We start from the raw sequence: 144,179 nt of genomic DNA, 5'->3' as shown, positions 1-144,179 counted from the left end.
CTTGGTAACTTCTGAGTCTTCCCCAAAGTCCAAATGACCAGGGAAGGTAAACGTTTTGAATCCATTCAGGATGTTGAAGCAACCATAATCGCACAACTAAAGACACTCATGAGAGGGCACTTCCAGAACTGCTTCAGAAAGTGGCAAGATGAGGGGATGCTTTGAAACAAGGAGTGTTTTAAGGGAGATTAAGGGCAGCAGGTCTGTTACTGTAATAATTTTCAGATTAAACCCATGCTATATTTTTCAATCATACCTTGTATAATTCCTGGAACCAGTTTTCTAGATGACCTACAAATTCTTCAGAGGATAGCTGATAATAATAAAATTGGAAAGAAAATTAAATGCAGTCATTTTCACCCAACACTGCTGAAATACTGAGGCTCATGTACAGGATGCAGCTACTGTAGAGGCAGCACTTGAGTCGAGGAGTTGGAGTCCAGCCTGGGAGAATGGTGAGAGCCTGTTTGAATAACACAACACAAAACAAAAAGCTGACGAGAGAAAAGACTCTCCATCACCAGAGGCTTTCTTGTACCATTCTCTTTATCTATAAAGCTTAACCCATGAAAAGTTTCCCAGGACAGGGATGTCATATCAAGTGTGTGAGAGCTGCCTCCAAACAGAAATGACATCTTTGACTGCGCTAAGGAGGCTGTTAGAATATTCTGGTCCCAAAAGAGCCACAAGAAAGAAAACAAAGTGGGACACAGACTCAGCTTGAGTCTTGCCCTGAGGTTTGGTATTTGCTGGGGCTCTTTTTAAACGAAGAAGTCTCAAACTCTATCCAGCCCTCTGTGAAGGGAAAGCATGGCAGATTTGGTACTTTAATCACATGACAAGAGGACTTTCCTAAGGAGAAAGATTTCAAAGAGTACTATGTGTGATTTGTCTGAAAGCAACTCTTTGGTTATTTCCAGTTATGTTTCCTGTACCACAGACTTCTGTTTCTTCCTGGTACTGTAGAAACTAAGAGAATTTTAACTAAGGAAACAAGAATCTTTGTTGTGAGCACTGTGTTTTGGTTGTTGAGAATCATGTGAGAACAATAGGTCCGTGTTTTAGGGGACACACAGTGATAGCCATCTGAGACATTCTAGAGATGAATAATTACAGGATTGACTGGACTGAATTCTTATATGCCCCAGCATTCACAGGTGGAATCTCAATCCCTGATGTGATACCATAAAGAGGTTTGGGTTTGGAGAGGTGTTATGGTTTGTGTTCAGATGTGCCCCCAAAGCCTCACACAATCATGGGGGTGCAAGTCTTTCAAAGGCAGCTGAGTCTAGCATTTGTTATTGGTTCATTATCAGTTGCTGGGATTGGTAGTGTGAGTGCCTCATCCGCCCAGGGGTGGGGAACCACCATATAATACAAGGGAGGGAAGGAGCATGCTTTTCTCTTATTATTCCCCACTCTTGGGCCACCATGAATGGCTGCACCTTAGCCACGCCACCCTGCCTTGGAGACAGTTGAGTACGGACTAAGACCTCCACAAACTGTAAGCTAAAAAAACCTTTCCTTCCTTCATTTTGGGCATCAAGTATTTTATCTCAGCAATGAGAGAAAAGTAACCAAGGTGATTAAGTCATGAAGATGGACCCTTCATGAATTCATTAGTATCCTTGCAAGGGGCTGCAACAGCAGAGTTCATCCCCTCCTCCATATGAGGACACAGCAGGAAGAAGCCTTCTCAGAACCAGGAAGTGGCCCTCCCCAAGCCCTGTTATCTTGGACTTCTCCACTTCCAAAACCATAAGAAACAAATTTCTGCTCTCTACAAGCATCCAGTTTATGGCATCTTGTTACAGCAGCCAAAGTGGACTAAAATGGTGATCAAAGGCAAAGCGAAGCTTTGTTTTCTCCATCTGCACAATGGTGATCAGAGTATCCCACAGCATTGTTGCCAGGGTTAAATAAGACTTGAAGACACAATAACCATTGGCTCCTGTCCCGTACATATCTGTATGGAGGAAACTACCATAAACATCAAGGCCTGAAAAGTTTGTTTGGGTTTGGTTGTCTTTTTCACTTGCTTAGTCAAGAAAATGTACACAGCAGTGCTGTCCCAGGGAACTATCACAGCAGAGTATATTTATATCCCTCAGCCCTGGATTCAGTTATTTGTACTTTATTTTTCTAGCTGCCACTAGAAACCCCACAATACAGGAAGTCTCATGCATGGCTCACTTCTGAGCAACTTGACAGATGCTGGTTAAATATTTAGAAGTTTTTCTTTAAAGAAAGAAACTGAAAATGAGAGCTGTCAAGTTGCTCAAGCGTGATCTTATTCCTCAAAGCCACATTTAAGTGTTAAGGTTGTATTTGGTTTTGGGTGTTTTTCAAGAAGCCTTAGGGACTTCATATTTATATTTTCTTCAAAGTCAATGTTGATGGCACTTAACCCTTTTCATAACTTCCGTATGCCATTCCATGGTTCTGAAAAGTAAACATGTAACTGATCATTCACTTTCAGACTTAGGTAAATTGTTTGGTGTGGTTATTTTGAAAGTAGAACCTCAAATTCTCATTATGCAAAGAAAACACAATTAATATCCAGGCAAAATTCTGGTGGAGTTCTGTTTTATTTGTGGAGCAAACTGTCTGGTTGGCAGTCATAAGTACCTAAGAAGAAAAAAAAAGAAATACTCAAGAAAGTGGGAGTGCCAGCTATCACAGATGGGACACTAAATAGCAACTTATAAATAACCATTCGCTTACAATTCTGTATCAATGAAGATGTTCTGGGTGGCGAGCTACATCCCGGGTAGAGTCTTGTGCTGTGTAGTGACATGTATGCCCGTGATGGGCACCGTATGACAGTGATCTTGGAAGATCACAGCATCGGCCGCATCATAGCCACCTTAGTTTGTGTAAGTGCATTCTTCAACATTCCCGCAAAGCTGAGAATGCCTTACAACACATTTCTCAGAACATATTTCTGACATTCAGCATTACATTATTTCCCTTTCTTCTAAGGGAAGGAACATGGAGTCCCTGAGAATTTAGACTCAGAGCCAGCATCTCCAAGTCTTCTCGCCTATTAGACCAGACTGTCTGAATCAGAAATGTGAGAGACTGAACATGAGAGAAGAAACTGGGAGTTCTCAAGCTGGGTTTCTGACATTTTCCTCCACCACGAGGGTGATGAGAGACACATATGTCAACTCTCAACAGCTCAGTGGCATCACAGGTAGTTTCACCCTGGAGCTACAGGTGTGGCTCAGTGGTAGCAGTGTATGTTTAGCACACACAAGGCCCTGGTTTGATCCCCAGCACTTTAAAAAAAAATGTTCTACAAAGGCCATCATTATGAAAATATGAAAATCACTTCATCAAGCTATTTCTATGTCCTACATAAGGCTCAGTAAATTCTGCTGGGCTGATCTCTTTACCGTTAATTCCTCGTCAGAAAGACTTCTCACGGCACCAAGAAACAGCCTAACACTGGCCAAGGCTCCCAACCAGACTCCACTTGGGGGTAAGGGTGATAAGATATCCATGGCCTGGCCCTTTTCAAAGATGCCTGGGTGTGGCAAGGAAGCTAGTTTTGTCCTTAACATTCTTTTATTGTATAAAATAGGCAATCTTAGGTGTAGAAGTATATTTTCCCCATGATACAATGCTTTGATTCAGGGGAAAAAAGTCAAAGCTCAGAAGGATATTTCATTCACCTGAATTATACTATACTAAACAAGAAAACAGGGGGCTGGGGATTTAGCTCAGCGACAGAAGTGCCTGCCTTGCAAGTAGGCAGTCCTGAGTTCGATCCCTGGTACCGATGAAAAAGAAAACAAAAAGAAAAATATCTCACCACTGCAACATAGCCAAATGTCTCTGCTCCTTGTGAAACAGTCATTTTGCAAAGAGCTTTCTCCTACTTGTGACCTCTTGTGTGTCATCTTGAATACAGGCAGTATTTAGCCAGTGAATCACTCGTCATTTTGGCCAACAAATATCAATGAGCATCTGCTATGTGGCAGGTCACACGCTAAGCTTATGTGCAGGAATCTTCCATGCCTGCCCTCTGGACATTCATGGCACTGAAATAGCAAAGACCCAAAGGCAGGGAGGCCAGTCTGGCCTGGAAGTATTTTAAAACACTTTTTTGATTGAAGCATGAGCTACATCCTAACAAATGGGTGAGTTGTTTGTTTATCTATCTCCACAGGACTATGTGGCTTTGACAGAACAAAATAGGGAATCCAGAAGCAGCTCCCCATGAATTGCTAACAAATGTGCAGAAGAAATTCAATAGAAGAAGAGCGGCTTTTCAGCAAGGGTGCCGGAGGAAGTAGAAACACATAAGTAAAGATAATAATGCTAAACTTCAGCATAAATCTCATCCTCTGTACAAAATAAAATAAAATAAAATAAAACATCGTAAACCTAAATGAAAAACATAAAAGACAACATGAATGAAAATCTTTGTGATCAAGGCTTAGTCAAAAAATTTTCAGATATGCAAAGCCAGGACGGTGCACAGGTCTTGTAATCCCAGTACGGGAGACTGAGACAGGAGGATTGTCTCAAGTTTGAGGTCAGTCTAGGGTACATAGTGAGTTCAAGTTCAGACTAACCCACATAGCAAGACTCTGCCTCAAAAAAAAAAACTAATTAAATTGTATACTAACTACATTTTTTTGCTAATCTTACTGTTCGTAAATTATGCCTCAAGAAAACTGATTTCTTAGGCAAAAAAGCATTTGGAAGTAGAACCTTATACATGAAGCCAAGCAGTTTTGGAAAAGGCATACTGATAAAAAATATTTGCTCTAGAGTTATCAAACATATACCATAGAGTTGCCATAATTATAAAAGTGTGCTATCTGTATAGCAATAAATGGATTCATTGATGTAAAATCAGAGTTACAAAACAGAGCAATGCACATATTTAGTAAATAGTTTAGGCCAACTGAAGTGAATGAGGAAAAATATAGGCTATTCAGTAAGTAGAGCTGGAATCTGGATTTAACAGTTTAGCTCCATAATGCACATTATTCTCAAAAATAAAACCTTAACTAATTGATCATTGACTCGGGTGTGAAGGCTCATACTATGAATTTCATGATCCTATCAAATGTTTAAAGATCACTTATCGTCCCATGGTAGCACTTTCACTACAAATGGAAACCATGCTAGTGAAAACCCAGACACCTTCTAAGGGAAGTGACACCATTTGTCACAGTGGGAAGATAAATATCAAATTGTTACCTTTCACCTACACAGAAGAGACAGACTGAAAATGCTGAAAAGTCAGGGTTTTGCTGGCTCTTCTGAGATGCGAGAGGGTGAAGCCCAAAGTAGATGGATGACCGTGTGTTGAGCAGGGCCCTCTAATGTCCCCAGATGACCAATGGAAGCGAGCAGATTTGAAGTCATGCCTGCGTCCTAAGAGGATTTCCTGGGGGCAAGGCCTGCAAGGAGGAGATGCTCCAGCACATCAGGGGAAGCCCAGCCCGGGAAGCTGGAGGCCAGGGAAGAAGCCCTGGCAGTGTACAAGCCACAGAACGGCCAGAGACAAGGGTGGCTAATGGTGAATTAAGTGTGGTGAGCCATTGGTGTCTGCCAGGGTGAACCTCCACCCTTCCTCTCTCCTCTGTCATACCAAGCCTTTAGGAAGGATTTCTCACACCTAAATATTTTGAGCAGGCGGTTTTGAGGAAAACAGCAGCATGGAGGGGGCACCTCTTTCCTACCCCTCACCTTGCCTTTCATGGGGCAAGAGACACGTCAGCCTAACCCTTGGGTTTCTGTTGCCCCTCAGCCACTGTACTGGTCTGTTTCCATTGCTGTTACGAGAAGCATGGATATTCCATCCTCAGTAGGGGAAAATCACCCCAATTTTCTGTCAGTAACTCTGCCATATGCCTTTGCATGCAGTTTGCAAAGCACCCTTTGTGGGAGTTTTCATGGAAGCCTTTCAACAGCTCCGAGGGAAGGATTCTGGAGGTCAGGGCTCAGGAGTCTGCTTCTCCTGACAAAGCTGCAGGGTAGGAGCGGCAACCCCTTCTGACCGTGGACTTGACATTCTTCTCGCCAGCTTCCAGCATGCGAACCTGCTGGAACCTTGAGTCTTGCCCCAGGTTTTTGGTTTTTGCCAACATGGAAACACCTGCACTGCACTTTTCCATTAATAAAGCACATACTTGTAAAATCAGTCTTTCGGTCATTTAGAAATTCTATACCAATCAATGTCTTCGGTCCTGTAACAAACCCTAACTGTAACCACCCATGTTCATAAATATGTAGAGGTAACCAGCCTGTTCTGCCTGCCCTTTTAACCAGCTCAGTCCAGTCCAGGTCACCTTGCACTGACCCAGATGGCCAGAATCCCGCATCCCCACCCTGGTGACCTCATATCTCTGTCCTGTCTCCCACTTGCTTCTTGGAGTTTGCACCCCAGCTTCCACCTGTGACCCCAGGGGAGCTGCCTGCTCTCTCTTCTGCAGCTCTGGCTTGACAGTGCCTCCAGAAGGAGCTTGCTTCCTGTGGGTTGTTGAGACAGATGTGTGTCAGATCTTCACTTTTCAACCGGGTGTGATGGCACATGCCTATCATTCCAGCTCTCTGGGAGGCTGAGGCAGTAGGATCACAAATTTGAGCCCAGCCAGGGAAATTTAGTGACTTAGAGAGAACTTGCCTCAAAAAAATACAATTTTTTAAAGGGCTGGATGAGCTGGACATGGCAGTGCACAACTGTAATCCCAATCCTTGAGAGGCTGAGGCAGGAGGATCACCAGGGGTTTGATGCCAACCTGGGCTACATAGTGAGTTCAAAGCCAGCCTGAACTACATAGTGAGACCCTGTCTCAAAAAACCATAAATAAATAAATGAGTGAGGAATGTAACTCAGTGAAAATGCTGTGTATTCAATCCCTAGTATCACACACACAAAAAGCCCCGATGATTTCTCTCCTTGGTTCAGCAATGCTCTTGAACAGTCTCCCTCTGTGCACCTCTTTCTTGGTATGAGAAAGCCCACCAGAACTAGGAGCCCTTGAGGCAGCAAATGAGGGAAAGAAGGCCGCTTTGCAAAGCAAGATTCCAGAAGATTTCTTTGTCTCTGTTCTGGAGGTGCTGGGCGTGGAACGCAGGTCCCCCTGTGTGCTGGGCAGGTGCTGTACCCTCAGGCTCCATGCCCAGCCTTCAGGGGAATTCTTAAACCTCTAACCTACGCCAGCCCAGCTCACAGTATCTCTCCCCTTTCCTTCTCTCTCTCTGGCCTTCTTTCCTACTCTCTGTCTCTCCCTCTCCGGTTTTCTTTCTCTTTCTCACTCTTGCTTTCTCTCACACTCCCTTTCTAGCCCCAAATCCTTAGATTACTCTCTACTACTTCGCCTTAGGGAACGAGTGTGGGTAATGATAAACTGGGTAATTTCCTACGTAAATGGATGCACTTTGAGAATATACATATTAGTGAAATAAATAAGACACACATGTGTAAACATATTGTTTCATTAGTGTGACAAACTGAAGGAAAAACATGTTTATATGTGTATATAAAAAATAGTTAAGGTAGTTATACTGCTGACTTCTCTGTGTTCACTGAAGAGAAAGATTTGTGCTGGTGTTGTTCAGACAATTGAAGGCTGATGTCTTGTGCTCTGAGCGAGTGATTTGTGGATGATAATGTGCAGTGTATATACCATTGTTATCACTGATTGACGTACTTTGGAATTTTCTTTTAGTTCTCCTCTTCCTCCTCCTTCTCCTTCTTATTCTTCTTCGTCTTCCTCTTCTTCTTCTTTTTCTTCTCCTTCTTCTCCTCCTCCTCCTTCTTCCTCTTCTTCTTTTTCTTCTTCTCTTCCTTCTTTTTATTCTTCTCCTTCTGCTTCTGCTTCTGCTTCTCCTCCTCCTCCTCCTCCTCCTCCTACTCCTCCTCCTCCTCCTCCTCCTCCTCCTCCTCCTCCTCCTCCTTCTTCTTCTTCTTCTTCTTCTTCTTCTTCTTCTTCTTCTTCTTCTTCTCCTTTCATGTTTGAATCAAATGGATTTGGAAAAAACTCACAGAAAAAAAGAAACTGGTGTGGAGCCAAGCATGTGGTACATGCCTTAATGCCAACACTTGGGAAACAGAGGCAGGAGGATCAAGAGTTCAAGGCCAGCACCTGGGCTACATAGTGTGTTCAAAACCAGCCTAAACCACATAGCATGACCCTGTCTCAGAACAAAAAGGAGAAAGAGAGACTGAGAGAGAGAGAGACAGAGAGAGAGAGAGAGAGAAGGAAGGAGAAAGGAAACTGGTGTAGAACTCTTAGCTACGCACTACTCAAAGCCCTAATGCCAGAGTTTAGGAAACCCAAAGCAGAAGCACGGCTTTTAATCCTCTCAGCCTCCAAATAGAGCTTTTGCGTTTGCTTATCTCCTCTTAACTTGTCATATATGAGAATAAATGCAAATAAAATCTGCACCTCCTTTTACAATTTGTCAGCAACTGAAAACATGAAATCATCAAACAAAAATAGAAATGTGATATTTAAAGGCAACCCCAGAAGTTTGCTAATTACTCCAAACTGATCTCTCTTTCCAGGCTCTGTTTACTGAGGAAGAGAGATGGTTTTTAAGGGCACCAGAGATTAATTACTCTCTTAAACATCTATGTTTTTATGATTACGTTCTATAATGTATACTGCCTCATATTGATCAGACAATATAAACTTTTTATGAACTTTAAAAGAAACTAAAATAGAAATCTAGTTTTGTCTTTTACTAGGAGGCCTCCTTTCCTCCCACACTTTTATCAGTATGGTGGAAATGCATTGGTACATTTCCTTGGTCAGCATTACATATCATACTTAAAATAGCACAGAACTTTAAATAACCGCAAGAGAGATATCTTCGGTGAAAAAAGAAAAGATCTTTTTAAAAACCTAGCATTTGTCCATCTCAGCTCTAGCAGAATGAGTGTGCTCCTTGGCCCTTTAACTGCCATGTGCCCCTGCCAAAAATACCCTTTCCTTTCTCCCTTTATCAATTAAAGGACTGAGCTCAATTTGGGGGCCTATTCAAATAAAAATATGTTAGCATCACAGTTTTTCTGTCCTGAGGTATCTTTGTAAATGCACAGAAATAAAAATTATTGTATCTGACCATCAGCCCAGATGGGTCAACTTCACTGGAGAAGAAATACCCAGCAGGTTACAGAGCAAATCCTCGGTGTGTCTGGGTGGATCGTGGAGACACAGCCTTGGTTACTAGATATTGGCCCTCACCTGTTCCTTACTGGTGCTGTTCCCCAGCTTGGCTTCCTGACCACCATGAACCAAGAAGCTTTGCTAAGCCACATCCACCCATCATGATGTTCCCACCTGGGGCCAGCTGGCTGCAAAATGAATTCCCCCAAACCATGGGCCAAATTAAACTTTCCTTCCATTAAGCTGAAAATTTCAGGTGTTGTGTCCAGCAATAGGAAACTGACTAATACAGAAAGTTGGTACTAGAGAAGCACAGTCACTGTTGTGACTGCACCTGACCATGAGGTGTAGAAGAATTTGGGACTGGTTTGAGGGATGATTTTGGAAAGGTCTATAACTGTGGGCTACAGAAGCCCTGGAATGCTGTAAACCAAGGTGGTTAATGTTATAAAATCAGGATGTCAACAGCAACGTAGATAGTAAATTTGATTGGCAAAAAGGACTCCGCTGGCAGTTGGACCAGTGTTATACCCTGGCAGAATATGTGTCCACATTTTGTTTATATCCTGAGACTTTGCAGGAGACTGAGGTTAGAGGAAGTGAATTAATTATTCTGGGAGAGGAAATTCAAGACAACCCAACATTCAAACTATGGCATCGGCATTGCTGGCTTGATTTAGCCAGATTTACAGTAAGAATCAAGAAGAAAGGCGGAGGAGAAAAACTTGAAAAACATAAACTTTGGCACAGAAGAAATCATGTGTCAAGTTGGGGACAAAGGAGATGTGACTGCTAAAGAGATTAGCACCATTAAAAGAAATAAGGAATTTTGTACAGGGACAAGAAGAAATAGGCCTTGAGGGATCTCGGGAATCAATAAGACCCCAACTATAGCAGTCTCAATGTGCAATACTGTGAAACTTTCATTTGTGAAGAGAATCCCTGAAACCCCTTCCCAGAAGGGCCTCCTAGGGAACTGATTCCCTGGGATCCATTTCAGTCTGCTTAGTAATCCAGGCACTCAGAGGCCACTGCGTGCATGGTCCTAGAGAGCCTGACTGCTGCCTCCACTGACAGCAGATCTTGGCGTTACCCATGTAATTCTGGTTTTACTGGTAGACAGAATGAAAGCTGTGGGGCCAAGGAGACCCCCACACAGATTTCAAAGGAAAGCCTGGGAGGCCAGACAAGAAGCCCCCCACAAGAGCTGTGCCTAAAGCTGTGTACATGAAACAAAAGGTACTGTGGAACCCTAGGAAGTTGGAGATACCAGGCATCTAGAATGTCTGCCAAGAGAGCTGCGGATTATGCGTGGAGCCAGTCCAAGACAGAGGGTGAGTGAACTTCAACTGCCCGCCCAGGGAGGTGGGGCTATGCCGTCCCTTTGGATCTCACATTTTACAACCATGTGCCTTGGATGCCAGGTATGGAGCTTCAGAACTTAATGTTTACTCTTGTGGTTTTATCTTGCTTTAGGCAATTCTTTTCCACCCCACCCAGACCCTCCCTTTTGGAAAGAAAAAGTTGACCCTGTACCATTGTGCCTTGGAATTATATAGCTTGTTTTGGTTTTTACAGAGATTCACAGCTAAGAGTTTGCCCTGAGTCTCAGAACACACCTGAATTTTTGAAAATGCTAGAACTCTTGAGACTTTGGGAAGCGGATTCGTGCATTTTTAGTTGTGTGTGGGGTACTGGTAGGGGGGATTATGAGCTTGCTGTTGTCTTTATCTGGAGGATGAGTATGGTCCAAGGAGAAGTGTTTGGGTTGTAAGTTACAATGGATGTATTGTGACCATTCATCCTGACGTGTCAACCCCTCTGGATGAAGAAACACATGCCAGATTAGTAGCGTATGCTCCCAAGTGTGTCTGGATGGTCAGGGAAGTGTGGCCTTGGGTACTATATGTGGTCTCTTGCCCATTCCTCTCTGGTACTGTTTCCCTGCTCTGCTCTGCCTCTGCCGCGAACTAAGAAGCTAAATTCTGCCATGCCCTTCTTCCACAGTGATGTTGCTGCCTTGAAACCAGATGACTATGGACTGAATTCCCACAAACCGTGAACTGAATTAAACCTTTCATCCTTTAAATTGTGAGTTTCCAGCAACAGGAAAACTGACTAACACTGTAGGTAATGCCCTGAAGAATTATTGTGATGGTTGACAGGCAGGTGGTATAGAGTCATCCCACAAAAGGGCAAAAATCCCTGGCCTTCCTCTCTGGACTCTGCTGTTCACTCATGCATTTCCCCCACACTTTTCCAGCAAACCAATGAGAGACAGGTGTGGTAGATGTGCACAATCACCAGCTGCAGGCGTAGCTCTCTCTGGTTAATTCAGGCTCACATCCTCTGTTGACCACCTTGGGCTCTCTCTCTCTCTCTCTCTCTCTCTCTCTCTCTCTCTCTCCCCCCGCCCCTTCCTGACTGGAATTCCCAGGATTCTTTATTAAGATATTTTCCCAGACTCTGCTTCCAGCAGCTGGTTTTATCTCTGACAGCAGGATGGCCTCTGTGAGCTGGACAGCATCAGACCCAAGGAGCACAGTCCAGTTTTGAAGCAGTGCTTCACACAGAGTGCTGGCCAAGAGGAGCCCCAGGGAAGGGGGTAGGGTGGGGGGCGTTAGGCGCAGCCAGGGAGCCACCCACCCCACCAGCACATACACCAAGGACTACTGCCACCTCCACAGGTGGCACCCTTTGCGAGCCCTTTGTTCCCCCGTCTTTAGTTCATGACAATTCAGAAGGCAGGCAGCAGTCTGGCCCCAGACACTCCTTGTAGTTTCTCCCCGCACCTGCTCATTCCAGCACCCGAGCTTCCAAATCACCCAACACTTGCTTGATTCCTACAAATAAGTTTTTCTCATTTAGGGATATACTTTGGCAGCATAGCACCAAAGTGCAAGGTCATGAGTCAATTCCCAGTATCCCCCCCCAAAAAAATTCCTGAAAAATGAAAAAAAAATGGAAATATTTTTAGTTGGCTTAATAGGATTTTTTGTTGTTGTTTTGTTTTGTTTTTGAGACAGGGTCTAGGTATATATTCTAGGTTGGCCTCAAAAGTAATCCTCCTAGTGGCAGAGAGGCCACAATGAATGGAGCAGAAAGCGAAATGAAGAAGACAAACTGATAACAAAGGACAGAAAAAGAGCTCAACAGAAATGAGGCAGAGAAGATCGGATGGTAGGAACAGCTATTTTACAGAAAACAAGACATCATAATAGCTAGTGCTGATGTAGTATCATCTTGTTTTGAAGTCCCATCAAGCTTATATTCTTCTGTCTCCATCGTTCTTAAAAGGTTGTATCTTATTGGATTTTATTATATGTGATAATATAAGCAAAAACTTTTATAGACAAGGAGATTATACAGAAGCCATTGTTCATTTTCTGATAGTTGGTTCTAAATACCCTGTAATACTGTCATTCTCTTAAATGGTTTTACATTGTCTTGATATGTTTGGTGCTACAGTATACAAAGTTATACTCAAAAATTTCAAGGAAAGAGACATTGTGGTAACTATGTCACGATATCTTGTGGTGAAACACTATTTTGCTTAAATGGCTTTGCTTTGACCTGTGCTGTTTTGTTGTTATGCCCTCTTTTATCTCAATCTCCTTTCTTTAAAAAATTATTTACTTTTTTATCTTTTTAATTAAGGGAAAAATAAAAAATAGCAGGATATATTATAGTAACCCACTTTGATTTCCTATTAACTTGATTTGAGACCCTGTATTGCCCTCACCATCTTGTTTTGACTGATTTTCCCCTATTCTGCTTTGCTTGATAGTACCAAGTTTGAAAGTATAGGCAACAACTGTGAAGACAATAAAATTCATTATGACGCCCATTCTGGTTGACTATTATCTTCTTTTAAATTCCTGTAATGTCTCCAATATTTTGGTTTTATTCTTTACTGTTTTGTTCAATTTTATTATAACTCATGATATAGGCAATTCTTTTTAAGATAGCAAGAGGCAATATAGTAACCACTGTTGATCACCTAGTATTTTGTTTTTACATTATCTATTATGTCCATCCTTTTGATTTGACTGACTATGTTTTGTTATCTCATATTTGGTTTCACTCTCTTCAAAAAAAATTAATAAGAACTGTAGGAGTAATAAAACCCAAAATGTGTAATTGTCATTGTACAAAAGAAAGGAAAAGAAAGTGCTCTAAAGGATATAACTGCATATATTTTTAAGTGTATAAGATAGATAACCATATTACTGAGTTTTGTTGGATCACTGAACAAAACTGTTTGCAGTCTCACTGTTTGAAAGTCCACTTTATATGCTTTAATTTTGTAACTTGAACAACTATTTCTAAAATAACAATATGTAATCTATTAACTAGTGATTTCCTACTGTTTATTCTTTCTGAAATTCTGTATAACTTGTACCCTTTTTCTGGTTTTTTTTCTTTTTCTCCTTAAATAAAATTAAAAAAAAAAAAGTAATACTCCTGCTTCAGCCTCCCCAGTGGTATGATTACAGGCATGCACCACCACATTTGGAAGAAATTTTTAAAAATAGCATATTAAAAAGAAAAAAATAAATCCCTATAGAAGTAAACTGCTTGATAATTCTAAATGGGTTTTTGCACCCTTACATCCTCTAATCCTTTTAATTATCTGGTTGAACAGGCAGGTTTTGTACATTTTCTCTAATTCTGTAGTGTTGTTGCATATAAGAAAACTAAAAGAGGTTGAGTGACGTGTTCAGGCTGTATGTCAAGGTGGGAACTGGGGCCTCTGTCTCTAGGTACATTCTTGTCACATGCTCATTTTATAAACAGATCATGAATAGGACCCAGGTTGAACAGATCCGATACCCTGCCAAATGTGAACCAGATTCGTTCATCATATGTATACAAAGACCTCATGAAGAGATGTTTAATACTTCATAGTTTATAGTATGAAAATAACTGCATATCTAATGCCAGGAGTTTGTTTAAATGAGCTACTCAATGCTGAGAACTATCATATAGTCATTACAGTTATGAAAGCCTCCTGTGCTCACAGGTGGAGCTTTCAGGAGGTTTTGGGGTCATGGGGATGTGATACTCATCAGCAGGCTAGTCCACTGGTGAGTTCATAGCTAAATGTGATGCTGGGAGGTAAAGCCTGGTTGGAGGAAATGGTTAAAACCTGGGGCATGGCCGGGCAGGGTTTACCTCCTTCCTCTTCTCTCGATCCCTCTCTGCCTCCCACTGTCTGTCACGAAGGCACTTGTCCTCTGCGATGCCCCTCTGCCATGCCACCCTGCCTTGGAGCCAGCTGGCTATGGACTGAACCTCTGCAAACCGTGAGCCAAAATAAACCTTTCCTTCTTTAAGTTGTGGGTGTCAGATATTGTGTCTCAGCAACAAGAAAGTAACCAAGACATGCCCAGTAAGATGTTGTTATTATAATTATATATATAAATTTTAAAAAGCATAGGAAATAATTGAGAAAGATATATACCAAAATGTGCGTATTGGTTATTTATAGGTGCTTGGCTGACAAATGATTTTACTGTCATTATATGTGTCTTCCAACTTTGCTATAGTAGAAGTATGTGTCAGGTACTTTTTAAAATTTTATGATTATTTCATCAGGAAGCTTTGTTTGGCTAAAGAAAAATCATTTGCATTTATACTTAAGTAGTAGTGTGAAAGAAAGCTTTGTCAGGTATTTTATCTTTGCAAAGTCAGTTTACTGCTTAGAGGACAACACTAAACATGTCTCACAAGGTTACTGTTGCCTACTTTCCTCTCTAGGAAGCAGAGGGTTCATCAACACAGCAGACTTCTTCCACTTGTATTGTATTGGGATTGTTTTCCCAGAAACCTTACATAGTACCACTCAATTATAACTCATATTTATTATTTTCTTTACTGAACAAAGTTGCAGAGCCACTGCCCAGTGGCCTCAGATGGCTGTCCCTGAGACAAACATCAAATACATAATCTTTTTCATTCATTTCTGGTAGACTCCAAGCTGATGCTTGGCCGACCTAGGTGTCTTTGTTCTTCTATGTCAGACCGACTGGCTGGATCTCATCAGATGAGACTTATTCTTTCCTTGTCATTTAAGCTGGTGATGTTCAGTCTCTGATTGCAGAGGAAGTTTTTGTTCGAAAGACATCTTGCTGCGAGGCACAGGAAGAGAGACAAACATGCTGGATCAACCTGGCTTAATTATTGAAAGTTCCCTCTTGGCAGGATATGGGTAGTTCATGTCTCAAAATAAAAATGGGCCGGGACATAGCCCAGTGGGGAGGTCCTGGGTTCAATCCCTCCCCTCAAAAGAATTCCTACTATATTTGCTAATATGGCTTGGTTTAGACAATAAATTTGTTCTTCTCTCAACACTGAGAAGAACATTAGGAAAGACACTGGCTTGTACAAATCTTTCTCGTATTTGGTGACAAATACTAGTATTTCTCCGGTGAGAATTCTGACTCCATTACTTCCTAATTGGCATGATCATTCAGGGCTTTTCAGACTGGTGGCCTACATATATTTTGATTATGCTCTTAACTACCCATCACAAATAGTACAATTCAAAAGCTCATTTCAGAGCAGGAGAAAAATAAATATGAATGAGACTCATCCTCAGAGATGTGTGTGTGGGGGGAGCAGTCTCTTCATTCATAGATCGGTTACCCCCTTACTGTCTTTCTTCGGAGCCACATCAGGACTCTGAGAGATTTCCCTTCAGAGAGAAAGACAGCAGCCGTTGCCTTGGAAACCTGCCCAGCAGGCTGGCGTCAGGGGACTTCTCTGGTCCTGTTCCATGGCTGACATCCAACGCTGACTAATTCAAGTTCAGGTTGGTTATGGCTTTGCTTAGGGGTACAGTGACGAAAGGGAAAGAACAGAATTCCAGCAAGTGAAGTGGCTGCAGCTGGACAGCTGCCTGTCTCACTGCCAGTGACACAATAGAAAGCACAGATGCCGTTCAGTAACTAAGTTGCTACATGTAACACTGCTGTCCAGAGATGCTGTTAAATAAAGAGCTCACATACACACGTTTTAATTCTGTTCAGACTTGCAGGAGCTGATTCAAGAATATCTTCAAGACCTGCCAGCCACCTACAACCTACAACTGCTAATCATGCAGCGGCAGCGGCAGCGGCAGCAGGGGACATAGATGGCATTTCTATTCTAAGCCTCTTTGTGAACTTCCACTCCAAAGGCAGAACTGGCAACGTCCATCACATTACAGATGCTTTGTAGGGTGCTCTACCAGCCACTGATCCAGGTTTCATTTCAGCCAGGCATGCGTGGTAGCACATGCCTGCAATCCCAGCATTCAAGAGGCTGAGGCTGAAGGATCAACACTAGTTTAAGGCCAGCCAGGACTACATACTGAGACCCTGGCAAAAAAAAAAAAAAAAAAAAAAAAAAAATATATATATATATATATATATATATATTTGCATCTGTATCTGCAGATATATATATATATAGGCTCTCTCTCTCTCTCTCTCTATATATATATATATATATATGTATATAGGCTTTCATTTCAAATCAACACACTGAGTATTATTCATCAAGTCTATATGTAGAATCATTGATGCTCCATATACACCTTATACACACAGCCTGAAGGCAATTTACACAATATTTTTAGTGTGCCTTGTGACAGGTTACATGAGGTTGGGTATGGAATTTCCACACCAGCCTGAACTACATAGCAAGATCCTGTCTCCAAAAAAATAAAATAAATTTTAAAACTTTCATAAAATGGAAGTATAGAGTCTCCCCTCTGAATTGATGGATAATTGGTTTCAGGACACCAAGATCCACTCAAATCCTTTATATAAAATGACATTATATTTGTGTATAATCTGTATTACATTCTCCTCTTACTTTAAATTGCCTCTCAGTTATTTCTAGTACCTAATACAATGTAGCTGCCATGTAACTAGTTATTATGCTATATTATTTAAGGAATAATGAGCAGATATTCAGTATAGATGCAAAACTTAAAAAATATTTTCACAGAGTGCATGATTGACTTTGTGGACGGGGAACCGCAGGTTGGGGGAGGGGGCTAGAATTGTCTTTAAAGTTTTGGAAAAATCTGAATATACTTTGGGTATTGTGTTACAACATCTGGGGTGGGGGCCCAGAAGGGCTCCCAGATCAGACGCCCGGGGTTCGACGTGCGACGCCTCCCCTTCCACAGAGGAGGGGCGCAGGAGGGGTTCCTCAATGCACAGTCACGGAAAGATAGAGTGACTGAAAGAGAAATCATAATTAACTTCCCATGAAAAAGCTCGGTCTCTCAGGGGAAATGCTTGCAGGAGCGTGGGTGTGCACGATATTAAGAATGAGCACCCAACAGCTTAAACTGCTGGTAATCTGGTGGGGGCGGCGGGCTGGAGGGTGAATGTTATTTTGATGAAGAAGGGAATCGGGGATAAAGTCCAGGTCGTCAGGGGACAACCTGCCTCCAAAAAAGGCACCCTGCAAGCCATTCGGCTTGCCAGCGTGGCTGTGTCCTGCCAGCATGATGAATGTTTATGTGGTGAAATGAGACCTCTTGTGGTCTGACTCAAGAAAGGAAAGAGAGAGAGAAAAAAAAAAACAAAGTCACAGCCTCACAGTGAGATAACCCGCGTGGGTACCTGCTGACCAGCTGACCGCCGGTTCTCAGGGGAATTCCAATGGGGCCAGCATGCTTGCGCCTACGAGAAAGGGGCATCCTACTCGAGCGAGCTGGGCAGCAAGGTCCTGGCAGCCTATTTGTTTCAGCTTGAATGTGGTGGGACTACCTGCGGTCTCCTGGGCTTGAAAGTTCCAGTTGTGCAGTCTGGCTGGGGCCTGGGGAGTCCCAGGCGATGCCCACCCTAAGAGCTGCCAGGAGTTTCTCCACCTCGGACACCTACCTGGCTCCTGCTTCTCCCTGAGAGTTGTGTTACCATTCCCTCCTTTCTGCAATACTGAGTAGCCTGGTAAGCCTCTTGGTCTTCGGGAAGCTCATCTATCTTTTGCTTTTGTTTTGTTTTGAGACAGGGTCTCATTATGTAGTTCAGGCTGGTCTTGAACTCACTATGGATTCCAGGCTAGACTTCAGCTTATGGAGATCCTCCTGCCACAGCCTCCTTAGGGCTGGGATCAGGTGTACGTCACCATGCCTGGATGCGATGGTCCACCTTGATTGAAGCTGACTCCTTAAGAGCCACCTAGTGAAGGTATCAGACTGTGCAGGCACTAACCTTATCAATGAATTCACCCATGAATGGGAGTGTAGCTGAATGACCTTAGGAGCTGAGTCTAGTTGGAGGAAATAGTAGGTCCCTGGGGCTGTAACTTTGAAGGGTATATCTTTTCTTGGGCCCTTTCCTTCTCCCTCTGCTTCGTGACCACCATGAGGTGAGCATCCCTCCACTAGGCCCTTCTGCCACAGTGTTTCTGCCTTCCAGCCAGCTAACTACGGACTGAAACCTCTACCGCGAGCCACATAAACCTTTCCTCCTTTGAGTTATTTCAGGTGTTTTATCCCAGCAATGGAAAGACTAATGCACCCACAAACTCCAACTCTGTGATCACCTGTCCCCCAAGAAAGAGCACCCCTCTGGACGACAGAGTCTTCCCCCGATACCTTTCTGGCCACCCAGACATCCCTGTCAGAGGAGCAGCTATTAGATGTTTCCTCCGTGGTGCTCTCGCTCGCACCAGGCACCCAGCACACACAGACCCCAGCATTCTGCTTCCAGTGGAGAAGTTCCATTTACACCCTCAGTCCCAAGAGCTCCTTGTATTGGTTAGAAGATAAATGTTAATAAAAGTATTTTTAACATGGTGTGGGAGGAGAAAGGTGGAATAGACACCGCAATACAATGCTCACAGGTGGGTAATTACACATGCAAATGAGTTCAGTTTGGTATTTTCTCTTGAATTCCTATTTACATACTTAAAATTTTATGGTAACCCCACACCATCACTGCATTTGTGGGTAGTTTCTTTTTACTCTTACATATCAATGCTGAAATATTGAAAGCAACTTAGAACATTTTGATATGACCTATTTTCTCAACTGTAAGAATTTTTCAGATTGTTTTATTTACCTCATAATTTATCTACAAAATAGACAAGGGATAAAAATTGTTCATTTAAAAACCACTGGGCATGGGATTACATACCTGTTTGAGGCCATGAGTTTGAGACCAGTCTGGGCCACACAGTGAATTCAAGAACAATCTGAACTACATAGGTGAGGCCCTTGCCCCTCCCAAAAATATTTTTTTGTAAAGTTTAAAACTATTATTAATTGCTTCTATTCAGCACATAAGTCCCACATCATGGTGGGTCCCGGGGATAAAAAAACAAAACAAAACAAAAAAACTTCCTAGACTTAAAAGAAAAAGTTCTCACAAGCTGGAAAATGAAGTCAAAGGAATGGGGCAAAAAGAACACCCAGAACTAATTTAGGAATTTATTTTCAATTTAGGAATGATGAGGGGGAGAGAGAGTGATTCCAGCTGGGAAATCCACCAAGGACATCCTGGGGGAAGCAGCATTCAATAGGGGCCCTGAAAGGACAGGAAAGAACCACACAGCAGAGGGGCAGGAGTGAGATCACAGCTTCCCGACTGGCCAGCCCCAGTGCAGGCGGATGAGAGTCAGAGCCACAAAGCCTCGTGGGCCAGGTCACTGGTGCGGAGCTCCACACTGGGAACTGTCCTGTGGGCAGGGGATGATGCCGGGTGTGGAAAGAGTAATTCAGCAACAGAGGTTCCACTGGATTGGGGCCCCGGGGATCTTAATCCAGAAGAAGGGAGAATATTTATCCCACGCAATTTACTGGCGTGGGGGCAGGGCTCTGCGAAGAGCTGATGTGAAGCCAGGTAGAAGGGTAAAGGCCTTGAGAACTGGGGAAACACAGGAAATGAGGGGGCTACTGGCGCTAGAGAGGAATGATGGTTTGCTGATGAGAGCAAGCGCCTCGCGTGTGCATGGTGTACATGGGCAACGGGGTGCCATGGATCACTGGAAACTCAGCTCCAGAGATCATGCAAATTCTAGACACGCGGATGACCCCTGACATCCTAGCCTCCTAGGATGTAAGAGAGACTGCAGAGACCCCTGGGGAGGGCAGAATACCAGGGCGGCAGGAGAGGCAGGTGCAGGCTGCAGGCCCTGCAGTTACTGCCCAAGGTGACACTGCCCCAGAGTAGCCACAGGGTGACGCATTCAGCCACTGCAGATTTCTTCACACCCTGCTAAGAAACAGGACGATCCTGAAGTTTTCTGAGAGGTCCATTTTAAATTTATAGACAGCAACACACAGAAGGAACTCACAAGTATCCTCGAGAGATTAGAAAATGCCTGGAGTACGTGACCAACAGCCAGCGCTGAAGTCGTGCTCCAGAAGAGCTGGTGTGGTTATAAGAACAGGGACAGCACAGTGAGGCAGCTGGGCTGGGGGAGGATTTCTGTCACCAAGAGACCTGAGCATGCTTGTAGGTCAAGATAGAGAACCTGGAGCAAAGGCTCCAGATGTGAGAAGAGATATGTAGACAGCAATAGTCGTTCATCCCAGCCAAGAGTAAATCAGCCCTCTTTTTTATTTTGAGGCAGGGGTTTGCTAAGTTGCCCGGTTGGCCTCAAACATGCGATCCTCTTAGCCTCGCTGAGTGCTGGAGCTAAGTGATTGAGCTCTTACAAGCTGGCACCCTTCCTTTGGCATGGGCAGGAACATAAAACTCTCAAACTGACCTCCAGTGGGGAGAAGACAAACTAGCAAATAGATGTAAAACATAATGATACTGCACCAAAGTGTAATGGATACTAAAGCAAACGGAACACAGGGGAGCCAGGACATGGCAGGATGGGGCAGCTGGAGAGAGGCTGGCACCTCTGGGCAGAGGTGGGAGAGACTGGAGAGAGGTAGTGAGCTCAAGGTAGGGGGCCGGTGGAACCCACTGACAGCCCCGTGAATGTCATCCCATGGAGGCAAAGATGGGTTCAGGCCTCCCAAACGCACCTACGGTGAAGATGCTAACACAACGGAATGGATTACTTCCCGGATGCACCTGACTGCTAAAAAACAAGGACACATCATTTTTAAAACAGATCGTGTGGCAATGTGCCTTTTCTGTCTTTTCATAGGCAAGCACCTGCCCAGTAATTTATCGTATTTAGGGGAACAAAGATGTGTATCTAACACTATCTAAAATTGTCAGTCTTTCACTTTCAGGTATTTTTTTGTTCCTCTGGAGCAGTGAAGAATGATACTGCAATCCCTAGTCTTACAATGCAGTGTTTCATGTTAGATTTACAGGGCTCAGTAAGCTGTTAGGGGTTGATCTCAGGAGTGTGGGGGAAAAGTCTTTTTTTTTTAAGTTTCAAATCAGACAAGATGGAGACTGAAAATATATGGTAAGGTGCAGGTGTAAAGGAAGAGGGGAAGCCCTAATTTTTGTCCTTGATGATTTCTCAGGTGTAAGTACTTCCACTATAGCCAATTCTAAGCTGCCAGTGGTTTAACCAACTCACAATGTTCCCGAGCAGTTAACAATGGCGGTCAAGAAAACAATATATACACCTCCAAAGTCGGTTCTGCTGTCAAAGGCTCCCTGGAGAGGAAGGGTGATGGTGCGGCCCCTCGGACACCCGGTAAAACTGATGCGCAGGCCTCAGATGCGCAGACTGACTGCCGCACTGTGCAGCAGCTCTTGCCCTGGGACTGCCCTGTGTATGAGGAAGCCAAGAGTCAGCCTGCCCAGGTCTTCAGCCGGTCCCCAAAAGTGATAGCTGAAGGACTCCGTACCCAGGGTGGCCAACCAGAATGTCAGCTGAATCCTGCAGCTGAAAAACAGACTGTCACACAAGGTGCCACCAAAGCCCCTCGGACACACAATGGACTTCATCAAGCCTTCGAGGTGGGACACCTGTCGTGTGCCAGTGGGTGGTGATGCTGGCTTTCACGGTAGCATAATCTACTGGTTAGCAGGTTGGTGATGGAACATCGTTTGTTTTTTTCAATTAGTAAAGGCTATTGACAATCTATCAGGAAGTATTTACGGTTAATGAATGATAAATCACCTGACTTGGGACACATACTAGGAAATAATTTAGGGAACATCTGAGCACAAGCTGAGTGAGTTACCACCCATAGTGAGTGCTGCTATTGACCCCATTTATATCCAGAAGCAAGAAGGAGCCTGGAGAAACCTGAGGTCACCTTTATTTCCATTCCTGACCGGGCCTACCATAGTGCCACCCTCCCAGAATATGTGGGCTTCACAGTCCAAGGATTTATGAATGCAATGAAACACAATTCACTTTTAAAAAACAAAACAAACAAACAAACAAAAAAATCTTAAAGCCCTTGATTTTAATCTTTATTCTCTTCCTGATTATAAAAGTAACACATGCTAACTATAGCTGGATATGGTGATGCACATCTATAATCCTAGCACTTGACAGGCTGTGGCAGGAGGATCACAAGAGTTTCCAGCCTGCCTGGGCTACATCATCAGTACAAGGGCGGCCTGAAATACACAGCAAGATCCTGTCTCAAAAAGCAAAAAACAAACATGCCAGCTATAAAAGTTTTACATATGGAAAACAAAAAAAATCAAAAATTGGCCCAGAATCCTAACTTCAGAAAGTATTTTTTTTTTAACTTTTTTTTTTTTTTAAATCGGAACCAGGCATCAAACTCACGACCACGCAGGCACTTAAGCCGCTAAGCTAAATCCCCAGCCCCTCTGAAAGTGTTCTTTGTCTAAATACTCTTCCAGATTTTTTTTGGTACTGGGAATTGAACTCAGGATCTCATTCTTGCCAGGCAGGCGCTGAGTAACTGAGCTAAATCCCCAGCTCCCCTTCCAGATTCTTTAGCCAGACAGTAGCATTCAGAGCATAAAAATGCAATCATATATTCTGTTCTCAGACAAGTTTTCAAATAATGTTAACAAATAATTCAAATGACCAGTTTCTCCAAAAAGCCTTAAGTATTAGTTTTCAAAGATCCAACTATACAACAGGTAGAAAAAACTAAATTCTTACCATGCATTATTAAATATTATTCCAAGTATTAAAGGTAAAATCAAATTCTAAAATTACAGGAAGTCCAGAATAGTGATTGTGACACAAAAAATACTTCAGAAAATCCCAACTCCTTATCAAAATGAAAACTCCTAAATTCCAATTCTAAGTATCAGAAAATAGCTTTAAATTTCTAACACAGGAGGCAACTGCCTCTGCGCCACACAGCACAGCTGCGGAAGTAATTCTACAGGTCTCCTCCTCTAAGAATCCGAGCGGTGGACACGGAACTGAGTTCGGTTGTTGCAATTGGTAAAGGACAATTTTGATTCAACTTCCCACAGCTTGGTCTGTAACGCTTTCAAGACATCTTCCATCTAGTGAGTTTAAAAAGAGTATAAAGAAACACAAAGTTAAAATGATTAAAAATGATCTATGGTTACAGATGATTAAAATTACACTATCCATACAATTTTGAATATGCTACTCATTATGGGTAACAGCACTGAACAGCTCACAAAACCATTCAGACCCATAAATCTCATTTAAATAAGACATCATTCTATCAAACTGTAGTTCTCAGCTTCTGTCTAAAGCTGTGCATTATCACCATCTTGCCCATCAAGCAGTGCAAAGATGTTAACATTCAGCACTAACGTGAAACAAACCAAATCCCAGTATTTATCTGGTTTAAAGCTCTTTCTAGTTTAATAACACATTGTGTTTTAATATGGGCAAGCAGTGTCCTCATTAGTCTGCTGATGAAGCTTTAGCTTCTAGTTTAGTTCCCTCCAAAATCAACTCATAACAACTGAAGGAAAATCATCACTCTTTTACCAGGAAAGTACTCAGACAAAACCAGATGACCTTCTGAGAATTACCATGTGGAGGAGCGCCTGTTCACTGATAGCAAGTTCTTCATAAAAGAAAACGTTCAGAATAAAATTACCTGCTTTAGAGACTTTTCCATTTCAACTCTGCTTTCAAGATGTAAAAGCTCTTTGTCTTCTGGCACAATTTGATTTTCAGAGGACCCTAAAGTATAACTAAAACATAGTGTTTAACACACAAAGGTTAAATTTATGTCAGTTAAAAACTATAACTCTTAAGTATATCACACTGTATATCAGTATCGAGCAAATGAAGAAAACAACTTTTTGTTAAAGTAACCTACGTAGGAAGCTGTACTACATAAAATCATTTCCCCAGAATCGTTTTGTCCATATGTTTCTACACATTCATTTTCCATTTTACGTATTTCATTCCTGGAATAAATTTTCTCTGTAGGAAGCTGCATGGCAAACACAGTATCATGGTTCAGAATTCCACGGGCAAGTTTAGAGATCCTAAAGCAACAGCTGGTTTCAAGAAACCACTGCTTTCTTGCTTTACCCAACTTTTTAGAAACATGTGCTTTCATATTTGACCCTTTTTTGTTTTTAAGTGAGTCTTTCTGTGTAGTTGAGGTTGGCTTTGAACTCCCAGGGATCTTCCTGTCTCAGCTAATCGAGTGCTGGGATTACAAGTGGAGGCCATCACACTTGGCCTCAGATTTGACTTTAGTTACGAAACACTAATTTGGAATAAACTCTTGATTCCCAAGTTTGGGCAACTTCTAACAGTTGTCTTCCAAGTCACACTTTGCTCTGCACTGCGGGTTACCACACTCTGTGGTTTGGAAAAGTATTAAGACAGCTGAAATAATGACCTAGTAAGTAACAGAAGGAAAGAGGCCTAGCACGGGCAATCAGGCAGACCAAACAAAAGGAAGAAAACTCAATTCCTCTATTTCTATTAATCAAAGTCTCTTATCACATGTAACAACTTTGTATGTCACTTCTTTTCTTCTTCTTTTAGAAACTTACAGGTTGTATTCCTGAAAAAACAGCACATTAAGGCAATTAACTTCCTATTTAGCAAAACAAAAACACCTCTATGCTCTTAGGCAAAAGAAAAAAAAGATGAAATCAAAAATTCTAATAGACTCAGGAGGCTGAGGCAGGAGGATTGCCTTGAGTTCAAGGTTGGCCGGGGCTACGTTGTGAGTTTAAGGTCAGCCTGAATTACATAGCAAAGCACTGTTTCAAAAAAAAAAAAATCAAAAAGTTACAGAAGGTATACATTTCTAAAATAAAACCAGATCTTCTGGTGTGAAAATCCTGCCCCAAAAGATAGTATGTATCATAAATTAACTATTCAAGAAAAATCGCTTCAATATTACATTTTTCTAGAGCAAAACTTTCTAAATATTCTCCTTTAAATAGATAATATCACTTTTTAAAGTTCTGTGCCAACTCTACTGGATTAAGATTTTATGTCTTTTATACTTGTACTTCCCCTTAGTCTTCACAAACCATGGCAAGTATTTCGAGGAGACTAAGGAAGCATTTGGTCAGAGTCAGGGCCTTGTATTCACATTTTAAAACCAAAACCGCTATCTCTCCTGATAGACCCGGCTTCATAGCAAGAAACAGTGTTCATTACATTCTTCTTTGGTGTAAGGATTACAAAAAATTTGCAGATTATAAAATTTTCATCTAAACCTGTCTAATTTCAAACAAACTGACAAAACTGCAGGAATAACTGGGCAAGAAATTATTTACTAAAAAGAAGTTTTAAATTTTTTAGAAGGAGAAATGTAAGAAATTCTATAGGAGTGATAAAATGTCTCAAATAAAAAGTGCGGGCATTTTCTTTTGAAACTATTCTTTTTTCTCAATATGTAAGATTTAATAGGCATCCTTTTTCTTATTGCTGTCAGATTTTGTGTGTCCTTTAAAAAACATAAAGGCCAGTGAGCTGGAGGGCCACTGAGACCCTGGAAGCTCTACCTGACGTCTGTGTTCAGCCCTGACTTCGCATTGCTCCCTAGCAATTACTTCTGAGAAACCTCGGAGAGTGGAAGCATTTCTTTGCATATCTCAAAAAAACAACTGCTTACTACTGGCAATAGCTGGATTTTGTTATTTCTACAAACATCAAACATCCAGAACATCAAAGGGACTTCTTTCCTAGCAGATTCCAACATTCTCATTATATTCTAAGAAGCTAAAAAATAACAAGGTAAGGGAAAATGAGCAATATATACTGAGTGATACAACTAGTACTTAAATAACCCTATTTGGCTATAGTCAATTTTTAAAAACGAATGAACACATTTTTACTTCAAAACATTTTCCTTATAATGCACTTTTCCAATACCAAAGAAATCAAAACACAAAATACATATTTCACTGGCCTAATTGTAAGAAGGCATTACTTGAAAAAGTACGTTAGTGCTTAGTTCTGATATTTCCAGACCAATTTTTCTGCAAACTGAGTTTTCTGAGAAAACAAGGAGGCAACCGTGCATGTGTAAAACTTGCCTTTCAATGGCATCCACGCTGAGGCAGAACAAGTTCCTCTTGTAATCTAGGTCCTTGGGAGTGCAGGTGTACAGGTAGCCGAGGTAGCGCGAGCAGCCGGTGCAGTACAAAGTCTGGACGATGCTGCCACCGAGAAATGGTACTGGATTAAGAACACAGCAGCCACTTGTTACAGTAAAATCCCACCCACAAACCCCTTCGAGGCTGCAGTTCCAAGGTCATTCTGACCTCGTACATACATAAGGAGAGGGAGGAAATGACAGCAAGGTGTTTACAAGAGAAATGGAAAGACAGTCATTTCTAGCCCACACTACGGTGTGCCTCTAATGACAAGGGTAGGCAAAAAGTGACAAGGGAGGATAAAGACTCCTGCTTTTCTCAGGCTGACATTAAGAAAATTATCTAAAATTTAGAAATAAGACCAAAAGATTCTAGCCAGACATGGTGGCATATGTCTGTAATCCCAGCAGTCAGGAGGCTGAGGCAGGAAGATCACTGCATGTTTGAGGCCAGCGGAAGCTACAAAGTGAGTTCAAGCTCAGCCTGAACTGCATAGGGAAACTTGTCTCAGATGAAGGAAAAAAAAAACACCACTCTAAAAGATTCCGTATGCCTTTTTAATGCCCTTATCCATGCCCTAAGCCCACTGTGAACACTCAGGAGTCAGACAAGGTTTTCCTCTAAGGAGGCAGAGAATGAACACTGCAGTGAACACTCTCGGCCACCTGGGGTCTGTCCTAAGCGGGGCCCTGGCCACTGAAGTGTGGTGTATAGTCCTGACACGTAACTGACCAGTCCAGGTTCCACCAAGAAAGGGGCCAGCCCAGGAGCCCAGGATTAGTTCACAACCCAGCTCTAGTGGAACGGAACACTACTTATCTTAAAAAGACTACACAGTGGGGAGTGGGGTAAAAAGAAAAAGATACAGAAACTGCAAATAGTTGCAGTCTGGTAGAGGTGTGTGTGATTCCACTAGTAGAAAAAATAACGCCAGAGACTGAGGCCTTGGTGACACACAGGACTTTAACCAGCATCCTATAAAGCAATATCCTCCTCTGAGCCAGTGTGCCATGCTCTAGTTTCCCCATTAACTGGTTAAATATATCTTTGACATGTTCATTCCATATGTTAGAATTGACTTTAAAAATATACTTTGACACAAGTACTTTTCCACTAACTACAGATAACTCTTACACAGGTGGTTTACAAAAATTCTGCCTAATGAGCCAGGCAGGGCAGTTCATACCTATGATCCCAGTGACCTGGGAGGCTGATGAGGCAGGAGGATCCCAAGCTCAAGCCCAGGCTGGGCAATTTAACAAGATGTTGTCTCAAAATTTTTAAAAAGATAAAGAAAGAGAGGAGAAAGAGAGAGAGGGAAAGAGAGAGGGGAGGAGAGAAAGGGGAAAAAGAAAGAGGGGTGAAGGAGGAGATAGGGGAGAAAGAACATGTAGCCCAGAGCAAAGGCCCTGACTTCAATCCCAAGTACTATTAAAAAAAAAAAGTCACTTAACGATCCATCATTATTTCTCACATTAACAGTTCTTTCACTCTAGATGCTTCTCAACTGAGGTCCCCCATATTTGAATGTACTCTCCTCGAGTGCTACCTCATGTTTTGTTTTGTTTCATTTTGTTTTGAGACAGGGTCTTACCATGTAGTTCAGTCTGATTCTGAATTCACTATGCAGCCCAGGCTGGCCTTGAGCTTGCGTCAAAGCACCTGCCTCAGCCTCCAAGTGCCAGGATTACAGGGGTGCATAATCATCTCCAACTTATATCTTCTTTAAACCTGACCTAAAATCTACTGTCTCCCCAAATGCCTTGTCAAATGGTCCATTCAATTTTTCATTCTATAACCACTTATACCAAAATGAGAGTCCAAGAGGCAACAACTTAATGACAACTAGAGATTCAGGTCTAGTCCTGAGCACTGAAGTGCAATAGGTACTATTGTGTGGAGAATATCTGAGCTCTTTGTCAATGTGTACCTAACACCTGTCCCTGCCATGAAGAAAAAGGAAGCCACCCAAGACCAACAGCACGCTATGGTTTCTGTACGTCATGGCTCACTGATGGATACTGCGAGACGTTTCTGATCAGGCAGCGACAGACAGAACCAGGATCAAGATGGAACACCACCTGATACAGTATACGTTCTTATTGGTGATACGGTGAAGCAGATACTGTGCCACTGAGTGTAAATGTAAGCACCTACGGAATGCTTTAAGGCTTTTATATAAGAAATAATATAGCATCTTAATAAACCCCAAGTTTACCTCCTTACAAACCTTAAATTGTAAAATTGGGAACCCCGCCTATAACATCAACAAACTTTCATGCTACACATGGAACCTTATAACTAGGAAGCTGCCATGCGTGATTATCAGCATTGTGAACCAATATTTAATGCAATTATCATTAGCCACAAAAGGACAAAGCAGAGAAGCCTATCTCAAAGTACTGACCAGCGGATAAGAATGTTTTAACCTGAAATATCAAACAGATCTAAATGCCACTAAAGGGTGCGCATAATCCATTCATATTTTGGTAGGAATATGATTTGCCCTCCCAGGCTCATGCTGAAACAGTCCTCTCCGTGGGGTAGTTTTAGTGAGAGGAGGGAAATAGTCTTGCTATATGGTGTTAATAGGCAGGCCTTTGGGAAGTGATTAGGATTAGATAAGGTTCTTAGGGTGAATCTGAGAGGCTTTGTAACAGGATGGGGAGACTAAAAGACACCTGCATACAAATCCCCTGTCTCCTGCCATGTGACACTGTAGCACCTGGGCCTTCTGCCAACAAGAAGTCAATCATCGCAACCAGCATCCTGCATAAACCTCTTTTCTGCTGTAGAAAGCAGAAGCAGTCTGCCTTGGTACTGTCATTACAGTAATGACAAATGAACTAATCTGCACTTCTGGAATAATCTTGGGGAATGACAAAGGGCTGGTAACAACCACACTGCAGCATCTTTCTGCGTGCACAACTGAGTTGGCTAGAATTCATCCTCACTGTTAAACAATATTAACAGTGCCAGAATTCATAAGGCAATTTTATACAAGGCATGAGTGACACAGTAACATCCTTAACAAAGGGCACAATCAACATGAACAGAGGAGATAGCACTGTCACCTTCAAAATATAGTTCTAAAAGCCACAGCACTTCTGCTGCCCATCAACAGATGGCTCAGACAGGCAACAGCACAGGCCTACCTACTCAGCATCTCACAAGCACCCTAAAGCAACGTCCTCAACTGTGGAGCACATGGACCTAGTAAAACTCATCACAGCTTAAGCCAGACTAAAAGATGGATTCAGCCAGGTGTGGTGGCACACACCACTAGTCCCAGCACTCGCAAGGCTAAAGCAGGAAGGTCACCATGAGTTTGCAGCTGGCCTGGACTGAATAGTTCCAGTCCAGCCTAAATTCCATAGCAAGACCCTGTCTCAAAAACAAAGACCGGGGGCTGGAGGTTTAGCTCAGCGACATAAGCGCCTGCCCTGCAAGCAGGCAGTCGTGAGTTTGATCCTCGGTACTGATAAAAAGGAAAAAAAAAAAAAAAAAAAACCAAAAAATAAGTAAATATATAAATTAAAAATGCATTTAGACCATACAGCATTAAATAACTTTGGGTCACAGAATAAGAAAGCTAATTCCCTTTTAATTCTCTATCAATCTGGATAATTAAAGAAAACCTCGAGTTGGTATTAAATTATCTTTAATTTCTACAGTTGTAAATCTTTTAACAATGAGAGAACAGACCAGAACCAGCCAGGCAATATCTCAGCTAATAAGTATTTGTTTCATTGTAATTATCTTTAGTCACTTCCAGGTTATGTCAATGATATATTTATGTTAATAATGTAAAGATCCCTTTTTCAATATATTTAAATAACAATTTTAAACCAATTTAATGAACATATACACTAAGTGTATAATCATGCAGCTGGCAAAATGGAGAAAATGTGATAGTAATGAAAAATGGACTAATGGTGAAAAAAGGAGATGATAATGTCAAAATAAGTGGAGTTGGGAAGCAGAGAAAAAGAACACAGCCTGGGACCCTATGGAAGTGCTAAGCTCACGGACCTTGTTTTCTTACCCACAAAATGAGAAAACATCTGAGGCCAGGTTTGCCAACTTTAATCACCTGCATGCCAACAGCACAACTGCTATCATACCTACATATTACCATTAGCAATTTAATTTTCCTCAAATGGAGTCAACTTTTAATAACTAAAATATACTTTACTTGAATAGGATACCCGAACATGATTAAAAAGCAAAACTCAGCATTTGTAATGCACATCAAAATATTATCATTGAACTTTTGCTTATTTGTGTGCCACCCAAAGTTACTTCAGTAACAACACTTTTCAGATTTTGGGTGAGATTAAATAAGGGAGAACTTCCCGTTCAGTTCGCCGAACATGCCACTATCAGGTGACAGCAGGTATGGCAAGGTGTCTGTCCCTTCCACCCTTGCAACAGCCACAAAAGACTTAGGCCTCCTGTAGCCCCTTGGGCTGGTTGCTCTCAGCCACAGGAAGCCTTGTTTGATAACAATTACAGCCCATGTCTTGTATTAGCACTGTTCTACGGCTGTGAAACTTCCTGATACAGGTATTTTCTTTGATGCTTCTTTTCAATATTCTTTCTTCTTCTCTAATGTAATAATCACAGGAATACAGCCTTACTCACCAACCATATTCATTTTTCCATTTGGATAGCTTCTCTTCTTTATCCACAGAAACATTACAGGATACACCTGGAAAGAGATGCAATGCTTTATTAGCAACACAGTTTGTTACAATACATATGCAGACACTTAGAGGATTTCTAATCCAATTTTATTTTGGAACTTGGAAGGGTAAAAAAAATAAGAACTCAAAGTGTCTATCAGTGTCTCTGTGCGTCTGTCTCTGTCTCTCTCACACAACACACACAATTCATACACACAGGTGGTTCAAAAGTAAATGTAAGTTGGGCATGATGGTGTACACTCGTAATCCCAGCATTCAAGAAGTGTGAGGTAGAAGGATCCCTTTGAGTTCCAAGCCAGCCTGAGTTACATAAGAAGTTCAAGGTCAGTCTGAACTACATAGCGAGACCTGCCTCAAAAAGAAAAAAAGGGAGCTGGGCACAGTGGCTCATGCCTGTAATCCTAGCACTCAGGAGGCTGAGGCAGGAGGATCAGTAAGAGTTAGAGAGCAGCCTGAGCTACAACGAAGTTCAAGGCCAGCCTGAACTGTACAGTGAGACTCCGTCTCTCTCTCTCTCTCTCTCTCTCTCTCTCTCTCTCTCTCTCTCTCTGTCTCTCTGTGTCTCTCTGTGTCTCTCTCTCTCTCTCTCTCTCTCACACACACACACACACACACACACACACACACACACGGAAAGACACAAACCCTAAACGTACAGATGTCTTTTAAGAAAAATGGTATAAGACATTTCATTCCTTTCCCTGAAAACTAATGACATTAACAGAATAAGCAAAATTAAAGAAAATTCAATTAATAGTAGAACTTGGATAAATTAGGCCTTTAAGTCATACAGTACAAAGAACATCTGCCATACAGTGAAGATGGAATCAAAACTAAGAAAGAAAACAAGAAAGATGCTAAAACTCAAAACTCCAGGTTGCAGATACACAGCTTGTTTCTCTAAAAGTGACTGAGAAGCCCCTAGAATTCCAAACATCTTTTTTCTTGGACATGACATGGACAGATCACAGCGGGACCCCAGGGGTGGAAAACATTCCCAGAGGACATCAGACACAGAATAGCCAAACAACTCCTTCTACATACAGACGGACACTTTATCTCAGTAAATTCACCCCATCTATCCAGTTCCCCAGATGAGAAGCTAGAGCACCCATCACACTTAGGTATTTCGTTTTTTGCTTTTGGCAATCCTGGGGATTGAGCCCAGGGCCTCATGCATGCTAGCCAAGAATTCTACCACTGAGCTACATTCCCAGCCTTCATCCTTGGCTCTTTTTCTCATCCTGCTTCCTTACATCCACCCCACTGACATAACAACTTTACCCTACAAATCTCACACTGGCTTTGAAACTACCACCATTGATGTCTCTTGTCCAGACCACTGCACTAAGTAGAACAGACCCACCCTAGTGCAGCCCACCCTCTGCTTTCTTCTACATTTGTTCCAAAACAAGGCACTCAGGCCACTCCCTGCTTAAACTCTTCACTCACTAGGATAGATCCCATGCTCAGAACAGACAGGGTGTGAGACTTCTGGTTCACTCCTTCCTCCCTTCCCTCCCTTCTCCCTTCCTTTCTAAATCTTGTCTTTACTCTACACTTCAGCCCCTCTAGCTGGTGTCTCAATAGCTGCTGTATCCATGGAAAAAGCAAAGAGTAGGATCAAATAATTGTAGGTGGAGCCAAATTGGCATTCATGTATAAAGACCACAGAGACATCTCCCCGCATGCAGCCTTGTTTTCTCAGATAGGTGGATTAATCAAACAACACTGGAACAGAAGAACTATGAATATTGTAACAAGTACTACTAGAACCAAGATGTGAACTCATACAAACATTATGTTAAGCCTAAATGACGTGACTACAAAACGGAACGTACATGCTGAGCCAGGTGTGGCAGTACAAAGCCCATAATCCCCAGATACTCAGATTCTGGGGCAGGAGAGATATGAGTTCAAGCTGGGGTACTTAGCCAGACGCTGTTTTAAAACTTTAAAAATTAAAAAAAAAAAAAAAAGGAAATGCTATAAACTTGGACAAAGTAAAAGTAATTTAAAACCTAAAATTGGGGCAGGAGGTAAAGGAAATCAACCTTAGTTCATTTTTTTTCCTTTACCAAGATGGAAGTAAAAGTACCTAAAGCTGTTATTTATATAGTTGTTAAAATTTTTAAAAGCTGTGAGATTCAAAAAGTAACAAATAATAGTATCTTATGACTAAAATGAAAAGTTTATTGTGACAAAAGAAAGAAAAGCTATAAAGACAAAAGACCAAGCATTTAATTTTGTGAGTGTGTCCTGTAGTGGAGACTGAACACTTAGCTACATCCAGCTCTTTTATTTGGAGACAGGGTCTCACTAAGCCACGAGGTAGTCCAGGTTGAGCTCAAACCTGTGACCCTCCTGCCTCAACCTCCCAGAGGGCTAAGATTACAGGCACGTGCCACTATGCCCAGCTAAATTGTATTTCTTAAAAAGTCATACGCAAGGGGCTGGTTTTAGCCCAGCGGTTCCTTCGAGTCTGGCTTCCCAACCGCCCGGGCCGATTAGTCTGGTGGTTCGAGATCTGCGGGCGCTCTCCAGTCCTTTAAAAAAAAAAAAGTCATACGCAAAACAAACCTACCTACTAGAAGCAAGGACTTCACCCATGATATCCAAAAATCTCCACTCAATTAAATGCTGTGCTAATGGTGGCAATGCTGAAAACGTAAGCCACTGTCAACAGAGACAGGTTGGTTGGATCCTTGGAAAAAAAATCACTGAAGTGGCACTTGGTACTTACTCTGAGCACACATTCATTTAATCCTCACCCCTACATTGAGTAACTATTATCCCTGTTGCAGACAAAACAGGCACAGAGAGGTTAAGCAGCTTGCCCAAGAATATATAACCAGTTGAAATCAGGCCAGATTCAAACACAAGCATTCCAAAGTTTTCACTGTGCTACACTACTCTCTGCGAGGACATATCAAGCCACCACTAAGTGAGTTACATCCTTATTCACTAACATGGAAAAATACTCACCATAAATTGTGGAATTACAAAAATGACAGGAGTGTTGCCATTTAGCCCTAACAATATTAATATAATTTTGTGTGTTTTTAAGAATTTGCTATTTTTTTTTAAAAAGGCATTTTACACGTTTACACTCAGATGTGCAATGGAGTATACCTGGAAGTATAGAAGTGTGAGTCTAAAACTATAAAAGTGTGGGGGCCAGGACTAAGTCTTTTTTTCTTCTTTTATCGGTACCAGGGATCGAATCATGACTGCCTGTATGCAAGGCAGGCGCTTATGCCCCTGAGCTAAATCCTCAGCCCTTAGGGCTAAGTCCTTTTCACATTCCATACTTCAGTACTGTTTAACAGATGTAAAGCAGTAATCACAATGAATCACAGGAGATGTGTCCCCCACCCCACCACCAAAAAGGAACTCGATACTTGTTCTGGAAAACAATGCATCCCAGAAAGTTCTAATAAGTGGCGGCCACTAGTATTCTTCTTTGTTTCCAATATAATACTTGCAAGCAGGAAAGTATGCTAAGAGGTTAATAAGTTGATAGTAAGTTTCTGCTACCAAAATGTTTACAGAATTCAGAGCCAGGTGCAGAGACACACACCTGTACTTGTAGCACTCTAGACACTGAGGCAGGAAATAGCTAAATTCAAGCTAAGTCTGAGCAAATCAGTGTCTCAGTGAGATCCTGCCCCCAAAAAAGGGCTGGTGTAAAAAATGGTATATGTAGGGGCTGGGGATTTAGCTCAGCGGCATAAGCGCCTGCATTGCAAGCAGGCAGTCATGAGTTTGATCCCCGGTACCGATAAAAAAAGGAAAAAAAAGTGGTATATGTACATATCTCTACAAGTTCCAAGGGAACAGCTATTTTTATGCCAATTCAGAAAAACACATGTAAATCACTTTACCCCCAAATTCTGGCAAATACTGTAAATAATACAGGTAACTGGAAACATCGGGATTAAACGCTAGAATTCTTCCTGCTTAACTCTTACTACATTCTCCTTCCCCTCTAATTTCACGGGGAGGTTGTGGTTTTCAAGCCTCTCCTCCCATAGCACTGTGTCAACCGTTTTTAAACACTTAGAAAAACCAATCTTGACGCTCCTCTGCAGGAGGCAGTAGCTAAAAAAGCATGATTTCTTGAATAAAGTACTAAGAATACTATTGACTAGTTAACAGCTCGCTGATGCCCGTAGGGAGTCACACGAATTGCGCAGGCTAAGTCTCAAAAGCTTGAATAATGCTCGCGATGATACAGATTCAAGGGATGCGCTTCCCAGATGAGAGATCCCAGAAAATGACCATCACTCCTGAGGCCATCTGCAAGCGTGATCTTCCTCCTCAACTTTTTCCAAGGCGACCACAAGGAGCTCTTCCTCTCCCTCCCGGCCGCCCAGATGTCACATAGCATGGAAGAAGGCTAGGCTAGGCTGGCCTGACCTGGCCCGGCCCAGCCCAGCCCAGCCCAGCCCAGCCCAGCCCAGCCCCACCAGACCTCCCCAGCCCAGCCCGAACTGACAGCGCAACATGATGTAGTTGGTATCCTCCGGGCCGACCACCCAGCCCAGCGAGTCGCCCAGCGGCCGCCGGCAGCCGGAACACAGGAACACCAGCGGGCCCTCGGCCTCTGCTACCTCCTCCGCCACGCTCTGCGCCTTTGCAGTCTCGGCCATCAACGCATCCCCGCTCGCCGAGCTCCACATGCTCATCCACTTCTGCTGCAGCTGGTGGCGGTCCGAGTCTTCCAAGGGCCGCCGGCCCAACAGCGAAAAGTCTTTCCTCTTGTCCTTGTGGTTACAGGCACAGGAAGTAGAGAAGCATTCTCTACCACAGAACGGAGACCCAGCTCCCGCCACAGTTTACAAACCTCCCGCGCCCCAGAGCGCCAAGGGAAAAACATGCCTGCGCATGCGCAGGGCGGAGCGAGCTGCGACGCCGGGTACGTCCAAAATCTGAGGGGCGGGGCCTGAGGAAGAGAGCAGGAAGCCTTTAGTGTGCATGCTCTGGGTCGGGCTGGCTGCTGATGACTGAACGGGCTTCCGACACACATTCTAGAGAAACAGGCCATTAGAGACCGAAGAGATTGGCTCCTTGGGAAGGCGGCAGCGTCATGTAGAAAGTCAGGCGCAAGCTCCAAACTGTATTACCAACTTTCAGTATCACGAAGTTGTTCGCCTTGCAAGGAGTGAGGATGGTTAGGGCAGATCGCTGCCCCAGAAAGCCAGCCTCTGCTGCTCAACAAACGCCAGTGTGGAGAATCAGGGCTATTTACCATTGTTTCTTTAAAGGCCACACTACAGCTGAGTGGTGAGTCTAGTACTGTAGAACATGAACTTTCCACAGTGTGGGCTACGGACAAAAGTTACACACACCTCAAGGACGACCTGCTCCTCGTACCTTGAGGAATACCATTTCTTTTCCTGCCCCGAGATAAGTCAAAAGGCCCTTGCAAGTACAAACTCTCTGGGCTACTAACAATCTTAACACTTTTGTCAGTTATTTTTACCGGGAAGGACTGTTTCTAGCAACACCAAGGGCCCTAGGCCCTGTCAAACAAAACTGTGATGTTAGCCTTCAAAGAACACCTGGCTGTCCTTACAACAGAGATGGGCAGGCGATCCATCAGGACCTGATGAAAGTGTTTCTGGGATGATGTCTCCAAGCCCCCTTGTTAAAATCAAGCACCAGAATCGCCGCCTTTCATTTGGTGGCACGACTGTGTTGCTAGTCTATCCATATACTCTGACTCTCCTGTATTCCTGACTATTGGTAAGTTCTTTTTACCACAGGCAGCACTGGTCTCACACACCATACCTTGCAGAGCAGTCCGGAGGGAAAGCTGGCAGGGTCACACCACAGAAAACAAGGCAGCATTCCAGGAAGGAAGGCTGCCCCCAGGGACCTACATCTTCCTACAATGCTTTGGGTGTTGTCTCAGTCCCTGCCCACTTTACTTGCTTGAACGACAATGCTTACATACATTGACTTTCAATTGTAATGTCTCTAACCAATAGCAAATACCAAAATACATTGACTTTCAATTGTAATGTCTCTAACCAATAGCAAATACCAAAATACATTGACTTTCAATTGTAATGTCTCTAACCAATAGCAAATACCAAAAGTTTTAGAGTCAGGAGTCCTGGATTGGTCCATCCTTCCCTCCCCTTGGGGATACCTAGGAAAGCAATTGTGGAAAGGCTACTTGTCTTCTCTATCCAATTCTGCCGGGTGAGTACTGCATTGGGTTGTTAATGAAGATCAAGTGACACTAACACACCACTTCACACCCAGTCGGTTAGCCTCCAACTGAGAGAAAATTATTTAAGTAATTTAGGCCTTTTGTTTTTCATCCATAGAATTCTCTTACCTCCTTCTTGTCCCTGGACAGGATCTAAAAAGGTCCGCAAAGCATAGATGGAAAACCTGTGCTCACCTCACCCACAGGACTGGTTGCAGGTCACGGAGTTTCATTGTAGAAAATAGTTTATTTAGTTAGCTTAGAAACCAGGTGGTTAGCACTGGCAGGGGAAGGACCTGAGATAGAGCTGAGTGATCAGTAACATTGATAAAAATAAGGAGCGAACTAGGATTTTAGACCCCAGATGAACTGGCCCAGGCAACATGAAATGCAGCCCCTTTCCTGCTAAAGGGAAGTACATCAATCCCTACTAAACTCTTGAGTTTGGATGCAGAACTTCCAGGGTTTTTTTTTTTTTTTTTTTTTTTTTTTTCCCCCTCTAAAATTCCAATTCCCTTTAAACCCTGCAGGCTGAGGCACTGAGTTAGAGATCCTGAGTTTAATCGGTCACTTTAAATCCACAGAGCCACCTGTGGCCACTACACTGTTAATTCCTCTGCTCTGCTTATCTATAATTAGCCCTGGAGAGAGGGGCCATGTGGCCACCCAGTCAGGACCCCTGGAAATCCAAAACTCTCCTAACCTCTTCCTCTGGTTTGCAACTTCATTCTTCAACATCTGTGAAGCTATAAGCTTGGTCCATGGGATAACCCCACCACAGAAGAGGAATTTTCAGGATGCATCAGTAAGAGGCATAAAGGAAGGAAATCAGTAAGTAGAATGTTAGAGTGCAGGTCCTCAAAAGACAGGTGCACAACAGTCTGAGTAGTACAATTAGAAGCAAAGAAGTTGAGTCACTCCCCTCCCTTGTTCAACTGTAAATGCCACAGCACCCTAATAATTATCCATGCTTCCATAACCCTAAGAAGTTGTGGGAGCCACTTGTCTCCACAAACTGTAAATGCCACACCACCTGTTATGGATAAAAAAACTGGTGGTCAACTTAACACCAGCTGGATTATATCAGCATGGTGCTGAGTATAGATGGCCCACCTGAGGAAAGTTGCCAGCATAAGTACAGATGTGGAGAAGAGTGAGACATTGTGTGTTCTCCTAAGTGTTGCTGTTTCAAGCCATTGGTTCTCCTGGAGGTGCTTGACATGACTAGCTTCCCCAATGTGAGTTCCATCATTACCATGAGATAGCTCAGACCCCAGAATGAAATCCAAGGAAGCAAGAAATTAAGAAATTTGGAGCAAAGGCTTTATTCCAGGCCTGGCAACGCAGCCACCTTTGGATCGACCCAGAGACTGCGTGCCTAACAGACTAAGGAAGGGATATTTAAAGCTAAAAAAAATCACAAAGCTGTAAAGCTGTCAACTTAGTTGACTTAGTTCTGATAACATCTGGAGCTCGTGGTGCATTCCACTACTCCCACCCTGCAGTTAAACATTATCTTGGAATAGCACACCTGTAATAACATGCAAAAAGAGAGTAGGGGAGTTAATTATCTCAGAACAACTCGCTAGCAATAACATGTGGAAAGGGGGTAGGGAGTTACAAGAAGCTGAAACTTACGCTTTTACAAGGATTAGAAACTTAACCCTATCGAGACAGCGCATACAGAACAAGACGGAGGCACATTGGTTAGAGTTAAGCTGTAACATAATCATCAGAGGAGCTTGGGACCTTGTTGGTGAGAATGGCTATGGTTCACTTGGGGGGAGCTCTGGTCCTCAGATAGAGCACTGCTTCCTGGCTTCGGAGGGGAAGATGTGTGCTATTTAATCTCCAGGAGAAGCCTGTCATGGTAGCTTTCTGGCATGTCCTCAACTATTCTTGTTGTTGGAGGAGCTTGGGACCTCCATGTTGCTGAGGATAGCTGTGGTACTTTTCAGGACAGCCCTGGTCATAAAGCATGACTTCTTGGCTCCAGCATAGAACCCCCAACCTACTAGCACAGCTCCTTCATCCTGTTGGTATAGATTTCTGGCTTCTACCACTAACCTTTGGGCCTTCCTAGCAGATTCGTAAAACAGACTGGCATGAGTCCTTGTTGTGGGCTCTGGACCTCCAGTTAGACTCGTGGCAGGCATTGTCATGGGCTCTTGGTCTTTATCTGGACTCATGTAGGGCATCACTCTGGAATCCAGGCCCTTAGCTGAATCCACTGAGTCTTTAATGTTGTAGTCAGATTTCCTGCACTTTTTGTGTTTAACTCTGGGTGACCATCACAAAATAATATTGTAAATTCTGTGCCCTGATTCTAAAATTATTCTTCTCACCACCCATGACTACAGCATCACCCTAATGACTATCCAGGTTTAAACTTAGGAGATCCTTCAGTGAGACAGACAGCAGAAGGTATCCTGGCTCAGAAGTGTCTGACCCTATAAATACTAGAAGCCTGAGTTACTGAGTCACACAAACACACACACACACACACACACACACACACACACACTGCCCTTGGCTGTTCTAGCTGCTACCATTCCTGTAGCTGCTTACTACATACAACAAGGTGTACACTTAGCAATTCTTTCCTTGTCATACACGAGAACCTGGCTTGTTTTTGGCCCATTCAACTGTAATTTGGGGATGTTTATCTCTTTTTGTGGGTGCAAATCTTGGGATATGTGAATCTACAGAAAGTTCTGTCTTGGTCTTGGCTCGCCAGGGAAAACTTAAGACAGAAAAATAATGGCCCATTTTATAAGTGAAAGGCATGACTCCAGTGTAGACAACACAAATGGTCCCGTGGGGCCACTCCCCCTCCGTTCATCTGAACTTGGACAACCCCAGTATTATAAACAGCTAAATCAGGTAAAAATATAGTAGACATTCAGGGCTAGGCTCTCAAGGGAGTCAATGGAGAAGATGAAAATGCATCAATACCGTGGCTGAAGGTGCATCTCAAGAAGATTAAAGTCACAATAGCTAGATTTACATGCTTCCCTCAGAGAGAAACAGAAGCTTCAAATTATTGGTATCACTCGTTTGAGATTTCCTATTATTTCATTATGAGTGAGTCATCCTATCCCACCCACTAAGACTAAGACCACTAAGACTAAGATTAAGACTACAGATTATAATAAGGCCTTCCTAAACCTCACAGCAGCCCAGGAAGTTTATATGCTTAATCCCAGGGGAAAGTTATTGAAATTCCAGTAAGTAATTCTAATCCACCACTTCCAGTGCAATCCACACAAGAATAAAGACATTAAGACATATTTGTAGTTGTGGGGAGCTAGTCCTATTCCCTTTTCTCCAATAAATTTTCCCTCCTGGTAACCTCCGTTATTCCTTAGAATCCATTCTTCAACTTCTGGGGACACGAACTTGGTATATATGATATCTAGCATTTCTTCTGTATCACTAGGGTCAATCCTCCCTCCTTGTTTCTAAGAGAAAAAAAAATAACAAAAACAGAAAATTTCTAAAGTTCTAGATGAGATTCTTGTTTTTTAAATCCAGAAATATAATTTTTCTTCATTTCTTTTTCCCACAGCTCTGGCACCCCTTCTCTCCATGCTTTTGACACCTTTTTGTTTCTGCTGCCCACCTGTCCTCAGTGTAGCTTCCCCTGTTAAACTTCACTAAGGGGCTGGAGGTTTAGCTCAGCGGCATAAGCACCTGCCTTGCAAGCAGGCGGTCGTGAGTTCGATCCCCGGTACCGATAAAAATGAAAAAAGACAAAAAAAAAAAAAAAAAAAAAAAAAAAACTTCACTAAACTTGGCTGCTTTTTCCATAGCATTGTGTCCAAGGCTTTCTTTGCTCCTTATGTAAAAGAATCTGGAACCTCTCTCAGGAGCATATCATACCCTATATCGTTCTTGGCAAGTTTAGCCAGGAGCCAGCCAGAGCACTGGGAAACTGTGTATGTCCTTTCTTTCCCCTTTTCTGTGTCCTTGGTTGCTTCTTGTGGGCATGGGACAGAAGGTTGACTGCTACTTGGGGCTTCTGCCACAGTTGGGTCTCTCCTGAGGGATGACCTGGTCATGGAGTTTTGGTCTTTACTGGGAATGGAAAGTTTCCTGTCTTTTGTTGTTGGCCCAGCAGGATGGCATTAGGACAACAGGTTATGTCATAGTCAGCCCAAAACAAGTCATTCAAGCAAGAGGACTCCCTCCCGGGACTTCAGCCCAGGGCAAAGACAGACAATATGTGTAATGACTCCACATATGCCTTTCTGGTCTTACATGTGCATCTAGCCATCTAGAAAAAAGGGAGGGGGCAGAATTTTGAGTAGCTGCCAATCTCCAATAAAATATGAAGCAGAGATTCTCAACCTCCTCGAAGCAGTATAACTCCTCAGGGAGGTAGCAGTTACCCACTGCTGGGACATCAAGCCCTCTTGGACCCTGACTCCCAGTGTAACTTCAGGGCGGACTCAGCTGCCAAACGGACTGCCCTCCAAATTAATCCCAGCCCATCAAAGGCTCGCCCCATGATCCCATCCCAAGATTTTGACTTAGAGCCAGAGTTCTCTGCAGAAGGTTTCCAAATGGTTCGTGATGAGGGAGGCATCCAAAGGGCCAATGGTATATATGAGGACCCACTCTTCTTGCCATAACACATGCCATAGAAAATCATTAGGTCCTATGTAATTCCTTCCATCTATGACAAGACACCACCATCACTATGGCATGCACTGTTTATAGGGCCTGGAGTCCATAACATTATAACCCACATCTGTAAAATTCCCAGTCTATGTTTTCCATAAACCATAGACTCATCCACCACAATGCGTGAACCAATATAGCAAGGACCCTCCAACCAGAAAGTCCTAACTAAAGAAGTAATCTCTTAATTTGGGCCGCCTCGGTCTACTCAGAATGGTAATGGGCTCTTCTTTACAGCCTAAATCATACAGGGAGTCACTCATGCTCTTGGGAATTAAATATCATCTCCATGCTGCCTGGAGGTCCCAGTCTTCAGGAAAGGCTGAGAGTCAAATCAATCCCTCAGACAGATCTTAGCCAAACTGGGTTAATAGAGCCATAGTAAGTGATTGGACTTCCTCCCAACTGCCTTAGTAAGACTTCTGGCTGCCCTCAAATTCAAACCTAATCTCAGTCACTTGAGATGCTTTATAGGATGCCCTTTCTGATATCTGATCTACTTATAGCTTCCTCTGATAAATTGTGTCAACTTGAGAAGTTTTAAAAGTTTAAGCAACTCAGCAAGGGGCCAGGGTCCTCACTTTGTAAACATCCTGAGCCCATGTAATAGAGAGGCCCTGAGATTTTGTGATTGCTACACTTGTCCTGGAGGGCTGGTAGCCAGCTTGCAATATAAAGGAGAAGAGCTTGTTCTCTCCCCTTTTGCTTTTTCTGTTTTTGCTGTCTTCTGCTGCCTTGAAGCATTGCCCTATGCCACATCACCCTGCCTTGGAGCAACTGATTATGGACTGAAACCTCCACAAACTGTGAGCTAAATAAATCTTTCCTTCCTTCATTTTGGGTGTCAGATATTTTGTCCCAGCAATGACAGTAAAGTAAACCAAGACATTATCCATCTGGCAACTTCCCAACAGGCCCTCCAAAAATATGGAAATAAGATTCTTTTGTTCCCAGGAACTAACAGCAATTGTCAGATCAAGGTCCACCCTGGTTACCAAGTCCTAATCAAGATCTGGAAGGAGGGTAAGCCCCAGAACCAACTTGCCCCCAAATGGAAATATTCTTACATAACCTTCCTAACCATGCCCTCTGCCACTGAAGTACAGGGAATCAGTGGTTGGATTCATCTCTCCAGCATGAAATGCAAGTCACCTGAAACACCAGAAAACAAAGTTGAGAGATCACAAACCTTGTACACCTGGGAGCTATTAGACACCCTCAAGTTTCTTTTCAGAAAAAAACATACCAACCAATTTACTGAGCCAGGTAAGTAAACCATTTTGTTCCCACTAAGTAAAAGAAAAATTAGCCACCTTCTGGAAATAGGATCCCTCCCTGCAAGTACTGTGTTACTTACTGGTTTTTCTGGTCTCTTACTTGCTACAATTAATTCTTTAGGCTTTACCCCAAATTATGAAATGACCTCTGTTGGCTTGTTTTTGTTTCTTTTGGGATCCACTTGGCTGTTCAAAAAACTGCCTCTAAGAGAGAGTAAGCAGTGACTACTTACAGAAACCCTTAAATCTAATCACAGCTCTCTCATATCATGGCCACCTACGAACCTGACAGCCAGCCTAGATGAGCTTGCCCTGAGTACAACCATTCTCCAAGATCAAATAGATTCACTCGCAGCAGTGGCTACACAAAACTGTGAGGGGCTAGATCTCCTAACTGCTGAAAAGGGGGTATTATGTTTCTTTCCAAAAGAAGAATGCAGCGGAAATAGTGAGAGATATAGCACAAAAGTTAGCTTAGCCACCCTTCTGAGTCACCAGAAACTGGCCAAATATCTGGAATTGTGTCTCTTGGATGCTGCCCTTTACTAATACTTCTTGTAACCTTACTATTTCTACATCACATTCTTATTTCAGTCAAATTTATTTCTTCTTATGTAATAGCCATTAAACTATTGATGATGGTCCAAGCTTAGGATCAAAACCCACCAGCACATTAAGAAATCCTCAGAAGAGAAGCATGGCTCCCTTAGCCTCGTAGATCAGGCACAGCAAGAGTTCCTTGGCCTCTGCATCCGGAGGGCTAACACTGCTACGCAGCAGGAAGTAGTCATGGAGGATGGACATTCCTTCCTCGGCACCCCTGAAAGATTTGGGCGGACCAGTTCTCTCAAGAGGAAATCATATAGATAGTACAGTGGGCTATGGGACCATGTCCCCTCCATTCACCTGAACTCAGGCAACATTCCAGGGCCAATCCTTGTCCCATTATCTAAGAAACAGAAATAAAAATAACAGTCCCAAGAACTCCCTAAAATTTTAGGCCGGAGCACATGTGTGTTAGATTCAGTGGCTTGACCTACAGTAACCTTTTTCCCCCACTTGAAATTCATTAACAGTTCATACATAGAGACATATGTCATGCAATGTAATGGTAATGGCTAATTATGGGAAAGTCCTGTACACCAGATACCCTTGAGATGACTCAGCACCCTGTCAATCATTTTGCCAGTCACATCCTAAGAGATCCAATGAGAGATATCCTAGGCAGACATGACACCCACCTTTTTAAATACAAAAATCTGATATATATATATATATGGTTTGGTTTGGTTTTCTCCCATTCCCTTGCCACCTCAGCACAACTTCTTTTCCCTGTGCATTTTTTTTGCTGCTGATACAAACTGTTCAATCTGAACATACTTCCCCCATTTACCTCAATAAATGTAGCTGCTTTATTTTTTAAACCATCCAGTGTTTATTTGCAATACTTTTATTTTGGTTTGGCTTTTTTTTTTTTTTCTTTTCTTTTTCTTTTTTTTTTTTTTTTTGTCTTTTTCGTTTTTATCGGTACTAGGGATCGAACTTACGACTGCCTGCTTACAAGGCAGGCGCTTATGCCGCTGAGCTAAATCCCCAGCCCCGGTTTGGCTTTTTTATACAGGGTCTCATCATGTAGTTCAGGCTGCCCTTGAACTCATGGCACTCCTCCTGCCTCAGTCTCCTGAATGCTAGGATCACAGCGACCTGCCACCACGTCCAGCCATATTTGCAGTTCTTTGCAAATGTCAGCCACATTGTTTGGATAATAATCATGTGTTAGTGCTGGTTCATGGCTTGAAACAAATGTGCCACTCTTCGAATGATAAGCGGAAGTTATGCATGTTTGTGGGGTTGGGCTCTCTGGGAACTCTTTCCTTCCTCTCTACTGAGAAACCTATAAATAAAATAAGATTTAAGAGTCATAGCAACAAACTGCAACACGTGAACATTATTAGATCTTGATTTTATCAACTTAACTATATAACAAATTATAAAGTAAATAGGTGCTAGATGGGTGGTGGCACACACCTATAATCCCAGCACTTGGGAGGCTGAGGCAAGATGATCACTGTAAATTTGAAGGCAAAAACGACAAATGGGGAATCTGAACACTGACTAAATATTTGATACAATTAAATAATTACTATGAGTTGAGGAATGGTTTTATGGCATTTTGTTGTGCTCTTCTTGCTGCTTTTGCAAATGCTTGACATTATATCTGATAAAGATTCACATTAATCATGAAGAAACAGCCACAGTTTTTCATTTGTTCTGCTATATATCATTTCAATATTAAAATACAACTTTTGGGCCTGGAATGCAGCTCAGCAGCACAGTGCTTACCTGACAAGCACCGAGCCTTGAGCTCAATTCCCGGTACCATAAAAAAAAAAAAAAGGAACTTTCATTTCTTTCTTTCTTTCTTTGCAGTACTGGGAATCAAACCCAGAACACCACACATGCTAGATTAAGTGCTCCATTGCTGGGCTACACTGGCAGCCCCTAAACAAAACTTGGGTACCAAAAATATTTAATAAAAATGGACACCCCCCCAAAACAATGGATACCCCAGAAAGAAGAGCTGTTTCCACTTTGAGCATTGTATACCCACAGCATGACACTGTTTGATCTACATGGCAGGCTGAGCAGTGACCTCCACCTAACATCCCACATCATTAGCCCCAAAACCTGTGAATTGTACTGTATATGGTAAAAGTGATTCTGTAGATAAAGAGCTTGAGACTGGACATTATTCTTGATTGCTGGGCAGGCCCAGTGTAATCAAAGTTTCCGTATGAGAAGAGAAGATTTGGAAGAGGAAGAAGGTGATATGATGATGGAGACAAGGGTGGAAGGTGATGTGGTGGGAACCACCACCCAAGGGTGGAGGAGGAAGGCCTCCCAAAGCTGGAAAAGGAAGATTATGGATTCTCCCCAAATCCTACAGAAGGATCAGGCCTGGTACCACCTTCATTTGAGCCTCAGAAGATTTATTTCAGACTTTCATTCTTCAGAAGTAAGAAGATAAATCCAAGCTGTTGGAAGCCACCCCACTTGTGGTCACTGGTTGAGGCAGTCAGGGGATAATAATGCACTCCAGATGCAAATGCCGGGGCTTCTGGACAGAGTATGGCCTGAAGACTGTGTCCATGGCTGTACCCCAGCTCTCTACTAGAAAGTGGGGTTCCCACCATCCAAGGCATAGAATTGTGAGAATCATGTGAAACATCTTGTTCAGGTCACTGTTCAGCAGTGTTAGTTTCCTTCCGTCCCCTGGGCTCTTCCTTCTACCTTTCCCCTGTGGCAGTCACAAGGATAACTTACCACGAGCACACTTCCAGTAACCCAGAAAATAACACTGAAAAAACTCTCACCTTCAAAGGACGAATAACAACACTAACAGTCAAGGTCCTTGAGGTATTTACTAATGTAAGTTTGACAGTATTATCTCAGGAAGCTGACCTTGGTGGGAGTGTTGGTTCTTTCTAATGTCAAAGAGGGGGAATATTGTTTTTCTACCAGGGTACTTTTTAAAATCAAGATTATCATCTGATGAATATAATCACCTCAACAACTGGTATCTGCTCAGATACCAGTTCCAAAGTAATCAAAATTATGCTCCCCTGGAAAATGAAGGAAGGGAAAGAAGGAAGGAAGGAAAGAGAGGACAGGGAGGGAAAAGGTAAATTTATCTGTGATTTCTCAATTTTAGAGTGACAAAAGGCAGACGTGGTGGTGTACACCTGTAATCCCAACATTCAGATGGCTGCGGCAGGAGGATCACCATGAATTCAAAGCCAGTCTGGGCTATATAGTGGGTTCAATGCCAGCCTGAACTACACAGTGGGACCCTATAGCAAACAAATAACTATAAACAAGTAAAGTGATACAAGATGTAAAAATCCTCTCCTAAGGCCCACCAATCCTTTTTTAAAAAATGTTCTGCCAACCTTCTAATTTCAATCCACTGGTTTATTCACTTACATAAACTTGATGACTCAGGAAAGCCTATAAATTTCTGAAGACTTTCCTTCACTTGAGCCATTCCACTGAAGCCCCAAATCTTGGCGTTAAATCCTAAACGTCACAGCATCTGTCTTATGGTCCAGCCTTACTTCTCTGGACAGGACCACAGGAAAGTCCAAGGCTTTGACTCAAACACACAGAGGGCTCCCAACAATGTCCCCAGTGCATTGTCAGGCAGGGTTCTGTCACACCTTCAAGATTAAATACCCCTGAAGAATAATCCCACAAAGCTGCTGGGCAAATTCAAACCATTTAAATTTCTTTATGCTTTGTTTTTATTTAAAAAGGTCCTTTTAAAACTCACTGTATGAGGAGGCTTTATCTTCTTTAAATGTTATACCATTTTGCATTCCCATGAGAAATCTTTGAGATTTTCAGTTGCTCCATATATTCACCCAACAGTTATCATTGCTAGTCTTTTTTATTTCATCCATTCTATTTAGTGTGAGGGCATCTCCTGTTTTTATTTGCATTTCCCTGATGCATAACGTTGCTGAACACTTTTTCGTGTGTTTATTGGCTAGTCGCCTGTCTTTGTGCTATATTTGCTTAGTGCTGTTGCCAGCTTTTAAATTGAGTTGTTTGTCTTTTCATTGAGTAACACAGTCTGTGTAAAAGGAGCCCAGGGTCCATAGGTTGAATCCTTCAAAACCATGAGCCAAGATAAACATTTTCTCCCTAAAATCAATTTTCTCAGATGTATTGTCACCAAATATACTCAGAAAGCTGATGAACACATTACTAATGAAAGCACATATTTTATTGTGGTCTCATCAGATTTTCCACAATATCCTTTTTCTGTTCCAAGAATGTGGAAGATTACCATTCACAATGCCACTTCGCAATAGTTATTTCTTTATCATCTGTGCCAATCTGTTACATTTCCTCACTTTGTCCTTGCTTCCTGACTTTGACCCTTCTGAACAATACTGGTTATTCTGTAAAATGGCCTTTAATTTGATTTTTCTTACTGTTTTATCGTAATTAGACTGAGGTCATGCATATTCGTAAAAATACTAAAGAGGTGATGTGTCCTGTGCCTGTAGGTTGTATCAAGGGCTACGTGATGTCACCATGCCTGTCACTGATAGTTTAACCTTGATAGTGGTATTGGCTGGGTTTCCTCACTATAATTGTTTTTCTCTGTGTAAATAATATTGTTTTGTATTATTTTTTAAGTTACAACCTGATGAAAAATTTTAAATTCCTCCAACTTTTGCCTACTAATTTTACTAGTTTTGCCTCCTCATATTTCACCAGCGAACAATTCGTGTTCTGGGATTCTAGTGGTGACTTTCTACTTGTGCCTTTCCTTCTCTACTTATTACTTATAATTCTTCTGTTATAATTATTCCTTTCTCTAACATTGGTTAATTTAGTCAGTAATTTATCAGTATGGATTTGTGAGCATGTACTCTATCTTATGCTAATACCACTACTACATATTTTATAATTTGTATATATTTTTCCAGTTATGTTTCTTTGAGACAGGATCTTTATATGTAGTTCACTCTGTTGCCCACGTTGGTCTTGCACTCAAGGCAGTCCTCCTGCCTCAGCCTGCCAAGTGCTGGGATTACATGCATGTACCACTACACCTGTTTTTTCATTTTTAAAATTTTTATACATTGATGTGAACTATGGTTACATGGATGTGTGTCTGTATCCGTGTGTACACATGTGTGAGTGTGAAATACTTATCTGTATCCTGAAAAGCTGTGTATTTGTCACGAATTATACCTTGATTCAAAAACAATTTTTTAGGGGCTGGAGATTTAGCTCAGCGGCATAAGCGCCTGCCTTGCAAGCAGGCAGTCGTGAGTTCGATCCCCGGTACCAATAAAAAGGAAAAAGACCAAAATAATAATAATAATAATTTTTTTTCTCTTTTTATCAGTACCGGGGATTGAACTCACAACTGCCTGCTTGCAAAGCAGGTGCTTATGCCGCTGAGCTAAATCCGCAGCCCCATAATAATAATTTTTTAAAGGGTGGCATTGATGACAAATGCAAGTGACTGGAGTTGGGAAACAGAGAGCGCTGGGGTCTGGCAGAATCGGAAAGTCAGTGGCTGCCGGAACAGAATGTGGAGAGAGCAGTGGAGGAAGAGGATTCTGGGTTGCAGCACGAGGAAGGACTCAAATCTCTCACCCTTTTTCTATTCCATCACTAATTTCCAATCAAAAACATCTTAACGGGTTTGGCTTGTGATTCTAGAATCAGGCCACACTTCATTCTATAGAATGGGATAGTCTGATGAGCTGAGCAGACAGGGAAGCGTGAAAGGAAGCAAAACAGAGAACGAAGTGCACGCAAATTGTTCACTGCTACTTTCCCTGGGCTGGAGCCCAGCGGGAGACCGCTTCACAGGTGTGTGGATGTATAAGACCCAAACAAAAATCTTTGGAACAAAGTTACTTTCCTTGCAAACTGGGCCTAGCAAGACACAACAACAAATATATAATTGATGGGTTAACAACCCGTTCCTTTTCTGATAAAGGTTAAAGCCAGGGGATTTTGCTTTGCCCACTGAAAGTGGCATGTTGAGATACTGGCAGTTACCATCTTCACCTGATTTCCTGAAAGACTGAATAACAACTTAGTCTCAGGTTGGTGATGTGAAATCTTAGCATGAATGACCCCATGTTGATTTTTAGTCTTGTCTGTTGGAGCCAGTGCAAAAATGAGTCTCAAAGAATCATGTGCTATAATTTTTACTTAACAGCTATCAACTCCAACATCCAAAGCTTAGAATGAGAAGAGAAATTGTAATGTTTTGGACAAAGAGATGTTAAATTACTTAAAATCATGAATGCATGTACAGGTTAGCTTAAATCAGAGCTGACAGCCTGATTGCTTTTGTTTCAACAAATCCTTTAAAAGTTTCAAAGCCTAGGGGCTGGGGATTTAGCTCAGTGGCATAAGCACCTGCCTTGCAAGCAGGCGGTCGTGAGTTTGATCCTTGGTACCGATAAAAATGAAAAAGGCAAAAAAAAAAAAAAAGTTTCAAAGCCTATGTCTTTATCTTTTATGCCAAAGCTCTCATTCCGCCTTACAGTTGAACCTCTCTTTGATCATATTTCTCTATTGTTAATGTGCTAGATTGATTCATTTGACCCTGAAGTCTTAATTGAGGACTTCCAGTCTCTTCTTTATTCCTCCCTTGGTCTACACATGCTTCCATATAAGAAAAATAACTGCTTTGTCAGTTGTTTTTTTCTAAGGCATGCAGTCATGTAATTTATTTCCCACCAAACACTGGGAGTTGGAAAACCTTGATTCCAACTTAGATTCAGTCACTCATTGGCTAGACAAGTTTGAACAAGCAATTTAACTCCTTGGAAAGTCTTCTTGTGATGTGATGTGTATGTACGTGTGGTGTGTTGTGTGCATGTGGTGTGTGTATGGGTTGGTGTAGTATGTGCATGTGGTGTGTGTGCGTACGTGTGTACATACTGGGGATGGTGATGGTAGCTAGAGGTTAGGGAAAGCTTTTATTAGGGAGTTGTCAAAAAGAGACCCATTGCTGGAGAACATGAATAATTGAAGGTAATAGATATAATTGTTCATTTGTATCACCTATGCAAGAGAAAACAGACAAAAAAGGAGAATGAGCAAGATAGCAGGTAAGTGATGGGAAAAGAAATATGGTGAGATAGCAGGAAAGGCCATACTCGCTGGCAGATAATGGTGACTTATTTTGATGTGTTAACTAAGGACAAGGCACTGTGAGAAGTGCTGTATCTGGCTGTTCCCATTTAAGTGTCCCAGCTGCTCTGGGAGACACATTCTAGCCACCCCCACCTTCTTAGAAGAGGGAGCCCAGGCTACAGAGAAGTCAATGAGAGAGTGATGAGGGTCACACTGCTGCTTCAAGAGGTAGGGTCAGAATTTGAAGGGGGCAACTTGACTCTAGAATTTATATTCTCATCCCCTGCACACTCTGCCCTTAATGAAGCACAGGTTTTGGAGAAGCATCTGTACAGTGGTGTATACAAGTGTGTGTATGGCATTTGTGTGTGTGTGGGGTCTCGATATTGTGATATTAAAAAAAAACAACTTAGTCATTGTCCCTCATTCCTAGCAAAGAGTCCAAAAAACCCAGAGTGGCTGGATAGGAGCTTCTTTTTCGTTCATAGTAAGCTCCCTAATATAGCTCAATTCGCACGAAGGAGGTGAATCCTGAAGAATGGAACTGATTGTCAGAAGAGCCAACTTGGGGTCAGAGCACCTGGAATTCTCAGCCCCACCCTCCCCCTGCAGGGAGAGGATGAGATGGGAGTTTGAGTCCAGTCACCTTGGCCAAGGATATATTCTGTGGGCCTGTGTAATGGGTTTTCTGTAAAGCACCTAAACCATGAGGTTCTGAGAATTTCCGGTTTCTCAAAGCATCAAATATCCTAGATGTGCCTAAGAGGGCCTGGAAGTTCCCTGCCCCTTCTCAATACCTCGCTCTGTGCATTTTTATACGGAAGAAGCCTTAAATAAACTCTTTAGCATCACTTGCTTACATCATCAGTTTTATAGGTCACACCGCTAAGCAGTACACGCGCATCACCTGTGCTAAGCAAACAACATGCCTGATGTGTAGGTGGCGACCACAGCAGTTATCCATATTGTTTTTCAGGAACTTGGAGACTGCTTTTGCCTATCTCTAGCCAGTGGAAACAACTGGCTTCTTTTGGACCAGTGCTGGTATCTACTGCTGACATGTGGATAGAGGAAGGCAGAAACTACCGACCACAGCAAAGACTAACGCCTCAGTTTCACAACACCCATATATATATATATATATATATATATATATATATATATATATATATATATATGAGTACGCATGCGCAGAATGCGTTTGCGCAGAGGACGCATGCGCAGATAGAGCACGCTATTTTTCCCGCCAATCACAGCGTCTCGTCTGAACGCTGTGGGGGACGCTTTGGAGACCTGGAGTTCCTGTCTCTTCACGCCTATCCACCTGGTGGATAAGCTCGCATTCTGTTCTGAGAAGGACGTCTTTTTAGTGATTGGCGCCCTATGCAACAGGCAGGACGGCTGGCTCATTCACAGTGGCTTCTGTCTGGCTTTTCCCGAGGGGACCCCTTTTCTGACACAAAGGTAATCTCGTAAACAAACTGCTTTTATGATTCGTGTGAGTTAGTGTAGCAAGGGATCAAACCAGGGGAAGGGGCTGTGGAAACCTCCATTGTGTAGCAGGTGGGTCAGAAGAAAAGTGACAAGTGGGCTTGGTGATTGGTGTGTGGACTGTGTGCGTGCACGTGTGCGGGACGGGCCTTTAACCTATAGGCTCTGTGACAGCTCGGCAGTTGGCTTCAGAATTGAGCCGAGCTGTAGTGGAAAGTGAAAACAGGAAATTACTTGGTGTGGAAAAAAATCCACACATTTGTTGTCAGAAGTGGAGAGAGCAGAGGAAAATGGAGTTGGCTTCACTTTTCCGGCTGATCCTTCTCATCCCTTTGGAAATCCCAGTGCGCACGCTCCCCTTCTCGTGAACTGAGCCTCCTCAGAGAGCCCCTTGCATCTGCAGCAGGGCTCACATCTTCTAGGTAGACCGTCCGTGGGGTTAATGCCCAGCTTAACTCTGGAGGGGTGGAGCGGAATCAAAAACGCGAGAGCAGGGATGCAGGTGAAGACCTCATAAATACATGTATTTTGACTTCCTAACTCCCGAAAGCTAAAGTTCTAGTGTTATTAGATGAGGTAAGGGCCAGCGAAGTTTTCCGGGTTCTAATTTGTGTCAATCAATTAATTGGTCAGGACAATTGGTGTGTATGAAAGAGTACCATTTTAGAGCAGAAATAAGAAAAAAGAGGAGAAAAAGCACATAGGAAGAACTGAGAGAAAAAAGGCACTTTGAAGAAGAGAGAGAAGACATCTTGCAAGTAGAACAGAGCACCACAGGATAAGAGGGCAGTGGCTCCAAACGCCATTGCTGCTGTCCTCACATTCAGTCCTGTTATTCCAACGTGCAGAATGTTCCTCTTTATGGAGTCTGAGAATCTTACAGGAATGAGCATAAAATTTAGAGGCAGGCCTGGATGAAACTAGGAAGCCGCCTCACCCTCTGCATCAACCAAGAGCTCATGGACCCTTATGCTTTGTTTCCCAAGAGCTCAGTACTGTGGAATCTTGGCCCAGAATAAACAGCCTTTCCAGTTTAAACAAATATCACTGCCAGTTTGGTTCTCAAGGGCTTAGGTAAAAGCTGGGCTGTGTACTCCACTGGAGTGGGGTGATTGGTTTGTAATTAATTGGTTCTGTATACACGAGAGGTTACAAGATTGGGGCCAGCATCACTCAGTTTTTGTCTTCAGATACTGAATCTGAGCCAGGGCTTCGCTGGTTGCTTAACAGCACTGCAAATGGCCTCAGTGTAAGTCAAGGGTGCTGTCAAACCTTTGTTACAGTTTTATTAAATTTGCATGTGCTAAAGGCAAAAAGTGACTGTTCTTTCCATCTCTCTTTTTCTTTCTCATACTAGGGGTTAAACGGAGGACATTTCCCCTGAGATTCATTCCTGGTTCATTTTTTTTTTTTCCGAGATGGGTCTTATTAAGTCACTGAATTGCCAAACTTGCAGTTCTCCTGCCTCAGTTTCCCAGAGTGCTAGGATTACAGTCATGTGGGCATCTTTCAAGAGGTCCTGGCGTCCGTCTTCCTACCCAGTTAGTTCCCTGGCCTTCCACAGAGAGGCAATCCAAGCTCTCACTGTCAGCCCTGCTGCTTGTTTTGGAGTTTTACCAAGAAGAGGCTGGACAGCTGGCTGACTGGTAGGCTGAACAAGTCAGGAACACCCCTGACCTCTCTTCCGACCAACTAGCTCTGGTAAGTGGGCAGGCCTTGCATCTGGAGAGCTGCAGCCACATCTGGATGCTTACTGCAGAATCAGTTTAACAGTCTCTGAGGCTTAGGCCCCCAGCCTGGATGGGAGCTGCTGGCCAGACCCTGGCTCCCCATAGCAACAATGAACACGACCAACACTTCTACCCCGTACTACAGCTATGAATACTACCTAGACTACCTAGACTTCCTTCCCGTGGATGAAAAGAAGCTGAAAGTTCACAAACGTAAGTCAGACCTGGGGAAACCGGCCAAGCAGAGGCTGGGGGGTTGGCCCACATGACTGTGCACACCCAGCTTTTCCTTTATTCACTTACTAAGTCTAGAAGATGTCACAGCTAAGTAGTGGTATGACCAGGGCATACGTGCATACAAATGAATGGGGCTCGTGGTCAGATATGGATCTGTTCTCTGTAATATGTAATAAATCTGTGAATGAACTGCCATAGAACTAAGCAGAATATTCTTTAAAGACAGATTTCTTGATGAAGTTTATTTTGGGCTCCAGTATACCCAGTTCTTGCAATTGCTGAGTTTGCTTTTTATTTAATTTGGAAGAGGAATTCTCTCTACCTGTAAGACATATGGATGTCACTTTCACTATAATGCCGACAAGTGTTTAATCTTCAGGGAGGATAAAGACGAGTTAACATCTGCCCTTGCATTCCTTATCTCTTGAGTAAATTGGCACTCTGTGGCAACCTTCCCTGTCAGTCCAGCTGCTCAGTTGAGATGATAGGTCAGCCAAAGAAATGATCGTGAAAAATGGAATAGCAGAATAGTTATCCTGACCTGGGATATCCATCCTCTGCCTGTTTCTCTCTTGTGTGCTCACTCTGTCCCCCTCCCCTCTCTCCCTCCTATTCTCTCTCTCCCCTCCCCCTCTTCCTCCCCCTGAACTGTCCCTCTCCCTTCTTCCCTCCCTCCCTTCTTCCCTTCCTCTCTTTCTCCTTTCCTTTCCCCTACTCTTTCTCTCTCTCTTTTTCTCAATCTTGGATTCTTTGGGTATTTCCTCACTATAATCCTATAATATGTCCATCAAAAGGTAAAATAAGTCACTAGCAAGAATGGGATGCATTTCACATGGAAGAAAAATAATCTGTTATACACCAGCTTTAAACTGAAATATATTTGAATGCTGCTATTTAAGATATTGAGCCACAGGTAGAACCGTGGGGACAGCTTCTAAAATACAGAGGCTGGGCAGAATATACAGTGAATGTTTAAATTTTTAAAATACAGTGAAAGGCACATTGCTTTAACTCTCCTCATAATACTCCCACTTCTATCATTATTTCCACTTCCTAAAGCAGTTTCAGAAGTGGTCTTTTTGGATCTTCAGGAAGTATGGTCAGAAATACAGTGCTGCTGCCAGGTTCCATCCAGTGAAAAGGCAGAGAATATTATAGTTGTCCTCATCAGCCTTATTCACCAGGTCTGCTGCCATGTGCGTTTGACTCTTTCTCAAAGTCAAAATGACTGCAAAGGTAAAGTTTGTATTAATTCAGGTCATCTGAGGCAGCCATGACAGTACAACTAAAGATACTTAAAAAACAATTTCCAGAACTGCTTTAGAAAGTGATAAGAATGATGGCATAAGTATGTTTGATGTAACAGGGAGTACTTTGAAGAGATTAATAGGAATGTGTCTTTTACTGTCTATATTTTTAAATTTTACTAAGATTTTAATAATTTTTTTTTGCCTTTTTTGGTGAGTGCAAACACATACATACATACATACATACACTACTATAGTATATATTTTTAAAGATACTTTAAAACATTCCTGTTTTTCTATCACACTTACTTTCTTATTAGGTAGAGTGCCACTTCTAAGTTTCATTCACAACTTGCAGAAGTCAAAAGCAGATGCCCACCTGTGTTTGTTGAGAACTTATTATGTCCCAAGCACCATACTAAAGCTTTTGCAGGGATATGATGTTTGGTGTGTGTTTTCTGAAGAAGGTAAAAATCATAAAATTGGAGTGCAGATTTTTGTGCACACAACTCACTCACAAAGACAGTAATAAGGAGAAAGTGGCAGAATTGAAATCAGTGTCCACTTATTAATACTGTCAAAAATCCAGAACTTTGTGGCTGGGGATTTAGCTCAGCGGCATAAGCACCTGCCTTGCAAGCAGGCAGTTGTGAGTTCGATCCCTGGTACTGATAAAAAGGAAAAAGACAAAAAAACCAAACCAAACAAAACAAAACAAAAATCCAGAACTTCAAGATGCGTGATCTGGACAAAATGTAGGCTTGTGTTCAAAAAAGTCTTTTTTAAGTTAACACAAATGGGATAAGACTCAGGTCAGCTTTAGACACTACCACCTTCTTGGGTGCCAGATATCCTGCCTGGTTATCGGCTGGGTTCCAGAGCTACTCACCACTGGGAGTCTTCTTGACTATCTTAGAACCCCCAAGCTCAGCCTTCTGCTCTACCCCCATAAACAACTTCCACTTTAGGGGAAAGGGTTGACATTCTCTAAGTTAGGCACTAGGTTTAAAAAGATGTTCTTTCCTTATGAGTTTACAACCTGTTTGCAATAAGAAAATCTTCTATAAGCTGCCACACCTAATAAAGGAAACAGGCCAGAGAGAGTTCCTGAGCCATGCATTTAGGCTCAGTGGGTATAAGGGGCTGGACATCTGTAGGGAGACGCCAGCCCCTGGGTCCCTCCCCCAGGAGATAAAACAGCTATTGATGTTTTAGCAATCATTCAAGTCGTGAATCTCAGGACATATGTAGTAACTGTGTCCCAAATCTGTACACAAAGTGTGGAAAATGTGGAATCTAAGGAACGTTACCCCTTACTATAACTCAAGCAAATTTGACTTTATCAAGACATGCCTCTAGCAAAATGTTTTGCTTCAGAAGTGCTCTAATGTCTTAGGTTTGTTCCAACAAAGGATAACAAATATCATTTACCCCTGTGCTCCTAGATATCAGGGGTCTTTGGCACCTACAGTGAGAGATGTCATCCCAGAAATATTTCTGTGTGCATCTTGCATATACTGGTCTTTCTATCTTATCTGAATTTAATCTCTGTTTTTTTTTCTAATAGAGGAGTTAGGGCTTGACAAAAATATCCCATAAGAAAGTTTAAACCAAAAAAAAAAAGTTTAAATTCGGGGCTGAGGATTTGATTTAGCGCAGCAGCATAAGCACCTGCTTTGTAAGCAGGCGGTTGTGAGTTCAATCCCCGGTACCGATAAAAAAAAAAAAAAAGATAATTTAAACCCTGAATAGGTAGTTTTCAAGTTTTTTTTTAAAAGAGAATAAAACAAAACAGAACAGAACAAAGCAGAGCAGAGCAAAATAATGCAGATAACACAGGATTTCAGAACAAGACAACAGGAAATCAACAATGGCTACCATGTCTCTTGTTTTCTTTGAAATAATTGTCCATACCTTCACAAACAATAAGTTAATACAAATCAAAGTAGTATAAAAGCAGTCAAAATAAAAGAATGAGAGGGTTTTTTTTGTTGTTTTGTTTTTGTACCAGGGATCGACATCATGACCCTGTGCTTGCCAGGCAGGGACTGAGCTAAATCCCTTGCCCCAAGAATGAGAGTCTTAAGGGCTTTCAAGACCAGACACTAAGAAATCAATAATGGCTACCATAATGTCTCTTGTTTTCTTCAAAATAGCTGTTCATACCTTCATACATATTGAAATCAGATAATTGAAAACAGACTAAAATCAATCAAAACCAATAACAAAAGCTTTATTGGACTTCAGAACAAAATGATAGGAGATCATCAACAGCTACCATGATGTCTTGTTTTCTTCAGTGTAGTTGTTCATACCGTCACACTTAATAAAATCAATTCTTGTAAACGCCTTTGGGTGAAGTTCTAGGCATATATAAGCCTATACATGTACAATAGTTTTCAAGTTTTTGGCAGGACCGACCAGAAGACAGGGGTCATTTAGGGGCAGGGCACGTGGACTCTGATTCAGGGTTCTATAATCTGTCTTGGCCCTGTCACTTACTGTGTGGACTCAGGCAGTTATGTGACTAAGGCTGGCCAGATTCAAGAGGAGAGAATTAAAACACATTTGTCAATGGAAGAAGTGTTAAAAAGTGGAGACCATCTTTAATTCACCATAAGCAAGTAAAACGTGGCAGATGGCAAAATGTATTGCAAGAGAAATAAGACCAGATTAGTAGTTAAAGAAATCTGGAGGCCAAGGAAGGACTGCAGCTTCGAATAGCATGGTGGATTAAGACCTCCCCAAAGTGACCTTGACTCCAGGTGAAGTAAAGCCGTCCTGATGTCTCTGGAAGGAGACTTCCAAGCAGTAGGCACAGCAAGGACCCATGTAGTTGAATCAAAAAAGAACATTCAAAAAAGAACAGAGAAGTAGCAGGGACTATTTTCTCATGTTTGGGAAACAACTCTGAAAATACAATTATTGTCTTAAAATAGGAGCCACTTTATTGTTTCAAAATTTAGTATTATATAATAAGAAAGAACAATGGATAGGCTAGGATAGGAAAAGACAGTAGTGAGAGAACAAACTCCAAAGACTAAGGAATATAAAAAAATACTCAGCTTCATACATACTTAGGGAAATATACTGGGATGAGCAATGAGACTCATTTCATATCCATTAGGTAAGCAAACTTTAGATTGATACTGAAAGTGTTGGGAAGAAAGCACAGAGATTGTAATTGTCATGCTGCTCATGGGATGAAAGTTACACCCAACATTTTGGAAGCCAACTTGGCAAGAACAGGAAAAAGTGAAGGTGTTCACAAAGCATAATTCATCCTCTTCCTTCCAGGCATCCACAAGGTAAAAGACTGACACCTGTTGGTGCTCACTTGCAGCACTATTTGTGGTGGCCAGAAATTGGGAAATACCTACTACTGTTCACTGAAAGAAGATAGGATAAATAAATCTAATTAAATAAATTAATGTAACCAATAACACATAGTTTTGTTATAATGCATGAGCCAGATCTCTATGTGCCAATGTAAATAAATCCCTGAAGCATAATTGTTATCGTTTGTGTCTAGATGTCCCCCCAAAGCCTCATGAGATCACAGGTGGGTTTTTTTCAAGAGTGGCTGGATCTAGAGTGTGTGATGCTGGAACTGATTCATGTGCAATGCTGGGATCAAGGGAACTGGGATTAAGAATGTGAGTGCTGCCTTCCCAGAGTAGCCTGGATAAGACGCGAGGGGCAGAAAGAGCTGAGGTTGTCTCTTGCTTGCTTGATTTTGCTGTCCTCTGCTTGCCATGAACTGTTTCTTCTCTGTAGTCTCCCTGTGCCAGGCCACCCTTCCCTGGCCAGTTATGGACTGAAATCTGTACAAACCGTGAACTAAATAAACCTTTCCTCCTTTAACTTTGGGTGTCAGGTATTTTGTCTCAGCCTGAGAGAAAGTAAATCAGACAATAATAAAAACAGAGGCAAAATTATATACCTAATAGATGTATAAATTATATATTCATTAACTTACATGAATCATTGATGATTTTATTGATTATAATATTTACTTGAATTATTTAATTGACTGTAATTAGTCACAGAAATGTATCACTTGTAAACATGATAGTTGTAGTCAGGGGTTGTACACAGAGAACAACTAGGATTAGGACATGGGAGTTTATAATATTTTTATAATGGTCATCGGAAGTTAACACAGGGAAATGCAGGAAATCTATCCGCAACACCAAAGGCATAGATTATTTAGTCCAGAGCCTAAACCCCACAGCAATGTCCCACATGAGTCCAGATAAAAACCCAGAACTCAGGACAATGCCTCCCACGAGTCCAATTGGAAGTCCAGAGCCCACAAGAAAGACTCATGCCAGTCTCTTTTACGGATCTGTGCCAGGAAGGCCCAAAGGTCAGCAGTGGAAGCCAGAAAGTCTATGCCAGCAAGATGAAGGAGCTGTGCTAGTGGGATGAGGGTTCTACGCTGGAGCCGAGAAGTCACACTCACAACAAAGACCGGGGCTGTCCTGTAAAGCACCACAGCTGTCCTCAGCGACACGGAGGCCCCAAGCTCCTCCGACAACAAGCACAGTCGGGTATGTGCCAGGAAGCAATATGACGAGTTCATCCTGGAGACCAGGCAGCACATGTCTTCCCCTCCGGAGCCAGGAAGCAATGCTCGATGTGAGGACCAAAGCTTCTCCAGGACAACCAACAGCTCAGACAGCAACTTGTAGGAGGACACACAATGCCTACTTAATGCCTCAACCCTCTCAACACCTCTCTTCTTCTCCACCTATTTATCCTGGCAACCCTCCTCAGGTGGAGCATCTTCTCTCAATGCATGCTGATGTAATCCAGCTGGCGTTAAGTTGGCCACCAGTTCTCAAACCATAACAATAGCCCATAGTTTTTAGTGGGGAGGTACACACGCATAGTAAGATATAATTGTACACACCAATTACAGGTTTGTGGTTTCACCTAGAAGGGGACATGATCAGATAGAAGAAGGCTCCAACTCTATCTGTAATATTTTGTTTCTCTCTTTAAATAAAAGCATTTGGATCAAGTATGACAATTTTTGGTGGGTACATTTTAATATTTTCATCTGTAGTTTTCTGTATACTTTGAATACTTAATAATTCAAAATAGGACACTTTCTTATCAGGAACTGACCCTGCTGACACCTTGATCTTAGAATTCTTACATTCCAGAGCTGTGAGAAACACAGTTCTGTTATTTAAGCCAAGAATCTATGACATTTTTTCCCCGCAGCCCAAACTAAGATTGTACTCAGGAAATCATACACCATTTGGCCTTTTGTGACTGGTTTATTTGACTTGGCATATCTTTTTTTTTTTTTTTTGGTCTTTTTCCTTTTTATCGGTACCAGGGATCGAACTCACGACTGCCTGCTTGCAAGGCAGGTGCTTATGCCGCTGAGCTAAATCTCCACCCCCAACTTGGCATATCTTGGTAACAAGGACCCTCTTGAAGTAGGCCATTTGCCAGTGTATTGAGCCATGAATCAGAAAAAATATATATTTAAATACGAAATGCTTACAGGCAGTCTCTACTGCAAATGTAACCTTGAGGTTGATAGTGTCTTGACACCAAGAACTGATGGAGGAAAACTCACAGGAGGGTGCTGTAAATCAAGCTGACTGGTCGTCTCCTGAGGACTCTGTGGTGGCGGAGGGGATGTAAAGGCCCAGAGTCCCTGGAGCATTAGCCACAGCAGATCGTACAGAGTCTCGATCACAAAAGAGATGCATGTGGGCACAGATGAGCTGGCGCAGAAGTCCATCCTGGCACATATGTATCACTATCTTGTCAAACTGCTGTGTGGTGCCTCCCTCTCCAGCCCCACCTTCTTCCCCCATCTTGTCTAAACTATGCAGGGATCTGACCCTGCTGCCCTCCAGGGCACTCAGCCAAAGTCAGTCCCACTTCAGGTTGTTGGACTTCCTGTATAAGAGGCCACACTTCCCCTTCCGTTCCCCTCCTCAGGGTCCCTACGGTTAGGCTCAGTGTGTACCATCATCTGACGCCACCCTCTAAAAACAGCAGTTAGCAGCACTCACATTTCTCTTCCCCTCTGGTCTCTGGCCTTCCACCTTCATTGTCATCTCTCAATCTCTTATTCCCTTTTGCTTTTCCCATTGAAGAACAGCTATGGTCTAAATGTTTGTGTTCTCTCAAAGATTATGGGTTGAAATCTGACTCCTATGTGACCCCCAGGGTGACAGTTTTGCAAGGGGCCTTCAGGGTAATAATTAGGTTATGAGGGTGGAGCCATTGTGAATTGGATCAGTGCCTGTGTAACTTGGGCTGAGAGGACTAGAGTTTGTCCCTTCTGCCCTGTGAGGACACTAAAACAAAGCACTCTCCATAAGGCAGGAAGTGCTTTTCTGTAGCTGAGGTGACCTCTGTGAACCAGGAAATATTTTTCTGTAGCAGACAGATTTGATGAAGGGATCAAACTGGCTGCTGGGTATTTACCCCATCTGTGTACTCAAGTAGGAAGTACAGATCATTAGTAAGTTATTATTGCATTATGGTATCATGCTAGAAATGTACAAAAGTTGGTTGAAGAGCACAGAAGGATGCCCATGGGAAGAAGTCCGAGGGCTGGGCAGGGGTGAGCTCCAGGTAGAGGAGGTCAGGGAAGTGCACCTAAACTGAGTCCCAAAGGAGCAACAGGATTTTCCCATCCAACAAAAGGTGTGCACAGGGTAGGGAAGAGACACTCCCCAGGGTAAAGCAGGTATTTCTAGGAGGTTGCTGTGTGGGATGTTCTTTGGAAAGAATGACAAAGTCAAGAGCTATAAATAACACCTCGACTGGATCCTCACAAGCCAGCCTCAGAGGTCTGCTGTGGTGAGTCAGCCAACACTGGAGACCAGGATATGATGAGGTCCAATCTTTTTGCTAAAAATATCCTTTTGATGAAAATGGAAACTTGAAGGTGGCGGGTGACACCTGGACAGGACATTAGGACATAAACTGCGTTGGAAATTTAAAGCTGGAAAGATTCCTGATGTTAGGAGTTGACAGTCCAGGAAGCAGAGACCAGCTAAAATCAGTGAGTGTGCTATAGTGTCCTAAATCATAAAGAGACACAGGACACTGGGGCCCACAGAAACTATTGCAGCCACTGTTCTTATTGTTGAGAAATGATACTTAACCTATAATTTAAAGGAGGAGAGGTTTATTTTGGCTCATAGTTTGTAGAGATTTCAGTTCATAGGTGACTGGCTCCATGGCAGGACAGCATAGCAGAAGGGCATAGCAGAGAATTGCTCATAGTATGGTGGACAGGAAGCACAGAGATCAAGGGAGGAACTGGGAAGGGTGATAACCCCCAGGCCACTCCCCCAGTGACTTGCCTCTTCCACTCAGACCCCACCTCCTATCAGCAAATCTGCTACAAGCCCTCACAATCCACTCAGCTTCCAAAAGCCCTGGCCATGATTATATGAGGCTTTAGGGGGACTTCTATATAGAAACCATAGCAGAAGCCAAAGGACTTGTTTACGGGCACTGAGGGAGATAGTCACAGAGCTGGAATTTAAAGTCTAGGCATTCAGAGCTCTTCCTAGGATACTTGTAGTGTTGAGCAGAAACATTTTTACTGGCAGGTATGATCAGAGGCAGGAATGTGGATCCACTTCCTGAATGATGCTTGGTACCTAGTGAACATCTGTCAGTTACCAATATATTGTTCCTTAGCTCTGATGTACTCTTCAGAATGTACCTTGTGATAAAAGATGTGATAAAAGATCTTTAAGAACTTAACTTTAAGGCTAGAGCACTGTATTGCTTTCACAGGAGTGGGCTCTGAAGGGGTAGAACAGGGGGTTCAGGTTATGATGGGATCCGCAGTGTGGGTGTGAGGACATCTAGGGGAATTGTCCCCAGTCCCTGGCCAGATGATAGACCCTTTGAGACTTTACAGCTTCATTGTGACCATCACTGCCATGCACTGTGGAAACCACAGCCCTTGTGTAGCCTGCACACCTGTGATTCAGGGGTCACACACTGCCTCCTGGCCAGACTCCCTCCATCACATTCATCACCAGCTGGTGACAGCTTGATCCCCACTAGCACTCTGGAAGCTTGCCTTCTATTGGTCCTTCATCTATAGATCATTTTGGGCCTGGCTAAAGCAGCCTACACCTTTGCTACCTGTGGCCAAATTACACTGTTACGACTTCTTCTAAAATGTCCCTAAAAGTCTCATGTGTGCAGAGTGGGGCTTTGGAAGATGAGAGTACTATATTCACCCGTGGATTTATTCACTGATGAGTTCATGGTTGAATGCACTTTTGGAAGGTGGAACCTGTTGGGAGAGAGAGTCCCCTGAGGGCTTTCTCATTTGCAAGGGTTTATTTTTGGCCCTGGGTTCTCCCTTCTTTCTCTGCTTCCTGCTGCCACTGGCTGAACATCTGTCCTTTGTCATGGTATCTCTGTCTTGGAGTCTATGGACTGAGTCTTTTGAAACCATGAGCCAAGATTAATTTCCCCTTTCAATGATGGTATTTTTTCTCATCAATGGTAAAGAGACTAACACACACTCGTTATCCATAGAGGTCTGAATTCCTTCCACATTGGTTCTTCCGGTATCATGGGCCCATATTCCTATGTTGAGGTCCTAAACCATAATACCTCAGAATGTGACTCTTATTTAAAGATAGGGCCTTCACAAGAATAAACTGGAAAGTTTGATAGGTAAATGAATGCAACTTGAAACCATACTCATTAAGTGAAATAAATCAGATACACACATGTAAACACTGTGTCCTCACTAGTGTAAGCAGAAAGAAACAATATATGTATGTGTATATGTGTGTATGTATGTATATATAAACATATGTATATAGACAGTTAAGATAGTTATACTATTGATTTCTCTGAACTCATTGAGTAGAAGGATTTGCGCTGGTATTGTCTGGACAATTGAATGCAGGTGTCTTGTGCTCTGGGTAGATAATTTGGGGAAGACAGTGTACAATGTATCCATTATTGTCCTCTGATTGATGTGCTTTGAAATTTTTTTTCCTCTTTCAAATAAAGTGGATTTGAAAAAAAAAGACTAAAAGTATCTATGGGTATTTAAAAAAAAAGATAAGGCCTTCACAGAAGCCCTGTTTAGGTTAAAATAAGGTCATTAGGGTGGTCCCTAATCCATTCTGGCTGGCCTCCTTATAAGAGATTAGGACAGAGACACACAAGGAAGAAGAAACAGATAAAGACATCTACAAATCAAGGAGGGAGACCTCAGAAGACCCCAGCCCTCCTGACACTAGGAACTCAGAATCCACCCTCCAGAATTACAAGAAAACAAGTATCTGTTGTTTAATCTCTCAGCCTGTGGTACTTTGTCACAGCAGCTTCTTCCCAAAGTTCGTGTGTTAAGAACGTAATCCCCAGAGTCATGTGGGTGACATCAGATGAGGGTGGGGCCCCTGTGATGGCATTAGTGGCTTTATGAGAAGGGGGTGTCCTGAGCTAGCATGCTTTCTCTGTCTTATCTCTTCATGCCTCTGTCATGTTACCATGAAGAAAGCCCTCACCAGATGTGGGTGCCACACTCTTGGACTTCTCATCCTCCAGAGAATAAACTTCTATTCTGTATAAATTTCCCAACTTCAAGTGTTTTGTTATAGCAACAGAAGATGGAGTAAGACACAGTCTGAATGGAATGCGTCTCCCAGCCTCTAGGTAATCTCACAGGATTTCCTTATATTTTATAGTTACTCTTCTATCCCCGTGTTACCAGGTTGGGGGTGCTATCCAGGGTCTATGCATCCTAAACAAAGCATTAAGCAGGATACCCAAGACTAGCAGCAGGAACAATGATTTATTTGATAAAGAAGAAACAGGGTACGCTGCACAGGGCAGGTGTGGGTCAGTGAGAAGAGTCCTCAGCCTGAGCAGATGTGGTGCTGAGAGTTTTAAGCCTTAGGGCTTGGGGTAGGATTGAGAGTTTGGTATGAGTCCTGCCAGGGATTGGCCTAGCTCGGCCTCTTTGCTGGGCAGTGGACTTTTTGACCTTTTCTGACCCTTGGAGGAACTGTCATGGTGGCCAAAGCTCACGGGGTGAAATCTACATAGTCATTGACATGGTAATTAGGAGACTGGGGTTGGACAGGGATTGCATTAGACCATTGTGCAGGCTATAAACTAAATTACCTGGCTGTAATTCCCATTGTGAGTAGACCTGGGCTTCCTGGCCCCAGGCTAAGGGTTAATTTAGAAGGTGGACCTAGTCCAGAAAATGGGCTCTCAAGTGGGCCCTCTTTTTCCCTGGGTGTTTCCTTGGTTACTTAGGCCTCACATCTAGCACAGAAAGGAGGCTCCAGGCTGGCCCTGCCCTCCTTTCTCCAGGCTTTTCCTTAACTACCTCCTGCCTCACTAGTTCAGACTTTTTGCATGACTAACCTGTTGTGTGGCTTCTCTCTCCTGATTGCGCCTACACTGCTCCCTGCTCCGAGGCTCTTCCTCCAGTCCTTCATCCTCTTCTCCATAGCTGCTCAGACTGGTGCCTTGGGAGAGCAAGACCCATAGTTCCATTAGAAAGCTACAGTGTCTTTCTTGGGATTGACACAGGCGTACTTAGTGGTGCTGGCTCCTTCTCTGCCTTCTCAGTGAAATTCTGATCATGCCCTCACGGCTCCACTGCTCGCTCTTAAAAGTTACCAAAGGGCTGGGCACGGTGGCATCTACCTATAGTCCCCGCTACTTAGGAAGCTGAGGCAGGCGAATCACTTATCTTCAGAGAAGGCCAGCCTGGGTAACATAGGACCCTGACTCAAATAAACAGACAGACAGAGTCAAGTTGCCAAAGGAAACTGAGAAACAAACATCCATTGAATTTCATGGAGAGGTAGGACTTGTTCCTTCCTAGTCCCGGGAGGGATGTTTCAGGGGCCTTCTGTCTGCTGGCTCCTTCACTCCCCATCCACCTGCTGTGTCCTGGTCTGTGATATCTGCTATTAGAGCAGGGGAGGGAGAGAAAGAGTGAAGGAAGGACAGGCTGAGCTGGGCACTGGATGCAGGGCGGGCGTTCTCTCTGGGGCTGGGAGTCCAGCTGGTGCCTTCTCCGCTGGTGGGGACTCTGAATCCCACACCAAAGGGTGTCCTTTCTGATGCCCTCTTAGGACAGCTGCAGGCTTCTGTTCCCACCTGGGCCTGTTCTGCTGGAGACCCATTTCCCCTCCTTTTACGTCCCAGTAAGACCACCTCCAAACTGGCCCTGAGCCGGCACTGTCCTTGGATGCCCTCAGCCAGGCGTTGGCCTAAATCCAGCTTTATCCCTGACTCGTTTTTTTTTTTTTTTTTTTTTTTTGTCTTTTTTGAGACGAGGTCTCACTATGCAGTTCAAGCTGGCCTTGAGCTCACTTTGTAGCCCAGGCTGGTCTCGAACTCGCAACAATACTCCCATCTCAGCCTCCCGAGTACTGGGATTACAGGCGTGAGCCACCACGCCTAGCTCTATCCCTGACTCTTGAGAGGAAGCACCTTCTGATTTGCAGACACCACTAAGTCTTTTGCTCCTAGGATTGCTTTGTTTTGTTTTGTTGTTTTGAGACAGGGCCTCTCCAATATCACATGCTGACTTTGAGTTCACATATAGCCCAGGTTGGCCTCAAACTTGCAGCGATCCTCCTTGCCTCAGCCTCCCGAGTGTCAGGATTATAGGCGTGCACCACCATGCCCAGCTTCAACATTTTTAGACTCTAGTCAGTTGTGCTCCGTCCATTATGGACACGCCAGAGGTCTCTCCAGGGCCAGGGAGGCATCTTTCCTACCCTCCTATGGGGGAAGGCAACACTGCACACTCTCCACTATCTCTAAAGAAAATTCATCAGAAACAAGCATCCCCAAACCAGACATGAGGTAGTTGGGTCCTGTCATAGCTCAAGCTGCTATAACAAAATCCCATATACAGGACAACTGAGTCAACAGACATTTATTATTTTCTTAGTTTGAGGGACCGGAAGTCCAAGATCAAGGTGCCAGCAAATTTTGTTTCTATGAGCTCACTTATTGGCTAAGTAGCTGGCTGTCCTCTGTGGCTTCATGTGGCTTATTTAGTGTTCTTAAAAAGAGCATGTGCATGAGAGAACTCTCGTGTTTCTTCTTACAAGAATACTAATCCTTCCCTTTATGGCCTCACCTAAACCTCTTTTCCTTTCAAAGTCCCCCACTCCAAACACGGGTGCTTGTGCTACAGTGTGGGAATTTGAAGGGGAAACATATTCAGACCATAACAGAAACCTTTGCTTTAGATTTCAAAGAAGTAGGTGGAGTCTACTATTGATAGCCTGTTTTCTAGGTGTGTTTCATGTAGGATCCCATTTTTTAACATGTGTTTTGTATTCTGCTTTTATTGATTTATGGATCAATCAACTTCATGTTACTGTAATAAAATACTCAAAACAATTAACTTATAAAGTGAAGCAGGTTTCTTAGCTCATGGTTTTGGAGTTTCCATTTCTTTTTTTTTTCTTTTTGGTCTTTTTCCTTTTTATCGGTACCAGGGATCAAACTCACAACTGCCTGCTTGCAAGACAGGCGCTTATGCCACTGAGCTAAATCCCCAGGCCCCGGAGTTTCCATTTCAAGATCTGGAGACCCTGTGATCAGCAAATGTCGGTATCCGGTGGTCTCACACTGTTACACAGCTTCAGAGGTGGGGTGAGGTGAGGTGTAGCCAGGCCAGGGTGGACAGAGGGTGCAGGAACTAGGTGGCCACCTTTGCTGACTTCCTTGCTGATACACTCAGCCAGTTCTGCAGCCTTCCCTGTGCCACACATGGCACAGCTGGGCATAGAGCTGGAGCCAGCTAGGCTTCAAGGTGGGGACAGAGACAAAAAGCTCCAGCTCAGATCTTCTCATGGGATGGCTTCTGGGGCAGTGGGATGAAAGGTGGCAGGCCAGGCTGGGTGTGACTCTTGCACTCAGAAGGAAACAACATAGAATGAATATCCAGGCCTCATGTGTTATGCTAACATGTGGGCAGGATTGTAAGATTTCTCTTTTTTTTTTTTTATCAGTACCAGGGATCGAACTCATGACCGCCTGCTTGCAAGGCAGGTGCTTATGCCACTGAGCTAAATCCCCAGAGGGTTGTAAGATTTCTGTGGTCCTGTCCACATACTGGAATATATTCCATCGGAGTGGGATTGGTCCTTGGGAACTTCTAGGGAGATATATGTATTTTTTTAAGTGCCAGTCAGGGCTGAGTTGAAGACTATGGTATGCTTCCCAGACTCAAAATCTAGTGTTTTATTGGCACTTTACAAGGACTTTTAGCCTTGTAAATTTGGGGGTAGCTTTTGGTGGTTGTGGGGAATATCAAGGATCTTCCTCTCATTGCTGTCAACAAGGTGGGAAATACCACTCTGCCTTCTGAAGCCGTGTTTGAATGACTAATTATATATTTGATCTTCTGCCTTTCCCCTTTTCAGAGGCCAAATTTAGAGCAGAGCCAGTCCCGTATTCCACTCTATGGTAACAAAAGAGATAAGAGGGTGTTACAGTTTATGTCTGGGTGTCCCCTCAAAGCCTCATGCAGTCATGGAGGTGGGCTACTAGGGTTTGTGTTGATCAGTTGTCCAATGCTAGAATTACGGTGCGAGTGCTGCGCCCACCTTAGGTGGGTGTGGCCTACATACCGTATAAGGGACAGACGGCCTTCTGCATTTCAGCTCTTGTTGCTTTTGCCGCCTTCTGCCACCATGAACTGCTGCCCTCTGCAGTGAGCCACCCTGCCTTGGACCCAGCTGATTATGAACTGAAATCTCCACAAACTCTGAGCTAAATAAACCTTTGCCTACTTCATTTTGGGCGCTGGGCATTTTGTCTCAGCAGTGAGAAAAGTAACCAAGACAGATGGCCCTCCAGCCAGCAGGCTAGTGGTCCCTTTCAGAGCACGGCAGCCTTGGTTGATTTCTCCCGAGGAATCCTGGCTTCAATGCTCTGTGCTCCATGGCTTGGTAAACACGTCTCCTTTCTTTTCATTATGGGTTAGAGAAAATGTATCACAGTCCATCGTGACTTGTGCCACTGTGCTGCCTCTGGCAGCCTCAGTAGTGTACACATCTGCTGCTGCAAGAGCTGGGAGAGGAGGACAGACACACCAGTGACCCTTGTGTGCGGAGCACAGTGGAGAGAATTCCCAAGCAGACTGCACAAAAGCCTGCATATAACTGTCTTCTCACGTTTGGGGCCACTGATTGCAGGGCCCAGTTTTTATTGTGATTCGTCTCCTTGTCCAGTGCTCTTTCCTATGTGTGTGACTTAAGCAGTAAACACGATTTCTTTTCTTTTGGTACTGGGTGAACCCAGGGCCTTTGCACTGAGGTACATCTCTAGCCTTTTCATTGTTTTCCTTAAATTTTTTTTTACTTGTAAATGTTTGCCATATATAATGATCACATTTATCACAGAGCATTTGTAGCTGTACAGAGTATATTTTAATTCTTTTTCTATTCCCATTCCTCTTCCCTCTAACTCCTCTTCCCCTCCTCATTTATAAAATCTTTGTTTCCATTTCTCCCCTTCCCTTCTTTTTAAAATTCCTTTCCCCTCCTTCCTGCCTATCCTGCCTTTGCCCCCTCTTGTTTCTCTATTTGAACAAGCTCAGTGCAGTACTATTCTGCCATAAAGGACAACTCGAAACGTTTTAGATAAATGGATATATCTCAAGACCATCACTTTAAGTGAAATAAATCAGACACCCAAGTTTAAATATAACCATTATTTCTTTTGTGTGAGGAAACCCAACAGGTAAGTAAGGAGCCAAAAGTAAGAGAGATACTGGGAGGTAGGAAGTCTTTGCATTTTGACAGTTTTGCTGAATCATTAAATTGCCCAGGCTGGTCCCCACTTCCTGCCTCTGCCTTCCAGAGTGCTGAGATCACAGGCGTGCACCCCCATGCTGGGTCGTAAAAGTGAATTTTTTTGGTCTTTTTCATTTTTATCGGTACCTGCTTGTAAGGCAGGCGCTTAGGTCGTTGAGCTAAATCCCCAGCCCCCCATGAAAGTGATTTTTAAACAAAGGTACCATAACATTTACCTCTGAATAAAGTGTCAGAGTAGCCTTAGGAGGAGATGCTATCCTTAAATGATTCTGTTATTTACTCAAAACATTCTTGGAACAGACTTTTGGTAACCACAGAACCTTATGTGGAACATCTATGGTGATAGATTATGTGCAGCCTTTTCTGGATTTTATTCTTGAGACACCCAGAAATAAACTAGCTAAGTGAAATGGGTGATTAAACTGATGTCATCTAGGTATCAGAAGCAAAATATGACCTCATAAAGCAAATTGTGTATTGAGTCTGCAGTTCACAAACTTGTTCTTGAAGGCAGTTTCAAGAGGAGACTTGAATATATTTTGATCAGTAGATGAATGTGAGGAAAATACATCTCCATGATAGAATGATTAGTTTGAAGGTTGACTTCATCTGGATTTTTAAATTTAAATTTAATTTAATTTAAATTAAATTGAGAAAGTGAGTTTCTTTATGGACTTAATAAAGAACACAAAAAAATTTGCCTCTTAGTGGGTATACAGGGTACAGCAATAGCGTGGGCCACAAAACCCTCTCAACAAAAACAATTTTTAATTCCATTTTTTTTTTGTCTTTTTCTTTTTCTCGTGCCGGGGATCGAACTCATGACCACACACTTGCAAAGCAGGCGCTTATGCCGCTGAACCAAATCCCCAGCCCCTTTGATTTCATTTATAAATCATTTTACAATCATTGAACAAGAAACTGAGTCATGTGTGTGCCCATACACATTATTTTACTTAATCCTAACACCTAAAATAATAGACACTATTATTCCCATGTTACCGATGACCAAACAGATCTAGAGATATAAACATTGCAGATTTCCTACAATCACAGAGCTGGGAAAGAGAGGAAGTCGAATTTGAATTCAGAACTATTCACCTCCAAAGTCTGGACTTTTATCACGTTGTTATCCCCAAATAATGGAAAAACCTTTGTTGTTGTTGAGACAGGGTCCAATGTGTACTTCTCATACAGCCTTGAACTGACTGTATAGCCCAGGCGGGGCTTAAACTTGCAATCTTCCTGCCTCAGCCTCAGGAGTGCTGGTATTACAGGGGATTACAGGCGTGCACTACTACGCCCAGCCCAATAAGGGAAAAATGCTGAACTTGATCCCCTGCTAGGACTCTGGAATTCAGGTGTTAGTAGCATTTGGAAGAATGCCACAGCTGAGATTAGTGGACTTTCAACACATTGTAAAGTGTGCTACTAAAAAAAAAAAAAAAAAAAAAAAAAAAAAAAAAAAAAAAACGCTGAAAGAAGAAATGTAATATATACATACAGAATAAAATCCCAAGCCAACTTTTCAGAAAGTACATGCACTGTTATTCTTAGAAAGCTATAAAATAAATCATGGGCACGTGGAAAAATTTACAGCGGGCAGGCAAGGAATGCCAAGCAAAGTCCTTAAGTGTGGGTACACAATAGAACCCCATTTCCCACTTCCCAGGAGCTCAGAGGTCCCCTTCAGGGTTTAGGGGCCATCATTAGTTTCTTAGCTCTGGGTCAGAAGGGAGAGAAGAGCCGAGTGCCGGCCAGGGCTTTGCGGTCCTCACCTTCCTGGCATGGATATGCCAACCGGCTGGGCGCTCAGAATTCCTTTAGCAAGTACAGCAACTTTTATCATATGCTGCTTTTTTTTTCCCTCAAGATAACGTCTCACTATGTAATTCAGGCTGGCATCAAACTGGCAGTGATCCTCCTGCCTCAGCCTCCTGATTGCAGGGATTACAGATGTGTACTACCATGCCCGGCTCAGTCTGGCCATCTTGTCTAAAGTCATCCAGTTGTTCTATCTAAGCTGGGATACATGCAGGTTTTTACAAAGAGCTTTGTGCCTGATATTCGGCCGGAGATAACATGCAGGAACTTGCCAAACACTCCTGGTTGGCAGCCCCAGAAAAGGCATCTGTGACCTGCCAGAGTCCCCAGAGGCTGTGAGTTTCCGGACTTCCCTTGGCCTAGGGTTATAAAGACAGAGGAGGAGAGGGAATACCCTCTGCAGCAGATCCGTGGGTGCTCCAGTCACTGAGGTCCCCCGGTGGACAACAGCTGACCAGCCCTGCAACAACGGCAGGAAACAGCCTTTGCCTCTTCCTGTGCTCCCCACACCTGTGCTTGCATCAGCCCAGCAGCAACCGTGAAGGAGGGAGGGGTTTCAGCACAGCAGGACTCGGGGCTACTTCCGTCTCCTCCTGCTGGTCAATGTCCACACCAAACCAACACAGGCGACTTCTTCCTTCTGCAGATTCCATTGCGATTGCCTTTTGGGTGAGCCTGGCTGCTTTTGTGATGCTCCTCTTCCTCATCCTGCTCTGCATGTCGCGGTCAGGAGCCTCACATGTGAGGTAAGTAGGTAAGCTCAAGACTAATAGCAAACACAAATAGCAGGACACAAACAACGGAATAGTATTCGGCCATGAAAAAGGAACAAAATACTGATTCACACTACAACATTGATGTCTTCCTGCACTTAACATTTGCTGCACCTTCGATGGTGGTCCCACACGAGTCTGTCTCCTAATTATGTGGCAGCCACCTTAGTCTCTGGGAGTATGCACCATGACATTTGTGCAAGGAAAGAATCACCTAGTGATGCACCTCAGGATGTATCCCTGTTGCTAAGCAGTGCGTGACTGAGCTTCAGCTCAAAGCCAGCCCCAGAAGTGCACACAGAGTGCTGCAGTGAATGCCCAGAAGGGTGGATCATACTCTGAGGAAGCAGAACGGTGGTCATGGTGCGGGGAGGACAAAGGAAGGGAAGGATGGCTAGCGGGTTTTTTAGGAATGACTCCGGGAGGCTGAGGCAGGAGGATCTTAAGTTTGAGCTTAATCAATTAGCGACTTAGCACTATCCTGTCTAAAAAAATAAAGAATTTTAAAAGTTCTGGGGATGTAGCACAGAGTGGAGTGGTGGCCAGGCTGGCACCAGGCAGCTCCAGGCAGAGTCAGGGAGGATGGATTTCTTAGTTTGGATACCAGCTGGCTTAGGGTGCAGACGGGAAAAGATGCTGACACAGGGCAGGACTGAAGGTCCATCCCGCAGAGGAGAGAGCTCCAGGGAAAGACCAGAGGCTTGGTCCCGAGATGCCCTACTTTCTCCGCAGTGCCTTCCGAGATGGCCTTGACCGTTCCCACAGGTCTCCGGGCCCTGGCCTTCCTCTTGGGAGTGTGCGCATGCTCCAGTGTGTCAGTGTTTGCGTGCATGTAGGGGGCGGTGACGGGAAGCACCGCAGGGAGGAGCGCCCTGTGACGCTGCCTTCTCTCCAGGCCCAGCCCCCAGCGCCCAGGGAGCCCGCGGAGCCCCGGCCTCGGCCTCCCCCTCTGCTTCCGCAGGGCCTCCAAGCGGACCGTGGAGGAGCCGGCGAGCGGCCCTGGCGGGGACCCGCGGCCCTAGCAGGTGCCCCCCAACCTCGCAGCCCCGCCGTTCTCTGGGGACAGCCCGAGCGGTCCTCAGCTGCCGTCAGGAACCAGCTCTCCGGAGCCAGAAGCCGCCCCCACCCTCGGAGAACCGGTGACAGCGGCCGGCAGTGGCTGTCCAGGGAGGTGCGGAGGCCCCGCTGCCCGGCTCGCTCCGCCCGCTCCGCCCGCCCTGCCTGTCCGCCGTGGGACGGCGGGAAGTAAAGCGCCTTCCTATGCGAATGAGAGGGAGCGCTGTGCAAACGCCGGCGGCGCCGCCCCCACGGGGAAGCCCCAGCACCCGCGCCCGGCAGGTCACACACCTGCGCCTCAGCACAGCCGGAACCGGATCCCGAGCGATGCAGTCACCCGGCGGCCAGGCAGTGAGCGGGCCTGCAGCGCCGTTGTGGTCGGGAAAAGCTCCGGAGGCCGCCTGGCCACATCTCATGTGAGCTGGATGCCACTCTGACTGCAGAGCTGAGCCCTGAAGGCGCTCATCCTCCGGAAAGTGAGGTCCAGCCTGTTGGCGGAGGGACAGCAACACGCCAGCGCAGCTCCCTTCTGTGCAGTGGCAGAGAGTGGGAGACAACTCCAGTGACCCCCTCCCCCACTTGAATGCAAAACTCTGCACCTCTGATTATTTGGACACTTCTTTGCTTATAGGGATATATAGAGCTGGCTATGGTATTTCCTTCTCTTCAAATTGGCTCTAAGCATTGCAAATTAGGCGAGGTACTGGTGTGTAATCTTTAAAGCCCACAGACCGTATCCTGTTCCCCCACATAGTGTTCTCCAAAAAGGATGTGAGCACCAGCGGGAAGTTAAGATAATAGCTCCCGGAATGTCAACTGGGTGTGAGCCACAAGGTAAAGAGGCGATGACTCCCCAGGGCACAAAAATTTACATACCAAACAGAGGCAACAGTCTCCCAACAACTGTTGCTACCTTACCAACTGTGCAAATCGACCCTTCTGCAGATCTTTCTCTGCATTTTGCAGAGATGCTTTTCTCCCCACCTGGCTAGCCAGCTCAAATTACGCCATCCTCACTGTCACTCATCCCTGAACCACCCCTCTTGTTCACAAGATAATAAATTCTGGGAGAGGCCTAGGGTCAGGGCCTTTGTCCAGGCATCCCCACAGGGAGTGGATTTAGGACCCTTTGGCTGCCCTTAACTTGGAAGGTGTCTTGGTGTCTTTTACTTTGGAGGCGGTAGATTGGAATTAACTTGCTGAGATTCCAATAACCTCTCAATGGGATTACAAATAAAACTTTCAATTGTGAGGAAAACTGGAAAAGGGATTACAATACTTGGATAACTGTACTCAGTATTTAGGATTACAATGGCAGAGGACTAGCATGTAGCCAACACACCTTCCACAGACTCTCTGGTCTCCAGGTTCCCCATGATAAACGTCAGGTGAGTCACTGTCACACTGTGTTGTTTAGGGAATAAAAGAAAAAAAGTCCGTGTTCAGCTGAGTATTTCTTTCTGAATCTTCAGTCCAGCTGCAGATCCTGGGTCACAGGGTGGCGCCTGTGTTTAACATTCAGTGCTCAGCTGAGTGTGGTGTGGTGCATGCCAGTGATTCCAGCCTTCCAGAGGCTGAGGCAGGAAGATCATCATGAATTCAAGGCCAGCCTGAACTGCATAGTAAGATCCTGCTTAAAAAAAAAAAAAGTGTTTTGTACTTTCCATCCAGGTGAACGATAGGATTTTTGGCGGTGTGGTGAGAGAGAGCATATAAAGTAAATGTGGCCTTTATTCTAAGGATGCGGAGAGAAACTCCATGACCGGTGGGGTCTGGCTTTCTCTAATGGACACATGGTGTGGGGAGCATTCATATAGCTTTGGTCTGGGGTGGTGCCTAAAGAGGCATTACTGATGCGCAAGCAGCCGACTAGAATTCATTTCAAGCCACAGGTAAACCGCCTTGGAGCAGGGAACATGACTTCAAGGTAAACGTCCCTTGGTCCCACCTCTCACTGCTGTAGTGTCCTATCTAGGCAAAATCCTTTCAGTGAAGACTATAAAATCTGTTCTACACAGGGTGAGGAGGATGATTTCACCCGGTAGGTGTGGGCTGGGCTCCCACACTTGGGGCCTTGGACTTGAGAAGGCAGACAGGGACTATGAGACTGGGGCCTGAGACGCAGAAAAGGTGCGGCTGCTAACCCTGTGTCCTCGACTCACTGAGCTGAAACCCAGCTCTGAAGTCCCTGTCACAGCCTAGTGCGCCTCTTTCCACTTGTTTGCTTCTCAGGTTTGCCATGGAACCTGCTCTGGGGCAGCTCTCTTCAGAGGAAGGAAAGGAGCAGCTGGCTCAGGGCCACCGGACAGCAGGAAAAGGACAGGGGTGACCTGTGGCCCCAGAGGCTGCCTGGCAACTTCTCCTTCACGAAAGCCTGTGACAGGAGGACAGGTGTCCCCAGGAGTACTGAACATGTGGCTGTGCTAGCTAAGCATGGACATCAGATGCCATCCAGTCACTGGGAGACAGTGTGGCTTAGGGCCCGTGAAGGGCATAGCAATTTTCCCTGCATAAAACAAAACAAAATAAATAACGTAACATAAAACAAACAAAAAAGAAAAGAACTGCAAAGAGAAAGAAAAAGTGGCCTCTGCTGTGACAGTCCAGGGATGAGCCCAACAGGAATGTAAACAGGATTTCAACTGAGAATATCAAAATACTGTGGGTTTTTGTGAGGGAAGGGAGGGAGAGGAATAGTCCTGTTTGCAGTAAAGGGCTACACAGCCAAGCGTTATTCTGGGCTCCATTAATATCTTACGTCATTCAAAACAGGATTCTGAGGAAAACTGGCAGTGTATAAAAGGGTAAATGTTTAACACCAAACGAAGCCATTCCAGTACTATGTATGCTACACAAGACAAATTAAATAGCCACCCCAAGTTCCAGAGTCACCTCAGGGACATGAGGTATGCAAGAGTCTCAAAGAACCACATCGGTGTTTTACAGAGGAATCCTAGCAATTTCACACTGACTTTCATCAGCTACAATACACACTAAAACATGAACCTTAAAAGTCTATTTCTGACAAAATGCAGGTCCCTCTGGAATAAAAATAGTCCTAACATCAATGAAAGCAAGACACAAAAATCTTACAAAAATACACATTTATTATCAAGAGATTATAAAACTCAAAATCCCTTCTTTGAAACTGAAGAAATAAGTCTGTAAACTTTATGCTTTCAGTCACACAAAATTTTGTTACAATTCCTTACAGAGGAAAAAATTTTAAATTCCTGTCTCTGTGAGACAGGGTCTTATCACATAGTCTAGGCTGGCCTTGAACTTGAAGTTGATCCTCCTGCCTTAGCCTCCAAGTACTGGGATTAGGCAGGTGCCACCACGCCCAGCTAAAATACCTCTCTTGGTTCTCACCAAAAACATGACAAGTTTTTTGACACTGTAGCTTGAACATTCACGGTGTGCATCTGCAGTTGCAAAGCAGCATGGGACTCCTGGAGGGGTGTGGCAGGGCACCCTGTCCCTGCAGCCTCAGCACTTGGACACACCTTATTCACTGCTTAATAAAGGCCTTTTGATTCTTCCAATCGGGGAGCTGAGCCAACAGCCAGAACTTGTCTGCCTTCCTGGCACCAGACTTCTAGCGCCTGGGAGCGCTCTGCAGGGGTCAGGTGTCTGAGGCCACAGCAGTGAGGTCCCTGCACATCGAGACGATGGCCTCCTCTTCCCTATCCAGGGAGTCCTCCGCAGCCTCGCAGACCATTCGGACGTGTGCTAGGAGGGTATCTGGCCGCTGGGCGCCCAGCCACATGTCCTTGATGTACAGTGACACCAGGAGCGCCGCGGAGGCTGAGGAAGGGTACACAGAGGCCATGAGGGCAGGCCCCGCCTGCTGGAGCCCAAGCCCCCACCCCGCCCCTCCAGCCCCGGCCTGGGCTGAGGGCCTGAGCTCATGTGTCAATGCACCCTCCTCTATCAATCTTGAGGATTTGTGTGTGTGGAGCTTGGAGTGCCCTGCCAGGGCAGCGCTGAACCTGAGCAGCTCTTCTGCGACCCTCTCACATCCTCCTTGCTAGGTGCAGTGTGGAGGTGCCAGAGCTCTATGCCTAAGTCCTACCCCGAGCCCTGGGTGAAGGGACCGCCACCCCAAAAGGAGGCAGCCACCAGAACCTGCACTGGTCTGCCCTGTGCAGGCAGAGCCTGGTGCTCGCGCACCGCCAAGCACGTGAACTGCACAGGTACCTGTGCCCACTGCACCCTGGGTCCTGTTCCAAACCCTCTGCTCTGTGGGGTGGGGGGTGTCCTTGGAGGGACAGGGCTCTGAGAGGACACCTTTCTTACATGTCACTAACTTTTCACCTGGCAGCTAAGGCCCATTCTTTCTACCTTCGCATTCAGCATGGAATGGCAGAATCATGCTGTGGGGTTGCCTGAGTACTTCAGGAACCAGTGCAGGAAGTGGCTGGCAGCAGGGGCTGCCCCCAACCCAGGCCCACTCACACCTCCCCGGCTTCTGCCCAGCCAAGCAGCATTACCTCGTGCGTTGCTGTCTTCTTCTTGCACAGAGGACGTGCACAGGGCCTCCACTGCCAGGTGGAAGGGACTCCTCATGTGGCCCTGGGCCGCCAGCAGCTGCAGCATGACTGTGTTGAACAGAATGGCCACATCCTGCATGGATCCTGCCAGCCCTTTGGCACTGCAGAGGCAGCTGTACAGTTGAAACAGGCTCCTCTTCACTGCCGCATCCCCAAGAAGATCAGCCACCACCCCCGGGTGGGGTAAAATGTGGCTCTTGAGCCAACCCAGGAGTCCTGCAGTCTCTGCTCTGCTGAGCGGGCACTCGGCCACAGAGCACAGAACCCAGCCAGCCACCAGGGAGGCGGCAGCATGCATGGGGCTTTCGACTTGGCTCTCATGAGTGGCCTGGTCCTGGGAGGGCTCGGGGCCGGAGTCCACCGGTCCCCAGTGGGTCAGGATGGACCTCAGCAGGGCCCTGCATGTCTCCACACTCGACGCCGCCATCTCAGGCTGGGCCGACTCCTCGGCCTCCCCAGGCCTCCTTTTCCGGCCTTGAGGGCCCCTGCCTCGGATCGGCACAACAGGCCTGTTCTTATCCTTGAGCATTTCTGTTGACACAGAGGACAAGGTGGTGAGAATGCTGCCCCTTCTTGCCCAGACCCTGTTCAGTGCAGGCAGAGGCAGCTCATGGGTCTGGAGCACCCGGCTCTGCTCCTGCTCTGTCCATTGTCACTGTTACCACAATCATCTCAGTGAAGGAGGAGAACCAGGTATGGTGTGCACCTGTGATTCTGGTTGCTTAGGAGGCAGAGGCAGGGGGACTGCTTGAGCACAGCAGCTCAAAACCAGCCTGGGCTACATGAAAAAAAGAGAAAGAAAGCAGGGGAAAAAAACAAAGGAGGAAACCTATAGGTGGCAGCGCTGGAGCCTGAGTCCAGGAGGTCTGGCTCCTGTCTGTTCTTTTGACTCCACAGAATGGGACAAGGTGGGGACAAGCAGCTCTTGGCCACAGCCTGTCTCATCCCCTTAAGAAGTGAGCAGGGACACTGGGGTAGGCCAGGGGACTTGTCCTAAGGCAAAGGCTTCCAGCTGCCCAGCCCTGACCCCCTCACCCCCAAGAGCTCCAGGGCGGGGCAGAGACGCTGGGTACTTACTTGTTAGCTCCCTGACCCCGCACCTCTCCACAGTGGCCCTCAGGGCCTCCTGAAGCTTCACGTCTCTCTCAATGAGGCTCCACTTGTGAAGGAGGACCAGGACATCTTTGGTGGAAAGCATCGTCTCATTCACAGTGAATCGGCCCATGTCCCTGAAGGCCTGCAGGACGGTGGCCCGGTACCGCAGCACAGAGTCAAGTGTCTCAAAGAAGGTGCTTAGCTGGGTAGAGGCCAGGGTGGGCCTGTTTGGAGACAATGTTACACACTGAGCACAGGCTGCCCCCGACACTACTAGTAGTGCCATCCAGGTACTACTTTCGCTGTACGAGACACCTGCTGTGGCCACACGACCCAGACAAGGAAAAACTGAACCACCCTGGGGAGGGAGAGAAGGAGACCTAGTGTCCAGCCTCTTCCCTGGAGCCAGGCAGAAAGCTTGAGGGGTGGGGTGGGGCAGGGCAGGGCAGGGCAGGGGCTGCACAGAACTCCACCCAGGACAGACCCCTCTCCCTTCCAGAAAGAGACTCAAGTGCAAAGGTGGCACCGTCCCTCGGCCAGAGCCTCAGATGGGTGTTGGGAGCCAAGGGACCTCTCGGACCTCATGGAACTCAGTTGTTTTGTTCCATACAGTGTTAAAAGTAAAACCATTATTTCCAACAGCAGTCAATTCTCAGATCTCCTAGCAACCCCAAAACAAGAAGCATGACTGCCTAGCAGCGATTTAATTTCATTTGGAAAAGCACACAACAAAATCCCCTGTTCTTTATGGAGAAAGTCTTCATCCTGAGCACAATCCATTTGCTATCAATCTCCTGGCCTGTCAGCAAACGTCACTTCCTAAGTGAGAAATACGTGTGCATAAAATACAAGCCAAGGGGAACTTAGCTCTCCAGATGCAACCAGGAATCTGACTCCAAGGAATTAGATAAAAATACAGAAATATTCTGGGAAATTCTGACAAAGGCAGAGAGGATTGCTGGGTAGCACCTTGTCTTAGGTTAGGTCACAGACAGCACGCTCTTCAGTGAAACTTCACTCTGTTCATTTGAATCAATATTCTTACATAGATGCAGATGTTTTGCCTGCTAAAAATGACCTCATGTGGTGCCTTCTGAAAGTGTTCAGTTCTCAGGGCATTGAAGAAAAACCTTCCAAAGTTGAAGGGCAAAGGAAAGCGTGTAGGTAAGACGTCCTAATGCCACCCCACCTGCTCTGGCTCTAGTCAGTCCCCACCAGGCCTGCAGAGCTATGTTTGACTCCTGGTGTCTACAGATGAAAGAAAATAGTAAGCCTCACTGACCACCAACACCTACAACAGGCAAAGCAGTATTCCCTCACCTCAGGTGCTTTGCGAGCGCCATGAGGACGTAAAGGAACTCGTTGACAAGGTGCAGGGCAAGCAGCTTGCGGGGCTCCTGGGAGCCAGGCTGGTGAGGCCGCTGGCTCTCCCCCTCCAAGCCTTTGTCTCCCAGATTCGTCACCCACAGTGTGTGCAGCAAGGAGATCACATTAGACAGCAGCTGAGTCTCCAGAAACCTGAAAGCAAACACAGCAGCAGTCCACCCTGCCATGTTGTCACCTATTGGCGGGGACACAGGGCAGTACCAGTTGGTGGCTTTGCAGTCCCAATATTCCCATCACTCATGCCCCCAAAGCACATCCTTTGAATGAGAGAAGTACAGCTTTGACAGCAGGAGGGCCCTTTTCTAGGCACAGCACTGCTTAGAGCTCCTTCGGAAGCTCTGGGGCACAATTATGAAAGTGGTCTGGTCATGCTAACAACTCCAGTTCTAAAAAATAAAGTTATTAGCAGGAACAGATAACTGGCCAACTATGCAATTAAAAAAAAAAATCTCAAATAGTCTTGACAATGTATTTCTTTTATAAAGAGTTCAGGAAATACTTTTAAAACATACGAGATGGCATGAGAAACCCTGGTCTTGTTATAGCTATGGCACAGATTTTTCTCCTGGACCCAATGTAGGCAGTGGACTGCTGGACCACTGTCACACTGGGGACTCTGGCCCCAGATGACAGGACACCATTCTAGCTGTACCCTGGGGAGGACAGCAAACTGCAGGTATCAGACAGAAAGTCTGGGAGAGCTCTTGCCAATACAAGTGGCAGCTGGTGTGGACTGACCCAAGGCTGACGAGACCCTGAGGAGAAAGACACTAGTGGGGAAGACACCACCTGGACATTACCAAGAGCTGGACGACAGGTGCTCGGGGTGTTGGAGGACACTGTGTTTAGGAGAACGTGGGGTCCTCAGGACACTCCCCCTTGCACCAAAGCGAGCAGCAGGCACCAGGCCTCTACCCCACATTCTTCCTGACACATCTCTCCTGCAAAGGTACTGACCTGCCCTCCAGGATGTGCAGAATCCACGTCAGGAGACTATAGTCCCGGAGGATTTCGTAGGCAGACCTGGCAACTTGGGCTATGTTCTGTAGAATTTCCAGAATCCAAATCTGAAAACCCAAAACGGACAGATACTCACTGGTGGGGATCAGAGGAACTATTAAACAGTGTGATATGATTCTACGGTTACAGGTAGTTGCTACAATGAACACTGCTTTGCTAAGTCTGTCACAGTGAGGAGTATGAAGGAAAGCAGCCCTCCCTGCCAGTGAGTCAGAAAGGTCTTTCTCAGCAATTGAGGGTCCAGGGACCCTGCTTCTACTAACCAGGACCCAATCTGTAAGCAAAGATGCATTCCGAGACCACACACTCAGAATGCAGGCCCATTGATGCCAGCAGCCCATGCTGTCCACTGCGCCACCTGGAAAGGACACTTTGGAATTCTCAAATGCCATAATGAAAAGCTACCATATTCAAATTCCACTCAAACGTATTTTGACTCACTGTTATTTTGCCACATTTTATATAGTATCAGAATGAAAGCCGGGGCTGGGGATTTAGCTCAGCGGTATAAGCGCCTGCTTTGAAAGCAGGCAGTTGTGAGTTCGACCCCTGGTACCGATAAAAAGGAAAAAAAAAAAAAAAAAGAATGAAAGCCAACTGGGTTAGGAATTAATCAAAATATAATAACTTCTTTCTACTTATCTTATGAGATAGGGTCTCACTATATAGTTTAGGCTAATCTTGAACTCAGTGATCCTCCTGTCTCTGCTTCCTAAAGTGCTGGGCTTACAGGTGTGCACCACTAACCCCTAGCCTTATTTATTTCTTCCAAAGGCCTGTGACATTCAGAAAGCACATCAGCTGCTGATTCTAGGGCAGTGGTCTCCAACGTTTTTGGCACCAGACACTTGTTTCACTGAAAATGATTTTTTTCAAAGAAGAGAGAGTGGTGGTTTGGGGAATAGATTCCCTTAAGGAACGAGCAACCTAGATCCCTTACGTGTGCAGCTCACAGTGGGATCTGTGCTCCCATGGGAACCCAAAGCTGCCGCCAACCTGACGCGAAGCAGAGCTCAGGTGGAAATGCAAGCAATGGGGAGCAGCTATAGACCTGGAGGACACTTCGCCCACCTGCTGAGCGCCTGCATCCTAACAGCCACGGAGCATCTGCTGCTGTGGTAGGGCGGTCAGGGACTCCTGTTCTATGGAACAGAGTCGATGCACAGATTCCTGACTAGTGAGGGTAGATGCTGTTTCCAATGGCGCTGTGCTCGAAGGAAGGCACCGCGTCACTTCTGCAGGGTAACTACTTTGAGTCACCGGCTCATGACGACTGATTAGTCCCTTACTGGTGAGGGCAGAAGGAAGAGGCCTTCCTGTCTGCCAAGGGCAGTTACAAGGGCCACAAGGGAAAGCATTTCACCAGCGGACAAACAACACTCATTGCCCCACACTACACTCACAAATGAGTTGACCTGTATCACACGATCAACAGGATAGGTGCTAGCAGCTCATTTTCCCCGGCTCAAAGCCAGGTTTAGGTGCTAGTCACCCAGCCCGGGTGTAGAATCACACCAGGAGACACAGCAGAGATCTTTCGGTCACCAACTTGCAGAACCCACTGACCTGTGCCACTTCGTCACACAGTGGGCTGCTGAAGAAGGACAGGATGATGTGGAAGACGCCCCGCCTGGCACACAGCTCGTAGCATTGCTTATCTCGAATGCCCTGCCGCAGAATTCCAAGCACCCATTCCTGCTCGGTTTTGTGCTGCAATCAGAAGTCACTGTTATGTAAACTAAAGCCCTTTTATCTGACAGGCCTTCAAATTGCACAAGTTTCCAGTGGTGGTGAAGGTTGTGGCACAACAGCCCAGCTCTGAGTGTTAAGAACCCTCCATCTTGGCTTAGATTCTCTCCTCGGGCTGGGGATCCAGGCCAAGGAGAGCAGAAACAGCGAGCTGTGCTAATACACGGTGTTTTTAACATCTATCTCAGTGATGCACTGAGGAAAATCACCAGAATTCCCCAGGCTGCAGGCCTCGCCCCTAACGCAGAGCATACGGGTTTGAGGAGTGACATAAAGAACACACGGGAGCCCTGCCTATATACATGGCCCACATGGACTGCCCCTCCTCTACCTTCCTGCTCCACTCTGCTTGTGCAATTGTGTCAGCATGTAGCACACCGCAAGTAGCATCAGGGAGCCAACTGTGGCTGAATAATCAGGGCAGGAGTCTTTGGGGACCTTGGGGACTTCAGCAGCTTACCTCAAAGTCAGAGCTGTAGAAGAACTGGTAGAAGCCCGGCACCTTGTCCATGTTCAGGTAATCGTGTGACAGCAGGAACTTGCTGATCTTCCAGTACATGTGCTCCTCTGAGGATACAGGACAGTCACTGACTGGGTGCCTACAGGATGCCCGGGCTGGCAGCTTGTGCACTGGCCATAAACCCCTGTGCATGTGCAGCTTTGGCATCCTGAGCCAGGGTGCAAGTGAGAAGACAATCAGACCTGCACCGGGGTTGACTGCTGGACACGACTGCATGGAGGACGGCACAGAGTGGACACCCCCACACCCAGCACAACCACCCACCTTCACCTCCCACAGGAAGGAGTTGTCCCAGTAAGGGAGGCTCAGCCACCTTGGGCCTTGGCTCTTGGAGGCAGAGGTGGACAGAGCTTCTTCCTGTTGTAGCTCCAAGCCCAGCCCAGGCTCACTGCTGCCTGCAATGCCACACCCAACGGAAGGGTAGATGCATCAGTTATTCCCAGGTGCCACACTGGACAGCAGCTGGGACCACAGACATCATGGTCTCTGCTGTGTTTCTCATAACACGCCCTTTTGTTTAGTGTCTGAATATTTATTTTCTTTCCTTCCTAAATGTCGTAAAAATTATATGGGAGCCAACAAGAATCAGATCTGAATTCTAACAGTAACAAACTAATCATGGAGCCTTGCACGTGAGATTAAACCTACTTTGAGGGTGGGAGTGGGGGACTTGTTGGTGGGCTGTTTCCTCAACCAAGATGTGACTACGAAAGACCAAAGGGCCCCGAGGTCCCCGATGCTACCAACATTCAATCACTTTCTCCAAATAACCCAAAAGCAAGGCCCCAGATAACTGCACGCCTCCTCTTCACACTGCCTCGGTAGAGCTGTCCCACCCTAGGGTGACAAGCTGCAGCCCTGTCCCGACACCCAGGGCTCCACAGGACACTCACTCCATATGCTTTAGCAAAGTGTGCTCCACTAAATTACGCCTTTTAAGCACAAATGAGTGTGACAGTGAGTGACCAGAGCATGTCACATCTCGGGAATGTGCAGTCAGTTACACCTGCACCAGTAAATCCTGAAAGTGGACTTGCTCGGCCTCAGTTTTCCAGTTTCTCCTTGGTCAGGTTGCACATCGAGGTACCTGGTTTCAGAATCTGCAGGGCCGCCTTGGCGATGAAGAGGGCCAGGGTGAAAGGAAGTCTCAGGTTTGGAGTCTGAATGCCGTTCCGGACGACATCCAACAAGTAAAGCAGCTACAAGTGGGGAGAGGAAAAATGAGTATTTTCAAAACTGCGACACCAGGCTGGGGATTTAGCTCATTGGCAAGTGCCTGCCTGGCAAGCACTAGGTCATGAGTTCAATCCCCGGTACCAAAACCAAAAGCGACCACTTTGGCTACTGTAGCTGGGCCACCGCTTTACAGGGGCCAACTCCTCCCATCCCAGAGACTGAGACAAGCTCAGAGCAGAGGACACCAAGCTTACTGCCAACCCAGGGACGCTTTTTGGGTCTTATTTTTCTTCTAGGAGGGAGACCTGTGCCCAGTGGCAGACGGATGCCTGGCACTATACCTGGAATCAGGGTCCACTCTCATTCCTCTACCTCCACCAGGCACAGCCACCTGCACCTCTGAGTTTAGGCCAAACCCTTTGTCTGCCCACAAGAAGAGTCTGGAAGGGGAGCCCACGTTGCCTCCCTGGCAGTGGAGGTCAGAGGCAACCTTCTGTGTCCCTTGCCAAGGGGAACAGCCTCATCTCCCAGCAACACACCAGCTCCTCATCCCTCGACCTTCTCCCACCAGGCTGGCTCACCCCAGGGCACTGCCCTCATCCTACTCACCTGGGACTGCTCCCGGAAACGAGCCCCCTCCAGGTGTGAGTAGAAGGCTGCCAGGACAGAGTAGGCTGCCGCTCGCATCTGGGGGTCGTAGCTGCTGAGGGCCGCAACAGTAAGGCCCAGAGCATTAGAATCCAAGAACTTTCGACAGTCCACCACACATTCTACCAGAAGTAAAGCATACCGTTAAACACACAGTAAGATTTCACGGCTCCTCTGCAGCTTGGGGCATTCTGTTTTCTTCCGCACCCTACCAACAGCAGCTACCAGTGCTAGACACAAGGAAGCAAGTCTCTCTGGGTGCCCCAGCTGCTGCTGAGGCCGGACAGAGACTCTCTCTCCTTCCCCAGCAATCATTACGATTCCTTCAGTTTCTACGGCACTAGGGTTATTCATTATTTCTCACCAACATGCAACAAGCTAGACGGAGGCCCACTACTGAGATCTCCACAGCCAGAAGCGTGGGGACACAGCTGGGAGTCAGTAGAGAAATGGGCAGCCAGTTTCTACCCTGCCCGGGCTGTTGGCCTGCTGCCTCTGGAATCCTGTGCCCAAGCACCACAGAGGAAAACTCAGGACAGAGTGTGAGCTGAGAAACGCAGCCACTGCACAGCAGGCAGACCTGTCCTGTAATTTCACAAAAAGATTTACCCCCATCTACTGTGACCCTCATTCACGCTTCAAACAACAAGAATCTCTCAGAAGAGTGGCTCACCGAGCTTGAGCAAGAGCAACAGGGAAAAAGCCTGTGGCTGCTGCCCACTCGCCACGGTGAGGCCTCAAGATGCTCCTAACTGCCCCAGGAGAGAGCAAGACTGGGCGAGAAGCCAGGTACTGTTCTGATACTTGCAGGTAGGGGGAGCCAAACTTATCCAAAGGCTTTTTTTTGAGACAGGGTATTGCTTCGTAGTTCTGCCTGGCCTTGAACTGACTATGTAGCCCAGACTGGCATCAAACTCATGGCAATCCATGCATTTGCTTCAGTCTTCTGAATGCTGGGGATATAAGCTTGTGCCACAACGCCCAGCACCACCATTTAAGGGGATTGTTTTCACTCATAAAATGTGGAACATTTCAATTCCTCTTTCATAAGAATTTAGTTCCACTAAATTCTTTCATAAAAATTTAGTTTCACTAAATTCTTTCATAAGAATTTAGTTCCACTGTGAGGATTCTTAATGGAAATATTGCAGACAGAAGGAAAATGACAGTAAAGAGAAATCTTGATATATTAGATGTGGTCAAATAAACATAGTAAATATGAAAATTTTTTAAAAATTTGGCATAGTAAAAGACCCGTTGCCATGAACTCCTCTTTTGCAAGTATTTTTATGAGGTATGACCAAAAATCCCATGAATGTGCTGCTGAGTGCTATCCAGTGGGAAAGCAGGCTTGTAGGAACATTATACTGCATCTTCATCCACCTGATGGACTAGATCTGGCACGATGTGACTTCTGGCTCGTCCCCAAAGTCAAAGTGACCATAAAAGGATCACATTTTAGGATACTGTGGCAGCTAAGACAGTGCAACTAAAGACATTAACAAAAGAGAACTCCAGAACTGTCTCAGAGAGTGGCAAGAACCACGGGATAAGTGTGTTTGAATCAAAGGCAAATATTTTGAGAGAGATTAATGGCAATGCATCATTTACTGAAGTAAAACAAGACCAAAAACCCCCACTCACTGTATTTTTTTTTTTTTGGTCTTTTTCCTTTTTATTGGTACCAGGGATCGAACTCATGACTGCCTGCTTGCAAGGCAGGCGCTTATGCCGCTGAGCTAAATCCCCAGCCCCATCACTGTATTTTTGATCACACCACATACACAAAGGAGTGGAGAGAACAAGAAATGCCCACTATATGGTAACTATGAAATACTTAAATTTCTTTAAAAATCTGAAGTAAAAATTGCAAGGTTTTATGGGTACTGAAGTACAACATATGATAAGAACAACACAAAAGCCAGGAAGAAAGAGATATATCTATACTTTGGAGGCATCCTTACTCTGTGCACAAAGTAAAATCATCTCACTGGAAGGGAAACTGCGATACATTGAAGATATATGGTATAAAACCTAAAACAACCATTTAACAAGCACATACACATACACACACAGAGGTGGCTAAAACAAAAACAGCACAAGAAGATAAAATGGAGTCAGATCAATAATCACATTAAGTGTAAGTGGTATATATAATACTCCAATTAAACAGCAAAGACACTAAAGAAAAAAAAAGAGGCAGGGATGATCCATCATATTAGATAAAAAGCAGATTTCAACTATATGTTGCCTTCCAGAAGTCCATTTTTAATATCAAGACAGATTAAAAGAAGAATCAACTTATGGATTGAATTTTCTTATAAGCAATTTTTTTTTGGATAGGAAAAAAAAAAAAGAGTCCAAAAGCTTTAAAAGTTTTTTTGGTACGATTATGTTATTTTGGAAAAGAGATGTGTTTACTTTTCATTTATTTACTTTCTGAGACAAAGTTTCACTGTGTAGTGCAGGTTGGCCTTGAGTTCACTATGTAGCCCAGCCTGGCCTCAGACTCACAATGATCCTCCTGCCTCGGCCTCCTGAATGCTGGGAATACAAGCATGTACCAGTATAACTGGCAAATGTGTTTAAAAGACACACACATACCTACATAACAAGTGCACATAAATAGAATATATTTGAGAGAGGGAACAGTCTAAACACTTAATATTACACTCACTGAAAGGAGCCAGTACTTAACTGGATGGTGTATTTTTAGTAATCAATGACATTCTAAAACAACTGAATTTTCCATGATTACAAGGAAAATTTAATTTCATGTTTCAAGCCTGATACTCTACGGAAGTCCTGGCTCTGCAACATTTATGCAAAGGAGCTGCCCTTGGCATGCTGAAAATATAATGGGCTATTTAAAACTCACATTCTCTCTGTTTTAAGAACCTCACGTATAGCAATTTGGCTTCCAGAACAGACCTTCTGGTCCAAATGGCTCGAGCAGGACAATTATAAAGGATTAAAATCAAAGTGCCCCGCTTTGAGTGGGTTTTCACACAGTGCCCATTGCTCCTGTGGCACCAGAAGCCTTTCTCCAGCCTCTTCTCAACAACATCAGATGAGAACTGCCAGGCAGGTCTCTTCTGAGTGAGAAGTGCCACCGGGCCAGAGCAGTGAGGCTCAGGAAACAACAAGTGGCCCTTTCCTTATGGCAATGTGAAGTATGAGCTGCAGATCACAGCCCTATCCCACTGAGGATAAAAATCTGCTGTGGAAAAAGCATTTATCACTGTCACTGCTAACAGCCAAGGCTGGTCCCGTTTCTTGGCCAAGGACTCCAAGAAGGGAAGCAGTAAGGTTAGGAAAACAGGACCCCACTTTCAGCAAAGGTTGAAAATGGAGAGGGAGGCGTGGTTCCTGAGGGGAGCGCACACACAGACTAATGCCTGCCTGTGGGGACTGCAGCAAAGTTAGCGACCCCTGGGCCGGCCAAGAGCGGAGGCTTCCCTGGGACCTTATGCTATACATAACTCAGGTGCACCTCACAAGGGCAGAGGGAAGCTGGCTAGCAGAGAATGCATCGTGTATGACACTTCCCCGGGAAGCTCAAACAAACAACGCTGCCCACACCACGGCTGAGAGGCATCAACCACGTTCTGTTTCTCAAGAAGCTGGCCCCGAAACTCCCCCTGGGTAAGCACAATCTGAGCACCGTAATTTACTTCCGTGCACTAGCCATTATCGTCCCATGAGCTGATGTGCTGCTTTTCAGGGGTTGGTGTGCTGTGCTTAGAACACCACAGTCCCGCTTTTCGCTCAGGACAAGACGTCACGAGGAACACCCACGCACCCTGCGTGTGGTGGGTTTTGGTACATCTCTTGCACTTTTCTTTCCACTTCTATGGTTCCTGAAATGTTCTACTTCAATGTAAATTTTTGGTGTCATCAGTGTTCTGAGCTACCCAAAACACACACACACACAATCCACAAAAAAGCCCTGTAAGAGACGAGGATAGTTGTCCCTTACATTTAAAACAAAACCCAAAACCAAAAAACCTTTCTTGTACCAATAAAACTTAAAATAGGCCATTCTGGGAGATTTAAAGGAAAGGGGAACAGTGACGATATAATCCTCTGATTTAAGAAATCATTTTCCAGTCACCTCTCATCACAAAAAGCTTCCTAGGCTCTGTCCCTGACCCACAAGAAAAAGCACAGTATTCAAGAGTTTGTGGAAAATATCCCCCCATTTTACTATTAAACATTTTCCAAGCCACTGCCTCTGTCTTCTGAAAGCGTCATTGTGAGACAGAGGAAGAGACTCAATGGCTTGTTAGCGTTCACCCAAGTATAATGACCAGCAACGTCACAGTGTATTTTTAGACCATGGAAAATCTATTTTCACGTTTGACGAAGAACAGATTGGGCCAGCACTGCCAAGGCCCAGGGAGTCAGCAGGGCTGGACCCATGGTCACCAGGGAGTTAAGGAGCCAGGCTATGATCACCCCAGCTGACCTGTATACAAAAGGTTTCTACTCTCTTTCTGATAAAACCCAACTTCAGCCACAGAGCATCCAGGGAGCCCCCGGTGGCACAAGGGCCACTGACAGGGAGGTCTCTGCGGAAAGCCAGCCCTCTTTGATCCTTCTAAAAGGACACAAAGGGCAGTGGCAGAAGTTCAGCAAGTTTGCTCACAGGCAGGGAGACTGCTGTAGAAAAAGAAAATGTCAAGCTTAACACAGGGAAAAAGAGGACAAGCAGTGGACGTGAACGCTCTCGTCCACCTAATCACACAGTCTGTGCGCCCCATGCTGAGAAGCCCTCCCATATCACTCTGGCTGTGCCCACTGTCACAGATGCCAAACCTGCCACACTGATGACTCCGAGAGCCCTTTCTCACAGGCCTGGCTGGGCTCAGGCCTGTGAAAGCAAGGCAGACGCGAGGACAGGCGTGGTGATATGCCTTCCTCCAGTGAGGATGCCATGGCCAGAGGCAGGGGGAGGAAGAGAGTTCACCATGAACTCTTAGAACCGCCTAAATTGTTAGCAAATGCTAAAACCAGTTAAATTAGATTGTCAGTTCTGCTAAAATAGACAGGCATACTTTCCCCTATTTTTCCTATTAAGTATAACTAAAGAGTATTTGTGGGGAGGGGTGTTGAGGCAGGGTCTCACTACGTAGTTGAGGCTGGCCTTGAACTCACTATGTCGTCCAGGCTGCTTCACAGCAATCTCACTTAGATCCTCCTGCCTCTGCCTCCCACTGAGGATTATAGGGGTGCACCACCATGCCTGGCACAACTAAGGGTCTTGAACCTTATATTTAAAATAAACACGAGATAACTGAGAGGGAGAAAGCAGAACAGCTCAAGACCTCAAGACCCAGAAAAGGGTGAGGAGGGGAGTCCCTGGACTGTCCTGTTGCCTCCTGTATTCCAGAGTCAGAGCTGAAGAAGCCACTGACTTAGAGACACCAACAGGCACAGACCCCAGAACCTGCGTTCAACCAAGACTGGAAAGGGCCAGTCTAGCAAGACAGAAATCCTTCAGATGGCCACACTGTCACTGCAGGCCCTCTCGCCCCAGCCAAAGTGGACAGGACACCAAGATCCTGCCAGGCTGCAAGGAAGAGGTTCATTCACTGGGAGATGACTCGCACCCCACTGCACATTGACAGCACCCTGTGGCTCCCCATTAGGTCAGAAGAAGCCCAGGGGCCAGCAAGGTGCCCAGCACCTGGCATCCATTACAGCCACCTCGACCTTCCCCAGGGCCTTTTTAACAGGTGGGGCCCCAGCAACTAGACAGCCCAAGTGGAGTAGGCCTGGCCCTCAACCCCACAGCTCACCCAGAAGCCAGCATGGACCACTGACTTACAAGCAAGAACCAAATTTTTAGTGTAACTTTCGCTCTGTGAAAAGACAAGCTACAGACAGAATATGACCTTTCTATCCTTCCAGGGATTAGTCCTATCTCTGAATACATGACAAATCCTGTAAAATACAGACTCTCACTAGGAAAAACCCCAACACACATTTCACCTAAAAGGGACTGTCTTTTTTCACATGGAACGATCAATTTGGCCTTGCTAATACGTGTACGGTTTGCCCCTGCTTACTTAGTTTCACTTCCCGAGATTTCAGGCACCTGCCATCAGCTGACTTTTAAACACAGCATTCCAGAAGTAAACCATGCCTGGGTTAGACGGTCTGCTGTTATGCCATTCATGAACCGCTGAGCGTCAGGCCCAGGCAGCGAGTCATCCTCCCAGTCAGGGTTCCTGCTCCTCTTAGTAAACGGTGTGTCCATCAGACCCGCTGTCTGGGATCACAGTGCCTGTGTTCACACCCTAACAGGAAGGTCCCAAAGTGTGGGACAGTGAGGCCCGCACATGTCAGAGTGAAGCCACACAGTGCTACCGTTGGGTGAAAGAGTTTTGCCTATATGTTGACTAACTATGGGAAGCCACTGTTCCCTCCGAGGTCTGGGCAAAAGGGACACAGGGCTCAGCTCTAGCTGTTGCTTCAGGGACTCCCTTATGGTCTCAGAACGAGTTCCTTGGGTGAGAGAGGTCTGAGGCACACATACACGTTCTCACTCTGTCTCTCATCCAGAGCCACCCGCCCCTGGAAGCTGGACAAAAAGCCTTTTCTAAATTTACTTTAAGCAAGAAAAAGCTGACTTCGGCAGACTTGGACTTGTCCCCAAGTACAGACTCTTGTTCCCATTCGTATCTGCCCACTGCCCACTAACGTTCCCAACGCAGTCCTCTCTAGGAGCTAGGAAGACCTCAGGGACAGACGGACACTATGTCTAGGTAAGATTTTAAGACTGGGGATTTTTTTTTAAATTGTTATATATTCAAATCATAACAAAACTGCTGTATATTCAAAACATGAACCCAGACTTTGCTGACAATCACTGGGATAAAAAGGCAAGGAGAAACTGAAGATCCTGAAGGAACACGTTTCAAGATCCAAATCCTACTCTGGGTGTCACGGAGACAATCCCCATGTCTCCTGCCCAGAATCCCCAGCAACGCACCCGACTCTAGGAGGGAGGCAGTGCTTACCTGGCCTGGTCAGTTCCACAAAGAGAGGAAGGAGAAAGCAGGGGTCATACAGGCCTCTGGGATCCACTCTCATGCTCTTGTCTTTAAACATCGCCTCCTGCAATATCCAAAACCAACAAAAACGTGCAGTTCAACTTCATGAATGCAAAGCAGACAAATGTGAATCCACTACGGTTGGAGCTCAAATTATTTTCACTATTTAAGAGCATAAGGCAAAAGGAGCTCTACGCCAGGCGTGGTGATGTGGAGGCTGAGATAGGAGGATCAAAAGTTTTTGTCTAGCCTGGGCAGCTTAGTGACTTCATGAGACCCTGTCTCAAAATGATAAGTAAGAAAGGGCCAGAGGCATAGCTCAGTGTGAGGGCCGTAGGGAGAAATTGGCTCCATGAAAAGTGCTTACACATGAAAATACAATCTTTGGGGTTTTCTTAAAATGAGCCTTTTTAGGGGAGGAAGGAAGGAAGGAGTAATAAGTAAGAGGGAGTTACAACAGTGGCTGAAGCTGGGGGCTGGGACACGGTACACTCTGTACCTCTGCATGGGGCTGGAATTCTACTTCATAAAAAGGAAACAGGACGTCCAAACCCCAGGAGCAGACGTGCCTGGGTAGTAGGGGGCAGGGCAGCCGCCGCCTCACCTCGGAGGGCAGCAGCCTGCGGTTCTGGGGGAAGTGCAGAATGGTCTGTAGCATGCGGTCTCGGTCCAGCAGGCAGAGGATGTCGGCGACACTCGGCTGCTGCCACAGGGACTTGCCGAGGCTCCGGCACGTCTTGTGATGCTCCACGGCCGCCGGGCCCCACAGCAGCACCCTAGAGCCGAAGAGGCAGACAGACTGGTCCCAGGGTCCCAGAATCGGTGAGGAGAACAATGGTGACAGCCACAACAGTAGTGTGAGGAGCTGCCGCCTCACACAGCCACTGCTCTGGGCTAGCACCTGTGTCCAACACCCCATGGCGTCTCAGCTCCCGAGGTGGGCAGTGGTGAGATGCTGAGGTGCAGGATGAGCCTGCACTGTTCTAAGTCCTTTAGTACATTATTAGTCCACCTGGAGGATTCTTCCTAACCTCTTATGTGAAGTGGGGAGAGAGGCACAGCAACAATTAGACAGTCTCATAGCTGGTCACCAGCCAAGCAGGCAAGAGAGAGGACCAGGATCTGAACCCGGGGAGTCGAGCTCCAGAGTCCGTGCTGGACTAGATGCAGAATCATCACCTCTTTCCAACCTCAGGCTACTACCCATGAACCAAGTGACCCAGCACACCCACCTCAAGAACCTACCATGTGTATGCCACACAGTACCCAGCAGCTAGAGACCGACTCGGCCTCTCCCCTCCCCATTCCTCTCCTTCCTAGCCGCCCACCTCACCCCTGTCAGGATGACCCCCAGAGCCCACTCGGAGGGGCCCATGTCCCCACTCGGACTCATGCACCTGCCTTCTGCCACTTATTAAACACTTCAAACAGGATTCTTCTAAATTGAGACTCATTTCTGTGCAATAAATGATAGATATCAAAGTTAAAGAGTAAAGAATCGTTCTTTAGGGAGGTGCCTGCTGCTGTGGGGGATGCTTGTTACCCAGGCAGGGCTCCCGTGTTCAGGCCGGCCCCGCCTACAGGTACTTCGTGAAGGTCATCAGGAGACTCTCTGAGAAACACGTGAGCTCCACATCCTCCTCGGGGAGCTGCATGAGGCTCGTTATGTGAGCAGTGCCAACCTGTTCACTCCCTGCAAGCTCCTGCAGCTTTCTCTGCTCTCTGAGGGCATCTGATGCCCCTGGTGCTCCCCTCTTTCTGCCAGCAGACAGGGCCTGTCCTGATCCACCAAAGAAACAGCTGACAGAGCAGTGACCCCATGCAATAGGATGGAGAAGCCAGTGCAGAAGGAAGAACAATACCTACCCAATACCTGGCCGTTCTTTCCTCAGTACCGGATCCTGAACCCAGGGTCTTTGAGCTAAACTAAATCCCCATCCCTTATTTCATTTCCAGCCAGTGTCCCACTAAGTCATGAAGTATTTCAGGCTGGCATCAACCTCGTGACCTTCCTGCTACAGCCTCCAGAGTGCTGGGATCACAGTCTATTTTTCCTGTCCTACCATTCTTAAATGATAGAAAATGTTTTTATTTCTTTTTTTTCTTCCTTTCCTCTGGGCTAATTCAGCCTTTAGCTTTTAACAAGGTGCTCTCTAAAAGGAAAATATTTTCTTTTCCCTGCAGAGCTCTCCTGGACTCTCTATCTTGGCCTGTTTAGCTTACTTCCTATCTGAACACACAAGGTCTGTCTTTATGTGTGTCTTGGGCAGACAGGAGGGTGCTGGTTCCAAATGATGAGGAGAAAAGAAGAATTCAAGGAACAAAGAGCCCAACAATGCTTCCTATCAAGTGTGAGCTGGGTTGCTTCCTGCTTGGCCCTGGTGCTTGCAGAGATGAAGCAGGGTCCCAAGGGAGAAGCATGACGCCCAGCCCCTTAAGACAGCACCGTGCAGAACAAGGACATGGCAACAAGCCTGCTACAGCCCAGGACACACAGAGGAAGAACGACCGACAGGAGAGAACAGAGACAGGGACACACCGAAAGTCAATTGATTTTATGTTCAGGCTTCCTCTCTCTTCTCCCCCAAGCCCTTTACCCTGTCACTCCCTTTAAAGTGAAGAGAGAAAGGTACTCAGAAAATTCAGTGACACAATATCTCCCAGCCAGGAGTGACCTGCCCCAGGTCTTCCAGAGACAGGCACCCATCAGCCAGCAGGCACAGGCAGTCCAGCAGACATGCCTCTCAGTGCTGGCGAGGAAACTCCCCAGAGCAGCTACCTTGGGGCTATGAATGAGCTAGGCGACCTCTGCCTGTCTCCCTTGCCATGAGAAAAATCTGGAGTCCGGAGCTCACCGCACAGAGTGGGGAGGACACATCAGAAGGGCTGATGCCCTCCCTGCCTACCAGTCCCCGCCCACCTGTAGCACCAACCCTCACCGGAAGTTGATGAGGCTCAGCTTGTTCTGTTCATACGCCTGGAGGAGAAGTAAGATCTTCTGGTCTGGAAGTCCAAAGACGGTCACGTTAGGGGGTTGAGCCTGACACGTGAGGGGTGCTCTCCGGCAGTCGTCGGCCTCACACCGCATCCCGCCACACACTCAGCCCTCCTGACTCACCCAGGGTGCTGAGGGTGGCGCCATAGGCCCCAAGCAGCACTGCGAAGTGGCTGCTCTCGCAGACAGAGGGGCACATCCTCACCACCATCGCCATCAGGTCCACCAGGGCTTCTGCAAGAGACGACACCGAATTAGCAGTACCCCAGGCGACGGACATTCAGGGTACAGTGAGGGCAGGGAATGCTCACATGCTGGAAATATCCCTCCCTCATCAGTGCGGTCTTGGGGCCACCACCTAGTTCTTTTTTTGTTCCTAAATATTTTTAACATAAACACATGAACAATCACTGTGTCTCTATGACTTTGACAAAACAGAAGCTGAGTCTGCTCATGCCCTCTCCCAAATTTTAAGCCACTTAGGATTTTTAAATTTAAGTATTTCTCTCATGATTATGCTATCAAAATCCTTACTGCTTCTACTCCCAGGTGAACAGAGGGCAGAGCCCTTTGTACCTTCTCTAGTATCCATGGCAGTAATTTGAGCAGGGGTCATCTTCCACCCAACAGCTGGACAGACCCTGACCTGGTGTGATCTCTGTTGGTCTGGGGGTATTGACTGTCTCTATATACAGTCTGTGTCTTCAAAGGGACAGCGACCTGCAGACCATCTTCCCTGACATCCTCTGCAGCCTGGATCATCCTTGGGATTCTGAGAAGTAGGGTAGACGCTCCCTGAATCGGGGACTGAGACACTGTGGCCTTTGGAAGTGACCCAGAGCAGAGGACTGCCAACAGCCAAGTTCCACTCCTTTTTCCTTCATCAGTTTCAATCACTCTGCTAGGAAAATCTGTGCGACTCATCAATTCCTCTCTGGTCAGATCCCTGCGCTTGTTTTCCTCAGCCTGCTAACCCCGTCTAACTACGGGACTACAGTCCCAGAATCTGACAGGTGAGAAGAGCCCCGACAAGATTGCCACGAGTGGGGCAAGGCCTTGAAAACAGGTCTGTGGTGCTGCGTGAAGGCACAGGCATGTCTCCTGCCCCTGGGCCTGACAGAAAGGGGAGTTTTGCCAGTGCTTGCTTAGCTCTGAAACCAGGGGATAGAGCTGAACTGGGCAGGGGAAGGTGAACGAGGGTGGGGGAGGACTCACCTTTGACGTCACTGTCTGGGGTCTCCTCTCCCTCAGCTGTCAGCAGGCTGGGCAGGAACAGGGAGTGCTGAGTGAGCATCATGTGGATGGTGCGCAGCTGCACAAGCCTGGGGTGCACGGAGCTCTCTGGGCCATATAGGAGCTGCACAGCAGCATGCAGGGTTTCTAGAAAGATGTGGTTCTGATACCGAGACCTGAGAGGAGGCAAGAGCCACAGGGATGGAGTTTCACAAAGGGGAGGTTATTTTATAGGACACAAAAAGACAACTGTTTATTCTCCTCAGATTTTTCTCAAGGAAATATGCAAATAGCACAAAGCCGAGACTCTCACAGCGGACATCCACTATTCACACACCTACCGTCTGGCTCTGCCCACTGCCCTGTCTACCCTGCTCCTATCTGTGCACTGTCCCACAGAGCGCTCCTAGCAATGATGGTGACATGCGCTGAGAACTTTGTCTTCAGGCGATTTTGTCACTGTACCAACACCAGAATGTCCTTACAAAAGCTCGGACAACCTAGGTGGCACACAACTGCATTTTGTTTCTGACACAAACAGTGAATGAACCTCTTTTCCAGTTGAAACATGAGAGAGTTTGACAGTAGAACCTGAGCAGAGACCCTGCCACGTCGGCCTGTTTCCCTCCGGCCACTCAGAATTCCCACCGAAGGGCTTTGAAGCCACATCTTACAGACCTTCACGGTCCACTAACACAAAGGAAGCGCTGTGCTCTAAAATAAAGCTTTTAGTTCTACGTAATTTTAAGAATCCACATAAAGTGAACATCCTGCAAACATCAATCAACCAAGGCAGAAAAATGTACCCATTCTATGATGATCCTTTATTGCTCTTGCTCACTTCTTTCTCTCTCCTCTGCTCAGGATATTCTCTGACAAAGTGCACAACCACACAGATGAAAACTACAGGCTCAGTAGGACACCATTTTATGACTATGACACTGCCAGAAGTGAATTGAGTCTGATTCCATCTACGACCAGGGAGGATGCAAGGCCAAAGGAACTCTTGCACACTCCAGGGACTCTGAAGGTGTGCCCACACAAGAAGCCAGTAACCCCATCTCACACCAACACTGCCTCCTGGGCATCCAGAGACATGGGACAGTCACCCCAAGACTACAAGCAAGAGATGCAGAGAAGCAGCCCACCCACTTTTAATTGAGGACTGGACAGGTAAACTGGTGCAGACTCCAAAGACAGAATGATACAGAGAAAAAATGAATTAATTTGCATGTATCAATGTGGATAAATCAGAAACTTCTGAGTAAAATCAAGGACATACAAGGAATGTCATGCCTGTGTACAACTTTAAGCACACTAAGTAATACTGTTGAAGCACACACTGACATATAAAGTATGAAATACAAAATGCACAGGCCCGAGACAAAGGATAGACTCCAGAGGTGGCGATCTGCAGTTGGGGAGAGATAAAAAACAATTCAAACAAATATGGAAAACAGTCAACATTTATCAAATCTGTTCTGTTATTCTTTGCACATTTCTGTATTTTTAAAATATCCTATTTTTTTTTTGTCTTTTTCATTTTTATCAGTACCGGGGATCGAATTCATGACTGCCTGCTTGCAAGGCAGACGCTTATGCCGCTGAGCTAAACCTCCAGCCCCTAAATATCGTATTCTTTAAAAAGCTGCTCCTCTCTTCAACATGAGAAGCACCCTGGGCATCACTAGGCAAATCACTTAACACATCCGACAGTCCTCATCTTCCGCCTCAAACCTGACGCAAAACCCTGCTCCACTATGTGGGTCACAGTGGTCACAAGCTACAAAGGGGCTGTGCACGAGCACTGACTTTCGCATCAGCAAAATAAAATCTACTTACTTGAGTCCAGTCTTCATGAATTTCTGCCAATCACCAGGATCAATGTCTTTAAGTGCACGCTAAGAATAAAGCAAGAAGACATTTTAAAAATATCGAAAGGCACCAGCTGTACAGCTTCAGGAAGGAACCCGCCTATCTTGGTTTGGTTCTCCTGAGACACTTGGCCCACAGCTTAGAAACAGAGCTCCCCCCACCACTGGGCTCCAGGCTCCAGCAGCTCCTGTCTGTGATGCTGCCCAGCAGCTCCTGTGTAGCATGAGAGCAGCATCTCATTCCTAATGAGCATGAGACAGCTCAACCTTACGGGGGACAGATTAACCTTAAAACAAAAACTAAAATGTAGATAATGAAATTGAAGTTAGAGCCACTCAGGAAATAAGAAACATAGCCAGCAGGGCATAGTGGTGCACAACTATAATCCCTGCACTTGGGAACACAGAGGCAGGAGGGATCAAAAGTTCAGGTCCTGCCTGGACAACTTAATGAGCTCCTGAATCAGGACAACATATTAAAAACAGGGCTGGGGGGCTGGAGGTTTAGCCCAGCAGCATAAGCGCCTGCCTTGGAAGCAGGCAGTCGTGAATTCGATCCCCGGTACCGATAAAAAGGAAAAAGACAAAAAAAAAAAAAAAAAAAAAAAAAACCAGGGCCGGAGATGATGCAGTTCAAAGGTAGAATGCCAGTGGTTTTCATTGGCATTACTACAAAAGAAAGAAAAGAAGGAGGAAGTTAGCCAATAACCTGCAACTGCACATAGTGTTTTGGCATGTGGGTATTTCTTTTTTTAACTTTAAAAATGTTGGTTATTTCTGCCAGTAGCTCTGACAGTTTATTAGGATAGCTGTGCTCACCAAATGGGTAAGAGGACATTTCCCGATCAGTCCTGCTATATTTTCCTTTGTTTTCAGATAGCACCAATGGATCTACAAATCAGTCTGCTACAAACTGGCCAATGAAACCACCCCTGCTTAGCCCACAGGTTACAGAAACAATCGAGGGACTGGTACTAGGGCAAAGATCAGCTCAGGATAGCATGTGCCTCTACCAGGTCATCATGCATTGACACCTCACTGCCAGGCATTGCAAGGAAAACCCCAGGTGCAGCCGGCTCCTATTCACACATTCTTAATGCCCAGTAAGCCTCCTTTCAGGAATTCTCCTGGAGGTAACTGGTCGTGGGCAAAGATGAGCCACACATTACTTATCACAGCACTCTTTATAAGAGCAAGAAGCCAGAGAGCCACCCCTGGGCCAGTGATACACGTTCATCTCCTTAGGAGACCACGGCATAACTATCAATTCAACAAGTATCCAGTCACTGGTGTCAGGATAAAAAAAAAAATCTCAAAATTCAGTATTATGTTAAAAGCAAAAGAAAACAAATATCCAAAAAACCTAGCTACACACAGCTTGCATAACATGATCCCATTAGTTCATAAAATTACACTTGGCTTTATCCCTCTCTCACCTACACATACACAATACACAGCAAGATTCCTGGAAGCATATTTACCTCTCAACACAGATGGCTCCTATGTGATGAGAAATTTTTATTTGTGTTTTCTTCATTGTTTACATTTTTAATGCATATGTTTGTTAGCTTTGTAATTACAAAACTCTAATATTTCCAAATTTTCACAAACTTGGGAAGGGGAGGTCAAATTCAAACAGTGGAAGACCACTCAGCAACAAAAAGCAGTAATCTATTTATTCCTAAAACAGCTGAGTCAGGAGGGCATGGCTTAACTAGAAGAAACCACATGTACATGAAAGAGTATGTGGTACTGTGGAGTCTGTGGAGGGTCTAAAACAGGAACAACCACCTAATGGTGATAAAAATCAAAAGAGCAGCTGCCTCAGAGTGAAGGGGATTCTGGGAAAGCACAAGGAATTTTGAGATGAAAATCCTGGCCAAGAGGGTGGGGTATACAGGAACATGTACTATGTACTGATAGTTCAATACTGGCTTATAAAACTTAAAACCATTCAGCAGCACACAGCTTGGTCTATGATCTGCAAGTGTGTTTACTATATACTTGCTCGCTGCCTGGAGTTATTTTCCGAAGGATTACTTTAAAATCGTGGTTCAGAGATTAAACCTAAGTCACAGATTCTAGGAATATTAATGAACTTTTGCACCATGAAATGAGATGATTACATACTTAGGTAAACTTCAATTAATTATTTCTGTGCAAAAATACGTTTTGAAGGGGCTGGGGATTTAGCTCAGTGGCATAAGCGCCTGCCTTGAAGCAGGCAGTCATGAGTTCGATCTCCGGTACCGATAAAAAGGAAAAAGACCAAAAAAAAAAAAAAAAAAAAAGTTTTGAAGAGAGGACACTAAGAGAAAGGAATAATGGCTGAATATTTCTAAATTTTATAAAAATTATCAACTCACACATCAATTAGATCACTGAACCCGAATTGCAAACAATTTGAAAAAAAAAAGGGATTGGGGATTTAGCTCAGTGGCATAAGCGCCTGCCTTGCAAGCAGGCAGTCGTGAGTTTGGTCCCCAATACCGATAAAAAGGAAAAAAAACCAAAAAAAAAATGCACCAAGAGGCAACGTAACCAAATAGCTTTAAACCATGCTTAAAAAAATTCTTAGAGGGCCAAGTGTTTAGCTCAGTGGGGTAAGTGCCTACTTGGCAAATGCAAAGTTGTGAGTTTGAGCCTTGGTACCAAAAAAAAAAAAAATCTTAAGAGCCAGGGATCTCAGAGATAGAGCACCTGCCTAGCATGTTCAGGCCTGCATTCAATCCCCAGCACCATCAAACATACAGAAAAGCAAAAATAAGAATGACATATTTCTTACTGGAAACAAAGAAAGCCAGAAGACATTCCCATTCATTCTATGAGGTCAGCATTAGCTCATTAAAGACATCATAGGTTTAAAAGAAATCATAAACTAATCCCCTCATGCACAGATGCAGATTCTTAACAAAACATTAGCAACATACAAAAAAATAATACAACATGATCAAATAGGTTTGTCCCAAAAGTATAAGATTGGCTTCACATTCAACAATCAACTAACATAATTCACCTTATTAACAGCCTAATCAAAACACAAGACTATATAACATCTCTGTAAAGTATTTAACTAAAAGCAGCCTCTGTCCTGGAGAAGAGGACTAATTCGGGGGCTGCCTGACTTGCCGACAGAGCCCCTCATTTTCTACTGGGCCATCTTCATGTCAAACAGCTGGAAAGCATGGTTTGTCTAGTTGGCTGTCCTTGAAAACGTAACTGGAATCTCCAGGAAAAGATACTCACCAACAACTCAAGTAGCCTGAGCAGCATCTGCTTCTCTAGGTCCTGGGTGCTGCCACTGCCTGGCTGGCTGCCACTGAAGGACACAATCAGCCACTGCACACAGGACTGCAGGAGGGTCTTCCTCCAGGTGCCCAGCATTTCTGCTGACTGCTCCAGGGCTGCTGAGACAGAGTCTGCCACAATCCAACTGCAGCAGGAGACCAGAGGTGCAGAGTTAGGAGGAGGCTGTCATCCAACATTGCAAAGGCCTGTATGGAACAGCTGCCTTGAGTCCTGATTCTGTTCACTTTGGGACCCACAGGCTCCTCCCAACCCTTACACATCTAAGAGGCCCCAGAATATTACAGCTGGCAGTATCAGCACACCAGGGAAAAGGTGTGCATATCCAGACTGAGATCAGGGCATCTCCACCCCAGCACTAATGCCATTCAGAGCCAGATAATCCTTTCTTGCGGAGGTGGGGTGGGGGTCCACACCTAGCCACCTCCGCCCTCTGGATGCTACAAGCCATACCCCATGCCTCAGCTATTTTATTTTATTTTTTTTTTTTTGTTTTTATCGGTACCGTGGATCGAACTCATGACCTCGCACTTGCAAGGCAGGCACTTATGCGCTGAGCTAAATCCTCAGCCCCATGCCTCAGCTATGATAAACAAACTCGACACTGACAGCCATCCCTGCAGAAACCAACACCCTGAGACTGCCTACTCTCAGGAAACTAGCTGTCCCCTCTCAGAGATGGCCTTGCTCCAGCCAGGACAGGTAGCACGAAGAGTTTTCATCTTAACTGCCTTCCCATGGACAGCACAACAGGGCGGCAGCCTCTACTACTATCTTGCTTCATTAAGATGAAGGAGCACAATGGAGCTTAGAGGGCACCCAGTGACCTTGGCCTTTTACCTCTTGTGACTGCCTGGAGCCTGAAGCAAGCTGGGCAAACGGTCCATGAGTGCACGGAGGTCTTTGGCCCTGGCAAATGGGACTAGCTGGGCCAGAACTTCCTGAATCAGGCCTGACTCTGGGGGTCCATCAGGACTGAGGAGCCTGTCTTGGAGCTGTTTCCACAGGGCCTTCCTCAGGACAGGAATGACAGTGGAGGATGCTAGGGCAGACACAAAGCAGAGGTCATTGTGTACAATGTGGGCTGAGCCAGCATGGACCACTCAGGTGCCACCTGCTGTATGCCACATATCCTGGGACCCTGTGATGTCACTCTGGCAACTTGAAATGGGCCAGGGCTGGAGCATCAATACCAGCGAAATTGGCAGTTGCTACATGATCTCCAAGGGCCGGCTGTTAAACGTTCGCAGGCACTGGGCCCAGACTGCTGGCCAGTGCTCCTGTGAAAGCCTCTTTAACCATGTGGGCTTTGTGCACAGCCTTCAGCGTAAGTGCATACACCAAGAACCCCCAATCCTGAACTCTCACGGGGCTCACTCTCCAGAGGCACAGGACAATCACAGCACCTAGACAGCTGGATCAACAACTGCTGGCCAGACGCCTCCTGCCTGAGGGCTGCCTCGTTTTTGTTTTTGTTTTTCTTCCACAAATTCCTCACATTAAAGGCTGCCTCATTTATTTTAAAGCATCAGTTACTACTACTACTACACGGTGATGCAGAGCAGAGGCAAAGCATGAAGGACCCTCTCACCCTCATGGTAATCCCACTCTGGAGGGAGAGAATGCCACTCTGAGGCAGGAAAAATGCAAGCTCAAGTCCAGCCTGGGCAATTTAGTAAGACTTTGTCTTAAAAGAAAGAGAAAAGGAATAGGGACACAGCTCAGCGTGAAGCCCTGGGTTTAATCTCTAGGGCCCTCCTCTGCCAAAAAATTAAATTTTAGAGTCATCAAAAAGTTAAGTCAAGGGCTAGGCCACAGTTTCCTGGCAAGCATGAGGCTGTGAGTTTGATCCACGGTACCAAAAAAAAAAAAAAAGAGTTAAGTCAGATCTGAAACCCAGCAGGGAAAGATCAAAAAACTGGATCTGTACTCTGTCATGTGGCACCATGTTCCCTGAAGGTGGGGAAAAGTGTGACAAGACAAGGGACAGCTTAGCTTTGAATGATCCTGCAACTTAACAAGACCCAAGCCCAGTATTGCCCATTCCTGCTCCTGTTTCACATAGGAATAAACAAGAACTGATGGGGACCAGGGAGCCTACGAGACAGGAGTGTGTTGAGGCTTCCTCAGCCTTTCCCAGTCTCCAGAGGTCTGGTGCTGGAGAAGTAAGCCACACCCAGGGCACAAAGCAGCAGGGTTTGAGAATGGACATGCAGTTCCCCTCCTCAGCCCTCGACCTAAAGCTCCCAGTGTTGCCCACACCCATACCTCCTGCCGGACATGAGAAGTGCCACTGTGGCCTGTGCTGGAGGTACACGTGGATGAGGGGCAGGAAGTTGTCCAGCTCCTTCTGCAGCCTGTGCCCTGCACCAGCCCGGCTGCACCACTGCTCAAACCATAGCACGTGAGTACAACTCTGCTGGAGGAGCAGGGTGGCGATGCCCACGGCTGCCGGCGTCTGCCAGGCCAGGCAGTAGTCGAGCAGATCAGCCGCAACCACGGGGGCCAGCACGGGGTCTCTCTGCAGGGTGTGGAGGAACACCGTGTCCAGTTCATCCACAGCCAACATGGGGAGCAGAGTGCCCAGGCCACGCACATACTCGGAGGACCAGAGAAGCTCGCCACTCTGTAGCCGGTCCTGGGGGCTGCAGGCCAGCAGCTGCACCAGGGTCTTCCCAAGGATGCTTAACTGTCTCTCTCTCTCAGGGGCCTCAGCGGATGGCTGAGTCTGCAGGTGGGCCTCCGGCAGGGCCAGCAGAGCCAGCGTGAGCTCTCGGAGCTGGGCACCTTCCATGTATGGGTGTAGCTCCCGCAGGGCCTCCAGCTGTAGCAGGCTCTTGGCTGGAGAAGCAGCTCGGCCTGTGCTTCTGGCTCGCAGCTCCCTCAACACACTCTGCGTGATGGCCTCCAAGTACCTGGCCAGAAGGCCCAGCTGCCCCATATTTCGGAGGATGGGGGCGCAGGCCACCAGCAGCTGAAGGACGCCTGCACTGAACTGAGCAGCCAAGAGCTTCACAAGAACGGGGCTGAGCGTATGTGGGGGCAGGGCTTGTTGTTCCAGGGCCAGAAACCAGCCTTCCAGCGTTGGGTGTCTCAGGATGGCCACCAGCACCTCCTCCAGCGTCTGAAAGATGGATGGTGACAGACATCACGAGAGGCAGGGGGCCAGGGAGACGCTGCAGCTACCAGTACGCATTTGCTGTTGTCAGTGAGACAGAGCAGGAGACGGCTCTCCTAACCTACCCCATGACAACAATGTACAATGGCCACACTGTGTGTCACTTCTCCTGTGCAACTGCAGAGGCTACACCGGGTGTGATCAGCACCACTCAGTCACAAGCATGTGCTCGATGAATTCAGCTAGAACAGAATTACTGTGTGGCAAACTGCTCTCCCACACAACATGGAGGGAACAAAGGCAAGGGCCACCCAGACACAGCAAAATGCGATTAAGACTGGCCATCTACTCTCCCTTGTCCATCTGGTTGAGGAGCAACAGGGTCAGGGTCATAGCTTAGACCACATGTCTGAAAAAGGTGACAGGAATTAAACTGCTGTGAACAGCCACATTCTTGAACTCTTGTCTCCACATTCAGAGAAGCACGGGGCCTCAAGAGACTCTAAGAGACTAGTTTTGGTTCAGCCACCTGGCTAGAACGTGCTGAGCATTGCTGGATGACCAGAGAGTAACTGGAATTGGTCATCCTCCACAACTTTGCTGAGCATGGGTCCTAGCCAAGAAGTCCCCTTAGTCCCTAGGGACAGGAATGAGTTTTCTTATTTCACTTAACTTGAAAGGCAGGAGCCCAGTAGCCTGCCCAGCAGAGCCCTGCCAGTCAGAAACAGAGAAACACACTGTCAGGACTGCTCTGCCTGTCACGTGGCTGGCCCAGCCAGCACACGGACCACCAGGAAGTCAATGGGAGACTGAAGGCAGAACGACGGCTGTCTCAAAAAGGGTGGGATACGGTACACACTTGTTGCCTGAACCCAGGAGGAGTCACAGGGCACACTGACAGAAATATGCACCTGACCCAGGGAGATGACCTGCTGTACAAGACTAGCAGAGAAAGGCTTTCTCCATGCAAGGGAATTGGCAACAGCCTCCCACGGCCCACCCTGAGTCAGCCCAGGCTGAGCTTCTGGAGAGGAAACAGATACACTGGCTTCCTGAGGCTCCTGGCACATGGTGTGGGGGAGTGGCCTGGAGGGGCCAGCAACTTGGAAGAGCAACTGGAACAATGAACACCTAGGCTGAGTCCTGCATGGCCAGGGTGGGTGTGGGGTGTGTCTCAGGTGGCTTTCAGAGTTTCTGTATCTTTATAGTGAAAGTATATTTCTGATTAAAAATACACTTGTCTTCCAAAAAAGGCGAATGGGCTGTCTATGGCAGGGGGCAGAGGTACCTGGTCATTGGCCAACTCCAGCGAGGCAACAGACTTCATGTCTAAAAAGAGTTCAGATTCAGCATGGGCAGCCTTGCACTTCTGCTGATTCTGGGTATCCAGCTGCTCACAGTGGACAACCAAGTGTCTGAGGAGATTCAGGAAGAGATGCAGGAGGGGAGGCCCTGCATTTCTGCCCAGCTGTGAGGATGAAAGCAGCAAGGTGTCATGACTGCAGAGAGAGAAGGGCTGACAGGCACAAGAACAGTAACTATTATGCCCTCGGGCAACCAAAGAGGAGATATGCGGGGCAAGTGGAGAGGGCAACTCTTTCATATGCTGTTTGTGAATACTCGTCAGCTGGAGTCATCTCTCAAGTGAGAGTTGTCTTCCTTACCTGGATGCACTGCATGGGCTTCGGGCCAAAATGAGGGGAACAGGCTAACTTCAAAACCTGCCCTGAAGACCTGAGAACTACTTCGGGGCAGAGCTTACCATGAGTACCAAATGAAGACACTACATTAGGAGGGAGGCCTGGCAGAGCTGCCAATCTAGTCTACTACAGGAGGGGCCCTGCCCTGACAGTGAATGGCCTCATGACAAACTGAGGCGTGTGCAGGTCCCTGTCTGTCATTGCTGAGGGACACACTGGTCTGGAGAGAACAGCACTGCTGCCTCTGCCCATCTGCTCCAGGAGGAATGGTAGAGACCCGAGTCCAGGCTCCTGAGAAGTCCTGTCTCAGCTCAGAAAAGGCTGCTCTGGAGGTAAAGCATAGGCTGAAGCAGCGGTGCTGACCTGGCGGAAGTTCTCCACGGTGCTCCTGAGGTAGAGTAGCACCTGCTTGGTGGCACACAGGGCTTGGCGCAGGGTGAGACACTGGACTGCAGCCTGCAGCTGCTCTTGAATGTGCTTGTCTCTGAGCGTCTGGCTCTCATATGCTGTCTGCAGCACAGCGGAGAAGCAGGAGGCCAAGGCGGGTACATGGGATGTACAGTTGCTGGATGCCTGCAGTGGCTGAGGGAGACGGCAAGACGCAATCACCATGACTGGAAATGCTGCACAGGCTGTAAGAGACCTCAACTGATGTGCACAGCAGTGGTCAGCAATCATGCCTAAGACTAAAAGATGTAGGCTGCACAGCACCTACCTGAAACAGCCCATCTCACCAATTTCCCTTAGCATGCCGCGCTGACAGAACATGACAGGCCTGCGTAGGAGGTGGGACGAGAGCCTGCCTTGGGCCCCAGTGTCAGGGATTAACAGCAGGAGTCAGGGTAGGCACAGGCATGGGGAGCCTGTGTCATGAGCTAGCTGCCTCCCCAGGAGCTTTGCTAGAACGTCTCGTCAGGAGGATGGCAAATGAGGGCCAAATGAAGAGAACTCTCTGGAGCCACTCTGCCTCAAATGAGAGTTGCTAGTTTCTTTTAACATAACTGCAAAAGGTCTTCCTTATTTACCCCATGTGACTTGTACTATCACAACTCCATCCAACTTCTGGAACCTGCTACACTCAAGGCTGTGTGTGCCCTGACCAGGGGTTCTCAAAGCCCACCCCAGAACTACTGGTTCAGAAATGGGGGCTGGGCCCAGTAGATGAGAGCCAATGCTGTGATACACTCAAACGGGGAGGCCAGGCCACCTGAGCACCAGGTGGGCAGCGCTGGATTCCCCGAACCTTAACACTGGCCACTGGCTGGCTGCACCAAGCCCTGCTGGTGACGACAGCTGTTACACGCTGGGGCTCTGCTGCCGGACGTCTGGACTAAGGTCTGGCTCCACCACTGAGTGGTGGGGGAAGCACTCCGTGCCTTGGTTTCCTCATGTGAGTAAAGGCTGGGTAGTTCTGATTTACTTCTCAGAGTTATGAGGATTAAGGGGCTCAAAATACACGAAGTACATTTAGTGTGGGGCCCACTCGACAGAACATGCCACCAGCGCTGCTCCCAATCACAAAGGCCAGTGCTGGCCACCCTATGCCACACGTGCAGCAGTCAGCTGTTGTCACTGAAAGCTCTGCAAGGTCTGCCATCACTGCGAGGCTCTCTGCTTTCTCGAGTAAGGCAGAAATTGAATGGATTCACAAAAATGCCCACAGCAAAGCTCTTTCCCACCCCATAGTTTTGAAAAGTACTCTTAACTGTAGCCCGAAGCCCACTACCAGAATGTAGTCCTCACCAAAAGACAAGTCCTCTGCCCTGTACTGTGTCAGCTTAAGCCAAAGGGAGCCTGCTGGGAGCTGAGCACCTAAGTCTAGGCACATGCCAAGGTCTGAAGGGAGAGCTGTGAGGCAGGCATCATAAACCACTCGAAATGGGAAAAGAAAAAAAACAGGCTTTTGACTGCAGCTGAAAGAGTCACCAGCCAATTTTCAATACAGTGGAAATTTAATTTTGCAGTATCATCGACTCCTCCATGTTTAGCTGAGCAGTGGTAATACAACTTAGCTTCCTCTCCTACACAGTGGAAATCTAAAGATAAGAAAGAGCTCCCTGCAAGCCACAAGGCATTCTGGCCACACATGGCAGGCCAGCTACAGCCCATGGGAGGGAAGTGCTGCAGGAGTGGTTGCGGTTGTGGCTCACCCAGGCCTCTCGGGCTTGCTCCGGGATCCAGAGGCTGTAGTAGCTGTTAAACCGAGACAGCTGCCAGGAGCAAGGCGGGCCAGGAGGCTCAAACTTGTCGTAAGCCTGGAGCAGAAGACACAGAGCCAAGGGGTCCCTCTGGGTGTGGAGGAGGTCGGTCAGCACTGCTGTCAGGTAGACCACGATGCTTTCCCCTGCAGAGGACAGCATGTGTGTGTGTGAAGAAGCCCGCTAGAAATCCCGTCTGTGATCCACCAGCACTGCCTCCTTCCACATGCATGGGAGATGGAGAAATTCACGTCACCTCCACAAAGGGCTGCAGGCCCATGTGGGAAGGCGGGTCCTACCGCACACCATCCTAGGTTCCACGGTACTATACTCATTTTAGTTTACCACGGTACTAGAGATCAAACCCAAGGATACTGTACCACTGAACTGAACCCTCAGCCCTTTTTAGAGACAAGTTCTCATTAGCTTGAAAATTACTCAGGCTGGCCTTGAATTTGCAATCCTCCTATCTCAGCCTCCCAAGCAGCTGAGATTATGTTAGGCTCCATTTATGAAACAGCACACAGTCGGTATCAATGAGACAAGGCATATAAAAGGCAAAGACAAAGCCACCTGGATCCAGATCTTGCTGAGTGTTTGCAAATGCCTCCCTTCTGCCCTGGCACACGAGCTCTCTCTGGCAAAGGCAATAGGACCATATGCCTGGGTTTGTCTCTTCCAGACCATGACATATCCTGCTTGATTGTCCACTCTCTTCCTCTGCCACAGTAGAGGTTGCAAGTGACACAGAAAGATGGCCAGGCAATATGACAGGAGCAGCCTGGAGACCAAGCCACATTCTGAATGACAGCCACCTGGAAGGGCAACCTGGCCTGCACAAGACCATGGCAAAGTCAGAAGGCATCTACCTCCTGTATGTATGTGTCAGACCACGCCAAGTGGGAGCAGAGAGCCTTCGCCCTCCTAGCCACACCACCGCAGCCTGTGAGTGCATCCAGGACTAAGCTGCCTGGAAAATTCAGCAAGTATGAAAGAATCATCCTTAGCATCAACATGTCAAGAACAGACTGAAGAGGTCCAGATGGCCTGACACAGCTGGGACATCCTGACTGTGCACAGGTACCTGCTTCATTCTCTGTCCCAAGGAGCAACTTGTTCCTGGCTTCCAGGGCTGCAGGGACCACAGCACTGAATGGGAACGTGAGCAGGATCATATCTTCATTCAGCAGGAACCCAATCTCCTCGTCCAGGCCTTCGCTCCCCTCCACCAGGACGTCCACCATGTCCAGCACATCTGCCACAGAGGAAGAGTCCAGTCCCACTCTGACAAACGACACCAAAGGACTCGACTGCCATCACCCCCAGGTGAAGGAGGAAGGAGAGAATATTTGCACCAAAGAGAATAAAACAAATCTGAACTTCTCTTGGGGTAAAATGTTTGACACGGTCTGATGCTGAATAGATGAAGGTATCTTTGTAATCTCTGACAAAATGCAGAACATCAGTAGTCTTTCAGCTTTAACCTGGATATGCAGATAAACAAGCTAAGATCTGAGAAGGTGGAAGCACAGCGTCTAGCTTTAAATCTTGACTTTGTTGTGTAGTTATACACAGTAGCTGTGTGAGTTTTTAACCTCTGTGTGCCTTGAACACATGGACAGTAATACCTTCCTCTTTCAGAGCTGTTTATGAGATTTACAAAGTTTACAAATGATTACCTCTGTAAAAAGTTTACAAAACACCTAACACACAACAAATGCTACCAAGTTCGAATAACCCAGAGTAAATTTTATGCACATTTTTTGTAACACAGAGGAACATTCTACAATAGGCTGACCTAGACACAAAGAAATGAGGTGTCTGCATTTTGCCTAAGGCATCAGTGTCACTCCTGTTCCCTGTGTCTAACTTGCTAAGTGGCAGCACAGAAAGGAGTGGAGCCTACCGTCGATGTGAGAGATGGGAATGCTGGTGTCATCCGTGTCTTGCCTGCTCATGGTGGCCTGCAGAGTGCTGGCTTCTTGGACAAAGTCAGATGCCTTGTCTGTGTACGTATAGGGATTCGCCACCAGTGTCAGTAAAACCTGGACATCCGATAGTCAAGTGGAAAACATTTACATGGTTACAAGTGAAATGAAAAGGGACAGGTCACTGGTCACTGTCAAGGGAAGTACTAAAATGTTAGCTATCCTTAATAACAGTAATATTACTGCAAAGATATCTTCCTCTTTAACTTTTTGTTGCACAATTTAAAAAATTATTTCCTTTTAGTAGACTACTGCTTTTAACACAGCTTTTAATGTATCCCACTCCATCGTGCAAAAACAAATTCCCAAAAGAAAATTAAAAAGCATGCAGCAACATATTCCTATGGTTTGGATTCTAATGCTAAGTGGATTCTGGAATTGCAGCAGGATTAGGAAGTAAGCCAGGGCAAAAGCCCCTCTGGCATCGCTGCGTCAAAAACGCCTTAATGACATGCAGAGCCACTGCGTGTAATCATCCTTGGACATGCTGCTTTACATGGAAATCTGTGCTTACACGTTCCAGGAACTGAATCACCGTCTCTCTGCTGCCTTCTGAAGTGTTATCCAGGTGCTCCAACCAGAGCTCCAGTTCCTTCCAGGTATACTCAAACACACCCGTGTCCCGCAGAATCTGCAGTGAGCAGACGCAGTGCAAAGGTCAGCACCGAACCTGCTTTCTGTGGAAACTGCAGCGGCTTCACGTTGCACCAGCCACTTGCAGCTTTAAACACAATGCAACTCTTTGTCTAGCTGCTGCTGATTCCTTTTCCAGAGGGCTGGCTTTCAATGTGGATTTTCACAAAGAATGTGCACAGCCTCACTCTGCTCAGCCACTCAACCTCCAGGTTGTAGGAAGTTCTCCAAGGTCAGGAGCCACCTTGAGGGCAAGCAGCACCCTATTTCTACCAGAACAAACTTGGTATTAGGCAGGCTCTGATCTATAGTGCTGAGTAACAGTGACATTCCCTAATGGCCTGATGACTGACACTTAGGGCATCAGTGGCCTCATGGCACAGAGCCCTGCAACAGTGTATTCCAAAGAAGCACTCTGCCATGTCCATTCCATCTATTTGTGCTTGGCTGTCACGACAACGTGTGGCTGGCACCAGGTTCCGCCCACACTCCTGTAAGGAAAGGCAGCCTGGAGGCAAACGCTCACCCCCTCATGGTCTCACATTGAGATCGCCTGCCCTTCATCTGGGCGAAGGGTCAAGTGCTCACACCCAAGAAACAGTGAATGTGATTTCGGTAGCACCCCATACTCCAAATGTTGACTGTACAACAGAAAAGAAAAATGAATTGCCCACAGCCAGACCTGCTGCAGCTCTGGAAAGGTGAGAACCGAGTTAAGGAAGAGGTGAACAAAGTCCCATTCTCCCTGAACTGACCTTGACCCCACCTGTGCTGGGGGATGGACGTGGTGAAAAAGGCTGAACACCCCAGAGTGTGGCTCAGAGGAAAGATGCACAGCCATTCGCTGGATCAAGGGGGCAGAATGCACTATTCACTGTGCCTTGGTGGACCAAGCATGAGCCGCCTCTTTATTACATCCAGCCTCCTCTGCCACCCTGCGGTCTTGTCACCTCCACTCTCCATGGGAAAATTAAGTCAGGAGAGACCAGTCATTTGTCCTAAGCCACCCAGAAGAGAGAAGAACCAGGATTTAAATCCAAGAATTAGATTTGAAAGCTGATGTTTTTAGCCACTTCATGGTGTAATCTAATTTTTTTTTTTCTTGGTCTTTTCCTTTTTACCGGTACCAGGGATCAAACTCATGACTACCTGCTTACAAGGCAGGTGCTTATGCCGCTGAGCTAAATCCCCAGCCCCAATCTGTCTAAATTTAAGACACACTAAAAATTACTATAAAACCTTCTGATTATAATTTGCAATACTACTGATGCAGCCTGAATTCAATAAGCATTTACAAAGTTCCTTGTGTTAGGAAAACCTGTGCAAATGCCTTTTAGAATCGATTCAGAGGAAATGCTCACCTTCATGATCAGAAGTTTGGTGGACGACTTGAGCTGTAAATGGCTACTGGTCACAAACATTTTCATCAGTAAGTAGAACACAGATCTTTCTCCTCCAATAATTTCTGCATCTGGGCCTTCCTAGAGTGTGAATGTTATTACATATTTTTAATATAAAATTATTTGTAATTATTTATATATGTATAATTTCAGTAACATATTATAAAAAAATAACGAAAGCCATGACTTGCTGAGCAGACAGGTGACAACAAGCCCAATACACTGCCAGGTCCTCACCTCATTTCTTAACGACATTCAGTGGAAAAACTATATGTGCACACACAAGGAGTGGCAGAAATCAGGCCACTCAAAAGCCCCCAACCTTGCTGTAGTTATACGACAGCCAGTTCCAGCAGTAAGCACAGGCAGCCCTCTTCATGTGTCCAGTCCAGCACCTGCTAAGTCCTCAAGATGAGCTATCCTCAACTCTGATGCAGGGAATCTTAGACAAAGGATTCAGAGGTAACACACACAGACTCCAGGACCATCGCTTGCTTAGACCTTTCTAGAAGTATCACATGTAAAAAGGTCAACTTCCATTCCCACATTCTGGATTCTATATGAGAATAAGACCTAATTTCTTAAAAAAACATACTCTGAGAAATGAGAAGCACACCCAGTCAAGGCATACTTGTTTGATCATTTTCCCTCATGGTACAAGAGTGACACAGCACTGGGGCATGGCATAAGGACACAGGCAAAGATCTGCTACATGCTGACTTCCTACAAGGGCAACATGTTCTCTAAAGAGTCCAAGAGGATGCTGTTGTAGACACACATAGGGCTAGCAATGTCAGCTAACCTTCCACCAGACATAGCCCTCTGCTGGCTTGGAGTTTATTTCCACCTCTGTCTGAGGCTCTTCCAGGATAAGGACAAACAAGAAAGAGTATTTTATTTTCACAAACATCTTAAAATACAAGAAGAATATAAGAGTCAAGATAAAAAGCCAACAATCCCAGCAGGTTAGCTAGCGGCAGAAGACTGGAGCTCTCTGCTTTGTACCTGTGCCTTCAACCACAAGAACTTGTTGGCAGGCAGCTCCAGGGCCACCTTCAGCATGTGGTGCTGCAGGATGGGAGGGGCCTCCTGGCCAAGGCTCTGCTCAGAGATGATGCCTGCAGACACAAGGGAGGCAAACTGACAAAGTCACCCAGGAGTGGGTGCCCAGCAAATACTGCCTGACCAAAGGGCCAGAGACAGAAACCCACATCTAGAAAGCTAAAAGGATATGGGTCTGTTGCCTGACCTGGTTGCCTCAACCAGGCTGTGCAAGCCTGTCTCTCTCGACACCCTGTCCCACCCCAGGGCCATCCAGATCCTTCGCTGCCAAAGCAGGCTCCTCATCACCTGACCCATGCTAAGCTCATGCTACCACAGACATTGCCATACCACGCTGCCTGCCTCCAAGTGTGGTCCCTCATGGATACAGTCTCTTGTGTGGGACACAGACCTTGATGTCCACATGCAAATGTTCTGTGGACAAGTAATTCTGGCCACTGACTGGTCAGACTGGGTCCCTGTCTTCTAACTCAGTGTCTAGGTGTCTCCTTTGTGCAAGAGGATACATCAGTAAGTCCCAAATGGCCACAATCTAGTACATTTCATACCCCCATGGCAAAGATAACCTTGCACATTCAAACAATTAAAATTACAGCTCTTGAAAGGGATTATCTCTGTAGCTTATATAAATTCCAAGAATGGTATTTTTGTAAGTCTTCTTCTATAGGACTGATTATAAAGTCCATTTTTATGAAGTAAACCTGACCATCAAGGATCCATGACCAGGGAAGCTTAATGTTACTTTTATGAGATGTGGTTTGAGTCGGACTCATTGGAAAAAAATACGATGGGATGCATGCACCTCTGCACGATGGGATGGGATGTCCCTTCCATGGAACTCTCCTGCCTCAATCTCTGCACCTGTTCCCTGAGAAGACAGCTTTAGAGTACACATGCATGATCCAATCTGTAGACTGTCCATGGCAGGTCATTGGGGCTGACTGGCTTCCACTTTCCCCACTCTTAGGGCTTATGCTCAGTGCTCACCTGAACTCACTTAGAGAAGGCCAGCAACTAAAAAGTACAGGTCCAATAAAATTATAAGATCACAATTACCCCAGCAAGGTAACCACAGCCTCGCGGTCCCTCAGCACCTAAGTGTTCATCTGCCACCTTGAGACTCACCTTTCAGGAGCTTGCTGAAGTCAAAGTTGTACTGCATGACCACATGGGGGACTGCTTTCTGGTAGAGGCATATGACCTGGAGCAAAACGGCTCTCAGAAGAATAGTTTCTGCATCATCTGCAACGAAGAAAATAGTTTCAATTGGGAAACAATTTGTTTTGGGATCTTGCTCGAGGAAACAGCCAAGCCACACTGCACTCAACCGAATGCTGCACAGTGAAGCTACAGGCAGTAACTAGATGTAAAAACTCACATAGTGCTGTCCAAGAGCCCAGCTTCTGGCCCACTTGGCTGTGATGGTCTTGGACAGGTTGAGGCTACTCTGTCTTTTCTTTTTTGGGGGGGTACCAGGGATTGAACTCACGACCTCCCATTTGCTAAGCAGGCACTTATGCCTCTGAACTAAACCCCCAGCCCTCATCTCTGTGTTTTCAAGTCCTCATCTGAGCAAGGGGATTTTCTCGTAGGGTTGCCAGAAGGCTTAGAGGGTCTAGATTCAGGCTACAAAGCCCACTACCTGGCCAACGACAAGATCTAAGTCAATGCTTTTTAATATGAAAGGCACTGAATAGCCCACATCTATCACAGAGCAAGAAAGAGTTTCCCACCCTGTCACCTATTTAAAGGACAGAGCAAAAAATAAAAACAAAAATAAAAAATAAAGGACGGAGCAGACAGAACCCAGCACTCAAGTCTGCAGAGAGACACAGCACTTGCATAAAGCCTGGGTACATTTCTAGTGGATGTTTAAGTTCAATCTACAATTCTCCTTCTTCCCCCAAGGAGAAAAGAATGTGGGGTACAGCCGTGGACCCTCTGGCTAGGAGCCACTGCACGTTCCCTGTCTGCTCCATCCCTGTGAAATACCAGAGGCCCAAGCCCTCACCACACTGGAGAGCCCTGCAGGCAGCTGGAGTCCCGTCACCTCTCTTCTTTCCTTTCTCATCATCTTCTTTCATCTCTTGCTTTTTAAGTGACTGCCAGACCCACACAACAGTATTCAGATCTGGCAAAACCTAAAGGGAAAAAAGAAGCAAAAAAAAAAAAAAAAAATCAGTTGTATTAAACAACAAAGAGAAATGAATGAATTGAACACAGTAAGAGGAAGCGAAACCCAGAGTGGGAGGCACAGATATGTGAGCGTGCACGAGTGTGAATTACATGAGCACTGAGTGTGCAGGACACGAAACAAAAGGGTATAGAGAGAATAGGCACACATTCACTGTAAGCTCTGTTCTGCATGCCAAAGACTGGGTAAACAGGTCCGACGGTAACATCAAAGCCCTGAAGACTTCTTCCCCTGAGTCAAAGTAACACCTCCACAGGGCCAGCATGGAGAACCTGCCTTACGTGGTCCGGGCATAATCAGCCTCCAAAGAAAAGGGGGAGCTCTGAGAAAGCGGGTCTCCCAGGTCACCCAGCCCCTTCACTTGGACCACAGCACAGTCAGTGCCATGTTCCAGAGGAAGACAGGAGATCTCACCAAGTCAGAACTCTGCCAGTCCCCAGTGGACAGCAGGTACCCTGTCTCATTTCTTAGCTTGCTCAAAGACTTTGGGACTGCACTCCAAGCGTGACACTTGTGTGGCAGTTTTACTGCTGATCTTCAGTGCCATGCCACAACTGCCTGCTGGCCTCTCCAACATGGTGGCACTTGGGTCCCACCCATGCTCTCCCAAGAAGGCCCCTTCTCCCTACTGTGCTTGGGGGCAGGGAAAGCCCACCTTGCTCAGTGCCTCTCGGAAGAGCTGCACAAATTCTTCCATCACCGACGCTGTGTACACGCCTGATTCTTGCCAGGATTCTTTATTTAAGCAGTGGTCAACAGTTTTCAATGCTCTCTTCAAAATGAAGGAAATGAGGGACAGAGCTGTGTGTCTCACCGACGTGCTGTCCAGCTGGGAAGAACAGTTAAATCCACAAATGTATGTAGGCAGACAGAGGTCTCAAGCTCTGCACTGGTTCTTGCTCCATCTCTAGCCATGCTGGATTCTACAGTGTGACAAGAACTGACCCCAGGGACTTTGCCCACCTAGATGTCCTCCATGTCTGAGCTCAGCTGCTGCCAGAAAAGCAGTTAGGAAAGATGGAGTCTGCCAGTGGTTTCCTTTTCCACAGCCTTCTCTGACAACCAGCCACACCACTAACATGGATCATTTGGATTAACAGGAGCAAGAGCTCTGTTAATCACCACAACTCACCCCTAAACACAGGCACGCCACCTTTAACACTCAGCGTTGGGTGAAGAGACAGCAAGAAAACATAGCAGGTCCCTCAGTACAGAGAGCTCCCCCAGGTCAGTAAGCAACAGCTGCATTTTGTGTGGCCCATCTCCCCAGGTTTCCTGTGACAGCAACTTAGCCCCAGTGTGGCGGTTCTACAAAGAAGTGGAATCTGTAGGAGAGGCGGCTGAGCAGGAGGTGCCTAGAGCACAGGGTGGGCCATCCTCAGGAGGGATTCATGTAGTTCTCAGGGGACTCTGCTAGCTCTTAGCAGAGAGGTAGATGTAAAGGGAACGTGACTGGCCCTTCCCTGGCCTGTGGCTTCCTAAATCACTACGTGGTCTCCTGTGTGCTAAGCTATGTCCTTTTCTGCCCATCCACCATGTTGTGCCATCCTCAGAGAGGATGAGGCTGCCCAGTCTTGGACTTCCAGGTTCCAAAACTGTTAGCCAAATAAAACTCTCTTCATACATACCCAGCTTTGGGCATTTTGTCACAGTAACAGAAAATGAACTAATAGAAGAAGCAACTCAGCCAGGTGTGGTGGCACACACCTATAACTTGGGAGGTTGAGGCAGGAGTATCATAGTGAGTTTGAGACCAACCTGGGTTACAGAGTGAGTTCTAGACCAGCCTGAACTTCATAGTAAGGCCCTGTCTCAAAAAAAAAAAAAAAAAAAAAAAAAAAGAGAGAGAGAGAAAGAAAAGAAAAGAAAGAAGCAACTCATCACAGGCCTGGGACATACATACTTCCCTCCTATTTAGGTAAATGCTAGGATGGTCTTCCAAGTCCTCACTGACTACAGACTGAGTAAGGTTCAAGACTCTGCACTAGGAACAAACTAGGGAAGAGCTCAGGCCATGGCCAGAGGCAATTCATTCCTGGACTATCAGCAGTGCCAGAGTACAGGGAAGAAATGCAGAGTCCCAGGTCCTTGTTTAGAAGCAGAGTGTGCATCTTCACACGACCCCCAGGCAAGCCCACAAGGCTAAATCCCGGGGCACCCTGGCTGTGGCACTGGGCATTTACAGTGAGGGGGAAACAAACAGGACTCTGGCTCTGGTTTCATAGTCATGACAGCCCAGTGCCCAGCATTCCAGCTGGCTGCTATTTTACTTCATGGGGATGCCGGGTACCTAAGCAGAACACAGGAAATGCTTAGGCCAACAACGGCTCTAACACATAATGCTTTCAAAAGCAGGCCCCCAACAAAAGTTCATGTGACACCAGTGGGCTGCGAGCACAGGAGCGCCATGACCTGCTTCTAAATCCTGCTAACATCTCATTTCTAAAATAAACTGGCTCTTTTTCTGATTTAAAACATGTGATGTTACAAGTTCTTCAATCAACACTATAAGGAACAAAAGAAAAAAACCCCTCATAATTGCAGCCTCTAGAATTTCTCCCCCACTGATCCCATGAATATGAAAACAGTCTCGGCTCTCCACAAGGGCATGTGGGGACAGCGGACTAGGCTGTGGCTGGACGGCTCCTGGCCTGCAAAGGACAGCAGCCACAGAGGGGAAGGAGCCAGGCCTGTCTCATCCAAGCTACTCTGTCCAGAAGATGGACTGTCCTTCCAGGAGAGTGCACAGACCACACTGAGACAGGAGAGAGGCCAGCCTTTCATCTCTCATACCGCCAGCCTAAGGAGCAAGTAAGCGTAGCCTTCAAAGGAGGCGCAGCTGACGTATTCCTTTCAACTCCTTTCTGCAGGCCTCCTGGGAAATACGAATGTCTCCCACAAAACAGATGGGTAGTTAGCTGCGTCCTAATTTTGCGTATGATGATCTGGCAAACAGAACAAAAGATCTTTCTGCCGAGTCCCACACAGGCCTCTTCTTTTCTCTTCCTCACTCACCGCCCAGCCTCAGCACAAACCCTGGACAGGTATCAAAGAATTCCACTGCAGTCTCAGGAGTTGATACCACCTTAGTGACTGCACCCATCACCACAGGACCAACTCATGTCTACGCCACACACCACGTAGACCCTGTCCTACCTATGTCACATAACCCAGCCTGTCCGGAGGTTGAGACACCTCTCTGAAAGCCTCATCTTCCTGGGAAAGTGGCAGGCTACTGGGCTTAAAGGGGCTGGCAGGCCCAGAACCCAGGTGGGCTATGCGCCCACAGCCAGTCGCCTGAGCCCACAATGCCAAGGTAAAAGATGAAAACCCCTCAATGCTTGGCTTCTGATAGGACCTGGGACCATATAAATAAATTAAAATTAAAGTCTCTCAATTCTTTTCCATGAATATGTTCTCCAAAAATGGATGCAAACAACTAGTTCCCAAAGTAAATAGTCCCCAGAAATCTTAAAACCATTCATCTGGACAAAAAATAAAGGAAATCCTTTATTAGCCTTGTGGTCCAAAGGCTACGTCCAGCCACAGCCACAGCCACAGCTGGGAATGTACCTAATGGCAGATCTGCCTAACATGTGCCATACTTCACATTCAATCACAAGCACAATTAAGAAGAACGATTTTTTGATAATTTTCAATCTACCCTGTCCAGAAATTCTAAGTATTTTACTAAAAGGATTTCCCTTCTTCTGACTCTAACATACTTCCATTCCTCCCAATCAGGAGTAAAGAGGCATGGAGAGATCAAGCTATCCCTGCCACACACTAGAGTGGACAAGGTGTGACACCACTTGTCCCCAGAGGGAATTGGCTCCTACTCAAGGTCTTTGGCCCAAGTGAGGGCATCTGTCACTTTCTTGGGAGCCTCAGAGATTCCCTGACAAAGCAATCCAACACCGCCAGGCCGAAACTCTCAGCCTGAGGGTTCCACAGAAGTTCCAGAAGTAGGGCCACCATGACCTTACATTTAATGCTTGAGTGAACATGATCTTATTGCACACCAGGGGCACCGTGGTCACCATCACCATCGCCAGGAGTCGTGGCAAAGGGATAAATTCTTTGGTCTGAAATGCCTGGGAAATCTCTGGTTGGGCCTCATAGATCTAGGAAAAGGAGAAAAGCCGTTTAGTTGGTGTTAGAAACAGATATGCAACAGTGAAGCCATTCCAATTAAATAATTCTATAATGGTAAGAGTCATTCACTGCAGGGACAAGATCAGACTTGTTAAAGATAAGTCAGGTTGCTGGTTTGGCCACCATCAGAATAGTGACCTCCAATGTACAACTTAGCCTAGACAAATCACTGCCAGAACTGTGCTAGAAAAAAGGGTATCACTCACCCACAACACCTACACTTGACAAAATCTACCATCTTTTTGAAGTAAAATGCTACTCTGGGGTAGGAACACTTGATTATTTAAAAATAGTTTGTGGAGGGCAAGTCTGGACCTCAGTGAGGTTAAGTTACTTCCTTTGGACCACAAGGCTAATGAGCAGCCAAGTAAGGACCACAGCTGAGTTGCAAATACCACACATTTGCCCCTCCCCAGAATTGGGGAGGACAGCTCCAGAGCCACTCCCCTAAGGGTGCTGGTCATAGGGCCCTCCAAGCAAGGGGCAGGGCATCCTTCTTTCTCAAGTGGAGATCAGCTGGGGCCTGCACATGTAGGCACTTGAGAATCCTGAGAATATGTGGATAAAAGCTAATTTTACCAATCATGCCACGCCAAGACTGAGGCACAAGGAAACAATCCTAGGCATTTCACATGCACGCTTGGCAGGCCATAAATCAGAGGGAGAAAAAGCTTAATTGAGCCAAACACTACTGCCAAAGAATTTATAGTAACTATAGGCTGAGCATCCCCAATCCCAAAATCTGCAACTTAAAGCTTTTTGAGTACCAAAAGGATATGATACTCATTAAATTTCATACGTGAAGTGTTCTTGGACTTCAGATTATGCATTTTTGGATTAGAAAGGCTCACCCAATAAAACCTATGCAAGTATCAAAAAAACCTACACAAATATTCTAAAACCTAAAAGCCCCTGAAACTGAACCTGAAACCCTTTGTCCCAGTCTCAAGTATTTTGAGTAAGAATTTAAACCTGCACCTCCATAGGTAGATAAGGGAAATGTTGAAGTCTAAGGCTGAAAGGAAATGAAAACACATCTACTTAAGCAAACAGACCCATCGTAATATATCACAGCTTATGTCACCATGTTCTAAGGATACAAAGCCAATCTTTAAAAAGCATCCTACAATTCAAACATTTCAATCAGTCCAAAATATGTGGAAGGAATAAAACTCTTAAAGTCCAGCTCAGTGAGTCCACTTAGAGAACAAGGTCAGGCACAGTATGTCGCCTGCGCTACCCTTTGTCACAGATGCTCCTGAAGCACAGCGCCGGCCCTTCCTCACCCCTTCCACTCCCCTTGCACTCTAGGTACGGCTTCTGTGTTTTGTACCTTGGTAAGGAGTTTGATATTGTTTAACCAAGCGGACTTCACTCTTGGAAGAAAGGAAAACGTCACTTCCTTGAAGTACTTGCTCAGCAGGTCTGGGCACACTTTTAGGATATTCACCACCAGTTCAGCCACCAGCTCATCATTAGCTGCGGTTTTCAAACCCAACAAGAAGTGCAAGAGTGTCAGGTTGCCTCCTCTGGTGGGGACAGAGACAAGAGGGAGGTGTTAGTGGGGAAAATTCAAGCTAGCAGAGGCCTAGAGTTTCTCTCAGGGACAGTGGTGAAGTGGCTACGGGGAAATTTCCTCCAGGACACAACGTGAGGTATTTCCGCAGCTGTGGGGTCTTGAACTCTATCAGAGCACTTTGCTTTCTATCCCCTACTTCTAAGGGGCTGAAAAGGTCTCCATTTTGTGCCGTGTCTCCCTCTGCTTTGTTTCTTCCCTCCCTGGAATTCAACCTGACTTAAAGAACAGGAAGAAAGCTATCCTCTCTAACCTCCACAGCCACCTCGTCTCCCCGTATTTTTTATTTTGAGACAGGGTCTCCCTAAGTTGCTAAATGGCCCAGGCTGGGCTTGAATTTTCAATCCTCCTGCTTCACAGCCCCAGGATATACACACAAATTATTTGAATCAATAAAATGAATAGCACGGATACTGATGTACTGGGCAACACAGGCCTGCTGCTCCTGGCAGTGACCTCATCCCTCCTCTCTGAGGCAGGCACCTATTTTACAGGCAGACAGAAGGTGGAAACCTGCTAAGCTCTCAGGGCGAAGTTACAACTGGAGTCCAGTTGTGTGAGTTTGAGAACCTGCTCTCTTAATCTATACCAGGGAATGCCACACCATGGCCTGCCACTTAGGTTTGTAAATACATATAATTGGAACACAGTCACAGCCGATGTCTATGTCTACAGACACTTCTACGTGCTCATGGATAGATGGCCCACCTGCTTAAAACCATTTCCGCTCCTTTATAGAAAAGTTTGCTTCATTCTGTCCTCTAACACCTTATGTTCAGTAAGTACCTTCTAGGTGGCAGGCACCCTCCTAGACCCTTAGAAGACAAAATTGGTCACTCTTTTTTTACTACTTTCCACCAAATCAGATCATGCAAAAATAAACAAACAAATAAATAAAAATAACATTTATGCAAGGTGGTCAGAAGCCTGAACTGTGCAAAAGGGACACTGAGAGTGCAGGGCGTATTTTAGGAGGGCTGTCTCAAGTGGTGACACCTGCTCAGGGACTTGAATGAAATGCAGCGGGCCACATGACTCATGGGAAGCCACACGTTTCAGCTTTCTCAAAACTTCTCATTACTGTCTACAAACACAACTCCTTTCCTTTTCCCTGCGCACAAACATTTGTTTCTTGCTATAGTTTCAAATATTCACGAAAAACCACAGTTCATGCCAAACAGACCTACACCCCTAAATTAATGTGATATGCTCATTAAGTAATCATCCATTTCACAGACCTAGTTAAGGAAAGAAAAGATTGCTTTTAAAAAGGGGAAATTATGTGTGTTTTACACATGGCTATTAGAATGTAATGATTACAAAAGTCCGATGGAACTTTTTTTTTCCTTTTTGAGACAGGGTCTCCCAATGCAGTTCAGGCTGGCCTTGTGCTCACTTTGTAGCCCAGGTTGGTCTTGAACTCTCAATGATCCTCCTGCCTCAGCTTCCTGAGAGCTAGGATTATAGGTGTTTACTAGATAGAACAACCTTAGCAAGAAAATGAGTTTGTTCTTACTGATGAGCAAAAGGCTACACTAAGTGTGAATCAGAATAGTCTCAGAATCTGAATAAATTCGAAGTCACATGCAAACCAGGTGTGGCAGTATACGCCTGTAATCCCAGCACTGTGGCAGTCTGAGATAGAAGGATCATAAATTTAAACCCAATCTGGGGAATTCAGTGAGACCCTGACTCACAAACAAAAACGTAACCCCTGGGGGGATAAAAACACCACCGCCAACAAAAGATCATACCGAGGCAGCATTTCCACATTAACCCATTCTGAAGGGATCAGCATTTCTTGAATGCCTGAAGCTAGAAATCAAACTATCTAAATCCTTGCAATAAAACACCATACTGAGCTCTGTGTGGTGGCTCATGCCTGTAATCCCAGCACTCCAGAGCCTGGAGGCTGAGGCAGGAGGATTGCAGCTATGCATCACTACATCTAGCAAAAAATACAATTTATAGTCCTGTCATTGAGAGTACGTTACTATCAGCTTTGGAACTGTATTTCCTAGATTCAAATGTAAACCCTGTCTTGATTGCTCTGAGATCATCATCTTCCTCTAAAACTGAGCAACAGGGATGCTCACCTCAGACCACTTTGCAGGCCAAGCCAGGGCCTGGGAAGGTGACATAGGGACTCCTTCTCAGGCCTAACTGATGCCAGCTTTTTTCAGCAGACACAGGCAGAGACTCCCCAGGGGAGACATACCATAGTCTACGGATCTTTGCTACCCAAGGCCTTTGCCGCTGAAGAGTTGGAATGGACACAGGGGGTGTCCAACTGCTCACCTCTAAGGTGAATTCTAACCTAGAAGTCTATTGTATAGCTGGTTTCCACTGGACAGTCAGTATATGATGACTTGAGAACACACACACTTGGATTAACAAGAGTTGTAGTTTACCTGCCAAAAGTACCCAAAGACGCATCATAAAAATTAATCCCATGCTTGAACGAACAACAAAGATCAGTCAGGAAGTTATGAACGAGCTCCCTCACCATGGCTTTCCCTGCTTCTTCAGCAGACACCTATGTGGGTTGGAAAGTAATTCAGTGAATACCAAGTTCATAAACCTTAGTAACAGCTACAGCATAAAAATGGGACAGTATCACCCACCTAGTGACAACTCAGAAAATACTTTAAATCAAACACTTGGAATTATTCCAAAAACAAAATCACCACCCCAAACTGACACATGCATCAAGATAAAAGAATACTGTTAAGAGAGGCAAGTTTAAACCTTTATTTTTAAAAGTTTTGAAATGACTTCATTTGTCCTGCTCTTTTGAATGAAACTGCATGTTTGAGAGTGTTTTTATTACACACACAGGCTTCCTATTGAAAAGCGCACAGAAATACGTTTGAAATGAGAGGACCTGGGCAACCCACTAAGATAAAAGGGAGGAAAACAGCAGGCTCTGGAGAAGCGAGCTTCTCAGAAGTTAGCAGAAAGGCTGCGCCTGCGCTGGGTGGTTCAAAGCCCCGCGCCCACGCCAGGTTGGTCAAAGCCCCACTGAAACACTCTGAGGGCAATCAAAAGGCACACTGGACTTGAGTCAGTCCAGGAGCAACTGTTTTAACTCAGCCCTAATACACTATTGCAAAGTAAACAACCCATGTCAGTAGGTGAGGATATGCAAGGTCCCCTAGACAGGATGTTGAGGTAAATGCAACAAGCTCTGGAACTCCAAACCTAGAGGTGAAAAGAATGGAGAAAGAAAAAGGAGAACATGCTTGAGAGGAGGAGCGCATTGCAGAAGCCGATAATGCTGTATCAGGCACACACTGCAGACAAACTTAAGTCATCATCACTCACTAGAGGGAGCAATAGCTTTCTTACTGAAAACCATAACCGTGTAGTATCGTAACTCTCAGATGAGAACAAAAATCTTAAGGCAAAAATACGAAACTTAGCTGGTATAATGGCACATCCCTGTAAGTCCAGCTACTTGAGAGGCCAAGGAAGCATTACAAATTTGAGACCACGGGCAATTTAGTAAGATCTGGTCTTAAAACAAAAAATGCAAAGGTCTGAAATGTAGATCCATGGTAGAATGGTTGTCTAACAAGCACAAGGCTTGGGGATCAATCCCCAGCACTGCAAATAGCAATAATCATAAAATTTTTAAAAATCATATTGCATTTAGCAGAGAAGTATTATAATCACACAGCCAAAAGAAACAAATGAAAAGATGGGATTTTTTTTTTTTCTTTTCAGTTTTTAGCTTTATCTTTTGGTTTCTGAGACAGGTTCAGGCTAGGTAGCCCAGGCTGGTCTTAAACTTGTAGCAATCACCCTGCCTCAGCATCCCAGGTGCTGGAATTATAGGTGTGCACTCCTCCATAGAGCTGGGATTTTACTTTAATGTCTAGTGGAATATTGAGATGCTACAACTACTAAGGTCAACTGAAACCCAAGACTGTACCTTGGCACTCTCTGTATTTTCTGGGGTCACATCAGCAATCCCATTCCAGCTGTAGAGAGATGCTATGTGGACCAGGAGTTGCCCAGTAAAGAAGCGAACCTTCTGCGTTTTTGTGATATTTTTATTGTGAACTACCTAAAAACAATGATACAACAAATGATGCTCAAAGAATTCACTGGTTTTTAAAAATGCTGTTTATTGTCTTCTCATCATTATAAAAATGCATGCTAACTGCAGAAAATGTGGCCCCCAAAAAGGGGAAAACACAGAGAAACACAATTTACCTATATCCCAAACATCTTGGTACCTCATTACCATTTCAGGGTTTCCAGTCAGTGCCCCCTACCCACAGTCACTGCACATAGGTACACAGCCTGGCCATCTCTTTTGGGCTTGAGATTATACTGCTACGTGGTTTTATGCCTCCTTTACTTACCTAGTGTGAGCTTTTACCATATTAAAAATTCCTCTGAAGACTGTTTTAGAGGGAGAAATAGTACTTTGTGCCGGCAGTGGACCTTCACTTACTAACTCTCCCCCGATGTTTCTACCTGGCTACTCCCCATCAAGCCATGGATGAAGCTTACACTGCACTGGGGGACCAAGCCTGTTCTTATGAATGGAACTGTGGCACAAGATCTCATTTCCACCTGAGCCGGGAAGTGCGGCCCAGTCTATGAAATGTGTCCTCCAGGTGGATCTGGTACACACCCAGGCTTGCAGCGAGCCTTAGTCAGGCTCACAGTGTACGTAAGATCTTCAGCACACGGTGCCAGACTGCTAACTTCAACAGCGGCTGCGGCACCTCCTCCAGGGAAGCAGTGCTTGAGGCAGCTTTGCTAGCACTATACTGAATGTCATCTTTAAAACGTCAGTGCTGCTCTGGTATGGGAAGAAACCTGTGTGCCACTACTGGTTTTACTTTGGATAAGGTGACAAGAAAATTGTTAGGGAAGAGAGAGCGGCACTGCCTGTGCACTGTAGGGTGCACAACAGCACCTCTGCTTCCACTGACGAGGGGCCAGTTTAGGTTCCCTGTAACAACTGCAAATGACTCCGGCCAGGAGTGGGGCACACACCTGTAATCTCAGAACTCAGGAGGCTGAGGCAGGGAGATCACCATTGAGTCTGAGGCCAGACTGGGCTACATAGTAAACCTAAACTATACAGTGAGACCCTGTCGGAAAAAGATAAATAAAAATTTAAAAAACTGTCCCTAGATATTGCCAAATGTCTCAAGGACAGGAAACTGTACTCAGTTGAGAACCACTGCTTTACAAACTACAAATTTAAAGTGTTTTCATGCTTACTAGCCATTTTTGTACAGGTTCTTGACAACTTTTCATGTTGAAAAGGTCAGAGTTTTCCTGATTAATCACTTAAGGTGTTTCTATCTCAAGGACAATAATCCCTTTTGGCAAGTTTTTAAATTTCTGTAAGAATGTTTGCAAAAGACAGACTATGTAACATGGACTAGAGGCGCCAATGAAGCACTACTTGCAGTTTGCAGCTCACAGTTATGAGCTGGCTGCTGTGAACTGCTGCTCGGCAGCTTTCCACCCGCCTAGGAAAAGGAAGCCTTGCATTCCTCCAGCTTCTGAGCACAGAACTTGCTCACCCTCAAGCCCAGCTTCTGCTTAAGAAGCTGCTTTCCTTGCCATCTACGTAACTGCAATGAGACAGCTGCAAACGTCGATGATGAGGACAATGATGGACACCGCTTCTTCGTTCACAAAGAAAACACAAACGACAAGGAAACTGACCATTGGGGGCTGGGGATTCAGCTCAGTGGCATAAGCACCTGCCTTACAAGCAGGCCGTCATGAGTTCAATCCCCAGTACCGATAAAAAAAAAAAAAGAAAACTGACCACGGAACACGTACCTTTGTTTTTAGTGTAGATAACAAAATGTTGATGGTAGAAATCCTATCTTCCTTTATGCCAGAGCTAAAAATGCAAGGGATAAATTCTGAAAATAAAAGTTTCAAAGCATTAAACACAGAAATATTCTGGAAATAAGAACAAATGAGAGAATATTATTGATTAAATAAGTATAGCAAACAATGCCATATACCTTTAAAAAAAAGTTTGTTTTTCTTAATTATATAACTTCACAGTAGGAAAAACCAGCTTCATGACATAGGAAATCAGGATTTTTTAAAAAGTTCAGTTCTTTTGAGACTGTTTGATTCACTATGCAGTTCAGGCTGCCCTTGAATTCAGCCTCCCAAGTGCTGAGATTATAGGAGTGTGCCACCACGCCCAGCCAAAAATTCCAGAGTTCTTTAGTTTCATTTTACTTTTATTTCTGTACATTAAGTAAAATGAACTTAACAATGATTGAAAAAGAATATGCAGTATGATTACAGTCTTCTAAAGCTTCTCTCCTGACTGCTGAGAGATATGTTTAAAATTATGATTTTACTGGTTGGTGGGAGGAGTTTGGGGGGACTATCTGTTCATTTTTGCTTTACCCACAGAGCTGGAGGACCTGCTATTGCTAACATACTGGTGACACTGCACAGAAGCACCAGAGCAATTGCCACATCGCTTGCTTTCTACATGCTTAATTGCTACAAAAGAAACTCATTGTTCTTTAAATAAGAAAATACTAACCAAACTAAACTAAAATTTAAAATCAACCATAGCCCTCCCACCCACACAAAGGTAAACACTGTATGTAACCTTTGAGTCAGCTGTTAGCCTTCTTGTGTGACCATACTATTCTATTTAGTTACTAGTTAAATGGGATCATGCTTTACCGCTCTGTGAGTTGATTCCCAGTCATGTATCAGTGATAAACTCTTGTGTCAGAAGTATATTTCTGCAGCATTTTTAATGGCTGCATTCCATCATATGACTAGTACTCAACTTACTCAGTTGATCACTTGCACAGCTAGATGTCTGATCTTCAGCTAACACAAGAAAAGTCTTCCTAAATCAAACCTCTATTTATATCCTTAATTACTTTCTCAGGACAAATGCGTATACACGGAATCGCTAGATCAAACATCTTAGAAGATCTGATTCAAGAGGCCAAACTGCCCACAGAAACCTGCCCCTGTGGCAATGGAAATGGGTACCCACTGCCTTTTTGCCAAGGGCCAGACAGCTGGCTGAGATGACACACGGAAGTGTAAAGAAACTGCTGGCCCTGGTAGCAGCAGGACACTCTGAACCTAGTTCCAGCAATGAGTGGGAAAGGACTGTCTGTGCATGTTGTCCCCTCCAGGATGCTCTGCCAATGATGGAGCCCCACATGGACCAGGCTGACAACTACTCATGCCCTCAAGCTCTGGAGGAGCTCAGGTCTCCCTTCAGGGTGTGTGTGGGGGAGAGGGCCAGACATACAGTCACACCAAGCTACAGCACCCTGACTGTCCTTCAAAGGATGATTCTCAGAGATCTTACCAGAACACACAGGCACGATTCTGGGAATCTTACTGAGCAACTGCCATGTGGTAAGTAAGCTCGGTCACTTAGCACCTCACCAAATCTCTTCACGCAAGTGGTCCTAATAAACTATGTCAAGCCTTGCTCTAGGAAGACAGCCACCAGAAGGTGGTCCAGTAGAAATTCTCTGGAGTTCTGATATTCTCATAGCATGGGAAAGAACTACTAGGGTCAGTGAACTCTATGTGTCTTTGTATCATTGTACTTCGATCAAATCCAAGGGTAAACACTCCATCACTGAGCTATCCCCTGAACCAAACAAATTATATTTTAAAAAATGCAATTACTAAGGAAAGCCAGGTAGCCATGGCTATGAATCTGTGTATGTTCTGGAACCAAAAGCCTCTGTTTGCATTAATCCTTTGTTAGGGCAGAGTTCAGCCTTCAAGGCTGAAGTCACAGGAACACCTCCATTCATGCTAAACAGTGATATCAAGATGGCAATGCCCAAGCCCCCCCCCCCCCATATAACCTTCATGCCCGTGCACAAATCTGCAAAGGATGCAGATCTGTTGGAAGAAATGGTTTGCAAGCAGCTCCTTTAGAACAACTGCAGGCGGACTTTTCTAAGGGACAAAGGGAATACCTACCTTTCAGCTCTAGTACTTGTCCTATAGTGCTATCATCACCAGCAATTAAGAAGGAGAGGGCAAACTGGATGTAGGCCAGCCGGACGTCAGGCACTCCCTGGAGGACAAAGGAGACCAACACGTCACACATGTCTCACACACATAGGCAGAAGAGACAGGAACACAGCAGGCGAGTATACACCTCTCAACAGTACCAATCTTTCAGTCTTGTTCCCAACCTGTGGAAGTCTGAAGTTAATGAAAACTCTTTATGGAAAGCAAAGGGTTTTTGGCTCGCTTACCCCTAACTGAAACATGTAAAGTGTTAAGTTTATGGATCACTTTAGTATACAATAAAAGACTCTCAACCCACTTACATCCATCCCCTAGCTAGCCAATAACAATCCATCATTTGTTTTGCAAGTCTGGAAATAATGGAAAGTGCGGTGCTACTTTTGATGAGAAACCAATGTGCAGATGTCTGGTTTTCATTAGATGTAAGTTACAAACTCACAAGAGAAACCAAAGCCTAGATGCTTCATGTTATGAAGCCAGCATAGCTATCCCAGCCTATACCATCCCATAGGCATCAGTGGCAACCTGGGGCAGCAAGGCCATGTGCCCATGGCCAGCAGCTAACACTCCTGGGGAGGCCACAAGGGCCAGCTGATCAGTTCTCCCTTCTAGTGTCACAAGACAAAGCCCATGACTCATCACTGTCTTCTGCACTTAAGGAAGCCGAAGCATACTCACCTCTCATCAGCTCTTCTAGAGCTGGCACCTATGCTTGCCAGCTCTAGAACACTTGAACGTCAGCCTTTGTTCACCTCCCAGTAACACCACCAAGGAATAAACTCACAGTATACAGAATTACCATTGCAACTATCTGGTGAGAAACACCAAGTGGCCATCTCTGCTTCCAGATAGTCCTGCTCCACTTAGTAGTGGCAGCTGAGGCAGTGGTGAGGATAGTGACAATGATGGTCACATTTACTGAACACTATGCCAAGCACAACCTCAAATGCTGAACATGTGTTATGTCATTGTTCTTCATAATATGCTGAGGTGAAGATGCTTACCATCCTCATTTTACAGATGGGCAAAGTGAGTACTGGAAAACTCACTCAAGGTCATGCAGCTGTATGTAACCAAGCACCAGAACTGAATTAATTAAGAAATAACTGCACAAACACGCTTCATGTTCAAATAAAAAGGGCTCCTTGCACCTGCATCTCCCCTTTTCTCAAGGTGCAGGGGCCTATTTGGCAACGTTTAGGTCTCTGTGCAAGTATTTGATCAATTCCTTCTTGTTTCATTGGGGGCATTTCTTCTGGAGAAAAGATAACTGTAATACCATCAACTCAGGATGCTGAGACAAGAGAATTGCAGGCTAGAAGCCAGCCTGTGCAACTTAGGGCAAGGCTTGAAATACAAGGGCTGCAACTCAGTGGCAAACTGCCTGCCTCGCATGCCTACAGCCATAGGTTCTATTCCCAACACCTTAAAGAAGAGGGAGGAAAAAAAAGGTAGGGGGAGAGTATACAATCCCTACTCTCAAACACTTGGATTTAAGCCTTGCACATTTGTTCTATTTCTCGAGTCATGCCACCCATGACACCTGGCACTCAAGACTTTATCACTTCATGTTCACAAAACCCCGCAGCAAATGCTGTAACCTCAAGCTGACATCATGCAAAGTCAACTAAGAAACTAACGTGAGGGAGCTTAATGTAACCACCTCTCTCGAGTTACCTGGGACCTCAATGTTCACATAAACACCTCACTAATCCCAGCACATCACTGTTATTCTGGTCTGCATTTGCATATCGGGAATAAATGTTTGTACAACAATAAAACTTGTCTAAAGAACTTAAATTAGGTTTTATTTTCTCCCTGCTAGTGGAACCCCCCGACTCTGTGACCACTGAGATGGTACTAGAGTCAGGGACCTGGAATGCTGGCTGCAGTTTGCACAATTTTAGATCTTGGTGTCCCACTTACACACAGTAAAGCTGCACTAGATCTTCCCATGGGTCCTCTAGCAATGAATTCCTAAGTGAGAATTTGGTTATCACCTGCCAGCTCCCTTTTTGTGTGTCTCACAGCTCCTAATCTCAGAGTCTACCTCTGTGAAGGAACCAGACAGACGAGGTCCATAAGACCCTGCACCTGTCCACTCTAGTCTGGCACCACTGCTGCTCCTCAAAGACATCCTGCTCCTGCTGAGAGGAGCACCTAACCCTTCATTCCTACTCTGACCTCACAGAGCTGTTATCCCTGGAAGAAAATGTCCTGAACTCTTCAGGGTTTGTTCTGTAAAACACTGTCTAAAATAGACCAAAACATATTTGGCAAGACTGCTCTTTGGCACAGGATTTTAACAATGCTTTCTTTGGCTGGATGAAGATAGCCATGGTCCTTTCAAGAGGCTTTAATAATTCTCTCTCAAATGTTCAAATACACTCACTGAAAAACCAGAAATTGCTATTAGCATCTTTAACAACTAAAGTGCATGAAAAGAGGCAAGAGAAACACAAAGATTAACAAGAGATGCAAAGAGACTGGGGAAGCATATCAACCACATGCAACACACAGATTTTGTCTGGGCTCCCTCTTGAGCCACAGTATGTTAAGGTTTTTGATCTAAAAAGGCCCCAAATCTTCATGTTTGGACAGTGATCGGGTCGTGGGTGCAGCACAGCAGATTCACCGTTAGGTGAATTACTGGGGGCATGACCTCAAAAAGGTCCCCGCTCCTCCTTTCTTTGCTTCCTGCCCACCATGACGTGAGCAGCTTTCCTCCACCTGACCTTCTGACCATGCCCTTCCTGCCTTGGAGCCAGCTGACCTCGGTCTGAAAATGTGAGCCAAAATAAACCTCTCCTCCTTTAAGTTGTGGGCGTTAGGGACTGTGTCTCAGTGATGAGGAAAAGGACTGAGACAGTATGAAAATAGTTTTCAGATAGTCAGAAAAAGTAGGAGATCAAGTGGGGTTTTAGAAGACACTGAGAAGTTACTAATGGTGGTAGGTGCGACAATGGTTAGGTGGTTTTGTTTTTTAAAAGGCCTTTTTCTGTTAGAGTACACACTGAAATATTTACGGCGAGACATGAGTCACGTCTGAGAGTGGCTATAATAGGGCTCAGCAAGTGAACTGAATGTGGAGGGGTGACACGTTGTGTTGAAGCTGCAACATAAAGCTTCTCAGGCTGCTCCGTTTTAATGTCCCTGACATTTCCAATATTAAAAAAACCTAATGTCCAGACACCATTTTGTACTGCACACCAAGTATTGAAGAGCTCTCATCCTTGAGACAGATTAAATAAAAGAAAGCAAGGAAACTATCAGCCTGGCAGTAGCTCCCATCTTACACATCCTGCAGAGGTAAAATCCCTTGCTCTGAGACCTTGAGACGACATAGCTGGCACAGCGGGGCTCAGCAGAGGGAGCTGTAGGTGGGCTTCCCCAGTTTTCTGGTCTCGGTGGGTGGCCTGGGTGCTCTTTGCTGCTCGGATGGCTGGAGTCAAGAGAGACAGGGCTGGAAGGGGCAGGCACCTGATGGGCAATTAGTGCCAGGCTCACTGCCAAGACCAAAGAACCGTGATATTTGCCTGACTATAGACACACATTCTTTTTATTAGAAATGCATTTAAATGTCAGGAGCCATTATTCACTAAATGGAATCTGTTGACATGTTAATAAAGCATAGTATCTAGGAGACACTAAGACCTGGACTTTTTTTTCTCAGAGAGTACCTTATTTGTAATTCCAATAAAACCTTCAACACTAGACCAACCTTTGAGGGCGGTGGAAGTTACTTGGCATTCTTATTAACCCTTTAGTCTATTTCCTGACAATGTAAAAACTAGATTCTCAGGAGTACTGAGAAAACAAGTTAGCATACAGTTACAGAGGGGATCATGCTAACACGGTTCTCTACCTTCCCAACTGTCCTTCTGCTCAGAAAGCAGTGAGAACTAGGGTTCTCACTGGGAACTTTTCCTCCGGGCCTTTCCAGACCCAAATGACACTGCTGGAGCCACCAGGGAAATAGCTCACCTGAAAATCAAGCATTTGCATTTCCATTCTGTTTCTTGCCATTTAGCCCCAACCCATAACAAGATTATAAATGGGAGGCACAAAGTCATGTATGAAAGAGCCCTCTCTGAGAATGTTACTGGCTTAGAGTTCCAGAGAGTATTTAAAGGGGACAGATGAGAACAGAGGACTAGAGCATCTTACAATACTCACTGCTGTGAGGCAAAGATTACTTTCTTCACTCAGACGAGTGGGTGCTCACGGCTAAGTCATTCTGAGGTACTGCACCACAGAGCCAACCTCTTTCCTTCCCCCAGCCCTAAAAGCTTCCTCAGATGTTGCTGGGGTTCAGGCTCTGCTGGGCAGCTGACCCATCCTCAGTCAGGGAGGAAGCACGACACTTGGGGGTACTAACCTTTGAGTCCCTCTTAGTCGCCAGAGCATACAAGTTCTTTTTATTCAAATCAAAATGGCTGCAGACGTCCCTGGCAGCTTCAGGTCCCTGGGTAACCATGGCAGCCATTAGGCTGAGGCAGGCTCGAGCTATCCTGCAAAGGGACAGAAAACAGCAGAAGCACAAGGCCCCCGCTTCAGGAAGCCAAGTGCATACCTAGTTGCGCTATATCAAAATCAGAAAAATGAAAAAGGAAGTATATTCTTTTCCTTTTATTAAAAAAAGCATAACAGAAACTTCCAAGGAAGGCAAAACACAGATTTAGGAAGATCAAGACACAGAGATGAAAATTTGTCTTTCAAGTAAACCTCATGTGGCTGGGAGACCACATCTGAATCTCCATGTCCACAGGACATGGGGTGACTTTTCCCTTAAGGTCTCTCAGAAGTAACCTGTGGCCGCCATTCTGCTCTGTGATCACTCACTGAGCACCTGCTCCATGCGAGGCACTGTTCCAGTCCCAGGGCGGCAGCATCTTTAAGGCAGCAGGGCCCCTGCCCCCACGTGCCCTTGCGCTGCAGTGGAGGAAGGTGGTCACAGGTACAGAAGACAACACTGGCTCTGCAGGCATCTGTCTATGTGCAGCAGGCTAGAGGCACAGGAAAGGACAGCGGGAGCGCTACTAGACATAGACAGTCAAAGGACAGCCCTGCTGAGGTGACACATCTGCAGAGCACTGAAGGCAGACAGCTGTCGCAGGACTATGCAGGAGAACAGCCTGTTCCCAGGTCGGTGAGGAAAGCAGTGGGGCTAGAGCACAGTGGGGCAGGAGGCGGTGACAGCAGACACGTGTCACAGGAGCCTCAGAGACCGCTCAGTTCTGCTTAATGAGCGAAGGAAAGGTTAAAGGCACTCACAGAGAATGGAGCACAGACTGCACCGAAGACCAGCCCTTTGTCACATAGAAACAGGCCGCTTACCTGTAACCTGAGGCATACAGGGACTCACAGATGAGCTTCATATGGTTGTTCAGCAGCTTTTTCACGATATTGGTGCCCACGACATGAAAATGTGAGAGATCACTTGCTGTCCGCAATAATATGGCCTCAAAAACTTGAAGGATTAATAGCACCTGCAGAAATGGAGTTGCAATGCTGTAAATCGTCTCACCCCTTCTCCTGAACACATGTGCCATCCTCATTTTCACTGGAGTCAGTGTGCAGAGTGAGGAGGCCTCCTCAGGCCTGGGCCAAAGGCAGCCAGGGCAAGAGGCTACGGCTCACCGGGCTAAGGCCTGAGCCAGACAGCGCCTTGCTTCTAACTCCACACAGCCAAGTCCTGGCACAGGGAGAGGCCGCTAATGAAAACCAGGTCTTGCTCCTTTGGGTTCGACAGCCTTGTAATGGAGCTCTGAAACTCTGATAAGTTCATAAATATTCTAAGTTTTCAACCTCTCTGGAACCTGAAGACAACCGATTCTATGTGAGCTATAAGTCTGCAGGATGATGTTCACCGGCTTCCCTTTTGTTAAAACAAACCAGGTGCCTTCTATTCTATGATCCCACCTTTTAATTATTCACCAAATATTAATAAGAACTTAGCACTTCCCACTAACATGCCTTCAAAGGTTATAAAGAAAATAACATGTTCCTACACACTGTCACAAAGAATCATTTTCGGAAAATGACTGATGCTGTCTGGGAAACCAACATCCTTTTTCCTCATGCTTAAATCAACACAACTGTAGCATCAACTTGCTTTGTTAAGTCAGGTAAGGAACAAACTTACTTCACTTTCAGGCCGCTTCTCTCCACTCAGGAGCTGGAAAATTTCCGCACATTCAACAGAAATCTTTATGTACCCTTCCACAACATCATATACATCTTCTCGAGGCAGTTTCTTGGCAGCAGAGACAAATGCTTCCAAGGCTGAAAAAGTTCTATTCAAAGGTCAAAAAGCATAGCCTCCTCAAGCTACTATGGATGCTACGGACTGAACCATTTACCCATAAAATTCATATTTTGGAGCATGAATGACTACAAGGCTGTATTTGGGGGCACAAAAAGGACCAGTCATCATGGAAAGTCACTATTGCGGGTTTTACTATGCCATTCGGGCTGGCCTTGAACTTTCTTTGCAGCTGGTCTAGAACTCGAAGCATTCCTCCTGCCTCATTGCAGGTATGTGCCTACACAACAGGCAAAACTGTACTTTTTAAAAAGTGTTGCAGCTTCAAGCTGGATGCGGTGGTACATGTTTATACTCTGAGGGGCTGAGGTAAAGGGATTGCCAGGTTTGATCCTAGCCTGGGCAACTTAAGAACTCGGTGAGACCCTGCCCCAAAATAAAAACTTAGAAGCCACATCACGCTTTCCTGGGAGCCAGCCTATGTGCAGAATAGGAGCCCAGAAGAGCATCCACCCCTCCCTCCCCACAACCTGTAAGCAAGGCTGATTCAGAGGACTCAGGGTGAGATGACAGACTCAAGTGAAAGGAGTGGCTATTGTTTGACTGACTTTGCAGCCCTGAGGCTGGTGGTCAGGAAATCTACCTGGAAGATGATAGTGTTGTTTCTTTTTTCTCTTTAAAATAAAATAAGGCTGTACTTGGGATACAGGGTCTTTAAGGAGGTAGGAGGAGGTCATAAAATTGAGTTTCTAATCCCAAACAACTGGTATCCTTGTAAGAGGAAGGGACATCAGAGAATTCTCTCTCTGTGTGTGTGTGTGTGTGTGTGTGTGTGTGTGTGTCATGTAAAAAAGAAAGGTCAAGAAAGCAGCTATCTGCCTGCAATCAGGCAGAGAACCCTTAGCACAATCCCACTATGCTCTAGGACTTCTAGAGCTGTGCAAAAATAAATGTCTTATTGTTTGAGCCACACAGTCTACAATATTTTGCTGTGGCAGCCCCAGCATATAAGTCCATAAAAACTGAAAATAACAAAGGCAGTACAGGAATAAAGCAAGCTGTGAGCCAACAAGGCTCACAGGTACGAATCCTAACTGGAGTCATTACTTGCCTGGACCCTCTTAGCTTGACAATCTCTAATCTGTGAGATAAAGACAACAACAGAAATGATCCACAATGTGGTAATGAAACACTACTAAGAGCTCTACCTATAGTAAGTTACTTCTCACCACAACCCTCTTGGCCAGGTACTAATATTTTCCCATTTTACAAATAAGAAAATTGAGGACTTTGGAAAGGGTACTCCCCAGGCAGTGGCCAAGTCAGGCTGTCTGGCTCAGAGTCCATATTCTCCCTTCAAAAGCTGGTGCTTGGTATTCCTCCCCAGCCCCGAAAGCAGGCTCAAAAAGACAAAAATATAAAGGACTAAGGATGTAGTTCAATGCAGAGGCCCTGGGTTCAATCTCCAGTACGACAAAAAAAAAAAAAACCAAACAAACAACAACAAAAACCTCTCTCTGACTGCTGCCTGTAAAAAGAGGTGTAGTGAAGCAAAGGCATAAGAGGCAGTAACTTCAGGCAGCTCTGGCCAATCCCAGCAGAGACTGATGGAGCCTGCACTTAATGGGGAGGGTAGAGGAGGCTAGACGGACTCCACAGCAACTGTGCTGGAGAACCATCAAGGCCAGGGCATAAATTGAGACACAAAGGGAGTTCTGGTGGCAAATTCCAGGCAATTGAATAACTATCCCTTACCACGATACACAAAACACAGAGCCAATATGAGGATGTAAGAGCAAACGGTCAACCTTTGGAATCCTCCCATTTACAATATGGCCTTCTCTACTGCCAGCGAAGTAAGGAACTGGCTTGAGGTGGGCCCCTTTCAGTCTGGCTTCTCCCTGATGCTGACATCAATTCACTGAGTGTCTTTTACCAATCTAAGCCTACAACTCCCTTTCCTCCGTTACGGGAAGGGAATGGAGCCCACACAGAGATCTTCCCTCAGGGGTGCCTGAAAACAAAATTCTCCAGTGCCCTCTGATCAGTTCTACTTCCCTGACTGCCCAGTGATCCTATCACAGGCAGTGGAGTGCAAATAAAAAAGGGAGAAAGAGAATTCCAGAAACGGACTAGAGACATAAACCTAACACAGCTGCACACCAGTGACTGGTACTTTCACTGCCTCGGCTTTGCTGCATCTGTCAACTAACTTACCTACACCCATCATTGGCCTACTGACTGTCCTCCTGTTTAACGGCACAGCACCCAAATATCACCATACTCACTGGACTGAACCATCAAGTATGGATATTGCATCTTTTCAGTCACTGAAACACCCCTTTTGTCCCATGTCACGATCCTTTTGAAAAGCTAGTTCCTGGAGGGGCTGCTTCAATCTCAAAGCTCAGCTCCAAGGCCCATTAAGAACTTTCAGGTACTATGTACACCTCCTCTGGAAGGGTTGGCTTGAAACTATCATACCGAGATTTTACTGATCACCTGCCTTCCCCTCTATCCTAACAAACAATACGAATGAATACATGCGTGATACATGTAACTGTTCTAAAGTAGAAATCATCTTCCTAGCACTAACTAGGAAAGGCAAGCATCAAAAGCTCTAAAAAGAAAATCTGTAGGAGAAAAATTAGAACTCCTATTCTAACCATCAATTTAGTAATTTTTTTAAGCTGCAAGAAACACTGTCTTTGTTTTATTTTAGCATGGTGCCAACGTCTTCACTAGACATGTTCGACTGTGTTTTTGCCTCCTAATCTCTACTTTTCAAAGGACTACAAATAGGAATTATGGTTACACTTTACAAAATGTGAAATTAAATTACAGAATCTGCTTAATACCAGCCTCTGATCCAATCCTAGACAAGGGACAAACAGTTGTGTGGGCTGTGGTGTGTTAGCAGGTCGTGCGAGTGGTAGGGGATCAAAGCTACGGAAAAATGCTGACAGCCCAAGAAGCAACAAGCTGTCTTTAAGGAACTGCCAGCGCTGACTCACAGTGGGGACTTAGCAGCCCAGGATGCGTGAAAGTGGTCGCTTCGTTTAATTTCCTGACAAGTGCAATAAAGAGGTTTTAAAACTTGCCGAGGCTTGTTGCCAGGACAAGGGAAACGAGCAGTCAAATGAAACTGTCATAAGTAACAAGAGTCAGGGTCCGCCTGCTGCTGACAGCCCAGGCTGCCCCGGGGCCCTGGACACCCCATCACTCGAGCTCGTTTCTTGCGGAACCAGAGGCGTGGCTCTGGCTCCCAGGGACCCAGAACCTGCGGAAGGAAAGGCTGTGCCTGGCTGTGTCTGATCGCGGCCGAAGGCTGCCTCGCCCGCACGTGTCTGCTGCCCAGGCCCCGCGCCCCGCACTCACCCGGCCCCGGCCCCTGCGGGTCCCTCAGCTGAGTCTTGAACCGCACGCCCGTGAGCTCCTCCGTGCGGAACCTCTTGGCTGCGGCCGTACCGGAAACGGCGCCATCCTGACCGGCCAAGGCCTTCCTCTTGCGGACTCCCATGGCCGGGCGCTGGGGTTACGACTGAAAGCACGCACCTCCGTGGACCAGGCCAGCCCAGACCCACGCCGGACCAGACCCACGCCGGTCGGCAAGCGTGAGGCGGAAGGGGCGGGGCCTGGAGGGGCACGCTGGCGGAAGGGGCGGGTCCAATTGAGCGGGCCGGAGGAAGGGGCGGGGCCTGAGGTGCTGCTGGCGGGTGTGGAGCTGCAGTCCGGGTGTAGTCGGTTCGTATCGTTTTCTTCGTTCGCTCGATCGTTCCGGGCTGGGAACGAAGCGACACTCCGGGACACCCCGCACTCAGGTTGGGGCCCTGAGCAGGAGGGAGTTTCAGATCCTTGGGGACCACTTTGACCCGGGGCCCGAGTGTTACAGCAGCGCGATGAGTTCATTTCTTAACTAAAGCACACTTAATGGTGTCGTTGGAAAAGCTTGCTCCTAGCGCAAAGGCATTCGACACTTTCCCGGTTGGAGACCCTGAGGTGCCCTTTCCGCCAGACGCGAAGGGAGGAAATGAAGCAATGTGTATGTCTGTAAAGATGTGAATACATAGATCAAATCTTGGGCCTCGTTAATGTTAGCCTACCCTAGAATGACGACTAGAATGCTCTTACAAAACCTCAAAACCTCAGGGTGCAGATACCTGAGCTTGTAAGATTTGAACTGGCCCCTGGACAGTGTGCCTGCTAAGTGTCCAGTGCAGGTCTTTCTCCTGCATTGTAACGTGGCATAGGGCACTACTTAGAGCAAGTGTGCCAGCCAAAGTCTCTTCTCCTTGTAAACTCAGTAATGCTGTCATGTAAGCTCCACTCTCATAAGCTAATCTATTCCTAATGACTTCCCAAAGACCCTACCTCAAAATACCATCATCGCATAATTTGGTAAGTTTTCAACTCATGAAATTCTAGAAGGGGATATGTTACAGTTAGGATATTAAATACCCACGAACGCCATGTGTTGAAGGCTTGGTTGCAGCTTGTGACATTCTGGAAACAGTGGAACTTTTAGGAGATAGGGACTAGTGGAAGGAAGTTGGGTCATTGAGGACTTGCCTTCAAAGGGGACACTGGCATCCTTGCCCTATCTTTCTTTGCTTCCCTGATGCCATGAACTGAACAGCTTGGCTCTATCATGAACTCCCCCATAATGTTCTGCCTCACCACAGGCTCAAAGCAATTCAGAGGAATAACCCTGGACTGAAACTGTGGGCTGTAACAAACTTTCCTCCTTTAAACTGTATCTCGGGTATTTTGTCATAGTGACAAAACAGTAACACAGGAACACAGGCGACACATTCAAATCATTGTACAAGTGATAAGCCAGTATGTACCCGTGATGTGCTATATTGAGTCATTCACTTCTGCATGTCCTTCCTATCCCAGTTACTTTCTGATCCCTGAAACAAAATACCCAACATCCACAAGTTAGGGTAAGAAAGATTTATTTCAGCTTACAGTTTGTACAGGTTTTGATCCATAGTCAGCTGGTTCCAAGGCAGGATGGCAGGGAAGAGGGGCATCACAGAGGAAAAACAGTCCATCATGTGGCAGGCAGCGTGCAGCAGATAAATATGGGTGAAAATGTATAGAATTACTCTTTAAAATTTACTATAAATCTAGAATTATTCCAAAATATAAAAGTTAGTCAAAGTAGAATAAAGATATGCATACTTAGAAATTTTTAAATTTATTTCTAAACACCAATCTTGCTTTGCTATACATGAACACCAAATTCACAGAGAGAAATTAGGGAAAACACATCCTTCACAATAGCAACCAAAAAAATGAAATACTTAGGAATCTATTTAGCAAAGGAAGTAAAATATCTATACATTGAAAATTCCATTTCACTGAAAAAGGAGATTGAATCAGATATCAGAAAATGGAAAGATATCCCTTGTTCATAGACAGGGAGAACCAGAATAAGGAAAATGGCCCTAGTCTCAAAATTGTTATACAGATTTAATGTGATTCTGATCAAATTATCACTAACATACCTTACAGAATTAGTGAAAAAAATCCTAAAATTCATTTGAAACCAGAAGTTACCTCGAGTAGCAAAAGCAGTTGTGGGCAACAAAGGCAAAGGAGAAGGCATCACAATCCCAGAATTGAAAATATACTACAAAGCTACTGTTATAAAATCAGCATGGTACTGGCAAAAGAAACAGACCTGAGGCTCAGTGGAATAAATTTAGAAGAATTAAACAACTACAAAGACTCTTGGCACCTTATCTTTGACAAAGAGGCCAAACACATTCACTGGAAGAAGGATAGTATCTTTAATAAATGGTGCTACAAAAACTGGCTTTCTACATGCTGAAGACTGAAACTAGACCCATGCCTATCACCATGAACTAACCTAAAATAAAAAAGAATCAAGTATTTAAATATTAAAACAGAAACACTAAATCTACTGGAAAAGAAAGTAGATAGAAATCTTGAAGACATAGCTTCAAGCAGATAATTCATGAACAGAGTTCAGCCTGCATAGGAAATACTTCAAATAACATTTGGATCTCATCTAGTTAAAAAGCTTTTGCATATCAAAAGAAATCACCCACAGAGTGAAAAGACAGCCCAAAGACTGGGAAAAATTTTTAGCCAGTTGTCCTTCAGACAAAGGGCTTATATCTAGAACATATAAGGAATTGAAAAGTCAGGCAGTCAGAATTCAAAGACCCAATCCAAAAATGGGAATATGAGATGAACATGTACGTGCTTCTCAGATGAAGAAATACAAATGGCAAGTAAATGCATGAAAAATGTTCAACATCAGTAATCATTTGAGAAATGCAAATTAAAACAACATTGAGATTCCATCTCACTCCAGAAAGAATGCCTATCCTCAAGAAACCAACAATAACATGCTAGAGGGACTGTTGGGAAAAAAGAATGCTTTTCCTCTGTTGGTGGAGGTATAGACTGGTCAACCACTATGGAAATCAGTATGGAGATTCCTCAAAAAACTAAATTTAGAGGTCTAGTTCCCTTTCTGAGTATCTTCCTGGAAGAAAAAAAAAAAACCATCATATCCCAGTGATAATAGGCACACCTGTGTTTATAACAGCACAATTTGTAATAGCTAAATCTTGGAAACAACTCAAATGCCCATCAATCAAGGAATGGATTATACAGATGTAGTCTTTTCATATAATGAAATACTACTCAGCCATAAATATGGATAAACTTGAGACTTTTATAGGTAAATGGATGCAACTTGAGACTATACTTACAAGTGAAATCAGAATCACATGTAAACATTGTATTATCGCTTTGGTGTGTGAAAATGAAAGAATAAATAAAGTCCAAAATGCACAATACTGTGAAATAGAAGAAATTATTCCAAAGGAAAAAGGAACTAGGGTGGGGAAAAGGGGAAAGGAAATAAAATAAAAAACAAAATATAAGACAGGTATACTAATAG

At 45.4% G+C, this 144,179-nt stretch overlaps 3 protein-coding genes across 3 annotated transcripts; 1 reads left to right on the top strand and 2 right to left on the bottom strand.

The window, feature by feature from the left end:
• Window positions 1–22,456: 22,456 nt before the first annotated feature.
• Mis18a (MIS18 kinetochore protein A) lies at window positions 22,457–36,098 on the bottom strand (the record flags this gene model as incomplete). The annotated part of the gene is made up of 5 exons (XM_023563951.2): window positions 22,457–23,506; window positions 24,079–24,175; window positions 26,495–26,617; window positions 31,199–31,265; window positions 35,759–36,098. Coding segments are annotated over 5 exons (741 nt in total), but the record flags the coding sequence as incomplete, so codon positions are not given.
• Window positions 36,099–54,054: 17,956 nt separating this feature from the next.
• Mrap (melanocortin 2 receptor accessory protein) lies at window positions 54,055–75,748 on the top strand. Its single transcript, XM_023563982.2, has 3 exons — window positions 54,055–54,551; window positions 73,121–73,220; window positions 73,980–75,748. The coding sequence occupies exons 1-3, from the start codon at window positions 54,449–54,451 to the stop codon at window positions 74,494–74,496; spliced, it is 720 nt and encodes a 239-aa protein (XP_023419750.1). The 5' UTR covers window positions 54,055–54,448; the 3' UTR covers window positions 74,497–75,748.
• A 1,642-nt stretch (window positions 75,749–77,390) lies between these two features.
• On the bottom strand, window positions 77,391–140,875 carry Urb1 (URB1 ribosome biogenesis homolog). The gene is made up of 39 exons (XM_003467273.5): window positions 140,615–140,875; window positions 137,117–137,256; window positions 136,309–136,460; window positions 135,350–135,482; window positions 130,918–131,014; window positions 128,758–128,843; window positions 126,875–127,009; window positions 125,352–125,476; window positions 122,698–122,893; window positions 121,196–121,333; window positions 117,865–118,038; window positions 117,027–117,156; window positions 116,141–116,257; window positions 114,959–115,071; window positions 113,915–114,034; window positions 112,435–112,551; window positions 111,839–111,977; window positions 111,017–111,187; window positions 109,885–110,078; window positions 108,098–108,316; window positions 107,323–107,502; window positions 105,185–106,040; window positions 103,757–103,958; window positions 102,857–103,043; window positions 99,579–99,637; window positions 97,719–97,912; window positions 96,627–96,737; window positions 96,448–96,511; window positions 94,113–94,284; window positions 93,476–93,572; window positions 86,412–86,572; window positions 85,714–85,825; window positions 84,567–84,673; window positions 83,924–84,067; window positions 82,295–82,404; window positions 81,272–81,469; window positions 79,934–80,175; window positions 78,797–79,387; window positions 77,391–78,110 (listed from the first exon to the last, which is right to left on the bottom strand). Exons 1-39 carry the CDS (start codon window positions 140,754–140,756, stop codon window positions 77,929–77,931), a joined length of 6,807 nt encoding a protein of 2,268 aa, XP_003467321.1. The 5' UTR covers window positions 140,757–140,875; the 3' UTR covers window positions 77,391–77,928.
• Between the last annotated feature and the right edge of the window lie 3,304 nt (window positions 140,876–144,179).

Source organism: Cavia porcellus, unplaced genomic scaffold (assembly GCF_034190915.1).
Source record: "Cavia porcellus strain 051 isolate PalLab524CR breed Dunkin Hartley unplaced genomic scaffold, mCavPor4.1 scaffold_7, whole genome shotgun sequence".
Taxonomy (NCBI): domain Eukaryota; kingdom Metazoa; phylum Chordata; class Mammalia; order Rodentia; family Caviidae; genus Cavia; species Cavia porcellus.
Note: the sequence above shows the minus strand (reverse complement) of the source record. Positions and strands in the feature narration are given on the sequence as shown.

Bases quoted from the DNA above. Each gene is read 5' to 3' on its own strand.
- Mrap (XM_023563982.2), top strand. From the start codon at position 54,449: ATGAACACGACCAACACTTCTACCCCGTACTACAGCTATGAATACTAC. The intron at 54,552-73,120 runs GTAAGTCAGACC...TTCCTTCTGCAG, and splicing joins GAAGCTGAAAGTTCACAAAC to ATTCCATTGCGATTGCCTTT. The intron at 73,221-73,979 runs GTAAGTAGGTAA...CTTTCTCCGCAG, and splicing joins TCAGGAGCCTCACATGTGAG to TGCCTTCCGAGATGGCCTTG.
- Urb1 (XM_003467273.5), bottom strand. From the start codon at position 140,756: ATGGGAGTCCGCAAGAGGAAGGCCTTGGCCGGTCAGGATGGCGCCGTT. The intron at 135,483-136,308 runs GTAAGCGGCCTG...GTCCCTTTGCAG, and splicing joins CTGTATGCCTCAGGTTACAG to GATAGCTCGAGCCTGCCTCA. The intron at 112,552-113,914 runs GTGAGCATTTCC...TGCTCACTGCAG, and splicing joins CCAAACTTCTGATCATGAAG to ATTCTGCGGGACACGGGTGT.